General features: G+C 40.1%; 15 protein-coding genes across 21 annotated transcripts; 7 read left to right on the top strand and 8 right to left on the bottom strand.

Annotated features, from left to right (window-relative positions):
• Positions 1-18,573: 18,573 nt before the first annotated feature.
• RB195_003199 (uncharacterized protein) lies at positions 18,574-24,391 on the bottom strand (the record flags this gene model as incomplete). The annotated part of the gene is made up of 3 exons (XM_064200753.1): positions 18,574-18,648; positions 18,722-18,851; positions 24,354-24,391. The coding sequence occupies 3 exons, from the start codon at positions 24,389-24,391 to the stop codon at positions 18,574-18,576; spliced, it is 243 nt and encodes an 80-aa protein (XP_064056634.1).
• A 54,891-nt stretch (positions 24,392-79,282) lies between these two features.
• On the bottom strand, positions 79,283-87,657 carry RB195_003198 (uncharacterized protein; the record flags this gene model as incomplete). Its single annotated transcript, XM_064200752.1, has 13 exons — positions 79,283-79,571; positions 79,634-79,800; positions 79,856-79,965; positions 80,153-80,321; positions 80,493-80,603; positions 80,658-80,748; positions 82,283-82,373; positions 82,481-82,545; positions 82,594-82,729; positions 83,334-83,409; positions 83,504-83,577; positions 87,435-87,558; positions 87,622-87,657. 13 exons carry the CDS (start codon positions 87,655-87,657, stop codon positions 79,283-79,285), a joined length of 1,539 nt encoding a protein of 512 aa, XP_064056633.1.
• Positions 87,658-91,573: 3,916 nt separating this feature from the next.
• Positions 91,574-96,888, bottom strand: RB195_003197 (uncharacterized protein; the record flags this gene model as incomplete). Of its 2 annotated transcripts, none has more annotated exons than XM_064200750.1 (13): positions 91,574-91,862; positions 91,925-92,091; positions 92,147-92,256; positions 92,448-92,616; positions 92,760-92,870; positions 92,925-93,015; positions 93,307-93,397; positions 93,506-93,570; positions 93,625-93,760; positions 94,261-94,336; positions 94,435-94,508; positions 96,602-96,725; positions 96,790-96,888. In XM_064200750.1, the coding sequence occupies 13 exons, from the start codon at positions 96,886-96,888 to the stop codon at positions 91,574-91,576; spliced, it is 1,602 nt and encodes a 533-aa protein (XP_064056631.1). The 2 variants fall into 2 exon arrangements, with proteins under 2 accessions (XP_064056631.1, XP_064056632.1); XM_064200751.1 differs by having other exon boundaries at positions 96,790-96,825.
• Positions 96,889-97,992: 1,104 nt separating this feature from the next.
• Positions 97,993-98,307, top strand: RB195_003196 (uncharacterized protein; the record flags this gene model as incomplete). Its single annotated transcript, XM_064200749.1, has 1 exon — positions 97,993-98,307. One exon carries the CDS (start codon positions 97,993-97,995, stop codon positions 98,305-98,307), a length of 315 nt encoding a protein of 104 aa, XP_064056630.1.
• RB195_003195 (uncharacterized protein) lies at positions 98,174-98,629 on the top strand (the record flags this gene model as incomplete). Its single annotated transcript, XM_064200748.1, has 1 exon — positions 98,174-98,629. One exon carries the CDS (start codon positions 98,174-98,176, stop codon positions 98,627-98,629), a length of 456 nt encoding a protein of 151 aa, XP_064056629.1.
• Positions 98,630-101,344: 2,715 nt separating this feature from the next.
• RB195_003194 (uncharacterized protein) lies at positions 101,345-104,185 on the bottom strand (the record flags this gene model as incomplete). The annotated part of the gene is made up of 1 exon (XM_064200747.1): positions 101,345-104,185. One exon carries the CDS (start codon positions 104,183-104,185, stop codon positions 101,345-101,347), a length of 2,841 nt encoding a protein of 946 aa, XP_064056628.1.
• Positions 104,186-110,737: 6,552 nt separating this feature from the next.
• RB195_003193 (uncharacterized protein) lies at positions 110,738-116,686 on the bottom strand (the record flags this gene model as incomplete). 3 transcript variants are annotated; one of them, XM_013450001.1, is made up of 7 exons in its annotated part: positions 110,738-110,889; positions 110,980-111,128; positions 112,451-112,597; positions 113,145-113,279; positions 113,335-113,477; positions 116,351-116,472; positions 116,560-116,686. In XM_013450001.1, 7 exons carry the CDS (start codon positions 116,684-116,686, stop codon positions 110,738-110,740), a joined length of 975 nt encoding a protein of 324 aa, XP_013305455.1. The 3 variants fall into 3 exon arrangements, with proteins under 3 accessions (XP_013305455.1, XP_064056626.1, XP_064056627.1); XM_064200745.1 differs by lacking the exons at positions 113,145-113,279; positions 113,335-113,477 and having other exon boundaries at positions 116,364-116,472; XM_064200746.1 differs by lacking the exons at positions 113,145-113,279; positions 113,335-113,477; positions 116,351-116,472; positions 116,560-116,686 and adding an exon at positions 112,975-113,087.
• Positions 116,687-117,324: 638 nt separating this feature from the next.
• Positions 117,325-122,640, top strand: RB195_003192 (uncharacterized protein; the record flags this gene model as incomplete). 3 transcript variants are annotated; one of them, XM_064200743.1, is made up of 5 exons in its annotated part: positions 117,325-117,446; positions 118,763-118,862; positions 120,992-121,087; positions 121,215-121,409; positions 121,467-122,186. In XM_064200743.1, the coding sequence occupies 5 exons, from the start codon at positions 117,325-117,327 to the stop codon at positions 122,184-122,186; spliced, it is 1,233 nt and encodes a 410-aa protein (XP_064056625.1). The 3 variants fall into 3 exon arrangements, with proteins under 3 accessions (XP_064056625.1, XP_064056623.1, XP_064056624.1); XM_064200744.1 differs by lacking the exons at positions 117,325-117,446; positions 118,763-118,862 and adding an exon at positions 120,781-120,825 and having other exon boundaries at positions 121,215-121,343; positions 121,467-122,051; positions 122,170-122,640; XM_064200742.1 differs by lacking the exons at positions 117,325-117,446; positions 118,763-118,862; positions 120,992-121,087; positions 121,215-121,409; positions 121,467-122,186 and adding an exon at positions 122,308-122,640.
• A 90-nt stretch (positions 122,641-122,730) lies between these two features.
• RB195_003191 (uncharacterized protein) lies at positions 122,731-123,447 on the top strand (the record flags this gene model as incomplete). The annotated part of the gene is made up of 1 exon (XM_064200741.1): positions 122,731-123,447. The coding sequence occupies one exon, from the start codon at positions 122,731-122,733 to the stop codon at positions 123,445-123,447; it is 717 nt and encodes a 238-aa protein (XP_064056622.1).
• An 863-nt stretch (positions 123,448-124,310) lies between these two features.
• RB195_003190 (uncharacterized protein) lies at positions 124,311-124,754 on the top strand (the record flags this gene model as incomplete). The annotated part of the gene is made up of 1 exon (XM_064200740.1): positions 124,311-124,754. The coding sequence occupies one exon, from the start codon at positions 124,311-124,313 to the stop codon at positions 124,752-124,754; it is 444 nt and encodes a 147-aa protein (XP_064056621.1).
• RB195_003189 (uncharacterized protein) lies at positions 124,322-125,523 on the top strand (the record flags this gene model as incomplete). Its single annotated transcript, XM_064200739.1, has 3 exons — positions 124,322-124,431; positions 124,484-124,661; positions 125,347-125,523. 3 exons carry the CDS (start codon positions 124,322-124,324, stop codon positions 125,521-125,523), a joined length of 465 nt encoding a protein of 154 aa, XP_064056620.1.
• Positions 125,524-126,910: 1,387 nt separating this feature from the next.
• RB195_003188 (uncharacterized protein) lies at positions 126,911-129,646 on the bottom strand (the record flags this gene model as incomplete). Of its 2 annotated transcripts, none has more annotated exons than XM_064200737.1 (3): positions 126,911-128,098; positions 128,287-129,042; positions 129,164-129,646. In XM_064200737.1, the coding sequence occupies 3 exons, from the start codon at positions 129,644-129,646 to the stop codon at positions 126,911-126,913; spliced, it is 2,427 nt and encodes an 808-aa protein (XP_064056618.1). The 2 variants fall into 2 exon arrangements, with proteins under 2 accessions (XP_064056618.1, XP_064056619.1); XM_064200738.1 differs by having other exon boundaries at positions 126,911-128,088; positions 128,139-129,042; positions 129,164-129,604.
• A 3,413-nt stretch (positions 129,647-133,059) lies between these two features.
• Positions 133,060-135,533, top strand: RB195_003187 (uncharacterized protein; the record flags this gene model as incomplete). The annotated part of the gene is made up of 2 exons (XM_013435982.2): positions 133,060-133,117; positions 135,346-135,533. The coding sequence occupies 2 exons, from the start codon at positions 133,060-133,062 to the stop codon at positions 135,531-135,533; spliced, it is 246 nt and encodes an 81-aa protein (XP_013291436.2).
• Positions 135,534-137,354: 1,821 nt separating this feature from the next.
• On the bottom strand, positions 137,355-137,558 carry RB195_003186 (uncharacterized protein; the record flags this gene model as incomplete). Its single annotated transcript, XM_064200736.1, has 1 exon — positions 137,355-137,558. The coding sequence occupies one exon, from the start codon at positions 137,556-137,558 to the stop codon at positions 137,355-137,357; it is 204 nt and encodes a 67-aa protein (XP_064056617.1).
• Positions 137,559-137,798: 240 nt separating this feature from the next.
• On the bottom strand, positions 137,799-139,280 carry RB195_003185 (uncharacterized protein; the record flags this gene model as incomplete). Its single annotated transcript, XM_064200735.1, has 3 exons — positions 137,799-138,087; positions 138,957-139,056; positions 139,172-139,280. The coding sequence occupies 3 exons, from the start codon at positions 139,278-139,280 to the stop codon at positions 137,799-137,801; spliced, it is 498 nt and encodes a 165-aa protein (XP_064056616.1).
• Between the last annotated feature and the right edge of the window lie 4,899 nt (positions 139,281-144,179).

Genomic DNA, 144,179 nt, shown 5'->3' with positions numbered 1-144,179 from the left:
AATTTCTGCTTAAAGGCATCACCCCCCGAATCTGAGATGGTACGGATTTCAAGTGGAGTATTCGTATACGGGATCGTAGATTATGGAGAGAAGGGTGATCCCGTCCAATTCAATTTTTTTACGGCAATTCTTTCCAATTGCCGTAAAAACGGCCCCGAAGATGCGGCTCCGAGCGTTCCGGCGCGCTATTTTTTGCAACGAGTTCGATTGGAGCGCGCCAGCCGTGTGCACATGCCGCATCTTCCGAGCCATTTTTAACCGCAATTAGTAAAAAATGGACGGAATCACCCACTTCTCCATAATCTACGATTCCGTGTACAAATCCGCCACCTGAAATCCGTACCACCTCAGATTGGTGGGGTAATGCCTTTAACTCGCAAAAACTAGTAGTAGGTCGAAAATATAGTACTGAGCACAAGAATCAGATAAAAGCCAAACAGAAAACAAATAAAGACGCCAAAAACGTCACTCTGACTGATGAAGTGGAATAGGCCACGCCCATTGGCGAAAGTTTTCGGAAGCAGTACCCGACTTTAATCTTAGTCCGAAAATTAGCCCTTCCGCTTGATGTCCCCCACCGGCCCGCCTGGGGTCCCTAACGGGATTCCTCCGTTCTAGATTAAGTTGCTCACCCAAAGCCCACTAGTTCTGGTTTGGGAAATTATCTTGTGTGAGGATTTCTCATCTTCTGAAGCAAAAAAATGATCTATTAATCCACCACATAGTGTGCTGAAGAGAATTAACTCTGCTGTATAAAAATAAGGCAAAATTCCTTTGAGTTCTGATCTTTCTAGGTTCTGTTTTGTCGCACACCCATTTTTCAAATAAACCTGCTTTCAAATAAATAAAAAAAAATGAAGAATAAATAAATAACTACAATCTAGCGTGCCGGTAACGTTTTACAGCAGTGGAAACGGAAAAAACAATACGAACTTTCCAGCAAGAAAAATTTATTTAATTGTAGAACCTATCGTATCACCAATGGCATCTAAAGTATCCTTGGGATTCACTGGAATATTTTATTTATCAAAACAATACGATATGCAAGTACTGCGTGAATAAAAGAAAAGAAATAAAGGAAAAAGTACGGAGCAAAAGGCGATAGTATTCAAATTCGGATTCGTAGAATTTAAAAAAAAAGTGTTAGACCGATTCCAATCAGAGATATCGCATCGAAAAACCTGTGGTGATATTTATCCTCAAAAATAAGCAGAAGAAAAAGCAGTTTACACCCTAGGTATTTCAAATTCAATAGAAATTTCTGAAACTCGCGTCATCATGGATGAATAGATTTTGAAAATTCCAGCGATACCACAAGATATTCTCTTTCTTGAATTTCTGATTATACTGCCGTGCACATTCCGCAAATGAGATTTCATAATGTGGCACGTAATAATGGCGCAGTCGGTAATAGGACCGACTGTGAGCGGACGATCGATCGATGGTTCGAAACCACTCTTGTGCTAACCAATTCTCTCATCATACATAGAGATTGATGGACCCAGTGCACTTTCTCCTTTATACACTTTATTGAAAGTGATATAGTTGAACCGATCGATACTCTTTACCCAATAACGATCAATATCTATCAAAGATGGATTTTTTATACCGGCAATTTTTCATAGCGATAAACTAGGAATATGAATCTAAAGATGTATGATGGATATTTTTCTGAAACGAATGGTTGGTTTGCTGTGCACCGCAATGCGAGAAAAATTCTGGAATTTGATATCTTTAGAATCGAGTTGTACTAAGAAAGGAAAAAAAAAAACAAGAAATGTTTTTCAAATGAGGTAGACTTTGAAGGTGGCCGATATTCAAAAAGTAATTATTTTTCAATAAAAAAAACATAAAGATTGTTATAATCAAGAGCAGTTTTCTACCTTTCAAGCGGTTTCTTTTTCAGAATTCAAATGCTATCCCAGTAAGTCTCCAGATAGAGCAAGTGATCAGCAGATCAGAAAACATGGCTTTCTGTCTATGGATCGATATCGTTCAAAACGAAGGATACAGGCGGAGAAAAGGACGAGGCGGAAAATTCAGCAAACATTTGAATAGTGGTGTATCGTTTACACAGAAAAGTGAACTGAATTGAATTGAGAAAAATTTGTGTTGATAGCAGATCATAAAAACCTTTCAATCCTCCACAGAATCTAAAATTGGTATTTATTTCTCGTTGATTCATTAATTCATAGCATTGATAGAAAAATTTCAGCTGTTAGTGACGAAGCATGAGCCGAAATTTCTCAAGAATTCCCATTCTCCGTGGAGAAATATGCGGTTATGTTGGTCATAACTCTTAAAGATCCAAACTGGTCTTCTTATTCGGAATGTTCTACGATTTATCCACACAAAACTCCTCTTTAAAGCAGAATCACTCACGAGTTACCGTATTCGCCTTACTATTTATATTTGCTATGTAGAATATAGAAGTGAGATTTTCGTTACGCAAGGGAAGAGGTGGAAGGAATGAGAATGAGAAAGTAAAAAAATCCCGGGAAATCCCGTTCTCTGCGTCTCATATCATTTGTCTTCCTCAGTTAAACGATTATGCTTCCGCGTATGCCACTGTCGCTCTTGAATCAGTGCTTGGATGCGATTTCTTATGGAGACGATAGTTTTTGAAAGAATCGAAGTCTCAGTGGTTTTGTTAAAAGTTAAGCGTATCGCGAGACTAACGATATTCAAGTGCATGTGGGCAAATATAGAGTTTGAAGTGTAGAGCACGAGTATAAACGTGGCTCCGCCCACCTCCATAATCGCGCTGAAAAACGGCGTGAGAAACTGTGTTTGTTCACAGGAAATACGTTAGGACGCCCGCACACACATCTGCTCCCTCACCTAGTTTACTAGTCGATTTTGCCTGATTAGTCTGCTGAGGAGACTTAATCGATTCTCCACCGCTCGCTCGTGGATGCGGCGCGTGCGCAGGGCTTCGCGTCTCGGCATGCGTCGTAGGGACAAAAAGCCTTTCCCACGCCGCCTTCCAGCAGGATTAGAGGGAGTTGAGCGCGGGCGCGCTCATACTTGTAATCTAGAGTACGAATTCTATATTTCTTCCCAGAGACCACAACATCGTTAATTTCACGAAACACTGCGTTTAACAATAAATTACGCGAACGAGGGGCAGCGTGTACGACTCTAATTGCTACCTGCTCTCAATGGCCCCTGCTTTTACTGAGCACAACCAGGCAATTGAGTGCATCCCCCCGAGGCAAGCACGAGCCATTAAGGTGAGTTATAACTGTTCACTTCTGTTTTGTCTCCCATACTTTTATTGTGATGCTGATTTATTGCGATTGTGACAAATTGAGCTTCTTTGCTAACGTTGCTCTCGTTGTTCGATGTGGATTTTTTTTCCAACACTGACTACAGGATATGGTAATCGAAATCTGAAGAGGGACCCTCTTGATTCGGGTTTGAACGTCGGATCTCCGGAACGTAATTTGACAAACCAATTTCTAACCATCGATTATCACCACACACCCCGCAATTATTTTTTTTTTTTGCGGTGGTGGTCGCAGCGCTATTGCTTCGTAAAAACTTCCAAAGCATCAAATTTCGCGTGTGTATTTCTTTATTTCTAGTGTATTCCTTTATTTTCTATTTTTTTAAAGTGAAGAAAAAATTAAAACGTAACGCTCACAACACTAAATTGCTGACTAAGCCATAACCATAACCATAACCTCTGCCTGTGTAGCGACAACATAATCCCATGTTTAGGTAACTCCTTCCATGCGTAAACAATAACAATAGGTACTATGTGCTTGGGCGGAAGTTATTTATGACTTAACCTGATATATATTTTGAAGGTGCTGTTTTTCAGCATTGCCGTGCACCGCAATAACATCAGGGCACCAACTAAGGCATCACCCCATGAATCTGAGGTGGTACGGATTTCAGGTGGCGTATTCGTATACGGGATGGGAGACTATAGAGAGGGGAGTGATTTCGTCAATTTCTTCCTAATTGGCGTAAAAAACGGCCCGGGAAGATGTGTCATGTGCACACGGCTGGGGCGCTCCAATCGAACTCGTTGTGAAAAGTAGCGCGCCGGAACGCTCGAAGCCGTATCTTCCGGTCCGTTTTTTACGGTAATTAGGAACAAATGGACGGAATCACCCTTCTCTCCATATACTACGATCCCGTATACGAATACTCCGCCTGAAATCCGTACCACCTCAGATTCGTGGAGTGATGCGTTTAAGTAAAATAAGTCATACACAGTCAAACGCAAAGTTCTTGTTTTTTAGGATAGCAGAGAGTGATCGAGCTGTTGTCCACTTCGCCACGAATCGTTAATTCCCAAAAATTTCGCATCGTACGTTACGCTATAACTTACATGAATTGACGTATGTTTGCAGGAATCCATTTTTTCCCCATGGAATTCACTTTTGTTACCGATATTAGTTAGTTAACCGTGCAAAGCTATTGTTATTTCTTCTGTTCTTCTTTTTGTCCTTATCTTCGTTGCTGAAGAGAACCATTGAAGAGTTTTTTTTTTTTGAAAAACGTGCTCTTTTCTATCCAAGTAGTAATAATCAAAAATTCCACGATAACGGAAAAAATTCCGTAACTAATCCTAGTCTTATTTTCGGGTCATTGCGGAAAATTCCTTAGTATCTGTTCGAAAACGAAAACCTTGCCAGCTGATCTATGTTCCTTCCGCATTCCTGAGCATTCATAGAATTCAATTATCACAAAGTATCCAATTTCTCATTTACGTCTATTCCTACTCAATTAAAACCAATATGAACTCGTCAAACGGAAGCAACTAGCAGTTTATGATGAAAATACTCCAAAAAAAAAGAAGAGAAAAAGAAAATAAAAAAATGTCGTGCACTTTTTAACGGAATGTACTCAAATGGAAATGGATAGAAAAAGTGGAAAGTGCACGACGTTGACTAATCGCTATGGGAACAGTCGTTCGGTTTTAATTTAGAATCGTTAAAAATTGATGAAGGTGTGTGAGGTCTTACAATCGCTTGCGGAGACAAGCCGATGTACCACGTGTGTGTTTTTATTCACGCAGAGAAGTCTGACACCAATTTATCAACCGCGGATGGATGAAAGGCTTGGTTGGCACCGGGGCGGTTTCGAACCACCAATCGATCGTGCCCTCACAGTTGGACCTTCTACCGATTGCGCCATAGTTATGTTAATTATAATATTTGAAATAGCAAGTTAATTTTCAATGGATGTTAAAAGTTGATGGATAGTGCTGTCGATGAGAGGTTTGATGAACACGTTTGTAGTCTTTTAATGACTTGCGGAGACCAGCCGATGTATTAAATCCAGGTTTTTACCCTCCCGAACAACTTCTCAAGTCTAGTAGCAATTTAACCATCCTGAAAGAATCAAGAAATTCTCGGTCCAAAAAGCAAACAAAATAAAATGGTATTAATATGATGTTTTGAAGGCAGATGGTGACACAAAAAAAGAAGAAACTTTGAGCAAAGACTGAGGATAAAGTATAAAGTGTCCAGCGTTAATCAATCCGCTTGGGATGCGCCGCTGCGTTCACTTCAATTCAGAATCGAAGGTTCACGAACGCGTATCCGTAAGCATACAACGGCTTACTTACGGGAGCCAGGCGATGTATTAACTTAGTGTTTTTGGCCTCTCAGACAAGTCTGATTCCAATTTTTGACCCCGGGGATGAAGGGCTTGGTTGGTATTAGGGCGGTTTCGAACCATCGATCGGTCGGGCAGTAACAGTCGGACTTTTTCCCCCAACCGCACTACACCCGGCTTGTTTAGCAAAAGTAAGTACATTTAACACGTGAAATATATATATATATATAAATATATATAATATGCAACAATGACGTTATTCCCAGAGTCGCATGCATTCAACGACAGGAAATGGGGGGAGTTCCCGTATTTCCGCCAAAACATAAGGTCAACCGATTAACACATGCATGACAAAGGTATCTAAAAGAGAAATTTCTAAGAAAACAATATTGAGACCGTTAAGGACATCAAAGACTAATGTCTGGAACCATAAGAATAGGGTGTGAGCTTTCATGGATGCCTTAGAAACCTCAAGATTCCCTGAGAAAGCTATTAATGAAATATGTATATGTTCACTTTCATTAATTTAATTTTTATTCCTCTATTCAAGAGGCTCCACAACAGCGGAGAAAAAATTCGTCTGCAAATTCTGAAACAGAGCGATGGCGCGAAAAAAGTGATGCGGAAGTGAAAACGAAAACAAGTTGGTCGAATCGAATGGGTATTCAAACGAATTTCTTTCACGCGTCAAAAATTCTAATCGTTTACTTGTTTACTTGTTTATCCTAAGTTTGAGGATGTGGACAGTGTTTCCCCCCATTTTTAAGGGTCCCACACAGGGACATGCAAGCCGAGAATTTAACTGATCAATGTTCTATCTCGGATGACCAGTGATGAGCCCACTTTGAAGCTGTTCTGCTAAAATCTCCCTACGAATCTGTGAATGAAGGCTATTACTCTTCCACCTCTTCCACATCCAGCGAATTACTTCATTCCACAAATGGGTATTTTGTATTTTAAAAAATGTTATTAATTAGGGATTTCTGTACGGTTAGTTCTCGGGCAAAAAAATCTTACTAAGCGGCTACAAAAATTTACAGCTTTACTTTTTTATCATTGAAAAAGGTTTTTATGGCGACTCTATAAAACTACAATTTTGTTCAGAAGTGAATTTGAAAAAAATCAGAAAAAATTCTGGTTTAAAAACAAATTTCTCAATTTCAATTTTTTTGCGTATGGCTATCACTGACCACTTACAAGCATTCTTTAAAATCTTCTTTGGAAGGTGAGAAAAGAGATGCGAACAATAAAAGAAATTGATGCAGCACTCAAAAATCAAGAAAAAATCAAACCCAATAAAGTTAAAATTAATAAGCGATTAAAATAATGAATACAAAGATCATTAGTACTAGAATTAAAATCAATAAAAGTAGAGGCAAATTTTAATGAAAAAAATCAAATACCTAAAGTTAATCAAATGTTCCTTGACCGAACAATCACATAATCAAATTTCAAACTTTTCAAGCAAGTTAGGCGAGGAAAAGGATCAAAGGAGGTGTGTTAAACAGACGAAGGGCGTGCGTTGCGGTAGCGTCGCGACTCACAGGGCTGAACATGGAATTACTATTATATTTATAAAGCTGCTTCACTTAATACGGATCTGGTTCAACCATAATGTACTTATACCATAGAACACTTTCGGTGAGCAGAGTCTAGCTCACATAGCCAGGTGTACCTCCCATGAGCTGAAGCCGCAAAGATTACACGTGCCCCAAAAATATATGACCAGATTAAAGTGATTTTTTTCATTCTCTTTGTTTTCTTACTTTTTATCAAGCAGAATAAACGATTGTTTCCATTTCATCCCTGAAATATCCACGAAGAGAAAAGTTGCAGAAAGTTTCTCTAACCTTCTCTGCCATTCCAAAGTCATATCAACTTCATAGATTCAAATGGAGGTTTTCTATCATGCTCACTGTGAAACCATGCATTACAGCTGACGGAATTTCTGTTCACGAAGGTTCGAGTTCGGAGATCCGTTGGTGGTGATCATGAACAGATCGATCGATCGAACAGATAGTTCTCAATGTTGGCAGGCAAAGAAAAAAGCGGAGAGAGAAAAAAAGATGTTCATCATTTTTTGCGCAAAAATTGCTATGACGCAAGTAGTCGACGAGTGAAAACTTGAAGTTATTTAGGGGAGAGAAAAGAAGAGGAGGGAGAGGTTAACAGCAATAAATTTAGGCTTGTTATAAATATCCAGGAATCTTTTGCTAAACCTCATAGCTCATGCACTGAATTCTGCTCACAAAAGCAATAATTTCGAGTGAATGTGGGACGCAAATATCAACTAATAAGGTTAAGGTGCCGTTTCCTACATTAGGAGACATGCCTGACTTTTGTGGGACGTCACTACCTTTCATTTATTTTTTTTTCCATGTATTCAGGAAGTGAATGTCAAGGAAATGAAATTCGAAGAGTACAGAAATGATGTCACCGTTCAAAATTTGCTGAATGGTGTGTGAATTCATATTGATTCACCCAAGATTTTCTTTTGGGATTTAAGAAATGGGCGCTTTTTTTGCACTTTTTGTAGTTCTGGATTCATGGTTCATGGATAACGTTTCAATTCTCGAAAAAGAAACCATATGGATGTGTTGACATAAGACACGTGAAAAGGGCAAACAAAAAACTCGTGAGGGTTTTTCCGAGTAACTTCGGAGGCGAGAACCTCGTGAGGAAAAGGGCGTGGAAGCGTGGAGATTTCCCAGCTAGAAGAATTTTCAGCAATTTCAGCAGCAACTCGGCTGATAGCGTAAATGATTAACTGCCTTAGCGGCTGAATCCATTTGGCGACGTATCGAAGTAATTTATTCGACGTGATGTTTGTTGTGTTCGACCCATTTCATTAGGGAGTCTGGACAACAATGATCAAAAAAGCCTTTAAATTCGAGAACGGAGAATACATATGTCCCGATTTATAACAAAACTGTTTCTGGGGACCAGTTTTCGCGACCGGAAAATGGGAAGAACTGTGAGACGAAAACTTTCCAAGCGTGATTCTTTTTTCTGTTGTGTGAATGCATGAAATGAGTTTCATACAAAATTTACTGCATATTAAATCTACGCCGTTTGAAAACTACTAGAAAGTAAAATTGTTCAGAGATCGAACAGTTTATAAAGCGGAAATTATAAAATTTTCGAGAAAATTCGTAGAATAATCCAAAAAAAGATATGATCTTATTGTGACTGCAACATTTAAAGAACGTTATTTTAACGATTTAGGAGGAAATAAATGAGAACGAGATTCGCAGACAAATCGTACACAGCAAAATAAACCGGTGAGCAGTCACGCAAAACCTGAAAATAATTATTTTGGCTAGCGACTGTTCAAAAATCGCGTAGAGCGCCGCACGAAAATGTGTCCAAGAACCTTTGGAACGCAAATTTTCATACCATTGAGAAATTTTGTGGAGTTGTGTCAGAATTCCCAGGAAGATTACATGAATACTCGTTATTTGGTTAAAGATTTCTGAAAAAACCTCCCAAACCTTACGGCTTATCCTTGTGGCAAGAATCCGTAGAAAATGAAGCGGTGATTAGGATGAATGACGGGAACGACCGTTTTAATGAAATATTTCCATGAAATGAACATGTATATCTGATTTTGACATTTCTCGAATAAATACTTTTTTTGAAGGTTAACAGTAAAATTCAAAAAATAATCGTTGGCGGAAATGTACGCGGTTTGAGGGCGTATGCGTTATTTTATAAGAAAAACAGTGGAAAAAATTATAGCAGAAAAAATACCAATAAAATTCATTTGGAAATAAAGTGAATAGCGCTAAATTCAGATCATAAGAAAATTTTTGAGAATATATTTAAATTGTGGAAATGAACACAGCTAAAGCACAGAAAATGAGTGAACAACGACCATGGAGCAGGAAAAACGAACCTAAATAGAGCAATTCTGGCCGAAATCCACCAAATTTTTCGATTCTTAAAAAATTTGCGATCTAAATAATTTTAATAGGAGGTTCGCGCGCAGAAAAATAAGACGTAGTACAAATAATTGGTGTCGAATGCATTAAAATGGATGATACCAATGCACCTTCGTTTGGAGCGAGGCAGAGAGGAGAGTGTGGCTGTGGGGCGTAGGTAAAGCATGCGTCGCGACAGACGCGTCGCGCTCACCCGCTTAAACATATTCGACGCCAACTATGTGCGCATGCTTGAGAATCAGATTATACTGTCATGTGTGCGCTTCAATAGAATTTTTTGAGTTGGTAAAAAGTTTTGGGATCAAAATAAAGTTAGCAGCGAATGAACTCGCAAAGTTCTTCTTGCTGTTTAGATCCAACTTCAATTTCTCTTTCCAGGTATTAATTTCAGATATATTCACTAGTTTGCTTTTTATAGGTTTCAAAACTTTTCATCTAGAATTTTTGCCTGTAAATTTTAGAGAAAACTTCATTTTTAGAGGTATAAACTAGAGTAATGATGTTCCAATCTCACCTCGAAAAACGATTCTGCTGACGATTAGTGAAGGACTCCACCGAGCACAAGCTGTTGCATTGACATTAGTGGGAAATCGAGGAAATCCACGATATTTTAGTGGCCCGATTAGAGGTGCAGAGAAAATCAGCAACAAATCCCAGTTGCGGGAAAATTGACGCTAGGCGAAAAAGTTGAGAGAAGTGCAACTCTTCGCAGGCAGGGTGTAATGAAATTGACTATATCTACGAATAGATAGGGGTAGAGTTGGAGAGTAACCGCATTGAGTTCCTTTTCGTAATCCAAAAAAGGTGTGCAAGAACATTATGAGGCCCCTTTCTTTGCAAAGGTGCAACTTATTACACCTTCTATCTTTTATGAGACCTCAATATTGTAGACCTTGTAGTTGTAAAAAATAGTTTCGGAGAAAATTCTTTTACAAAAATAGTGCTTTCAGACATTTTAAAACAGTTTTTTTTCCATTCAGTTTTTGTCTTAATTAGCAGCTTATAATAGGGATGAAAGATAAAAGGCATTTCGTTAATCAATCCGGTTGGGATGCGCCCTCACGTCCACTTCAATTCTGAGTCATTTGAGGTTTACGAACTCACGTCTAGCCTACAAAATGACTTGCGGTGGCTAGCCGATGTATTAAGTCAGTCAGCTCATTGATAAGCACTTGTTTCCATGATGGATGATTGACGTAAATTTGCTCATATCACGGTATATCAATGACTTTTTCTGCATGTAGAACCCGTAAATAGCAAACTATGCCAAAACAACTATAATAAGCAACTATAACATAGCAATACCACTCCCATTTAAACAACAGCAAAGTTTTTTTTTTAAATTAAATTATTTGAGCTGTAGCCAAGATAAGTATTCATCTTTATTTATTAACAGCTAACGCTTCGACGTTTTCGTCTTCGTCAGAGTCTAAAAAATCAAAGTCATTAGCGATTTATTCTCTGAAGTGCCTTATCAACAAAATAATGAAATGAAGTTCAATTAATAATAATTGATTCTGAAAAAAATCGGCAGCTGAAAAAATGTCCCCAGTTGATTGCAAACCATTCCTATGTATGGAATAGTCTTCGAAAAAAAGTTCGAATCGAAATATTCGAAAAAAGTCAAATTACTTCCGCCTTATCCATTGCAAAAAAAAACAAACGTAATTAATTAGGGGATAAACAATTATAACGACCGTCTTACGGTATGATATCAAGACGATGATTAGGGTTAAAACAGCCAGCCATAAACAATCATCCACGATTTTTTTTAAACAAATCCCTAAAAATTCCAACAAATGCATACATATGAAAGAAGGAAACTGAGGCCACCTGGAGAAAATCTTGGAATTCCTGCGGTACAAAAAAAAACAGTCTGCTTATCCATGTATTCCTTCTTCGTAAAGTAACTTTTGGTGCAGCAAAAAATGCGAGATCGATTAGTGTTGCGTTTTTGCCACAAACAAAAAAAAACACAGACAAAATTCTTTTATCATTTTAAAACAGTTGAGAATTTGTGGGTTGAGAACCGTAAATGAACGGAAACAGAGCGATAATTGGTAGAAAGCAGGAAAAGTAGCGATTTGCCCAATTTTAACTTGTAATTATATTTTTGAGAGAAGGTTCCAGATGTTTTTTATATCTGATGTTAATTAGGATGCATCGTAAATTTGAGTTTTCCTTTTATAATGTGGTTCAACATTGCGTTGAGTGGCTCGGAGGTGAACTAACTCCTCCTTCTATGCAAGTGAAGAAAAGATAATGAAAGAGGAAGCTGGGGAGCGGAAAAATTGTTTTTACATCTAAATGAAGCAGAAAATGAAAGATTTTCGGTCCGTTTGTGCACTCATTTGAGGAGCTAGCTTTTTTGTTCAGGCGTAAAGGCAAAAAGGAAAATCTTTGATGTTTGGCATATGAGAGGGAGAAATTAAAAAAAAAGGATATGAAAGAAGAAAAAAAAAGAAATAGCAAGAAGATGCTCTGGCACTCAGGATAATTCGTTTACGAGCGGTTTAGAAGTGAAACCAGTGACTTCATGGAGCGATTGAGGGTTAGATTATGGTCATTATAGCATGGTAGTAGAATAAAGTATAAAGGCTACAGTATCTGGCTGATCCGCTTGGGATGCGCTCCCACTTCCACTTCAAGTCTGAATCGTTTGAGGTTTACGAACTCGCGTCTAGCCTATAAAATGGGTAGTGGGGGCTAACCCATGTACTATGTCAGTGTTGTTACCCTCCAAACAAGTCTGCAGTCAATTTATCGACGACGGAGGATGGAACGCCTGATTGGCACCAGGGCGGCTTCGAACCGTCGATCGATCGTGCACACAAAGTCGAAGCACTTACCGATTGCGCCATAGTTACATTCCACATTATAAAATTATAATGAGATTCACAGATTAGCAAGGACCGTATGCACTTGGGAGAAAATGTTCTTTTCATGCAGAAATGTCATCAGCGGAATGTGCACGCCAGTACAATTGGAAATTCAGGAAAGACAAACTTGAAAAGACTTCGAAAAAAAGTCAAAATTTGAAAAAAAAAGTTTTAAAAAAGTCTCAGAAAGTTTTCTCAAATTCGGGAAGGGAATTACAATATATATATATATATATTACAATGGGATTACTGCAGAATTTTTTACTTTTTGACATACATAGCTACCCTAATGACCCGCTTTTACGTTGGCAGAGATTTCTTAGTACCATTTCCATTTGTTTATTTCTTTTGTCATCCATAAAGACTAGAGAAAGAGCGGGATAGAGACGGAGAAACCTTGCAGGAGTTCACTTGAGCCGTGAGGAATTTTTAAGTTGTATTCAGCTGAGCTCTCTGACGACTGACGTCCATCTTACTACGTACACATTAGCCCATCACATTGCCGGTCTCTCCTGACAGCTTTTTTTTCCTTCATCTTTTGGGATCTACTCTAATGCTGCCCTAACCCATCTATCCTCGATTCTTCGCACAATGAGTCCATCAACGAATGCTTTCCGTAATGTATTCCATTGATTTGAGGAAGCACGAGATTTTCTTTCTGTCGAAGCTACGAAACTTGACCTAACTCGATGTAAAATGTGCTAATCAAACCAGTTCAGTTCAAATTAGATTCAGTATCTGAATCTGCTCATGTCAGATTCTCTATAAGGAAGTTTCCAGAGTGAATATGTGGGATTTGGAATTTGGAATGGGAATATAATGAATTTTTGAGGATGCTCATCCTGAGCCTAAAGAGTGACGTTGCAGCGGAGGAGAAAGAAGTTCTGTGATCAAATTGCAGATATTTTATCATGCGTGAGAAAGAGTTCTCATCAACGGAAGCGTTAAAAAAAACAGCCGATATCTGACAAGGCTATTTCAATGGGTGGATAAGCTTCTGCCTTTTCCTCGGGAATTTTGCAGCGATCTGAGACTGATTCAGGTTAGGAGCATTGAAAGACGAGCACTGTTTGATAACAAGCTGGAAGATTTGAAGTTATTTTATCTCCTGAAAATTACGAAATTAGAATATTGAGTTATTACACATAATTCACAAAATCGATATATCCATGGAAAGTAGATGTGATCCCTTTTTTTAATGTCGCAAAATCACCTGGTAAAAATTTCGGGTTAGGAAAGACTGCTGGTTAGGAAAGTGGTCAAGGTATTGTTATCCAGTGCCAAATTCAGGAGTATGTGGAAAGGAGACATAAAATTTTCATGTAACTCATTTTTCAACGCCATGTGACACTGTAGATAAAAAAAAATTGCTGCATCTTGTTTCATCCCTTTAATTTTTCTATGTTGGGCCACGATCATTTTTAATAAAACTATTGATCGGTTCAAATTTTCGTTTTCGGACGAAGGAAAAATAGTTGAGTAGTAATAGCAGTAGCAGCATGAATGGATTTCCATTGAACGAAGTTTCTCAACGTTGAACGGTCGACTTATACTCAAAATAGTGATGAAATCCATTTATGAGACTTTTCAGCAGGAAATTAAATAACACACACTCAGCGAATTCCTCGATAATCACTTGCGCTTTCAGGAACCTGTGAAAGTTCCGTGTTCGGTTATACGTATATTTCTTTCTGATATATTAGTTCTACGAAGGCCTTGAAAATGTATGGAGGATCATGCTCAAAAATTGGATAAACGCAGACACAAGCAGTTGTTTAATTGGTAACTAATAGTACCTGATATGGGACCTTTATTTTTTTTATCAATATGATGATGTTCATCTCATTTCATGCTATATAGTAGTGTGCATAGTCTGACGGGTTCAATTTCGAATTAGCGTTTTTTTTAAAGACGGCTCCTGAGGAGTAGAATTGATGGGTCGGTGCCAGAAAGCAGTGAAATGACATGGGTGATACGGGTCCCACTGCGAAGAGTAGGGTTAAAGGCACCCCACGAATCTGAGGTGTTACGGATTTCACGTGGAGTATTCGTATACGGCACAGTAGATTATGGAGAGGGGGGTGATTCCGTCCATTTCTTCCTAATTGCCGTAAAAAAACGGCCCGGATGATGCACACGGCTGGCGCGCTCCAATCGAACTCGTTGTGGAAAGTAGCGCGCCGAATCGCTCGAAGCCGAATCTTCTGGGGCGTTTTTTACGGGAATTAGGAAGAAATGGACGGAATCACCCCCTCTCCATAATCTACTATGCCGCATACGAGTACTCCACCTGAAATCCTTGTGGGAACCTCTTAGCATTGCGCTATCCTCGCCTGATAGCAGCTTGGTACAGTAGCCTTGCATGTTTTGCCTTTCCGACGATGCAAGTTACTAACGATGATGCTTCCCGCGACTCATCCGGACTCATCTTCCTGTAGATCATTTTTGATTTTTCTGGGTCATTTTTAGCTGCTAAAGCTGTAGCTGCAGGTAATTTTTTCAGAAACTGTTTTAATGGAAAGATTCCACAAAATTCTAGCTATGTCCAATCGATAGATCTAGACCATTCATCAATCAAATGATGTCCAGATACTATGGTAGAGATCAGATTGAGGTATACTGAGTGATAAAATATGAGGATGCGCGTTTTTTCGTCTTCTGCCGAAGAATTAGCAACTGTTCGCAGTGATTATGCGAATGGAGCAGCACCTCTCGCTTATTTGAGTTGGTGGAATCGCGGGCGGTTCGATGACATTTTCCAGATTTTTGATGGGGTTGAACCCTTATAGCTGTAAACTAATCCAAAACCACCATCTAATCGCGTAAGGATCCAACTTTGAAAATTCCTCGACACGCTGCTATTAAATTATTTCGTTTTTATATTATGGGGACGAAACGACTCACAAAGTCTCACAAAGTTTATAACTCTCTTCAAGTCCACTTTCCTTGAAACGTCGGTATGGTGAACTGCATTTATGTTTCCTTGGTTTGGAGACGAGGTTTCGGTGGAAATTTATTTACAGCCTTACGTTTCGACGACTTCGCTTTTGTTAGAAGCTTGGAAATGGTTCGAGGAAAATTCCTCACTCATTGCCAAACCTCGACATCGTTCTAAGACAAGAAGTTAAGTCACCACGCAAGAAATAATCGATAACTCAATTTGGCGAGCCATAAGGTTAAATTTAATATCATTCAACGAAAACTAGAAGAAAAACTTGGGAGGAAACGAAAAACGAAACGAAACGAAGAAATTGAAACGTCTGGATGATTTCATGGATTCCCAATAATATAAGGGTTTGCTGGTTAATTACGGTTCTCTAAATTATCCAACATCGCTCCGCCCTTGCATAATTATGGAGAAGCGCTCCAGAACAGCTCCCTACTGCAACTGTTTAAGTTTTGAGAGGATTTGTACAAATGTTGTTGGCTTGTTAGTATACAAAAATATCTGTTCTCTACAGTTTTCGAAATAAAATATATGCGCTTTTGAGAAATGATAAAACGGCAAGAGGAAATGACAGAAAAATCACTTTTTTTTCTGACAAAACGACGTTGATAAACTAGTGGGTCTGAGTGAATTCTCATCAAGTTGTGTACGCGATTTCCATAGCTGGGAACGAACACTCGAACGGGAACAATCGCAACGTCGCCGCCTATGACAATCGATGTGTTGTTGACAAACAGACAATACATCCAATATGAAGCAATGAAATGGAATAATGCCACCACACAAGCGCAAAAGCAGAATCTCCTGTTGTCGTCCACAAACACGTACTCCGCTTATTTCGATGATATCGAGATTTCCCAACTCCTCGTCGAAACAAGAATTTTTCACACCGGGACTTTTTCTTTGCCTCGAAACTTAAATATCCGAGTAGAAGATAAAATTCAGGGAATTAATGGAGAACAAAATCTTCTCTTTAAAAATTGAAGAACGATAGTGAAAGAATACAAAATTTCGTTGCTTCGAGAAAACGATAACCAGGAGGTTTCGTTGGTGGAAAAATGAATCAAACATAGAAATGCTCTTTTTTTTTCAAAAAAAAGGTCACGAAGCTAAGGAAGATAAAGGACGTCTCCGGAAAAAGAACTGATCTTAAGAGAAAAATTTTTTCTTGCTAATCTTTGTTGGGACTAAAATAGGATGTTTTCACTCTCTAGTGATCATTGTTTTGGAGATATCCCTAGAAATTGTTATTTCCTATCTCTAAAATAGGACTAAAAATACTGAGAAGAACTTTAAGGCAAAACGATACGGTACCCATACAATTATTTTTCAAAAAACAGAACCCGATAACTCTAAATCCAGTGAGCAGCTAAGAGTTATCACTTACAATCCCAAAAATAAAGCGTCAAGCATGAATTTGTACTAGTAAAACAAGTAAAAAGAACTTCAGAGCAAATTTGTCCTGGAAAGGAAAGAAAAATCATGGAAACAAATAATTATTGAAGGGTAGTGAACGGGATTTCACTGCTATTCGATGATTATTTGAAAGAGAGACCAGGGAATTCAAAAACACTATAGAGGAAAAATCCAGCTCTATAATAATAATATTGATTAGATCACCATCCGATAATGTTGCTGCTCTAGAGGGAGGAGAATTCAGTTCACAAAAAAATTCGGATTATGTCAGGAATCACGATAGAATCCCTGAAAAAAAAAGGCGTTAAAGTCAAGAAACGAGCATCACGGACAAAATTTCGACTCATCTCATATCCAACTCTTCGGATTTCCATCCACCACCCATAGTTTCGTTGATAGTGGTTTTTCGTCGGAAGTAATCGGCCATATATTATTATTTATTTATTTATTTGTTTATTTATTTATTTATTGAAAAAACCTGCAGGTGTGCCATAAAATAAAAAAAAAACAAGATGGAACAGAGCTCACTAGAATTTTGCCCGAATTTTACACAACAAGACTGGCCCTTCAAAGCGTGAGGAGTGGCAGGTCATTCTCCTGCTACAGAAGGTTAGAAATCCTCACACGAGATCCTTTTCTCAGATCCAGAACGCTACGGTAGATAAACGGATTATATTAATTATATATTAGTATAATAATCAATACATCATATTATCGCCATTATCTATTATTATTTTAATGATTATGTAGTTATATAATAATTCTCATAATACTATTCTATAAATAGGATCTTTAATGCCTATTTGCACTACGACTACTTGTTAACCTAAGAATTTTTTTTTGATTTTTGATCTTAGATGTTCAAATCTGTATCAGTGCTCCAAGACAAAAAGTTTTTAGTAGGGCCAATATGGAAAATATCTGGATAAGTATGTTTTTTTTTACCATTCACAACAAATCGAAAAGTGACTCACAGAAAGTGCACTCGCACGAAAAATGTTAAAATTTGTAATTTAAAAATCCTTTTGATGTCATGAAGTAAAAGTAAAATGTGGCTATAACAAAATTGGCTGCCATTGCATCGATTACGATGCTTACGATGCTTGTACCGTGGAAATTGCATGGTGTTTTTTTTCGCAAACTCATAAAATGTGAGTAAATTGAATTGGCCGAACGAAAATCACTTCAGGACCTTGGAGAAAAGAAATGTATAAGAAAGAGGAGTGTATGACTTGATACGGACGCGTTGCGGTCACTTTAACAAACAAAAGTGCTTAGGGCACACAACAACCCAAGACCTAACCAGACACAATTATTGAGATCTTTAAAATGCCAGAAAAAAGTTCCAAAGAAAAACCGCTTAAATGGACGAAAAGTGTTGGAAAACCAGCAATAGAACGCATGAAATTTCTTTTTAGATCCTAGAAGATTCAAGAAATTCTTGACGAAAATGGCTCCTGGCTTCCGGAAAAGATAGTAGGAGACGCGATAAAGTGGTACATCCAGAGCTTTGCTTTTTACCGAAAATGCGTTGGTATGATTTGAAAAATAGATTTTTCATGGATCGGTAGCTTGGTGTTCAGAGGCGTGGGGAAAAAACTTCCCATATTGGAATTTGTTACGGAAATGGCAGCATGTTTTGAACGTGAACCATGATGACGACAGCACCTGAAGGCCAGCGAAAAAAGAAAAAACCAACACACTCATTCGTCGAGAGCTTCCCAGCTTGAGTTGAGTGTTTTGTTGTTTATATACACGTACATAATGCGTGACTCGATATGAGAAAATAATTGAGGGTTTGTTTGTTTGTTTCGGTTTAGTCAGTAGTAGCAGTAGTCAGTTCCCAGTTGATGCTGCTGTCATCCAGCACTCCGTCTCCATCTCGTGAGATCTGAAAAAATGAGAAAAATGATCGTAACCACCGAATTTTAGTACGGACATCTGCAATCGAGTTACACACAAACAAGAACAAAAACGAGCATAACAGTGTCGTCGTCGTCGTCGTCGTGGTCGTTTGCTAACTGCATAGCAAACAGAAATTTGAGATATTGTTTTGGTGTTTTCTGTTTGAAATAAGCAGTAAACAACGTGTGCCTTAAAAGGTATAAGTTCCCGTTATAGGATCTTTTGCGAAGGTTCGTAAAAGAAAAACGTTCTAGTATTTCCATCTCTACGAATCAATAAGTGGGGTAATTTCCTTGAGATTCTATCAAAAATTTTAATTAGACTCTGGATGACGACAGTTGAATTTCCAGGAATTAAACACGAAAAATGTGGCGGGAATTCGTCATATCTGCTCCACGCCCATAGCGATTATTAGGGAGTGAATTAGTTAAGGAGAGCAATAACCATGGCTGGATTTCAGTTAGTCCAGAGTTTAAATAAATATGAGCGCAGAAATTACCAGAAAAGGTTCATTTTAATATTATATGAGGGGAGAATATAAATATTTGAAGTATAGAATAGCCTATAATAAATCTAGAAAAAACGTAATAAATTTCACATGTGCTTTTTGGCGAAAAATAAAAAAAATTAATTAAAATCAGTGATCGAAATATGAAATAAAATAAGTGAGCGAAAAATGTATCTTCAATGAAAAAGACAATTGGTCATTTTGTGGAAAACAAAATAAATTTACATATATTCATATAGTTAGACTTAGATAGATCGATAGGTGCAGAAATAGCCATGGAAATACATTTTAGGAAATTTTAACCCCATGCACATATATTTTAGAATATTTTAACCAGACATACAAGCAGGAGAGTACGGGAGCTACAATAGTTCTACCAAATATATTATCCAAGTAATTATTCATAACATATGCATGTAAAGTAAGGAGTACATATATACATAATAACCGGGCTTCAGATATTTACACCTACATATGTGCGTATGTGGGCAGTTATCTGAATTCGGTTAACTTACGTTCCAATATGGGGCGGGTGTTGTGTAGCGGTTAGAGGTTCCGCTCGCTGCACGATCGATCGGAGGTTCGAAACCGCCCTAATGCTCACCAAACCCTTCATCTCTGCGGGGTCGATAAATTGGCACCAGACGTGTCTAGGAGGATAAAAACACTGACTTGACACATCGACTAGGCCTCCGAAAGTCATTGTATAGGCCAATCTTATAAATGACTGTGATCTCTGATTTTCTGTACAGTTCTGGAAAAATAAACACAGAGTAACAGTACACAGTCAGACGTTATAGCGTGGATGAAGAATTATTTGGAAGACATGGAAATGAAATAGAATTCGATAAAAGGAATGACTCAAACGGATAAATCAGGAAATTCGCATGGAAGAAATCAGGAAATTCCAAGCACACAAGGATCTGGCGTTGAAATAACACTTCCTGTACGTGGCTCGCTGGCGTAATACTTCAAATATTCAAAATAACAGCAACAACTCTCACGCACTATGAGTTTCTAGGAGGCAGGAAGTGGTTATTTTAGGGAGAATGACGAAATGTTCCTGTGCGCTGAAAAACCTCAAACGGAAACTTCATAAAAGAGGAAATGGCTGAAAACTTCATGGAAACCTGGAATGGAATGGGATACTGTAAGTCGAATAATTATCCTTAATAGAATTTTATGAAATTATCGAAAATCGAAAGAGGATTTTCCTTTCATGCGCTACACATGGATTCCATGCTTAATTACCGTAATATCTAACTGCACAGAAGATTAATGTGCAACGGATGTATAATGTAATGAACACATTACTTTACGAGACCCTACGCTACATATGCCCTAATTTCGCTGAAATCAAATTTATTCCTGTTATTCATTAAATTTTGACCTACACAGTAAACAGTCGGAGTTATGTGATTTATTATACGTAGACGTGATTTCATAAATAAGAGTTATGTACATTCATTTGTAAAAATTCCAGGAACTCATCAAAGTTTTTGTTTTTCTCAGAGTTTATTTTAGTTATTAAAATAATAAAATAAAAATAATTTTGTATTATTCGATTATTTATATTATTATTATATTACTATTCTATTATTATTATTATTATTATTATTATTACTATTATTATTATTATTATTATTATTATTATTATTATTATTATTATTATTATCATTATTATTATTATTGTTATTGTTATTGTTATTATTATTATTATTATTATTATTATTATTATTATTATTATTATTATTATTATTATTATAGCATTCTTTTGAAGTAATTAGGATAATTATCGTCATTGGACATAAGAAAATTCTGGACTAAGGATTGACTCAAAAAAGTAGTGGATGGTGTAGTATTGAAACCTTTTTCGAAGAAAAATATTCAATTTTTCCGGATTTTTTTATTTTGGTAAAAATGGAAGGTAAAAACAAGTTTTTTTTTCTTTTTTTTCGTAATATATGTAATTTAAAGGACTGTTCATTCAGAAACAGCTCTATTATTATAGAATAATTTTTGTTTTCTTCGTTGTTAGTGTGAATAAACTATTTTCGTTCTGTTATGTATGGAGATCAAAAGTATTTTATGTACAATGTATGGTTAAAGACCTTGTTACTTATTTACTTACTTACATAATTTTCGGCCGGTTCACATTATTGCCTGACGTGGTTTCTGGATCTCCTTGAAGACAGCTCTTCCTTGACAAAGAGTTCTACCCAAGGTTTATGATCTACAGCAAAAGCTCGCTTAGAATTCATCCACCGGCCGCGCTTAAATACTCTGCGAGCCCTTGGCAGTCACTCAAGACTGCCTATCGACGCCGCGTGACCGGACTAACTCAGGACGACAACGTCTTGCAGTTCAACGTAAGGAAATTGTTACCAATTCCTGTTACCAATTGTTACTACTAAGGTTCCATGTTCCCTCAGGGAATTTGACCGGTTTGGGTTGGGCTTTGACGGTTAGCCAATCTGGGTAACTTCCGCCATATTACTTCGTAAGTTATATACCTCATCACGTGCCCAGAGCGTGTATTCAAATCCTGATTGCATTTAGTGTAACTAAGGTAGCTTTGGCGAGCAGGTGGCAATCAGACTCGTTTACGCGGTCCTGGATTAGTATTTATTCCAGGAAATAATTACTAATAATTTAACATAACTCTACTACTCTCCATCCCAATCCCTGTAATCAGCTCAATAGTTTTGAAGTCTTGAAGTAAAAAAAAAACAGGGGCGAAACATCAATAAGACGAAAAAACAGATTAGTCGAAGCATTAAATATTTTCTCTTATGGTGTCTACGGAGATGGGACCTTTATTAGAAGACGGCGAAAAAATCGGCTAGAAAAGCTCCCATCTAAAAACCAGGTAGGCACCCAGGTAGGAAACAACAGAAGTACATATGCCGAGGTTCCAAGACGCGAAAACATTTGAATCGCTACGAAGCGTTAGAAATTCGATTTTGAATGAGTGCGGATCGTGACAGGACTTCTCGCCAATACTACCGTAGTATTCGGTGAGAATAACAAGTGTATCTATGAAATATCGGAGAAACAGATTGGATTGATGATTTATTAATCTCTCCCCGTCAAACTTTTATCTTCCAGAAAAAAAAATACATGAGTGAATGAATGCAGCTTATTCAGAGATTACCACCAATTTATTTTGGAAAAAATCAAAAGAAGCTTTAGAGATGAAATAATGAGAGAGGCCCGTAACCCGTGTACCACGACGCTACCGTGGAAATTCGAAGCAATGCGTAGGCGGAGTCGACATTTAGGAATGCGCTCGGTGCGAGTGCAAAGAAACTTCAACACCACGGTCGAATGATTTCTAAGGCTTAACACACGATGGTGAGACATTTCAGCCAAAGCTATGAGGAACGAACTGATATCCTGAGAATATGAGAAAAATTCCCGTTTTTGTTAAATTTTCGACGAGAAATCTAGGCGTTCCCCTTCAGATTCCACTATTCATTCCGAGTAAGTTAAGTAAGTGCAGTTCGTTCACAACTGGTTCTATATAAAGCTGTTTTTATTCCTCTTATATAGCCTCAGGATATTGAAATGTCCTAAAGCGATTTTTAATAATATGAAGATATATCGTCCTCTCTAACTACGTAGATCTACGTCACACTTGATGAATGTTCTGGAAATGTCCTGCGAAAAGAGAGGATTCAGTTTGGCAAAAAAAAAAATTATTCCTCTTTTTTCTTGACTAGAATAAAGAGTTATGAGTTTAATTATTACCAACGCTATGAATCTCCCGCGCCGTGCAGACGTGGAGCAAACGATCCTTCAAGGATACTCGTTATCATGCGCTGGTGGCATAATTACAACGGTACGTGTAATTTGCCTAAAGTTGATTATGCCGGAGGCCATCCTCATACTTAATTCTTTCCTGAATTGAATTAGATTAGTCTGGAATTGTAAGAATATCGACTTAGCACACAGTACGACCATCGGACGTCATCCTCGTCGAAAACATTTCAGGATTTAAAGACGAAGATGTTGTCACATCAAAGAAGGATGAAGGATAAAGGATGACTAAGGTGTGTCCCATTAATCCATCCACTCGGGCGCCCAAACGCGTTCACTTCAATTCAGAATAATTAGAGGTTTATAAATGAGATTATTATAACAATGACTTACAGGGTTTACCTTTTCAGACAATTCTGGGGCCAATTTATTGAGGAATGAACTGCTTGGTTAGCTCTGGGGGAATTCCAAACTATCGACTACAGGCACATCTGAACCCCTTACCGACTACTCTAGAGCCTCCATCAATCATTCAGAAAGCTTCCATCAAAATTAGTGCTTCATTCTTTATCGTTATTCTCACGTAATATATGAATGTGACAGCATAAAATGTTAATGAATCCGCTTGGGATCCAGCAGCACCTTCACTTCAATTCAGAATCGTTTGAGGTTTACGAACGTGTATCTGGCCTATACAATGACTTGCGGTAGCTAGCCAATGTGTCAAATTAGTGTTTTTATCTTCCCAGACAAGTCTGGTACCAATTTATCCACCCCGAAAAGATCAAGAGATTGGTGAGCTTTAGGGCGGATTCGAACCTCCGATCAATCGTAGGCAGCGAAACCTCTTACCGACTGCGCAACGTTCGCTCATTTAGCCCGGTCTGCGACAATATGAGAACATATTGTGATGTAAAGAAAACAATATGAGAACAGATCCATAGAGGATCCGAGAACGTATGTACCAGAGGAGGAAACTTCCAAGCTTTTACTTTCACGCTTCTTATATAAATGTAGCTGGCAGTTTTGGAAATGAAATCTTAAAATATCAGATTGTAAGATAAATCAGGGAGGAAATTTGACAAAATTATACACTATACTTTTCTCAGCGAAATACGGAAATAAGCAGTTTTTTTGCAAGAAAACAGCGAAATCGAAAGCTGGCTGTGAAAGAAGCAGCCTATTAGAATGGAATTTGGATCTAATACAATTTTCCTGGAGCATTTTAGTAATTTTATAAAGGAGAAAGAGCACTTCTGTCGGAAAATTAATGGCGGTACGTACTCATGCATTTCGGGTAAGAGAAGAGTCATGTGAAATACGTAGTTATTTTTAGGAAGAGATTTTGATCTAATATTTATCCATGTCCTATCCTGAATAACAAAGAATATCCTTTTTTTTGGTAGCTCATCTAGTATTCTCACCTACCGTAACCATGATAGTCGTCTACAATGACATTCATGGTTAACGCTACCTATTTGATTAAAATTCACAGAATAATGATAATAAATTTGATCTTAGACGGCTGAGTGAACAGGGCGGTCGTAAAAAGAGACGTATGTCTCATTACGTTTCCCGTTGCACATTAAACATCTATGCTATTAAGTATTACGGTAGTTAAATTTGAAGCTATGTGCAAGGGGTTCAGAACAAATTCTATTACTCCAAACAATCGTATTTAACTGAGGAAAAATATGTAGGTAGAAGCTGTTTAGGTCCATGACACCATTCTTTCACCACCTTTTTATTTCTACTTTTCTAGATTAAACTGAAAACACAAAGAATTTTCTTAGGCGGAAGGAATTCTCGCAAATTTAATAACGGTGAGCCTCAATGTGAGGATAACGAGGACAAAAAAAATTATTTGATTACTCGAATTCCGATTATTTTTCCAATATGTGCTTCACATGCAAATGCAGATGGTCTGGTGATCTCATTAGCGAACTTTTACAGCATCTTTTCTTCAAACCTCATCTAAAAGTTGGTTTTTTCTTCCTAATCTTTGCCCGCTGTTATCAATTACTACAAAAAAAAACAATGCATCGGGAAACTCGCACGACATATATAAGTAAAGAGGCACATGATTCATATGTGGTGTACTGGAGGAGGATTGCACATCCTTGTTAGACGATACTCTTTAAGAAAAACAAAAAGGTAATTACTTCTATTATTAATACTGGGGCTGCTGAATGTAGTAAAAAAAAGTTGTTCGATTATTCCCACGACGTCCTTATTTTCAGTAGTCTAGTCTTGTAATTATTTTTCACGTGAATAATTAATGTAATTCCACTCTAGAACGTCTATCGTACCTGTTTGACTCATACCCCCAAAAAGTATTTGTTCCCGAAAAAAACTGGGCTTCCATATCCACGATAAACGAGATTATGGTGGGTGTAGTGCACTCGCTAAGAGGTTCGCATTGGCCGCACGATCGATGGTTCAAAACCGCCCTAGTGTCAGCCAAGCTTTTCATCCCTCCGGGATCGATAACTTCTTACCAGGCTTTTCTGGGACAATAAAAGCGCTGACTTCACCATCGGCTGGTCCCCAGAAGTCATTGTTAAGGCCAATACGCATCCAAAAAACCCCAACAATTGCAAATTCTGGCAAATTTGTTGGAGGATCTCAAATGGATTGATACGCCAGAGACTTTGTCCTTTGCCCTTGACAAACGAGAAATTGTGCGAGTGTTCTGAAAAATTTGATCTTGGATAAGAAGAGAATGACTGGCTTTAACCCAAACATGGATCTAATAATACCGATTGGTGCAGCTCAAGCAAATAAGTGAATGGGACCCTGCACCATTGACAAAAATGGGATTTCTCAGCTTCATTTTTATCCGTGTCTTTAGCGGCTCATTGAGCTCGGTGTTGCGCAGAGTAAGAGGTCAGCTCTAGTCATTTCCATCATCATTGGTTTTTTTTATATATTTCGTCCACCCTTTTCCAATATATTCTTCTGTTGAAGAAGAGAATGTATTTTATCTTAATGAAGTGAAAAAAAAAAACAAATGGGTGAAAGATAGATGCTACCTGGAGATTTTTCCTAGCCAGATCCTAGCGTTGTAGAAGCAGAAGTCAGCAATTCTACACTTTTCATTTCCCATTACCCACTGAAACATCGCATGCTGTAAACTGGGTAGAATTTTGATTGAACATGAAACAATTTAAGAAACCTACGCTATAAATCCAGTTCTTTGCTAAAGTGTGTTTCATGGAATGCACTTCCCGTATGGTTCGCTACACCCGAAAGATTTTATGGGGCTTGTTGTCCACATGAAAGAAAGGGTCCAGGAAGTGGGATAGGTTTGAAACTTTCGCCTTTTCGAATAGGGACCCTCATAGTTACTTTCTCAAACGCAGATTCTTTGATCTATCTGCATCTTTGTCGAAGTGTGTCTTTTTTGAGAACATATCATGTTCGATCTTCAGCTACAGCTCGCATAAAATCTTCTCATCCGTCGCTATTCCATAATCATCAAAGCGTTAGTTCTCGACTTAATCTCAGCTGAACTACTTTTTTTTCTACCCGTAAAGTATATCCGGGTGGTGTTTGAGCCGCAGTAGTTGTTCTTCAATTCATATCGTTAGTTGTAAGTCGATACTTTTCTAGAATTCCAACGGGGCGAAGCGCATTGAGAAGAACGGCCATGGTGAGTAGAATCGAAAGTGGTTTCAAAGTCCAGAAAAGCTAACTGTAGAGGGTTCGAATACCGCTGCCACACTGCCACAGTTCAAACACTCTACTCACAATAAGCAGCCGTTCAGTTGTCGATCGACGGTGGCAAAAGCGACCTGTTCGCTGCGATTGGTTTCTTTTCCAAGGTTTGGTCAGCCGATCCAGGATAATCCGCTTCAAAACCTTGTACATTACATGCCTAAGTGATATTTCTTGGTAATTCTTGCGTTCCATGACGGATACATTTTTGTGGAATGGAATTATGATAAGGTGTCTGCCAAACAGGGATCCTTTCGTCAGTCCATTTTAGACGGATGATCTTCGTTCTCTTACAAATCCCAAGAAGAGGAAGAGGAGAAAGAGATTTCAGCATTTCTGCTCCAATCCCATCGTCTCAGCGAACCAGAGTTTAACGTTACGAGACGAATTTTTTTCTGCCAAAGAATCCATGTACCACTCAGGCACTGAACCTGCCATGGATTCTTGGAGAATGGCAGATTCTCAGATGCCAGATTACGTTGAGTGAAAACAGGACCACAATGTGCAGGTAACTATGAGACTTGTAGACATAACCACAAAGTTCCTCCAAACTATAGGAAAAGTGTGCATGAAGGAGAGAGGGAGATTCTTCGGGAACAACTGCTAGAAAATCCTTTGAAGTGAAAAGTGCTGCGGCTAGATAAGCAAAATACCAATTTTCTGATGGGAAAAAAATGAAAAAAGTAGGAGAAGGTGTTAGAGACATCAATTCTCTATCGTTCTTATTCAGCAATACACATCCGGACTTTCGAATTATGGTACTAAAATATGTAAAGCAGAGTAATTTGAGTCATAACCGAGGTTGGTTGCGGTTTCTGCGCGTTTGTATACTTCCACCTTTGCGAAACTTCTGCTTGTTTGCTTTGCGATTTTTTTGGGTGTTTACTGGACTCCAACACAGTCAAAAGTGTTTTTTTCAGAACCGCGCCTTCTTTGCTTCATCAGCTATTTTTCTTGTTAATCGAATTCTCACGCAGTCGTCAAGCTGTTTTGCAGAGATTGCATATGGAAAAACCTTCCTGGTGTGTACAAACCCTTGATAGAAATACAGTAATCAGTAAAATGTTTACGTGGAAGGTCTAAAAAATGAAAGCCATAAAAATAGAAGTGAAATGCAGTGATGTAACGACAAATGTAAAGGAACTACTTCTGAGATCGAAAATAATGAACAGCTGAACAAAATTTTTAAGCACAACACTCCTTTGTCATGGAAAGAATGTGCGATTATCGGTCTTTGCCAAATGACAACACAAAGAGCTCCTTTGTCACAAAAATATTAGGAAATTATATTTCTATCCGGGCAAGATGATGATTACACTGTGTGCATGCATATCTCACGCAACGTGTAAAGGCAGCATACTACGGATCTGAGATTAGTGAGAGAAACCACTGGATAAGCCAAAGTTGTGGTTGTAGATTGCGGGATCACGGGTGGTTCCACTCATCTGCATAATCGCTGTAGGGAAAAAATAAAAATAAAATAAAATTTAGTTGCAACGCTCCACTCTCGTACATGCGCTGCATCCAGCTGCGCAACGGTCGAAGCCAGTGAATTCTCCTCGACTGCCTGTTCAAGAAAGTTCAGTGAAGTAGTTGCTGAGGGGACCAGAACGTATAGATACAGTAGCGTTCTAACGTTTTTCGTAGGAACTAAGGCGATTCGATGTTTTTTAGGACTATCAGGGAGGTGTGAACGGAACCACCCCTGATTCCCGCAATCTACAAGCTCATCTCTAGTTTCCACCGCCGATTCCCTTGCTACATCAAATCCGAGGCATGCTGTTTTTAATAGATCTGTGACATTCCTGGATAATTAATACAACCTCAACAAATTTACGTCAAGATATTAAGTAGAGTAGAATTGGTTTAATATATGTATGATGTGATGTTTATAACAACTACAACTTTTTTAAAAGTAATCCGACATACAGTATAGTGGGGATCGGGGTGAGATCATCGCGAACAGCAGTTAGGAATGGTGCTAGCAAAGGTCCTCTCCCTATCCTAACCGCTGCGCTCCACCGCACCGCTTTGAGCGCAGCCGCTTACGAAACAGCATGTGCTGTCGTTCTGGCCCTACTTCATACAGCTGTATGTATAAGCATAAAAGAAGTAGATGAGAATAAGTAGAAGTAAGTAAAAGCAGTGGTACGAATAGCATGTAATAGCAATAAAAAATACTAATAAATTAAAAATAAAAGGTGTGCTACAATGGTAATGGGCTGACGTTATAACCTGGTACGAGTGTCCACATACCGCCGAGGTGTGTCGTCTTTGAGCATAACTCTGCTCAATCTTCTCGATATTCAGCGAAATCTTGCACAGGATCCATCTATTCGTTGCTATCCCATCCATATCCTGGGAGATTGATGTCCCGCCTGAATTGTTTTTTAATATTGAGTGTCCTCGGATCCTAAGCCAAAATGGCCAATAAGCCGTCTAGGAGGCTTCCTTTCCGTACAATCAAGCGTCTCCATCACTGTAGATGGTGCTGCCCAAGCCTTCATTCCGTACATCATAATGGGGAGAATTGCGGAAGGGTAGATTCGCGGCTTGACTTTGCTGGTGGGGGTCGACCATTGGCAGTTCGTAAAAAGTTAAGTGCAGAAATGTCCTATGCGCATCGTTGCTGAACATCTCTCTCGTAGTTGCCACTGTTCTTCAGCATACAGCCCAGGTAACAGAACTCATTGACGAGTGACTCACTGTGACTCCCTTTCAAGGTCTCGAAGAAACCCACATCTGCTTACATTTATAAGGGCGTAGACGTAGTCCATAGGCTCCAAGTAGCTTCGATACAAAGTTGGCAACATGCTGCAGATTCGTACTTTCTGCGAACATAGCAGCACATTTATTGCTTTGTCAACATACTTATGGCTGAAGTTGGAAGATTTGAAAATGAAGATTTCAACTGGAGAACTACCAACAATTACATGTCGGAATATACATTTGTGCTTGATTAGATGATCCAACTGCAATCCAAGAAAAAAGAACTCTCCTAAGATGTTCTCAGCCAACGGTCTTGGAGTCTTGAGACGCGGAAATTATGGGTGGATGTTCTTTGTTCTTTAGAACAATTTACAAGTTAGGTGCATGCATGTGGATGACCTATTAGAAAACTTTTTTTCCAGTGTGTTCATAAGAAAATAAAGTACGAAGAAATTAGCGCTAATCAACTCCTTTGGGACGCTTAATTGATCGCCTTCAATTCCAAATTGTACAAGCTTATAGACGAGACAGCTTATGACTTATATTCAATTCTGCAAATGTACATAATAGAGATAAATACAGACGAATTAGCTAAGTGTTCTTATTTTCCCTGACAAAGTTATCACAACCTTCTCGTCCTTGTATTAATGAAGGACTTAGTTGGTCTCGTGCTACATGTATGAGTAAAAATTTTATCTCACAAATGGATGTGGGTGTAGTGCAGTCGGTAAGAGGTCAGTATATGATTGCACAGTCAATCGATAGTTCAAAATCACCGTGGAGCCAGTGAAGCTATTCATCTTTCCGAGGTCGATAAATTGGTACCAGACTTGGCCAACGCGTATTCATGAACCTCAACGATTCCGAATTGCAGACGTGAACGCGTTGACTCATCTTTAGCGGTTTGATGCCCCAGAGATTTTGTCCTTTATCCTTCTTAACTCACAACTTTCCGAACAACGCCAATGTGATCTACTTCAAAACACTGTCAACTTAGCCAAATGCGAAACAAATTCCACTTTCGCATACATTATTTTGAATAAGGAGTCGTGGATGTTCGTTCTTCGAAATCAGTCAACAGTGACGTCGCCTTGTTTAATCGTCGTTCCTTCCTCCTCTTAAACACCTTCTCCACAGTATCATTTCGAACTTTCTCAGGAGAAAACAATTACACTAGGGACAGGGCCAGGGGTTTGAGCATAGCAATAGACGTTTAACTTCTGTTTGGTTTGTTTGCGAATCTCTATCTTAAAATAAGATAAAAAGAAGGTGGTTAAAAATTAAACGGAATAAAGCTTTCTGTTGAGAGGCTCTCAAACTAGCAATTACGCTCAAACTGATGCAATCACGTAACTCCTGTCAAGTAAAAGGAAGCAACCTCGAATCTGTTGGGGGATTCTTTCGCTCTGTTAAAGGCAGCATAACACGAATCTGAGGTGGTGCGGATTTCAGGTGGAGTCTCCGTATACGGGGTGGTAGTAGATTATGGAGACCGGGGTGGTTCCGCTCATCTCTCCCTGAATCACTGCAAACAGCCGCCTCCAGAATGCTGTTTTGTACGATGCCATCTCTTGCAACGCTCCACCTCTGGCGCCGCCTCCGCTCTGCGATTCGTCGAAAATCAATTCGGACTGTTCCGATAGGCACTATGGGACGCTACGCGTGCAAGGGTGGCGCGCTGCAGTAGAAAGCATCGTACAAAACAGCATTCAGGGGCCGGCTGCTTGCAGTGATTCAGGGAGAGATGAGCGGAACCACCCTGGTTTCCATAATCTACGATCCCGCGTACGAATACTCCACCTGAAATCCGTACCACCCCCGATTCGCGGTATGCTGCCTTCAACTTACTGCATAAACATGTGGGATTCATCGCTTATATACAGTTCACATTTATCGTTTATATACAATACACATGCAACCCCCCCCCCCCCCCCCCAACATACCCGTACCATTAAATTTTGAGCAATCCCGTAATGCCGTCCAGATAACAATTGTCCATATCCTACGAACGTCCGTCGTTTACGTAGAACGGTATCGAGACTTGGCAGGGAGAGAGGAGGTGCTTGTTGGGATAAGCATAACATCAAAAACCTCGAACCGTTTTCTGGCCTTTGATAAAGGCGAGGCCCGGTCAAAACGTCAGGCCACAAATAAAATTTCATAAAAACCTCATTACCAGCAGATTGTGAAATCTCGACGGATTGTATGGATGTGTAAAAATAGTATTCCTGCAGAAGCTATGCAAAGAGATACATATCGCAGTCATCCTGCAGAAGTTCGAGAATTCAACAAAGTAAGAAATTAAAGCTAGAGTGATACGAATTTCCGGTGGAGTACTCATATACGGGGTCGTAGATTATGGGAGGAGGGTGATTCCGCTCATTTCTTCCTAATTGCCGTAGAAAACGGGCCGCAAGATACGGCGCACTATTTTCTACAAGGAGTTCGATTGGAGCGCGCCAGCCCTGTGCGGCCCCACATCTTCCGGGCCGTTTTTTAGACGGCAATTAGGAAGAAATGGACGGAATCACCCTCCTCTCCATAATCTCCATAATCTGCTATCCCTTATACTCCACCTGAAATCTGCACCACCTCAGGTTCGTGGGGTGATACCTTTAATTAAATTGAAGTAATGGTTTCCGGACTTGTGGGATCTTTTAATCCAATGCACTATTAAAAATAATGTAAGTATGTATTAAATAATATTAATGTACGTGTGAATCAGAATAGTCAAAATTTGTGCCTAGGAAATAGTATATAAAACCCATATAAAAAATATATAATCTATATGAAAATAAAATATGTATATAATATACATGTCAAGTCTTTTATTGAAAATTTAAAAAGAAAAGTATTTTGACTCACTCCAAAGGAAGCAGGTCACGTTACTACTCACCTCTGAACATCTTACTGAGAAGTAAATCAGGAAGGTCAAAGAAAAGCATTCAGAAAATAACAGATAAAAACCAGAGGACAAGATTTTCAGGATTTTTTCTTGAATTCTCCTGAAGAAAGACTCTAAAAAAGTATTCTAACTCACTCTGAAGGAAGGAGCACGCGCTCTTCAGCCCTTTTCCTGCAGCAACTGCAGAGAACGGTTAGATGTTGTATCATGTACATATACAAACTCTATAGCTTATCCATGGTGTCATTTAATCAGTTTGTTTTTATTACAACACAAAGAAATGAATATCTGACAGGAAAAGCAATTTTGCGAATTCTTAGAAAGAGGATTAGACTTCAACAGCGGCGTGAACAAGTGAGAAAGAATTTATAAACTAACAAAGAGTTGCGCTAATAAGTCTAAGTACGTATGTGTGAACAAGGGAAAGCAAAAAAAAGTGCACTAATTAATCCAATTCACAGTAGGATTATGATTAATCACAAAAAACTAGAAGTCCAAATGTAAACAGCAAGCGAAACTTTTTTTTTGAAAAAAGCGACAAAATTTCTACATACGGATTTCTCATCGTTTTTTGAGCTGGGGTAGAATATTTCGAACCATTACAGCGAGGAAAAAACTAAATATCCTAGGTTCTTCCCTCATAAATAAAGTTTTTTTTTCTGAAAATAACTCCCTTTCAGCAATACACTTCAGATATGAATGTGCACTATTTCTTCACAGGTCACTCAAAATAGTGAGAAGGAGAATAAATTAGCTCAAATTAATTAAAAATAAGTTTAAAAAATAAAACGAAATCCTGAACCCTTAAGAAAACCGTCGATTCCGCTAAGATTAGGTCAACATGAGTCTAAATCCACTTACATAAGAAATCTTATTTATTATCAGTGCATCAGTACATTCTACCACATATTTCTAAAAATATTTATTTGTTTATTTGTCTGAAACAATGCATCGGTTAAATCTAGCCTTGAGCATGGGATCAACTCTACTAATAAAAAAATAATAACATTTCAAAAACTTCAAGTTCAAAATTAAGCTTAAATTTAAGTTTAGTAAATTTTATGTTTTTTCTTTTTTCTCTTTTTTCAGTTTACGTTTTCCAGAGAGTATTGGATCATAGAAAAGCGTAAATATATCTGCCGTGTCTCCTGTAAGATGGTCCCACTTGCACAAATACCGTATCCAGAATACACTACAACAACTACCGTAGGATGTGCATCAGAGTGCAACATTTAATAGAAATGAACAGAAGTGAACCGTGAAAGGCAATAGCGCGATGGTTCAGATTCCAATGTGCATTTTCATCCGTTTGAAGCGTTTACTAATTACGTTTTTTTTCTTCACTTGTCTGCTCCAATAAGAGCAAGCCAATAATTTAAATTGGACTATAGAAATAGAGCGGAATGTGAGAGAGGTAAGCACAGGCATGGAAGAGCAGGATGAACGAAAAAAAAGAGGAGCTATTGCGACGCGCCGACGCAAATGTCATTCAGGAACGCAGGCCGCTCACCATAACTTAATGATGGTGTGACCCTGACTTCAAGCTTGGATTGAACACTGAAAATTCACTACGAGATGAATAGATGAGAGAATTCGAAGTAAGAAATGAGAAAAGATAAAATACTACCACTTATGTACAAAAAAACATTGAATAGATCCAGCTGGAATCCAGAAAAAAAACCACATAAAATCTCGCTGATCCTCTACAGCTGTCTTATGTCAGCTGTCAGCTACAAAACAGAACTTATCCGTGGAGAATGGAATTGCTGTTTTCCTTTGCAATTTACCGTGTATCTATATAAATAAGGTTCTAGGAGCGGGTGTAGCGCAGTAGGTAAGATTTTCCACTGTAGCTACGATCGATTGATCAGGGGTTTATATCCGCTCTATGGCTAACTAGGTCTTTCACCCTTCTGGAATGAATAAATTGGTTCCAAAAAGGTCTAGGGGGATGAAACCAACGACTGAAAACAGCGGCTCGCCCCCTCATCCAATTGTAAGGCTGCGGACGTGCGTTCAAAAACCTCAACCGGTTTTCAAATAACGTCGAACGCGTAGGTTCAGCCCCATAGAGATTAATCGACGACCGTGCACTTTATTCTTTACATAAGCTGCTCAAATACAAAAAATATATAGATGAGGGACTTTACGGAAGACCTTCCAATGTCGAAACTAAACTTAAATTTACGTTTAATTTTGAACTTGAACTTCAAACGTTTTTTGAAATGTTATTATTTTTTGTCGAAATACTGGAAAGATCCATCCCTGAGAAACTCACGGTGACACATGATCTTTATTTATCACAGTTTAAATTCTACAACAATTTACAGATAACTGTCTACTCATTGAACTACCACACAGTGTAAAATGTTTAAAATTAGAATAAAAAGTAAAAATATATGAGACTAAAATTGAAATTAAAACTTAAAAATGTGAAAGAATCAACTCTTTGTATGTAGAGTAATATAAGTATCGCAGTATAAGTAACGAATGCAGGTGTAGGCATTGATCAATCCATTCAAAATGCTCCCCGACGAGTTTGGGATCAATCCAGAATCGTTGAAGGTTTTATGCATGCGTAAGCGTATCTATAGAATGACTCGCAGAGAGCTAACGCCCTTCCTCTTCTGGATACACATGCTAGGTCCTCGCAGAATTTATTTCCCACTAAATGATTCAATTTATGAGTAAATGAATTTGTTTTGTGAGAAAAATATGCACATATATCCCATGTCCTTGAAAATGAAATCTAAAAAAAGATTCTTTTTTCTAAGCTTCCTACCAAGTACACTAATTTCCTGGAGTTTCTTTTGCATAAAGTCCTTGAAATGCTCACATTTAGCGCTTATAAATGTGACCAGATCATTCGAAAATTCGAAAATTTCCAGAAAAGCGCAGAAAAAATCTCTTCAATATTCTGCATAGCGGAAAAAAAACCCGAATATTGCCAGATATGCTTATGAAACGATTTTGTTCCGGCATCAGTGTTAGAAATAGAAAGAGAGAGAGAGAGAAAAGGGATAGCAATATGTATATGAAAAATTACCACTTTTTTATCACCATTTCTTCCTGGATAAGTTTGTGTAAAATTCCAAAACTGATCTCGTAAACGAATATCCATAGAAAAACATTTAAAACCCTGAGAGATTAATTGCTCATCCACACGAAATTCTACAGCATCCTTCGCGTGGAGGTTCTGTTTGAGGAAAATATCATCTTCTTCCTGTGAATCATAAGAAATTAGTATTGACAACCTTTTTTTTCAGAAGTATTGCTGTTTACAAGTGTTCTGTAAATGTTTACAAAGAGATCGAGAAGGAAAATAAAGCAAAAACACGACATTCTTACGGACACTTATGTGTGTTGAGATACGAACGATACTGAGAAATTAACAACGAGGGTAGATGAGGTTCGAGAGGCGAAGGGCAGCAGTATTATTGCGTATGTACGTCAGCACGAAGCTTAGATTCACATACAGTAAGCAAACATGTGTATCTTGCGGGAAAAAAAGAAAAGAAAGAATTCCTGGATCTTGCAGAACGAGCCAATTGTCGAAAAAAGAAACATGATGTTCTTGTACATCTCTCAGAAAAAAAACGGAAGAAGATGGATCTATCCATAAATTTTATGTTATTTCAATTTTATTTTATCTTCTCAAACTTGTTTGAGAGGGCGGTTAGAGGTTCCGCTTCCTGCACGATCGATCAGAAGTTCGAGTCAGCTCTAGTGCTCACCAAGATTTTCATCCCTCTGAGATCGATAAATTGGTACCAGACTTGTCTGGGAGGATAAAAACACTGATTTAAACTTGAACTTAACCCAAGGGGATTGATTAATGCCAGACACTTTATCCTTTACGCATTTTAAGCTTGTTTATTTTACATTTATATATTAATCTTATTTATTTATTTTTATTTTTCCAATAAAATACCATAAAAAGCACTAGTAATCTCCAAAGGTTTTAATTATTTAGGATGTGTATGCTGTCGAATTCAACCAAAAATACCTATTTCAGTCATCTCCCGATAACAAAAAGAAAATCCCCTCAGGATACCCCCGCCGAAATTCGGAGAAAACGCTGAGCTACCAGCAGCATTCCCCATATAGATGGGCTTGGCGTGTCATCGCGTATTCCAGAGCTCGACCGAAGGCGCTACGTTGACCGTTATGGAAATGCAGTCTCCATCAGGATGTGGGGAAAATTGGATGAAAAAATGTTCATTGAAAGAATAGGAGCATTCTGCTCATCTCCTTGCGTTTTTCGAGAGTAGCATTTACTGAAATATTTCTGTTAGGAAACCATCGAAACCTGAGTTGTTTCAGATTTTTGAAAAAAAAATGAATTTTTTCCATCTTTCCCCTGGATTTTATCGACTTTGACGGTAGAAAAGCGGATGATTCGTCTGAAAACTGAAAAAGTTTATATACTCGCTCTTCAATTCAATCGGTAACGATAATAACGTAGATGAAATTCAGAATAAATAAATAGCACTCAATAAAAAAAGTTCAAATAGGAAAAATTACAGCGTGACAAGCGCCTCATTCGAGAATGTTTACATTTGTGATGCCTGTGATCCGTACTGAACGCATCTGATTACCACCTCTTGAATTTTTTTTCTTCTCGCAACGTTTTTGTTATCGACTACTGTAATGCTACAACACTGTACTGGTACTGTAATGTTGGAACAGGATAAAACCATCAAGAACTGCAAAAGAGCATTAATTGTCACTTATACATTGTTATCATACCTGTTTACTTTATTCAGCTTTTCAAATGCGATCATAATAAGTGCTTAGAGACGATGCTTTCTTTCTATCTGTTCCCCAAATGCCAAAAACAAATAAAAAAATTCTTTTTGTTAATTTCAAAGTCCCACTACTTTAAATGGTATTATGTCCGCTGTTATAATCTTTTCTAGTGCTTTCGTATGGGAAGAAAATTTTAAATCGCCAACGAATTTGCATCTTTTCCAATGAATCATCTCTTCCTCCTTTTATAGAGAAAATTGTAGAAATTTTGCGGTTTTTACCTTAACTACGTATAGTTGTGTGCCAGGAGATTACGCGTACTAGTCGTTCCTTCCTGTCGTCACGGATATCAAATTACCAAACAACTGATGACTTTATCACACAACAACACTTCGGGTTGTTCTCGATTAAATAGAAAGCAGTATTTCATCGAAAAATTCTCATTGTAAGAAACTTTTTTTCTGAGAGAAAGAAGAAAAGAAGAAAATTTCCTAAGAGCCCAACTATTTAGTGTAAAAATCGAAAAAATACATCCACGAAGGATCGAAAAATGAGTTTTTGAAGACTGTACTTACGGAAAACTGCAAAAATGCTTGTTCTCCATTGTTTTCTCCACAACTTTTGTGCAAAGTGGTAATTTTTGCTGCATATGCAATAATTATGCACGCAACCATGACATGATGGCAATTGGGAACATGCAAAATTTGGGTTCCAGTCAAAGAAATATGGAACTACTTATCTCCAGGGAGCTCAAATGGAAGAACCTACAAATAGAATAAAACAAAAGTAGTATATTAAGGTTCGTATATATTATTATAAACAGGAGTACTAATTAATTAATATTATTTTAAGTTAAGTTAAAGTTAAAGTTTCTGGCGTTAATCAATCCGCTTGGGATGCGCCCCCACGTTCACTTCAATTCAGAATCGTTTGAGGATCACGACCAGGCAGGGGCTTGCAGATGAGTAAAGTCAGTGCTTTCATCCTCCCAAACAAGTCTGGTACCAATTTGTCGACCCTGGAGGGATGAAAGGGTTGGTGAGCACTAGGGCGAATTCGAACCTCCGATCGATCGTGCAACACTAACCGCCACACCACACCCGCCCCTATTATTTTTTTTATTATTTATTTATTATTTAGTAAGCGTTGCTAATACTAATACTAATTAAAATAATGAGTTGAATTGGATGAATGATTGAACTGAATTTGAAATAAATAAATTAATTAATTTTAGAGTTTGCTTTCTCTGATTGCTTTCTTTAAGCAGACACGAGGTTCTTATAATACTTACTTTACTAAAAACAATACTATGCTGAGGTAAATTGATTTAACTCAGGCTTATCTTTTTTATTATTCTGAAAATAGCCTTCAGAACGGTTCGGGTGCGGTTGGTAAGCGGGTCGGCTGTGACTGCACGATCGATTGATTGTTCGAAACCGCCCCGGTGCCAACCAAACCTTTTATCTCTATGAGGTCAACAAATTGGTACCGGACTTGTCTGGGAGGATAAAAAGGAAAGAGAAGACTTGATAAGTCTCCGCAAGCCTCCGAAACCCCAAAAGATTGTGGGAAGTTGAGGTTGAGGTGGACGCAGTAAAGCATCCGAAGCGGATTAACGAGGCGCTTTGTCTTTTTTTTATTGGGAACCGTTTTAAAAACCCACTGCTGATCATTCAAAGGCAGAAACGTAAAAATGTGAAAGAATTCACGCAAAAGAGACTAGCGAACCGAAAGTTTGGGGAAAAAAACGTTAGTGCAACAGACTTCTACTGAGTTATATCGGTAGTAACCGTTGGTCTCATAACATGAGTCAGAGGGAATTTCCGGTGATTATGTGGTTAACTGTAGTCCTGAATCATGTAATCATCAATGGAAAACGTGCCCCGCTCAGGATTAATGAACCTGGAAGGAAATGAACCAGCTGATGCTATTGAGACATTTTTCACGTGATATCTATCGCATCTCCAATTAGCGATCCATTCACGAAATCCTTGCATAGAATGGAAAGGATGAGAGCGAAAACCAAATAAGCAGTGAATATAATAACATAATATTTGAGAGGCTACGAACGAAATGAAACGTGAGATGTGAAAACGCATAGAACGTGCGATTAAATGGAAAAATGCGCAGTTGACGACAATATTTCCCTTCTCACTTCGGAAAAAAACATAACAACCAATGTTTACAGAACTTTGAACAGAAGAGCATATCGCAAGACAAATGTTAGCAGAGCGCTGAGCTTTCTTTTTCGTATTTGAGATTGAGCTCATCGTGTTTGAGTTTTTCTTTTTTTAAAAAAAAAACACATTCTCAAAGAAAATCACTAACAGCTAGAGCTTAACGTTTTGGGGGAAAAAAGACGGGAAAGCGGTGAGGATTACCATCCGAGCACTGCCGGCCGAAATAACTTCGCTATGACGTCCCACTAATCCTGTGACAGCACGCATGCAGACTTCGCCCGTGATTCCCACGCAGAATGGGTTTGGGGATTTCCTTTTTTCCCCTGCTTGACGTCACATTTTCAGCTAAAATGTCCTGGCTATTCTTTACAGATTTTCCTAATAAGTTTCTTAGTTGCACATACATATCTAGTTATTGTACTACAAATACACAAATACACACGAACTACATTAGGTTACGAAGAGGTGAGATTAGTTTGTAGAACTACAAAGTATTTACAGTGTTCACAAAAATATTTGCACCACTTAAATACTTATTTATTGCAAAACCTTACAGTAATAATGGCATCGATCTGAACCGTAATTAACTATAAAAATTAAAAAGGTCCTTTTTAAGATTCAATCCTTTTCGGCTAAATTGAAGATTTCGATTTTGGCTGAAAATATTTTAGTTTATTAATAATATATTAAAACAAAACAAATAAATAAAATATAAATAAATAATATATTAAAGAGCTTATGTCAATGACCTATGGGCCGATCGACGTTTTATAGGCAGCGCATTACGAAATTGACGATTTTGGTCACCATCGGACAATACAGGGTTTGAGTTTTAGATTACGAGTATAATAAGTATAGTATGGATGGAGGATCTGTCATGGACAACGTAGAGTTTGCGGTGTAGATTACAAGTGTGAGCGCGCCTACGCTCAATCCCCTCTAGTCGCCCTAAAAAACGACGTGGAAATCGTCGAGCGTCCGCGAGGGTGGCGCGTTATAAGGCGTCGTAGACATTTCCCACGCCATTTTTCAGAACTGCAGTTGAGGATTGAGCGTGATAATACTCTTACTCGTAATCCACACTACGAACTCTATATTAATATAACTCCATGAGAGATCCCACAATTTCGTGGTATCCTACTCCTAATTGTGTCTCCAACCATGCGCACAATGTACTTAGGCTATTTTTGGTCTGTATACATTGCAAAAAAAAAAGTAGCCTTTACACACTGATAAAAAGAAAAAAAGAGGTGTTTCTAAAGGCATCACCCCACGAATCTGAGGTGGCACGGATTTCAGGTGGGTGTTCGTATACGGGATCGTAGATTATGGAGAGAAGGGTGATCCTGTCCATGTCTTCCTAATTGCCGTAAAAAACTACCCGGAAAATACGGCTTCGGGCGTTCCGGCGCACTATATTATTATTTTCATTCACTTCTGATGACCGCTTCGCAGATCTTTGACCGCTCACTCACTAGACGCGGCCTCTGCGTAAGACAGGCGTGTTTTCACGTCTTTTGTAGGAACAAATGCCGTTCCCACACCGTTTTTTCTTAAGACAAATAGATGAAACTGAGCGTAGCAACGACCATACTCTTAATCTACGCGCCGAACTCTACATTTAGCCACATGGACCGCAGCATCGTTTAGTAATGCGTTGTGTTCAAGGGTCTCTTCGGGGTCAATAAATTCGTTAAAACAGGGTTGATTGGAAAAAAATGTAGGAAAAGTGATTTTATGCAAGATTTCGACTTTGTAGCTTACCGACCGAGGCCGCACACATGTTAGTTCACCACCAGAAATTAATTGACGTCGAAAACGTTTATGTATAGAAGAGGTGTCTGTACAAATTACCTTTTTTGGTGACGTCAACCCAATGTCGCCGATTAAACAAATAGTGTCATATTGAAGAATTAAGAAGGATCAGAGCAAGTTTTTTTGTTCTGTTTTCTCTCGAACCTGGACCTTTTGCTCCTGCTCTCATTTCTGCTTCAGTGGGTCTTTTGTTCATTTTGGCGCCCAAGTTGACTCGAGATGACTCCCGAAATGACGCGAGGACTCGAACTTACTCTAGTAATTATTAAAGGGAGGAATTAAACATGTATGAGAGGCAGAGGCTGGGATTTATTATGGTTTTACTCATGTAAATATATTTAGAAACAAACACGTAGAACAACTTTTCCTTCTTTTTCTTTCATTGTTTTCTAAAAAAAACATCAACTTGAGAAAAACCAGTGTTTCATCTTGAAGTTCAAAAATTTTACCTTTTTCATGTAATCAGCTAACCTTAATATATTTTGGTTCTAAAGATGTTTATAGTAGGGCAGAGGTTGGAAAGTAGAAATTAGTATGACCAGGAAGCGACCGTGTACTGGGATTTACAAGATTGGCAAAACTCTCTTCACGTGTGCTCCCTAAGCCACTCTAGTAAATTTCCCCAATTAAATGATTGAAATCCGGTACAAAGATCATCGCTCAATCAGAATCCTAAGCTTAACTGCACAGAACACGGTTATTCTTTAATGAAAAGATTAGTCGTTGCGAGGATTTAACGTTTGATTAAATTATTGAACAAAGAATCGAGGAATGATGATATTTTTCCGCTGTTTTCACCAACTAAGTCAAGCCGTCACTGCGTTTCACTGAGAATTTCCTTTTTTCACTCAAAATCCGCGCAAAATCTGAATAGATGCAGGAATGTATGAGCGGAAAAATTCCCTTTCGATTTCTATGTACTTGCACCTACGACGTGCTTTGATTCAGCGAAACTTCCGTTTCTCCTCGATTTTTCTGAAATGAACACAATTTTACGCAATTTTTGCAATGAACAATTTCGGCATTTCTGCAATTAATTTAAAATGGTTACTTTCATCGCGAAGAGAAAAATTTGACGTGGCAGAAAAAGAATTTTCCGAACAATTAGTTTTAGATGCATTTTTCTTTGCGCGAAACTGGCAGAAGAATGAATTATTGCTAAATACCATTCCTAGTGGTGCTTTTGTGTGTAACCATATTTTCAAGGACATAATAAAATGTGGTGTGAAATAGTAGAACCTGATTTGGTCGCAGATTTCCCGTTCCTTCCTTTCGAAAAAAATCATTTTCGATTAATTTTCATTCAATTTTTAACTGTATAGTCCACAACCAGCGAAAAACAACGGTGAATGGATCCAGAAAAGATGTCTTTTTTTATATATAAAAAAGGAAAAAAAGTAAATTAGTGTATCAGAAATTTTTCTCCATAGCTTTCTAATTTTTTTAAAGAAAAAATTTCTAAATGGGCCCTTGCAAGAAATTGAAGACAATGAACCGATGAGTAGCGATAGCTCAGGAATGAGGGTAGACTCCTCTTAGTTATCGCATTTCAAAGTGATCAAATTGAAAATTTCAAATCAAAAAGAAAAATTTGCGAGAAAAAATTCAAAAAATTATAAAAAGCTTTAAAAGTTGGGTTCGGGACAGCACACATCAGAAAAAGCTGCAAGGTGGTACTTGAACAGAGACTCATGACGAATACAGAAAAGGAAACGGTAGTATTAGAGTACTGTAACATGCGCAAATCAACATCTAGTGTTCATGGAAGCGCTTCGAATGTGGCGACAATTTCCTAGCGGTTCAAAAACCATCGGATTCTTCTCTAATACCACACAAATATAATCCAGGTATAATACACCATTATCCGACAAGCTGGGATTTTCGAGAGTCTCTGATCGTTCGAGAGCAACGAATCGCTTACAGCAATCATGGATATTTCGCATTCATGTCTCATTTTTTTGTCTCAAAACCTCCAGTTTTTAGCACCTCCAGTTCTGAACTAAAAAGTCCAAACTAATAGAATAGGAATATTGAGGAAAAAACAGAAAAACACAAGAAGAAAGGCTAAAGAAACATTACGATCTCAAAAAATGAGAGATAGATAAAAGGAGTATGAAACGAATGGAAAGTTTGAAACATCGATGAAACAAACGTTATCCGTAAAAGCGTTTCGTCGTTTTTGTTTGAGGAGAGATCCTAAGACTTAATATTACGGTAGATGATCCTTGAAGTAGGCGATGACGACATTAGCTGCCTGTTTTGATTTCCGAGGATTTTTTTCTTCGGATGACTTTTAATATAATCGTAAGCTGGATGTAGGAGGAAGAATGTCTGCACTTTTAATACAAATATCCGCTTCCAATCCGTCTCGTCAAAATGACAGCAAGATCGAGGGAAAAAATTGAAAAAAACTACATTGCGAAGGAAAAATGGCGTGAAGCGGCTTTACGTTGATCCTTTGAGGATTTAAAAAGGCAGCCGAACAAAAATTCTCCGCAGCGATCTTTGCAATTTACTGAGCTGTATTGTGGATTTATTTCTTTTTTTCTCCTCTAGAAATTCTTAAATTGAATAAATAAATTAAATTAGTTTGAAATTCTTAACTATCCACTGCAGATATTAGCTACTCTGCTTACCAGCTTTGCTAATTGAGGATCTTTGGTTGGTGATAACAGTACGACGTTCCTATGATGATTACTCTGTAATAAATTGTTATTCAAAAATTCAGAAGAAAATCACGTAAGAGCTTAGTTTCGGCATTCTCTGAAATTAATCGACTTTTTTTTTCAAAAATTGATGTGGTTTACTCCTGATGCCCTGCTGTGGGAGGGGGAGGCGGTTAATCGCCGGATTGCGCTCATAGGGCAACGTTTTGAGGATGGGAGAGCGGCTCTAATTAAAAAGGCGTCGGTGGCCCTCGTTTACAGCTTGAAAACAACGTAACGTCAGAGCGGGAAGCGTTCATAGATCAGCTGAGCGCTGAACTCATAGATCAACAATGGAAAGTTTCTGTGACGCAGGAAGTTCAAATAGTGACGAACTGTGAAGGATTCTTGGCAAATTCCACAGGTGAAATTTAGCAGGAAGATTATTATTTTTATTTACTTATTAGATACTAGAAGAAATCAAATGCTACACAAATATTAGAACGACAAATAATAATACTGAATGATAATATGAGTGATCACATGATAGCACTATATAACAAATAATGATAATGATCATAATCATAATAATAATATTAATAGTGATAAATACTACTACAAGCGATACTATCAACCGTAGACCGACAAACATTGGAGATCCGTCACCTACATAAGCATCTATGTCACTCACATACATATATTCCACCCTTTGGTACTGTTATCGTTTATACCGTATACTGACGGAAATACAAAAAAGACTTTCAATAAATTAAGGAGGTGTTGAGGTAACCGCTAAACACTACAAATTGTCTCCACCGTAACCCGACCACTAGTTGTACTTTAGCAATTATTGTAAAAAAAAGCAAATAGAATTGTATTAGAGATAGTAGCAGAATAGTGTTTAATATTACGGTCTTATTCGCGACATATTGTTACATATTTAGAATATTTATACATGTATTTCGAATGAAATACCCATTTATGTTTTATCTGATTTCTTTGAGCTGTAGCCAAGATTGGTATTGATCGTCTTTATTTAACAACGGCTTCGTCAGAGCCTGGGAAACTCAAAGCCATTAGTGACTTATCCCCTCAAGCGCCTCATCACCCTACAGAAAGCACTCAAACGGTAAGCAAACTCATGTATGTTTTTCCTTTTTTATCTTTCCAGGAAAAAGACTATTTCGCCGTGAAATCCGCAACTTTCCTTTGCTTACGTGATCAGTTCGTCGTGGTATAACATGGTTCTAGAGATGTTTAAACAACAAAGCGATAGTTGATGTGTCAGATAAGTAGGTGGTGAAGACGTCAAATAAAGAGCGGCGCAAGCTTTTTAAGCGCCATAACTATCCTCAACCTTTAAAGGCCATAATTACCCTCAATCTTCCTCTAAATTCGATCTTGTAGAAGACGATCACATGCCGGTTCTTTAGCATTACATTTCAACAATGACGCATACAGTGCACGCTGTGTGAGCGGGAGTGCCGCAGTCGGTTAGAGGTCCGCCACAGGCCGAGGTGGCCACATGGTCGATGGTTCGAAAACGCCCTAGTGCCAACCAAGCCAACGGCTGCCCTTGCGAGTCATTGTATAGGCCAACACGCGTTCCGGGACCTCTGTTTCTCTCTAGTTGTACAACACCTAAAATACAACGACAAAAACTAACAATCTTAGAATGGTTTTCAGGAAGGCAACATGTTTCTCTCAGCTTTTTGTCAGAAACGGATAGCTGGATCGCATTAGTCGCCGTGCATCGTTGGAGAAAAATAAGCGACTGACGAGTGGATACCATTTTTTGACGAAGCGAATGAGGTTGGCGAGCGTGCGGAAATAATCGTGGCAATATGGTGATAAACAATCTCCAAATCCTCTTTCCTTGAAACCTTGGAATTGGAAACTGGATCTGTGTTTTCTTCTTATGTCAGAGAGGTTTTAATGGAAATTTGTTATTGGCCTGACTTTTCAAGCACGTCGTTTTTACTCAAGAGCCAAAAAATGGTTTGAGGTCTTTGTTGCTTTCCACATCTCTTCTCAAATTCCTTCTCTCTTCTTCCCAAGCCTCGATATCGTTCCATGTACATTACGCAAGAATTCTCAACGAAAAACAAACTCTCCAGACTCACCGACTGCACGTCATGGTGAAGCGTCATTCGCCTAAGGCTACCCAGACACCAGTACTTAAAGGCATCACCCCATGAATCTGAGGTGGTACGGATTTCAGGTGGAGTATTCGTATACGGGATCGTAGATTATGGAGTGAAGGGTGATTCCGTCCATTTTTTCCTAATTGCCGTAAAAAAACGGCCCGGACAATACTGCTTCGAGAGATCGCTATTTTCTACAACGAGTTCGTTTGGAGCGCGCCAGCCTTGTGCACGCGCCGCATCTTCCGGACCGTTTTTTACGGCAATTAGAAAGAAATAAACGGAATCACCCTTCTTTCCATAATGTACAATTCCGTACACGAATACTCTACCTGAAATCCGTACCACCTGAGGTGATGCCTTTAAGGGTACTGCACAGTGCGTAGATCTTATTCGCCTCGGGTGGCGATCAATAAGAACGCGGTAGTTCACCAGCCCGCTAGTCGGTGAGACTGATCAATTTGTTTTCCTCTCCGAGTTCGGTTGCGTGGTGTACTTAGAACGATATCGAGGCTCAGCGAGGAGAGAGGAAGAGTTGGGACGGGATATGCGTCAAAGACCTCAAGCCGTTTTTAGCCCTTTGATAAAAACGATGTCGCCAAAACATCAGGCCAATAACAAAGTTTCACCAAAACCTTATTGGCATATCAAAAAAAATATGAATCTATTTCATCTATCTTTTTTTTAAATTACGTATCATACCTAAATAGTAGCAAGGAAAATGGAGAAACTAGTGGTCGTTACAAGATTTCTGTTCTATTTGTGATTTGCAATGCCACTACCGACCATTCATTCATTCATTCATTCATTCATTCAGAATCGCTACAGTGTATCAATCGCTGAGCGATCTATCAGTTGCCAGTTTTCTGTTATTTGGGAGACCGGGAAAAATCATTCAAGTGATATTAGTCGTGAGATTCTAAAAATACCTGCCACATTTGTCATTGTAACTTTCCCACAACACCGTGATAAATAATTGAAGGCAACGTATCGCGAAAACGATATATTTGGGAAAACTGTGAGAAAATATAGAGTTGGGGGTGGACGTTTGTGAGAGCACTCACAGTCATTTCCTTCCAAACGTCCTGAATAACGGCATGGGGACCGTCTTGAGGTCCTACGAGATACGCTAGAAAGTCCCATCTTTGTAGACATCCCGGTCCTCTCAGGAACTTAGTCATTAGTTTTAGTTAAACAGGCACGTGGAGGGACCTTATTGATCTCCGACCGCTCGCTTGTGGACGCGGCGCGTACGCAATAGTGAAGCGTTTTAACGTGCTTCGTAGGGGCAAGCGCAGTTTCCCACGCCGTTTCCGGGATGTTAGCTGGGAATTGAGCTGGGAGCTGGCGCTCCTACTCGTAATCCACACCCGGAGCTCTATAATTTCCTGTAGGTTTTCCAGCTACGTCAATTTTGCGATTCGCTGCCTTGAGTCATGTGAATTATATGAGTTTACATTATTAAATAATTCATTTTATAATGAACCTGCTTCTCTAACGATAGACAAAACAGACGGAAAAACACGGAACTTTTACAACCGATGGACTGAAATTCACAGAGAAATAAAAAGACTGACGAAATACAACTACATAGTCATTCTATGCATGTGCACTTCTGAGAAACATGTGTTTAAAAAAGCAGAAGATTCCATAAACTATTTTTATTTTCTTATTTTTTTATTTTTGTTTTTATTTTCAATAAGCAGTTTCTATCGTTGCATGTAGCAGCAATTCAGAGTCTCCATAATATCATTGAGTTCAAAGGAATTTCTCGAGCTCGAGCTGGAAGCTTTTTTTCCACTTTCTCATAATTCGATCAGAAACAGTAAAATTGGAGAAAAGTATGTTGTTGGAAGAGGAAGCGAAATTAAATTTGCAATTTATTTCTCGGCACTTGCAGCACATATCTCTCTGCCTCATTGCACAGCGAAATATCCCTAGCCAGGGGCCGCTGAATAAAAGATTGGGGAAATCAGTTACAAGCTTAGGATTTGAGAAACAAAAACATAGAGAATAGAGGATCAGTGAGCTTAGAGAAATAGAAGAATACACACATCAATGGATTATTGCAGAAAAAGCACTAGGAATGCTAATCCTATCAAGCATTTGTATGGCATCCATTCACAGATGTTCGTGGATTATCGGATTCCCATAGAGGAAGGAAGTCAGCGTTTATTTTTAACAAGAATTCGCAACTCAAACGCAACTCCCAAAAAAAAAACCCAGAAGATTCTATAAATTATTTTTCTCGTACAATAAGCAAGCTCCCATTACAGTAATTACAAAAAACTACGAAAAATTGAATTAAAACCCCTTATTTGTTACAAGACTAAGAAGTACAAGCTACGTAATCTACTCTAGCTATAGGCTACTCCTTTAATTTTGGGAAATTTTTCCATGGGTACATTGGAAGGCTATCGTATATTGGTTGGCACCAAGAGGTTTTCCTGTCCACAAGAATAACAAGTTAAAACTTTTGATTAATGTGTGATAAAAATTACTATTATTTTTATTTGTTCCTTCCAGTGATCATGCCTTCATCTCAGGTGGTATAACCCTTTGCATGTACATATAAAGTGACGTCGTAGCTGACGCCGTGGTAACTCGATCGTTTTCGAAGTATGAACGTACGTATGTATATGTAGGACGTATGTACTATTTCCCGTCGTTTTTTCTTCCTTAAAATCATCTACGAAACGTAAGGTAAACATACAAGGACATTTTCGTCACAATAGAATGTATAGAAGTCTAAATTTATTGACTAAGCTGTTTCCTAGAACAGAAAAATACTTTCGAGAGTCTCTCTCTTTCTCTTTCTCTTTCTCCTTCTCCTCTCTTTCTTTTTCTTTCCGCCTCTCTTTCTGTACTTTTTCTTAAGTACTTGAAGTGCATATAATCAAAAAATTGCCTCTCTTTCTGTACTTTTTCTTAAGTACTTGAAGTGCATATAATGTCATTACGAAAAAAATTCCACTGAAGTTAATTTTCCAATTTAATGCACCAAGAAACACGGAATTGCGGAGTTGGATTTTTTTGCTATTTCTTTTTACTTATTATATCATCACTTATTACTATTTTATTACATATCCTAATATTGTAAAGGGGATTTCAAAGAAGAAGAGTTAGACTTAGTAAGGATTAACGTCTGGATAGAAATGGAACTTGGTGAGATGGATAAATGTAATATATATAATGTAATAATAAATGAAATGTATTAGACCCTCTGAGAGATCTAACGTTTAATAATCGTTAGAAAAAAAAATTAAAATAATAATCTAATAGAGAAGAAAAGAAGAATTTGAATCACTGGATTTGGTAAATGAGAAAAAAAAAGAAAAAAAAAGATTGAGACTCATTAACCGAAACATATCCATGACGTGAATGGTCATGGATCTTCTGAGGTTGGCGTAGGAAGAGCGTGAGACCCCGCCCATCGCTGATCGTGTGCTGATGCTATTAATTACGCACACACACACACACACACACACACACACAGAACAGCAAGTTATTTGGAATAATTGAGCTTCGGACGAGTTTCCTTAACCTAAATACGGTAGTAGAAGGTTGTCTGGATTGGACCGTCGTTCACAATTCCCTTGAATTTTTACGGTTCTACTTACTATACAGCTGCCAATGACAGCATGTCCGTTCTTTCCGCTTTCATTTCGGCAATCTGTAATGGTTTTTCTCTTTCATTCGTAGGAAATGTGCCGCGCTTTCGATAATTACACTCGCTAATCTTTCGAAATGGAGAAGGAAAGTGCAGAAGAAAAATGAGGAAACGAACGAACGCTACACGATGAATAGCCTATGTTCATCTACGGCAAATTTATCACGTATTCGTGCGTCACTTTGTGGAAATGTGGTGAATTTCCACAGTTATGCGGTTTCCACTAACACAATTAGAATGTTGAACTATTGCAAACTCCAGAAAATAAAAAAAAGCACTAATAGAAGAAGAAAGAAGAAGTGCAGAAGGTTTTTTTTTGTTGAATAAACTGGTAGATTGTTGGAAAACTGAAGCTGTAACACTTTCATGTTGATAAACGAAATTTTACAATTTTTACAGGAATTTTCCATAATATTTTTCATGATATTTTGAACTTCTCTACTGGTTATTCTTTCAATTTTGTTGAATTTTGCAAGATTTATTCAGCTTTATATGTACTTTCGGAAGAAAAACGTTACAGCTTCGAAGGAAATGAACTTTCGTGATTCCACAAAGTTAAAAAAGTAAAATAAATAAAATTAAGAATTTTTGTAATTCTTGTATTTTTGTAAAAGAGTGTTCTGTGTTTTTTCTGATTATTCAGCCAGAGTTGGAACCCAGAAGTACAATAAAAGAATTTGGAAAAAATAGCGTTCGTCTGTTTGACTTCACAGTAGGTTTGTGTTATTTTAATCGACAGATACAATTTCCTGGAATTCTCTCTACAGCTCTGATTTTTCCGCCGGTGAAACGAAGTGAAAAATTTATTTTTAATGAGCATTTACATGAACAGATTTCAATTGTACCCTGCGGTGCTGCAAATAGCAATTAGGCGGACGAGTAGACGCGGAACGGAGAGATATTCGTTGTGAAATTGATTCCGGGGTTTTTTTTTAACAGAAAAATGCTTTAGGATTAAAAATTTTAAGGAATTCAGATAATAAAGGATTTAAAGTTAGAAAAGTTATAATGATACGAGTTGCTAATTTTTAATTCCCAGTTCCTGAATGGAAAATGTGAAGGAAATTGTGTGTTACGATACTGTAGGTGGCAGGAAGCGGGAAAACCGCACCGAACCTAAAAATGTCGGACTTCCTCAATCAGATAAATTAAGCAGAGAAGAATACGTGACGTTCATGTCGGCTGCTCAATTCCGACACCACATTCGATTTGGTCAAAAAGCACTCTTTCAGGAATCCCGATTAGCCTCATTAATGCTTCGTGGGTGATGTTCCTCGAATTCTGAAATTTTCCCTGAGTTCTCTGGACATTTCCTACGCATTCACACAATCACGGGATCCAGTGGTACATGCATGTTCGATTGTTCGCCCCATCGATGTATAACAACCCGAGACGTAGTATTTTACGACAAAATCCCATAACATATTCCACATTCCACAAAATCGTCAAAAAAAACTAGCTATAGCATTTCCACACGAATGACCAATTAGATTTGTCAGGCAAGCGTAGAATTTTCCTAAATATCCACTCCAACCACCATTGTGGAGTCATAGAAGAAGAGATATCACACGCTTCAAAAGAAGAAAAAAAGGAAACATCGAATATTTCCAGGAAAAGCGTGGAAGCTGTACACCTTTGAGCCCGCAAACCTCATAAAAAGAATAAAACCAAATGGCTGAGTTAGGAAATGGCTTCGGAGCTCATTTTAAAAATAAAAGAAAAACGTCACATTTGTTTTGTTATGTGTAAAACTAGGAAATAAGTGGAAGTGGTCAATGTTTTTGGAATAAAGCGGCTAGGAAAATTAATTCCACGAGAAAGTTGAACACAAAACAAACTCCGAATAGGCTGATGTAGTTTTAAATTCTTTCAGGAGCAGATGCAAAGAGTTCCCAGCAGCAATGTACATAGATCTCAGTGAAGTAAGACAAGAATAATGTTAGGAGCAGTTTTCACCTTATTTCTGCAGAAAATCGACATATCTTAGAGATTATTATCGAGAAAAAGTTCACGAACAGAATTTCTCCTCTACTTTCATTTGCACTGCCGAGAAAAACAAGATTAATTCTTTCCAGGAATTTATATCTAAAAATTCTAATCTACAGCTTGTTTTAGTTTTGACAGACCATTAAGAGTAAAAAGTAATTAAGGCAGTAATTTTCAAAGATGTGTGGAATAATAAATGTAGAATAAGAAATGTAAAATGTATAATATATGTAAATTATAGAGCGGGTAGTTGCAGAGCTGGAAAGGGATTTTGCTGTGACTGCAGACTGCACGATCGATGGTTCGAAACCGTACCACTGCCGACCAAGCCTTTCATGTGTTCGGTGTCAAAAAATTAGCATCAGATTTGTCTGAGAGAGAGAGTACAAAAACACTGTTTTAGCGCCCACCATAAGTCATTGTGTAAGCAAACGCGCCTTCATAAACCTCAAACGATTCTGAAGTGAAGTCGAACGCGTGGGCGCCATTCCCGTAGGGATTGGTTAACGTCGTGCACTTTATCCGTTATTCCCTGCGTAACTGGAAGGAGAACACAAGCAAGACTGTCTAAAAAATCGAAGGTGTTAAAAAAATCCAAAAATGCAAAAAAAAGCAATAAAAACTTATAGAAAAGCCAAGAAAAGCATAGAAAGCATTTCGAAAACTAAAAACAATAAATATTCACCGAAAGTTGCTGAAGACGCAGCTGAGAGAACATGATGGTGCACATATATGAGGCAATCATTCCTCTGTTCTTTTTTTTTAAGCGTGACTCCTGAGGGAAATTCCTTCTCTCTTTCGAATGCACAATAAAGAATAGGCAGTGATTCTGTTTACAGCATACATAGATTTTGAAGTCCAACCGAAAGAAGCCGAGCTCTGTTCATTCAGAAAACAGCAACAAACATCAGTCTGGCTCGGCTTTAGACAACAAATTAAAATTGAGGAGAAGTGCTATTCCGCTTGAATCATCACCGAATAAGTTCAGGTCTCGACAGAAAAAAGTGTCACAGAAGAAACGGAACTGACAGAACATGCATGTGTACTTCAATGAGAAAATGAGCGAACGTCTCATTTGCACTTTGCGGATTTTTTTCCTTTCTTTCTCAGGACATTTCCGCATTGCTACCGTCTCCATGCCATAAATAGTTGCTATTTTTTGCATGACGACATCACTCATCCGCTCGCGCACTCACTTCAAATAGAAGTCCTCAAAAATGTCAACTAACCCTGCGACTTTGTATAGTAAAACACTGCTGAAGATGGCTGACGAAGAAAATTGAGGTGTGCTCACAAATTATTAATAAAAAAAGGTGTTTGTGTACAACACCACTACTAACTTGTATCCAAAGATCCGTCGCCGACTGATTAATTCCTTGCAAAATGTCTTGGGCAAATTTGAATTTCGAAAATAAAGCAATAAAACAATTTAAAAAAATAAACAACAATGAAAACGAAAATAAAGCAAATGACCCGCTGATTTCAAATATACTGCAAGAATTTAGTTTTGACAAATGTAAACGTATGTTTACATAAATGTCTTGATGATCATATGTGAGAAAAACCGCCCAGAAATGAGGAATTAATGAGTCATATGAGTTCTAAAAAATAATCCAGAAAATTCGCTTCAATTTTTCACTCAGTGCCCATCAAATAATGGATAGACCTTTAACGCATGCGAAAAAGAGATACTGGTTTGAAATTTAAAGAGTAGTTGTGGATTGGAAAAAGAAATAAAATGTAAAACTATGACGTCGAATTGATTGAATTGCAGTAAAAAAAGCACAAACACTATAATTTTAAGTAATTCAGGGGATAAAAGAAGAAAAGGAGCCTGAAAACCATAATTATACCTCGTGCTACTCTTCATTTCCAGTTTCCAGAAGTCGCGGAAAAAAAATAGAAATCAGGGAAGTAATTCCGTACGAAAGAGGAAAATAGAAGGGAAAAAAGGTACTATTTTCTATCCATGAAACAAATAGTTAGGAAATACTCCAGTGAACCAAAAAGTATTCGCTGTCAAACCACACCCAAATCCATCTTTAACTAAATTTGTCAGGATTCTCTGCAATACTCTCAGTTTTTCTCGAAGACTCTAATATTGAAGTAGTTTCAAGTCAAAAAATTACAGGCTTTCGGTGATAATTTTGTGGAATGAATGCTTTTAATTTGAAGGTATCACCCCACGAGTCTGAGGTGGTACGGATCTCAGGTGGTATTCGTATATGGGATAGTAGATTATGGAGAGGGGGTGATTCCGTCCATTTCTTCCTAATTGCCGTAAAAAACGGCCCGAACGATACGGCTTAGAGCGATCCGGCGCGCTATTGTCCACAACGAGTTCGATTGGAGCGCGCCGCATCTTCCGGGCCGTTTTTTACGGCAATTAGGAGGAAATGGACGGAATCACCCCTCTCTCCATAATCTACTATGCCGTATAAGAATACTCCACCTGAAATCCGTACCACCTCAGATTCGTGGGGTGATGCCTTTAACGGATGCTATTTGGCAAATCCAACCTTCATTTTTCCCCTCTTCCCCCTCCACAATGGAGCATTCGTATAAACATTCAACTACCATGTCAAACATTAAGCACTAATTGAATTGTAAACAAAAAATTCTGATTCTTCCCTGTAACGTGGCCCTAGACGAGCGCTCGGGCAATTAGTAAGCGGTTTCGCCACGATTCAATAGTCGATGGTGCGAAACCGCCATGCACCCAACCAAGAATTTCATCCATCCAGAGCCGATAAATTGGTATCACACTAATCTGGGAGGAGAAAAACAATGTCGAGACTTATCGGGTTGCCCATAAAAGTTATTGTAAGGCTTTGCACGTTTTTCTTCTGAATTCTGTACAGATCCATCATTTGGGACCTTCTTTTCGCAAACTTTTCACGAGTTGTGGATTTAGAGTTACGGTTTTTGTTGCTCAGGAAATTATTTCCTTTCATATCAGACGGATTCTCTGAGGAGAACGCAGAAAAGAAAGACCGTGGTTAAGAGAAATCAGAAAAATAATTTTGAAGCGAAGTTCAATGAAATGAAATAAATATGCAACAGAGTGCAGTAAACCGAAAACAACCTTTGATTAGAGAATAAAATTGCAGTAATCATCAATTAACCATCAAAAACCGTTGAATAATGTGTGATATTTAATTCTAATTAAATATCACACATTCACATTCAACCTTAATATTCCTCAGCTCTGAGGTATCGAGGAATTTTTTAAGGATTCAAAAATTTCAATGCATATGACTGATACGACGACTGACTACGTGACATGTACATAACAAGTACCGTACCATACCGTTTATTGTTAGATAGGAGTTTTCATTCGTTCGAATATTCGTCAGTACATGTAATCAGCCAGACATTCGATACGGCTATAGTAACTAAGGTTATTCTTAGTCTTACTTCTGTTCCCATTATTTAAAACCAATAGATCGGACAACAGGAATGGGTGTGGCGCAATGGATGAGCGCTTCGGCTCTGACTGCATGATTAATGGTTCGAAATCGCGCTAGTCCCAACCAAACCTATCATCAATTCGAGGTTCATGAATAAATTGGTGCCAGACTTGTGTGAGGAAATTCTAAAAAGGCAGACATGACACATTGACTCCGCCTGGCAATTTATGGCGGAGCTGCAAACGCGTTCCTAAAACCTTGAACGATTCTGAATGGAAGTCGAACTCGTAGGCGCAGCTTCATAGAGATTGTTTAACGCCGTGCACATTAATATCCACGTTATCCTTGAATCAAAACACTTCCCCAGGTTGTTGTTGCTCATGAAGTGCAAAGAATTGAAAATAGACTTTATTTAAGCTTTCAAAAGCGGGAGAGGCGCCAAAAACCGCCTACAACAGCACACTTCGGAGGCGTTGTGATCCTGATGTAAACACCTGGTAAACACCTCGATACAAGTATGGCTTGGCTTCAAGAGAGGAGAAGGTTTGGAGCAGAATTTAAAAAGATATATAAATAAGGTAAAATTATGTAAACAAAAGACAATAATTTTCAAATAAGCGTAGTCGAATTGAAAAATGGATTTGAACTTCATCTGGGAAAAAAACTAGCGAAATTCAGGACGAAATAGACAATCGGAATTGTTTCTGCAATGAAAGTTGCAGTTTCTCAAAATCGACTATAAACAATTAAAGGAGCGTCCATTAGAGAGCGATCGGGAATCACTGAGGTCCCCTCAGCAGTTTCTTCAAGTAAAACCAATGAACAGGCAGCTGTGCGAAGCGTAGCGTATACGAGGGCGGCGCGTTCTAACGTATCACGTAGGAAATAAGGCTATTCCTACGCGATTGGGATTGACGGATTTTTGGGCGATTAGTGGGAGTTGAGCGTTGACCGCGCTCATACTCGTAACCTACAATCCGAACACTATATTATCCCACAGAGACCATAAAATTCGTCAATTTTGCCATATGCTGATTTCAAATGAGAAAGGATGGATTTCACCTTACCAACATGGAAAACAGCGCATCTCATAGCGAAACGTTTTATTGGTTTATATCCTCAGATTTTTCCCCAAAAATTTTTATGCGTGGCGAAAAGAAGATTCGTATGTTATGGTTACTGCCTCAAAAAAAAAAACTTCCTAGCCTTAAAATTTCATCACTATGTATGTCAAGGCGGTAAAATTCCATGGAACACTTTTTGTTACACAGTTCTTTCAGCGTTTCCGCTTCACTGATTTCTTTGTGGAAAGAATCTCAGAGAGGAAAAAAACAGAAAGTGTGAGGAGACTAAGGTAACGAAAAAAAGGAGGGTCATACTTTTCTCTTACGAAGCTAAGAGGACCGGCCGACTGGAAAGCATCGAAAACTGGCAGAGTTTGTGAATTATTCGAGAAATGGATCTGCTCGTAACCGGTGCACAACGCTGATCCGTGTCGTTTACCTTTACAACCACTCATTTTGTTTCCCACTTGACATTTCAAGATCTCTCACTGATCGATAAAAAGTGGAACTCGACTTGATTTTATGATATTTTCTCATCTACAAGTCAGAACTACTCATAGATTCTATGATGATAAGTATGAGGTTTTTAAAGCGTGATTTCTTTGTGCAAAAGTAGTTCCAAAGGCTACCAATTAATTAATTAGGTAGCAAAAAAATTCTGACGGAAAATTTTTCTTACAGTGTTCTTCGATAATTTTTAAAAGGAGACTGGAAAATAAGAAAGCGTGAGCAAATCAGTAAACGCACATTAAGGATTCAATTCAATTCATTAAGGATTTTTTCATCTGTTTTAGTCCAAGGATCTGTCATAAAAGTTGGCCGATTAGTGGAGCTCATGTTTGATTGTCATAAAGAAGGATGGAGCAAAGAGCAACATTTTAACAAAAATGAATTCTTATGCTGCTGATTTCCTATGTTGTATGTGAGAAACGCCTCAAAAAACAAAACTCTCAAACTTCTGCTCCGTGGAGCGATTTCTGAACATTAGCGGATGTTGACAGCGTAACTTTCTTCTTAAAGCCAACATACCACGAAATCGACTATGCTGAGATCTCCCTTGAAAAAAATAGGGTTATTGGTGTATTAACTATTATCGTGTCCACACTCACTTTTCTCTAATCGTCATGTAGAAAACAGCGTAAAAAATGACTTCAGCGTTCGAATTTCCCTACAAGGCGCTTTATAACGCGACAATAATACACGTTTCCCTCAGCAGCTTACACATAACTTTTGTTTGATCTACGGTCACCGAAGGAACACCACTGACACGCGTTCGCTCGCTCACAGACGCGACGTGTGTTCAGGAAGGGGGCGTCATAAGGAGTCTCGTCGTAGAAATCGTACAAAAAGGTCATTTCCCACGCCAATTTTTTTTAAGGACGACTAGGGGTAATTGGCCTGAGTACGCTTATATTTGTGATCTACATTCTTTACTCAATGTTTTCGTGGAAAGCTTTCGACATCCTGACTTTAAATCAATTAACAGTATTCTCTAACGTGATAATTAGTATATTTGTCGAGGTTTTTCGTTCTTGGACGGAGCCCTGCCATAGCTTTTCGATCACAGGAGGAGCTCGCACAGAATCCATGCACATCCATCGCTGTTCAGTATCCTGAGAAACTTTTCCCCTGGACCGCCTATCAACGAAGAGATTTCTCACTTCTTTCACGTCCGACATTGTGCGGCAGAACAACTGAAATGCAAACTCAAGTGTCCGTAACTAACGTTTAGGAGTATCAAAACAAGGATATCGCGAGAAGACAACAAACAGACCTGAATACGGAGCACCTGCTGGTGTGTATTTATGGCGTGTTATTCTTGCCATTCAGTAAAGAAAGGCTTTGCATTGCAGTTTTCCAGAAAAAGAGCAATTTCCCGAAAAACTAGTTAGGCATACAATTTCATGGGGGAAATCACCAAGGATATGGTTTATTTTTTGAGCGAACGCTTCGAAATTATCCAAGTCGAAAAAATTCTTCGTAAAACGTCACACAAAAATTATCTCGATTTTATCGAAACGGTAAATTCAAAAGTATCTTTCTTGTGGTATTTCAGAGATCAAATGGCATCGTCTAACTTGGTTGCTAAATTACGGTACATTACGTTCCACTAATTGGATGGGGCTTGAGAGATGTCGCGCCTTAAATTAGTTTAGGTCAAACATGTGAAACTAGAGGGGGTGGCGCAGTCGGTTAGAGGTCCGTTGTAGCCACACGGTCGAGGGTTCGAATCCGCCCTAGTGCTCACCAAGCCTTTCATCTCGCTAAATTGGTACCAGACTTGTCTGGGAGGATAAAAACACTGACTTGATCATCGGTTGGTCCCGAAAGTCATTGCATGCGCCAGTACGCGTTCCAAAACCTCAACGATTACGAATTCCAGTAAAACGCGTCGGTGCATCCCAAGTAGATTGAGACGCCAGTGACTTTATGACCCTATGACTTTTAAACATGTGAAAAAGTCAGTGTAAAAAATAAATAGAACGAAAAAGCAAGGAAAAATAATAGAATTTTGAAGAAAAAAAAGCTAGAATTAAGGTTAGGGAATTAATTTGAACGGTTCACAATTGTACCTAAATCCTACCATTATTATCATTTTCCTCTTCTTTACATCTTATTACAGATGTTTAACTAATTTTCGTAATGCTACCATTGCTATAAAAATCCACTAACAACATCAACTGTATAATATGATTGTTTTTACCCTCTGTAAAAGAAAAACTCGAACAGAAAAAAACGTTGCACGCAGGCAACGGATCCGCTCGGATACACATTACATTAACGCTGGTGGCTGGGTTTTTTTTTCTGCTGGGAATTACGATGATCACCACTATCCGTAGGAATCGTTGGTCTCTCGTCATGTCAGCTACCATTCCGATCGGCGATATTCATTTGTTAGGCTAATCACCGAGCATTAGTCGCCAGCTAATTACGGACGTGAATTTGTAACGAAGGTTCGTTTCCCGTGTCATCCCTCAATTTGTCATTTCTACTGGTCTCTGATCCTCCTTTCCCATGCGTGTTCCGAGTTTTGCTGGGGGAAAAGTGAGTTTGACACGCGAATAGAGCAGAAACGATCAAACATTCGGTACAGCGAAGGTACACTCCCCGGATCACGAGGGAAATTTACTACCTTTTCTCATAACATGCTGTTTGTTGGATGATTTCACTTTGGAAAAAAAAAACAGCATCACGAGTTATAACCTCATGAGAGACTCGCTATGGGGCTCGGCAAATGAAGTTAGCATTTTTAAGAGGAAAGAAAAGAAACCAAAGAGGCTAAATAAACTAAATCAACCAATAACTAACCTCATAACTAATAAACTAATAACTAAACTTCTTGAAATGTTTATTTGAAATTAAATTTAAATTAAATTTTTTGAAAACGGCTTGATTCGATTAACGTGACCATTTGCACATCTATCACACTTCCGTCGTAAATACAGTAATACAGTAAGGTTATTAAGAAACAAAGAGCTAAAAAAGAATTCTGAATTTTCTCAACGCGAAAAAAAATCCAGAAAATCTTCTAAAGAAAGTACAATCATACTTTGAATAAAGCCAGTAATTTGTTTAACAGCGTCGTCGAGCTGAGATATTCGATTACAAACGTGAGGAAATTGTTTGCAAAGCACTCAATAAATAGCAATGGTTGGGTACATACGGTGAAAAAAGTACATTTAAAAAAAAAATCAAGCAACGAAAATGAGAGACCGCAAACATATGTACACATGTACATATCGAAGAGCTACACCTACGCTGAACAAAGAAATTTTAGGAAACGTTGTCCAGCTATTGCAGATAGTGTTACAACGGGTGTATTCTGTTAGCCAATGCTAACGTTTTTTTCCATTCGTTGTAACCCGAATCAAAAAAATCTCTGAAAGAATGTGGGTCTTCCAGAAAACTACTCACTCGTAGTTTTGTACAGTAATTGAAGAATAATTGGATCGAATGAAGTGGACAAAGTCCCTGGCCTCTAGCCTTTAAGAATTCCTTTGGGCTGCTCCAACACGCTTGAGTTCAACTTGGTAAACGTAGAAAATTATGGAAGTGTAGTGTTCGACCTGTATAATGACTTGCGAATCAGCTCATCCAGTCAGCACTTTTTATATTTATTTATTATTTTTACTGTTTATATTTATTATTTTTATTATTTTTATAATTTGTAACTACATCATTATTTTGTTTTATTATCATTATTTATTTATTTTTATTTCATTTTTGTTTTTTAACTTATTTTCTTAAAAAAATCTGATAACAATTAATAAGCTCAAAAGGGATGAGAGGTTTGGTTGCCCTAAGATGGTGTTGAACCAACGATCACGCAGACATACATGTGCTGGTATCCACTTACCAGTGAGCTACATTCACCATATAGGAACGAACCTCAACATTCAAACTTGGAAATGAAGAAAAGTCAATTATTCGAAAGGGAAACATTTACGTATATTTTACATAAGAAAAAGAGTACTGATAAATTTTCTGGGAAAATAGAAGATCAGGTTAAGTTGAAACAGGTGTTCGTTACTCAAAAACGTTGAATTATTCGAAAGGGAAATATTTATGTGTATTTTATACAAGAAAATGATCACTGACAAATTCTCTGCGAAAATAGGCGACCAGGTTAACTTGAAACAGGTGTTCGTTACTCAAAAACCTTCCTAAGAAATACAAAAGCGCATAATTTCTTTCATTCTCGAATTGGATGCACGGAGGAGACAACTGATGTGGTGAAAATCGTAAGGAAAGCTCTAAACGAATGCCAGAACGGACGGTGTGGTTAAAATGAGTCCGTAGACAGAAACTTCTTTCATTATGAGCCCTCATGAATCATGAGTCCAAGAGGTATTCACTAAAACGAGAGAGAAAGAAAGCAGTTTTCCAGAAAGGAGAAAAATGGAGCGAACAGAATAGGGGCAATTTCCTGATATCCGATGAGCATACAAAGCAGAATGGGCTTTTTTTATGGATATTGCGCTCGTTGGGATGTGTGTGTGTGTTACTGTAGCGTTAAATGCGGTCGAGATCCGCGAATGTGAGGAGCGAGGAAATTTGCGCGGCATCCCTCGTATTGGTTTTGCATAGGAGAGAGGAGAAAAAAAAACGTAGAGTTTCAGAAAAGGGCAGAGAACCCCGTACGCAATGTTTTTAAAGGACATAAGATAGATAAGGTTGAGTGACTTCGTTGAAATGCTTCCATCAATCCTCTCTTTGAGATGTGACAACACGTTTAGGATTTCAATTATATTCGAAAATGGATTTCGTTTGAAGGTTGTGATGGTCTGCCTGGCACAAACAACTGACTGGCGGTGGAAAACCACAAATTCTGCGAACATCTTTTCCCTAGAAGTACATGTATCCATGAGATATTCCACCGACAGGAATGCGGAGGCGTGAAAGTAATTAACAACGGTTGGGGAAATTTTGCTTCCTTTCACTCCAAACATTTGTCAAAACTAAATTTTGGTTGTGTATTTGAAATCAGCAGCTCATTTGCTTTCGAATGTCGTTCTCAAATTTTCGCTTGGTCCAATCCTGGGAATCCTGGCGGCTTACGTCGGGTACGTCCGTCGTAGACTTTGAGCTTTGGGACACAAGACAGCACCGTTGCGGTATATATCAAGTCAGTTGTCCCCGTGCTGACAGGGAAATTTATCGAACACAAGTTTATCGAGCAGAAGAGACCGAAAAACGTAAACTATCAACCTGGGAAAAACAGAAACAGTTTCCTAACATTAGAAAGAGAATTGTTTTAAGAGCCAGGTCTAGTACAAGTAATTCGGCGGAATCCATTACATATGTGTAATCATCACCACCAGTTTCACAGCACGGGGACATGACCACTGCAAATATCGATAGGATAGTGCCGATAAATTCACTCCACTCTAAATTTCTAAGCTCTAAATCTCATAAAGAATAAAGAATCTAAATTTTCACCTCTTAGAGACAGTAACGGATAAAAGATGAAGTGTCTGGCCTCAATCAATCCATCAATCCGCTTGGGATGCGCCCTCACGTTCACTTCAATTCGGGGTCGTTTGAGGTTTAAGAATGTCTAACTGGCCCATACAATGACTTGCGGTGGTTAGCCAATGGGTCAAGTCAGTGTTTTTATCCTCCCAGACAAGTCCGGTACCAATTTATAGACCTCGAAGAGGTGAAAGGCTTGGTGAGCACTAGGGATGAGGGATGAAGGGCTTGGTTAGCGCCAGAGCGGATTCGAACCTCCGATCGATCGCGCAGACAGCGGAAACTCTAGCCCACTGCGCTACGCCCGCACTTTCAGCCCGGTCAGCCGCAATATGAGAACAAAATTAGAGAGGATCCGAGAAAATAACAGAGGAGGAAACTTCCAAGCTTTTATTTTCACGCCCAAAAAATAATCAGATTGATTATTTCAAACTTACTAAAACTATGTGCTATACTTGTTGCAGCTACAGTTATTTTACCAAGCCATTTCGAATGCAAATTTACTTTCGCCATCCAACATCATACTAAATGGATTCCCTGTCTTGTGTATACAGATACATCAGATCAAAGTAGGCGCTGCTCACCAAAATAAAAATGACCACTATCTATCTATTTTTCTAAGCTCTGTTGAAGAAATTTCCAGGGAAGTGGGGAAATTTGTCATTCGGATGGACATGGTTGTTGGGTGCAGCAACTCATATGTCATCTTAATCTATCTAGCATCATTTGTTGTCGTTAATGATGGATGTAATGATAGCAGTATTCTACTAGTAATCCTTCCTCATACTTCCAAGAATAATAAGGAACATCCATGATGCCTCCGTGGGAATCGACAGAGTAACGGAACATCAAAATCTCTATCACTTTATCCTCTACTCATCACTTGCATCACCTATGCTCCAACTCGGGTTCCCTGCAGCTTGTCCATCTCCACGCTGTCGTATTAGATCAAGAGTTTCCCGGAACAGGGATCAGTTAGGGGTTTTAAAACTATCAACCTTCCTCGTGCAGTCGTAAGGATGTTCAAACGAGTCGATCGGGTTCATTGTCGTTGTCTATTGCGCTATATTCCCAGAAACCGACTATCGAACGAAGAAGATACCACTCGATGATAGCCAGGCGAAACCTTTTACTGAAGATGGTGTTGAAAATTTCATTACGGTACAGTCAAACGGATGAATGGAGTGCAGTGAGACAAAGATAGTTAAAGCTGGTGTTGATCCACATCTTATCATCCGTAAACGTTCAGTTCGAGTTGCAAGTTGTTCGAAAAAGTCGATGTTCTTTGACGTACTTGTGTTAACGAGGACCGACTAAACAACTCCACCACGCATAAAATGTTAATATTCCTTCCTAATCCAAAAAAGCTCCCAAAAAGGGACTTCTCAGATTTTGCCTTTTTGTATCACGTCGCACTCCTCAGTAAGTAGCAACTCTTTATCTTGTCTACATGTTACAAAATGGAATTTTTGAAAGATTTCTGAGCCCGAAAGTGGTACACCGAATGGAGGCACCACGTTAGAAATAACCAAAACTTTTGCTCACTCTGTTCTGATTAATCTACATGGAGGTGAGCCGATACCTGCAGCAGGGCAACGCTGAGTCGACCCTTGATGCGTTGCAAGCAAGCCCAGAACCTCATCTGATCCCAAAAATCAAATAACTCCAGTGAGATTCGATCGAATCTTTACCAAAGGTTAATTCGATAAGAGGGCGGGTGTTGTGTAGCGGTTAGAGATTCCGCTCGCTGCACGATCGATCGGAGGTTCGAATCCATCCGCCCTAGTGCTCACAAAGCCTTTCATCCCTCCGGGGTCGATAAATTGGTACCGCATTGTATAGGTCAGTTACACGTTCGTAAACCTCACACGATTCTGAATTGAAGTGGGGGCACATCCCAAGCGGATTGATTAGCGCCAGAAACTTTATCATTTATTCTTTAATTCCATAAGAACACTAACTAAACTCTGATCTTAGCCAAAAGGCTGAGGATCGATACCAACGTTTTCCTCACCTGCCGCTGCTCTTATTGCTCTCTTATTGGGCCGCACTCCTTTGAATTTCCTTAGCTCAACGAAGGAGTGTCCAGAGAGGTTTGAGTTAATTGGATAGTGCGATTTTGACACTTTCACTAACGTCACGACTCCATTTATCTGTGTTTGATGTGTACGAACTTGCTGGGTTGTAAAAAATTCGGAAATATTACCTCCCATTGCTACAAAATGCTACAAAAAATACAATACATACAACACACTGTCATATACCGTGGGTTGACGCTTCTACTGTAAAGATCACATAATTTTTGCTTAATTTAAAAATAGGTTTGCTCCTAAAAAATATTGATTTACTCAAAGTGATCAGCTTCGATCATTTCTGCGGAAATTTTTGGACTGGTGCTAACGCAGGTATTACTTCCCCTGCATTTCATTGTATCAGATTTTTTTAATTATCGCTTACATCAAGTCATTTTAATCGAAATTTGTTGGAACTTGAAAGAAGATATTCGATAGGCGACTTTATATTTAAATATACCCAAAATCTCAATAGGAGGAAAGTCGGATTGAATGGCCAAGTGCGAGCTTCGCTTCCTTCCGGAAGAACCACAGAAATGCTTCCTTTTTCACGTAGCACAAGAAGCAGGACGAAATAAGTTGCTGTGAACGAACATCACTAGAATTTTCGTGTCACATTAGTACTCGTATAAGAAACATACAGAAGAAAATTTCATTCACTTCAAACTTCACACTTCATTGAACCACTCAGAAGTGAAGAGAGGTATGAATTTTCGGAAATTTTCGACAGCAAAATAAATTTCCAAAACTCTTCCGATGCCAGCAAGCCTCCTCCGCTAAGAGGTTTCGCATTAGGAATAAGTTTTTCAGCGTAATCTATCGGATGGTGACAGCGTTTCACACAGTCTTCGCAATTCTTATCGCCTGCCGAACAACTGTTGTGCGACCGGGCGCATAAACGCTTACCGCCTCACGACATCATCAAAACGTACGTGCGGTCGGCCGCACATCCCGTGCAGCTGGCCGCACGTCACTATCCCGTTTTTCTCCTGTATACTCTTTTTTTTCTTGGGAATTTTGGCAAAGAAACGACTCGGTATTAGGAAATTGTGTTACATCGTGATCTGAATATAAAAAAACCAGGAGATTTTGGGCGAAGTCGGGAAGAAATTGTTCCCACTGCCAAATACTACTTAATAGGTGCGTAACAGTGTAATACTCTCATTACAGAATAAAATAAATAAAGATATAGAGCAGATAAATAATAGAGAAAACAAATAAATGAGAACAAGTAATAAAGTAAAAAGATACAATTAGTTTCAAATAAATACAAAGGAATAAATAAAGAAGTCATGTTTATAGAGGCGATTACAGCGACACTGAACACAACGAAACGCTCGCTCACACCTCATTCGCTCAATGACTGTTTGCCCTCCCGGATGACCCCGGGAAGGCGCTCCAAAAATTGAGGTTTCGACACAACCTTAGAGGTAGGTCGGACTCCCTTAGTACCTTGAGATACTGGGGTTTAAACCAACTCCAGCCACCCCACTGTACAACTGCATACTGAGCTGCGTCGTATAACATACAGGTCGAGTTGTGACAAGCCTCTTTGCATGGAGTGAGCAGAGAAAACTGCGAGAAACTAAATTCGTAACACCACTTATACTCTTTGGGTGTGTCGGAAATTCCAGAAACGAACTTTGGGACACGTATTATGTAGTTTGAGAATTTTAAATGGAGAAATACAAAATTCAAAATTTATCAAAATACCAACCTTGTGTTGGTTGTACGCTATCAGAAATTCCAAAATGATGGAGAAAATTGACAGAAATTCATAGAACAAAGTAAGCAATATCTTTCTTAACGAATCATTTGTTTCTACTGGAAGAATCTTTCTAAAAAAATAGAAAAAAATAAAAATCTGAAATCTGGAAAAAAAACTAGAGCAGTGAATTTTAATTAATTCCATACATCGGTTGACCGCTGGTCCAAATTGCGGTATTTGTAGGTACATTATCTGAGAGTTTGAATGCCTCTGGGTGAAATTTATGATGATGAAAAGTCGCAATTTCTGCCACGTTCGTTGAAGTTATTTCTGACAGTATTGTCCTTTGGTGAAAAGTTGGCAAAAATGTGCCATAAAAAACCCAGGCTTGCTGAGTAGGTTGTCGCTTTTTATTTCTAAAATTTTCTCGAGTTTTCACATATTTTTGTATATAAAAATATGAATAAAATATAAAAAAATGAACAAAATATATATAAAAAATAAATTAAATAATATTGCATCCATTGAAATTCAGTGGAAATCCTACTTTTCTTTGAGTTTGAGATTTTAGAGCAACGAGGAAGCTGCCGAAGTTGACAACATGACCAATTCATGATTTTATTTCACTTTCACATGACTTGTGGCGATGATAAATGAGAGATTCTGTCTTTAAAATTCAGCAGAAAGAAGCTCGGACCTTTTTGCATGTTTTCCACATGGGTGGTTCCAACGATTCCTCATGTTCTTTCAAATGCGTTAAATGAGCGAAGAGTTTTTCTCAAGGTATCTAAGGTCCCCTCAAGGTATCTAAGGTATCTAATGTAAAGTTCATTTTCTTTTAAAACCGTTTAGAGATGCAGCGCTTTCTGTTTGCCTTTTGAAAAAACTCTCTTTTAAAACGGCTCTGCAAAATTTATGAGCCTGCTACCAGGAATATTAGCTTTCGCAGCAGACATAATAAGGAATCGTCCCCTTGAAAGCTTTCAAATAAAACTTTAGCTCCGTTAGGATACCCTTGATCTTGAGCTTTGTCTGCCTAGTTTCTTTTTTCGGGAATACGATAACTTGTGGAGGGGCGAAGGTAAACAAGCAAAAAAAGAAACAATTCATTGTTAACCAATTTGTATACTGGAAACAAAACCTTTGAAAGGAAATTCCTAGGCGAAGAAAAAAGTTACGTTAAATGGAATTGCTGGCGAGAATAGCAGGAAACGAGAATTTCGCCATTCGAAGTAAAAAAAAAAGTGCAGCCAAGGAAAAGTGTATTTGAAGCATTCATTGGAGCGTCTGTTGCCTAAAAAGAAAATTTGCGAGAGCTAGTGTTAAGGATCCAACGGAGATTTATTTTAGCAGATCCATTACTTGGACTCGGACAAACTTGAACTATACTACCTGGGCTGAAGCCTAAACCTAAATCTTTTCGGTGAGATGAGAGGAAATCAAAGGAAACCTGAATAAAAAACCAACTGAAATTTAATTTCTTCCAAAAAGGCATCGGAATGTGCTAAAAGGTTACCCTTCTTCAAAGTGTCCAGTATGAATTCCTCCATTTTTGTTCCAAACCTAACGAAATTATCTCTTCCGCCCACCTGAAGTATCAGAATTTTTCCAAGAAATTGCATGCATGGCGCAAAAAACCGTAATCGCTAGCGACCACAATAAAAAAGAGATGAGTCAGAAAATTTGCCACACTTAAACGTTCCTTAAACGTTAAGAAAAAGAAAATTCTATTGAAAAAAATTCTTTACGGCCTCTGCAATTGAGGTTTCACTTAAGCACGAACTAACCATTGCGCATCTAATCGAAAGCCTCTCACAGCGAACTTTATGACAACAACGTATTACAACTCGAGCACTTTTTAAAGATAAGTTTCTAATAAATAATCTACTAATTTAAAAATCTAATATATTTATAATTTGTAAATCTTTTTGTAGATACAATATATAAGAAGTACTCAAGAAGATCTTATACCCCTCTGGCACCATAGATGAAAATTTTTTATGTTTCTATAGTTGTTAAACAGAACAATCGGTGATAGGAAACTGTTTTAGAAAGGGAGTGTCTGCAAGTTGGCGAAAATCTTCCGCATAGCAGTACAATGAATAGTAGCCCAGATTCCTGCCATTTCGGCATCCTTCTGTTTTTCAGCGCCCACCTAAGAAGACGCTAAAACCACCCGTTTTCTTTTCAAAGCGGTGCACTCGGTAAGAGGATCCGTTGTGCCTGCACGATCGATCAACGGTTGAAAACCGCTCCAGTACCAACCAAGCCTTTTATCCCACCGTGGTGGACGAATTCGTGCCAGAATTTTCTGGGAGGATAAAAACACTGATTTGATCATCGGTTGGCCCCCGTAAGTCACTGTATGCGCTAGAGGCGAGTTCATAAGTCTTAAACGGTTCTGGGATGAGCTGAACGCGCTGGCGCATCCCAAGTGGAATGATTAACGCCATACTCTTCATATCCTTTATCAACTCTTGTGAAATCTTAGGAAGAACCATTATCTCCTCTATCAGCTTTTCGTTGAATTGGAACTTTTACCCTGCAAGAACACCTTCGGAGTCGGAGATGAACGAGAATGAGGAAAGTGCGACGAGTATGACTGAGGCGAAGTGATTTCATTTTTCCATCTGGTTTATGCGTTAAATGAACGGATATATGTAAATTGCGGTATTTTTGCACTGCTACAAATTCATCGAAAACTAGATTTTTTGGGAAAATATTAACTAGCTTTTAAGTGTACCAAATCATATCAATAGCATCAAAAAGTGCAAACAAGCGTAGCATGCGGGAAGCAAAAATATGATATTCTTCAATGTTTTTCGAATTTTTGAAGCCGTTTGAGATAGAGGAGAGTTCCCATTTCTTCTCGCTCTATGTAAAAAAATTACGCAGCGCATATATTTCTTTTTACTACTACCTATACTGTCTGGAAAATGATTTCCTTCAGAAATTAAGTCCTTGTATCGGCAGAAAACCGTTTTAAGACCCTTTCCTTTTCTTTCCGATAACTTGGAATCTGCTGCGATTGCGTCCATCACATTCTATTACACCTAGAATCAGGATGCATCCTAAACGGAATCATGAGCGATTTTGTTAGCAGTTCGGCTCATGTGCAGACTTGAAAATCTTTAAGATCTTGGAAATTTTGAGTTTCAAATGAATCACCCGTTCAAATGTGACCCATCGTTTATCTAGTGGTTTTGGCGTCGCTTACAGTAACTCAGGACACTTACAGTAGCCCCAATCAACAACTCTAAGGATGGTTATGGAAAACAGCACATGGAACGGTGAGTTACAAGAGGAAAAAAGAAGGAAGAAAAAAAAGAGGAAAAGAGATAACGGGTTTGTCCTTCGAATCAAAACAGTCGACCAAATTGTGTAGGCCATTGATTCAACATCTCATTAAGATCTTTTTTAAAACAAAAATAGCCTTAAGAAGGAGGTTGTGTGTCCACTAAGAATAATACATTCATTTCTCGCATTCGCCGCTTTTTTCGCTTTCCGCTTATTTTTATTCATGTAGTTTAGAGCGATTCCTAACCTTCTCCTTATCCAACAGTCAGGAACCGCTAAGCAGGATTGAGATCTTATTTATTCCTTTCTTTTTCGCAAATCTTTGCTAAAACTGCATATGTTTTATCACCATGTCCGATTTGGACGCTAGAACCACAAAAATCAATTTTCACCACAAAAAATGTGAAATTTGTGAGGAATTCCACTGAGGAAGTTTCAATCCAGGGAAAAGATCCGAGAGAGATACATATTGAATCAGTTTCCACTTTTTATCGTGTATGATAATTCCAGTTTTCTTTTATTTCTCTGCCCCACTGAACGTCCACTTTTTCAACGGATTAGATATATGAAATAATGAAGAAGATTAGTTATTCGACTGAATTTTCTGAAATCTCTTCCGCTACTGTTAATCGGAAGCGGAAGAGATCCCGGAAAGCATAAGCGGAAGTCATATCGAGTGCATACCCTCAGCCGGTTTTGAACTAACGGCTGGAAAGGCGGAAAAAACGCTAAATCCTTAATTATTCATTAACTCTGTCTGATCTAGAACCTTTGCGTCGTTATATGTGTATCAAGTTCGCTGAGACTTCTTTGTTTGAACGCTTACTACAAAAGCAGAGAAGAAATTTTTATATTTTAATTTATGAAGAACATATAAGGAAAAGGAAAAGAAAATCTATGAAGAAAGAAGAAAGAAAAAGAAAACATCAAGATTAGGTGAGTTTTCTACAGGATTCAAACCATATCAAACCACCAAACAATGTTAACAGTATTCATTTTAAGGATTTTCCAAATGTATGTGTTGATCCAGATGTTTGGTTAAGTAGGAATACGTAGGGAATTGACTTACTTGATTTTGGCTTTTTCTTCAAATTTCATGCATATATACGATAAGAATTGGGTTAGGAAGTTTCACAACGATTTCACAAGAAGAATGTGGTTGAAAGGGTTATTAAAGAGTACATGTACCACGAAAATTGTAAATAATTCACAACAACAAAAACTTACACAACATATTCTAGAAGCACTACAGAACTCGGAAATACGTTACACATATGTGGAACACTAACTGCAAACGGAATAAAAGTAGGTAATCTCTAAGGTCTTCTTGGGGGAGCGCTGGGCAGCACAAACATGCCAAATTTGTGAAGCTCTCAATCTCAAAATGAGCTCCATTTGTCAAATGGGGGGGGGGGGAGAAGCCGCTTCCCTCTACAAAACCCGTGGGGCTTGAAGCCTGCAGTCTGCTTACAGGTTCTAAAATTTTATGAACGATATAGTTGAAGGACTGGTAAGGAGGCGCGAGGATGGGCGGGGTCGTTGGAGTCATTTTTGGTCGCCAAAACGGAGCGGCACTAGGATGGCGGTCTTTACTTACAATTTCCGTACGCTTGCGACATATACGTCGGAAGCGATCATTGAAGATCTTATGATGCAACCCAGAAAGGTTAAGTGCATTGTACGTCGTAAGACCTCCGGGAGCTCATACTTCCAATCTCTCCTTTCTACGCTGGATGTGGAAGTTACTTGGTGGAAAGTACCGCAACGAAATCGACTACATCATCGTCAGGAAAGGCTTTTGTGTGGCTATTGTACCAAAGTGGTCACCTATTCGACACCGTCTCTTTCTCTGCTTTAAAAAAAATCCTCTGAAAATCTGGACAGGCAGGAGGAAGGTACGATCGTCATAGAATGGTCAAAAGTGTGTCATAGAATGTTCAATTGAAAGTTTGATGTTAGGAATATTCTGCTTTACGCAGTTAAAAGAAGGAACTCGAAGTTCAGTCCTACATCAACGATCGAAGAATGGGAAAAACTGCTGCATATGCCAAGAACTTGAAATTAGTTGGACTTAACACGGCACTTCAACAATCGTTGGACCAGAGCTGTGAGGATGCCTCGCGATGACTTGCGGATGACTTGAACTGGATACCTCGCAAAGTCACGTTGCAGGAAGACCGCCGACTCATAACACTGGCCCCTCTAAGAAAGGAAATGTATGATACTCTTCATGTCCCTTGCGAGAATCCACTGGGTGACTCCTGTACGCAATCGAGACAAATAGGAGCATTGCTGGTGCTCGTTAGAGCAAATCGACGATCAACGGTGGTGCAGGTAATTCAGATGGGAGGTGAAAATGGGATTATGAGTCCCGGTTAGCCACATATTTGTAGGTTCAATAAACATCTAGCTGGGCTCCAAAAGAGCACTTCTTAAGAACATGAGGGTTCCCGCAGGCTCACTTTATCCCACGAAACATTCCTCTTTGTTATTCATTTCTGGGCTTCTCGTAAAAATGGTCAACCTCTAGGGCGAATTCAGAATAGAAGAGCAAATTATGGCAAAACCCTAGCAGACATCGGTCAATAACGCATGTATTCAGAGAATTCCGTCTATGTACCTTTCATTTCCAACGCACGCAAGTATTATTATCCACCAGGCTAGAATCTACATAGATAGGATGGATAGATAGGACTGTGGAATAGCCCTGACGTAGGTTTTTTGAATTCTAAAATCTACGTTTCGTCATAGGCTGGTATAGCGCAGTCGGTTCCGCTGTCTGGACGATTGATCGGAGGTTTAAATCCGCCCTAGTGCTCTTTCATCCCTCCGGGGTCGATAAATGGGTACCAGACTTGTCTGGGAGGATAAAAACACTGACTTGACACATTGGCTAGCCCCAGCAAGTCACTGTATAGGCCAGTTACACTTTCGTGAACCTCAAACGATTCCGAATTGAAGTGAATGTGGTGGCGCATCCCAAGCGGATTCATTAACACCAGACACTTTATCCTTTTTTTGCTTTATTTTTTTTCAAGTACTTTTCACATCATCTTGACAAACTCCCCCAATGACCAATAGAGTTAACAATAAGCGGGTGACGTACTAAAGCTACTAAAATGAACATAACTAATAGCTGAAATAGTACAATCATCGCAATTAAAAGGAATAAAACGATAGAGTCACTGGCTTGTCAATCCACTTAGGATGCGCCAACGCGTTTAACTGCAATCAATCGTTAAGGTTTTGAAACTCGTGTTGGCCTACACAATGATTTGCGAGGGCGAGCCGATAGATATATCAAATGTTTTTATCCTCCCAGACAAGTCTGGCACCAATGTCTGGCACCAATTTATCAATTCCGCGGGGATGAAAGTTTGGGATGGGATTACTGCGGTTTTGAAGCATCGACCGTGTGGTCACAGCGGACCTGTAACTGACTGCACCACACCCGCCTCTGTAGAACAATTACCAGGAAGAAAATAATGGTTTCTATTGGGAACCACTGTGTCGATCATCGATGCGTTCAAATACGAAGCTCATTCGCATCAGTCTTACGCTATTTGCCTTTCAAGATTTAAAAGAAAAAAGGCATGGAGACTTGGTCTCTTCTGCGACGTTGGCGTGAATTCTACTCGAACACATGATCATTTTATTGTATCCCCCTCCATTTTATATTGACTGAGGTTTCGATCATAAAAGTTTGAATGCTAAGAAAAAAGAAGCAAAGTCAGAAACTATGTAACTACCCAGTTCTAGAAAAGCAAACGCAGAACATAGGAAACAGTTAATTTGGGAAAGAGAGGGTAACTCTAGGAGGAAGAACATCACTCCATTAGTTACGAGGTTGGTAGAAAATTATCTCGGAAGTAATGAAGTACATTAAAGCTACACATTCGACGAGTTCATCGATGGATTTAGCGATTCATGGACGATTTCTGGTTTTTATAACAACAAATTTTTCTCATACAGACAAGCAATGCGAGCTTGTTCTTGCTCGTACGTATTACGGTGGGAGCTGAACCGATAACGCTACAGAAGTTATGAATAAAATTTGAAGGGATAATTCATCAGATTTTTAAATTTTTTTCTCAAGTTTCTATAATGTTGAAAATTTCTGGTACGATCCCAGCTGCCTTAACGAAATCACGTTTAGAATGAATCCTGGTTGGATATCGTGGCCGAATATCAAGGATACAAGCGCAATAGATTCCGAACTTTAAGAAAGGAAAGAAAACACATTCAAAATACTTTTAAATCGATGCTAAGACTTTAATTAAAAAGGAAATCTTCCTGGGGATAATGTAAAAACTAAAAAGAATAAAAAAAATATATAAGCTCTTCCTTATTTTTCACTTAGAGAGAGGAGACAAAAATCTGTCTGTATCTTAAGCTGGTTCAGAAATTAAAAAAAAAACCACTTTTCTGCCTTCCGCGTGTTCCGTATTTTTGTAAGTTGTGATGCGTTTGGAGGGAAAATAATCTTCTAAAATTTAGCTTTCATTAAATTCTCGATTCAGCAAAATCTCCGCAATTTACATATACCCTTTCATGTAACGCATTAACAAAACGGAAATCGCTTCACATCAGCCATACTTTTCGCACTTTCCACTTTTTCTCGTTCATCTTCAACTTCGATAAATTTCTTGCAAGTGAAAAGTTCCAAGTCAATAAGAAGTTGATAAAGAAGACAATGCGTTCTTATAAACATATCACAAACAGTTGAACAGTGGTAAAATCGATACAATCGGTCAATATGTTGGAGTGAGGGGAGAATCGTAATTAGAGTGAGTGAAATTTTGTTCGGAACACCTCTCAGAATCAAGGGTCTCAAGAGAGCTCTTGTCCTCTCTTCCCTCTTCGTTCATATGGGAGGATGAAAAGAAAAAAGTATCAAGCTGTGGAAACTCGCAAGTAATAAAATAGTTGGGAAAAATGCCCGACATTTTGCTTACAAAGATAGTACGAAATAACGAGAGCACAACAGTATTCCATAGGGTTAGAGACAAATTCTTTTTTGTTTACAATTTTCATTCAATTATAGTTGAATGACGAAGTTAGAACGTAGTAAACTGAATTTGTCGAAGCTGGGTTGCATCGGAATCGGAATACAACTTGTGGTACAGTACCGTGCTGTTGGAGTGTTGTGTTGGAGCATAATTTCAAGCCGTTCTTTTTGTGAAAAAGTTGTTTTTCTAAACAGGAAGTTTCTTACACATGTATAACACCATTTTATTCCACTTGTGGCGTTGTTGCATGGTTTTCGAAAATTAGAACTGAAAAAAAAACTACGTCAGTTTCAGTGAACATCAACCCTACATGCTGCCTACATTCCTTCGTTTCCCCTTCTATTTATTGTTCCAAGGGTCTCATTTATTTTTACTTTTGAATAATACTGTATATATGCATATATTGATTTCTACTGGCCTCCCCTCCCTATTGAAGAACCTCAGGGGAACTTGATCTAAAAATCGATTGTCTTGGAAGAGACCAAACTATCCATCTTTTCTAATTTTTAGTCTCTGCCTTCGCTTCGTGATATTACCTTGAGCTATGGCGTATCAAGTTCAAAGAGCAGAACATCTTCCACTTTCTTTTTCTAAAAGGGCGTCTGGTTTTCACGCTCTAAAGAAGACAGTTTTGACTTCAACGAAGTGCCGCACTCCAAAACAAGTCGAACAAATTTCTTTGACATCGATAAAGAACCTCCAGACCCATTAATCCTTTATGTCCCTCATAAAACAACTCAATAAATTACCAGTATAATTAAAAGATCGAAGGAAAAGAAAAAAAAAAGACTGCGAAGGTTGAAGGTTGTGTAAAGTCGAAACAGAAGCATGGAGTGCGTTCAGCTTTTAGAAGAGCGAAGAACACAAAATCTGCTCATATCTCAATGGATGATAACAAATTCATGCAACAGTGTGGATAAACAAGAATTTTTCAAGATACTCTTTGCAAAAATGATCCTGAAAATGCAAAAATTCGACTTTCGCCGGATCTTGGCATAGAGATTACAACTTGTTGATAGTCGAATTTGTTAACAATCTTGGTTGTTGCTTAAATTCGAAGCGGAGCTATTGCACAACGCTGATATCCGCTAACATCACGGCAACGCGGCTACTGAGGCTCTGACGAAGGCGACAACGCCGAAACGTTAGCCGTAATAAAGTTTGTTAACAATCTTGGCTGTTGCTTAAATTCGACTATCAACAAGTTGCGATCCTGAAAATACCACAATGGTCCACAGCACAACAGGTGCGACCATCATATAATAATAATAGCTTGTTTTGTTTATTTCTTTTTGAAAATACCTGTTGCATTTTCTAAATCCTAGAATCACAAGCACAACAAAAAATTCTTCTTTTTTCTTAAGCACGCAGAGATTTTCAATTCACATGGCAGGATTCGTGCAACCGAGAGTTTGTGTGGAGAAAAGCATACTTTCATGCAATAATTTTCGTAGAAAACCATATTTATAACAGATAGACATAAACATGATTGTTTACTTACAACGGGAAAAATTGTCCTCTGAAAAAAGGTTCCCCGGGCCAATCTACATGAGTGCAATTTTACCGCAAAAAAAATCAAAAGTGCAGTGGCAAGAAATGAAAACATAGAGAAATACTAGAGTATTTTCTCCTCGTTACGACACAAACACGATATATGTATAGTAGGAGAGTAATGGCTATATGCACTTTTCTAATAGGGCCATCCATCCTTTTTTCTTCCAATACTGTCAGTTCAATTTTTATTTTTTACGTGTCAACTATTTTTCGTCGGAGAAAATTGGCGCTGGTAAAGGAATTCATAAAGCACTTTGGTATCCAGACTTTTATTATAGTAACACCCTTTCCTTACTCGTTTCTGACGGAACAATATATATTATCGTTTTAAAACTAAAAATGACGAATGGAATTTGGAAACAACATCGTGTAAAAACTTTACTTCTATGACTTTCTTCTATTACAGTAGAACTCTGAGCTACCACTGAGGTTTGAGAGCCGGAAGTGAAGTTTTACGAGTAACGACTGAACAACTAAATAAGACAAAGCGAATTATGAGCATGGCATGCTACTCAAATGTCGAAAACAGGAAACAACTCATCGTAGAATGGCCTTCGGCAAGCACAAATAATTAGAAATTTTTGGAGACCGAAAATCTTTGACAACATGTGAGTTTTCTCGAATCTGAGTAATTTTGTACTTATTCGATAAACTAGGAGAAACAGTTGCGCTTAGCTATCCGTTATAATCACCAGGATTATAGATGGGATCGGAGACTAATGATGGAGTACAGGTGTTCGGTCAGTGAAAACAAACATTTTTCTATAAAAAGTGCTCGAGCAAACGAGCAAGCAACTCATCTGCACCGCAAGACAAGGAAATTAAACTAGGATTGAAGCCTAAACGACTGCTGCTATGAGGGAGCCGTGTTCTATTTGTTTGTTTGTGTAATTTCTCCTCATAACAGTAGATAGAACAAGTCAGAAGATCTCAAAAAAAAATTGTTACACCTACGAATGGGCCAGGGAAGGAAATGGGTGAAAAACGAATAGAAAATGTTGCGATGCATCGCGGTCAGAACAGATTTGGCGCTGATTGTACATTGCCTTCAGAGAAGAACAGTGCTAAAAAAGTTGAATTCCTGTCGATAGATAATGAGTGTGGATTCTGTCTATCAATTGTGGATATGATTCTGCACTCATGTCGCTTGCACTCTGTGTGTAGCTAACAAAAATAAGAGAGCCATCTTCAAAGTTGTTCGTCACCTAGAACGAGTACAACGACAGTCTTGACGCTGACAGTACTTGGTTATTCTCGAAAACATCTACATCTCGTGGAACTGTATGACGATAACACAAATTGGAAGGAAAAGAAGTTACAAGGTTTATCTAAAACTTGATTCAAAGATAAAGTTGTGAAAAATACTGGACCACCCCTCATTAAACTCTCATTGGGAAAATATCTGAAAAGAAAACTCGGAACAGGAATTAACTACTTATTAGGCTGGTGCAAAAATAATGCGCGCTTTTCGTTGCCTTACTTTCACGACCAATTTTTTTCCTCATCATTACATTCATCTTTAATATTAGAAGATGTATGGCGTTTTGTAGCGCATTTCGTTATAATTATTACTTTTGAAGTGGTTTTGAACGAGAAATCAGTATTTGGTCAGTACCGAAACCTAGAAGATAATATCCCCAGACAACATTTTCATCAAATCTTCTTCCGCGACTTCAAGCTGGGCAGGTCAGCAGCGGAGACATCTCAGAATGTCAACGCTGTTCGGGGCGAGGAATGCACTACCGAATCCACGGTACGTCGATTCTGCAGGTTTTGTTGTGGCGATATGAATATCGATGATAAGGAAGCGGCCGCCCTTTTGAAGCCAATAATCGAAGATGATCCGCTCAAAACAATACGAGAGGTTGCCCAAGAACTAGGGATGACTACTCAACAGTCGCACACCATTTGGAAACAAAATTGGAAAGGTGAAAAGGTTGAACAAGTGGGTGCCGCATGAACTGTGGTATTGCGCTGGAAATGCGCCGAAAACTCCAACTTTTTCAGACAACTTCGAGGACCCTATTGACGTTTAGCGAGTTAGGCTACAAGGCTCTGCTTCACCCACCATATTCGCAAGACCTTTCAGCAACTGACTGCCAATTCTTCAAATACCTGGACAGCTTCCTAAGAGGTACGATCTTCCAAAACCAGGGTGATGGTAAAAACGGCTTCTGTAAGTTCGTGGACCCTAGAACCTCGGACTTTTATGCAGTGGAATTAGGCAAACTTGTATCTCATTGGGAAAGATGCGTGAACTTGAATGATTCTTACTTCGGTTGATAAAGTTAATTTTGAGGCGAGTTATAGCGTTTCGAAGTGTGTGTTTGAACACGCAGATTATTTTTGCACCAACCTCATATTTCTCGGTTTCCCTTCATACCAACCAATGCTTTTTTGGATTTTTGACAGAACAGCGCATACTATAAGAGAAAAAGGTAATGTTGGTATAACATTTTTTAGTGTTATACCAACATTACCTTTTTCTCTTAAAGTTATATTTATTCCGGATAGGAGTGATTGGTTAGTTGCTCGATGAATTTTTTTAAATCTCCTGCAATACTGATGGACGCATCAGCAGATTACACTGTGATAGTGAATGTTTGATAAGATCAGAGTTGGGACTATTCGCCCAAATTAAAAATGCACCACGGATACCGAACTACGTCTTTTCGCGTTACAGCAGTTTCTCTGATAGAGATCGCTTCCTGAGGTGTGCCTTTTGCGACGCTAAGAGCCGTCATTACAGTCAGTGGCAGCTGCCCTATCTATAAGACAGTCAGGGAACGTTGAATGATGGTAAGACGTCGCCTTTGTCTCGACACGCTTCACTGTGCCTTGGAGTGCCCCGGGTGAAGGGTTGCGTATACTATATTGTCCGATAGAAAAGCCACGCCGAAAGAAAAGCACTCTTCGGACATACGCCCACCCCGAAAGAGAATACTGTAATAAGCGAAAGGAGCTGAAAGCGATTGGAAAGACAACTACTCGGTATCGCACGTTACGAAAGGAGACGTATGTTGCAGTTCTCCGTCAAAAGATGAAGATGAAGATGAACTCCCTCCATTACTCGTGGCTGAGAATATAAAAAACATGATAAGTCTTGGTTTTCTCGACTGCTACTTCGGGTAGCTTTTTTGTTTTATAATATCGTTTGCAGTCAACGATTCATTCTGCAGCTTTAGTTGACTGACTTTAGTTGACTAGCGGCCGATGTATTGCCTTTAGCCCTGTAACTGCAGAGATGATTCATTTTAAGCAAAACTGTCTTGTGCCTGATCAGCAGTTTCTTTTTACATGGGCATGTGCAGAGCATCAGCATCCTTCACTCCACACTCATTGTACTGTGTAAATAGCCAGAAAAAGTTCGTCGCATCGTTTTGGCCCTTACCCTCAGTTTCTTTGGTCGCTTAGTCCTTCACTATGCAGTAGTCCATGTTGTTGTCTATATGTTGTTTTGGTTTAATTAACCAAGTTAAAAGGGTTGACGAATAAAGTGCTGAGTATCATGCGTGGCAACGACAAAACATTCTATTTATTGACTTTTATTGACTACTGCTATTGTTAGCAATTTCTTTACTATTGCTAATCCAACACATTTGTTCCGCTGTAATGCATGAAAACCAATGCAGTCACCGAGTCTACGATGAGATGGCAGCAAATATTATTTCATGGTAGAGAATTTAAAAAGAGATATTCACGACCAGTTCAAATTGAGCAAGTGACAGAGCTTAGATAGAAACACATCAAGCTTTCTTTTCCTTCTTGGAACGGGAAAGTATCAAATATAATTTCACTGTTACGAATTTCAGCAATTTCCAGGAAATGTATAAAATGATATTCAGCATAAGTAGGAGGAATGCAATCACATCAAGAGAATGATACTGGAAAAAGTTGAGTTTGTTTCCAGCCGGTACGAGATTATCCAAAATTTTGAACTCGGCCACAAATTCGGCCCACGAGACCAGCAAGTGCGACTCACTTACTGGCTTCTTCTTTACCATCTGTGAGAGTCGCCTGATTTTTTGAGAGTAGCTGCAATAACCGATTAAAGTCAAAAATTGTCATATTGGTATCGGTGCGAGGAGAAAAAAGACCTTTTATCACCAAGTATTTTACTGAGAGCATCAGCTATCGTATCCGCGCTAAGATCACTCTTACGAATATTGACAGCAAATTGGTGTTTTTCAGCTATTTTAGCGTTTTTTGGTTGGTCACCAAACAAGGGTATAGTGATCATCGGAACACCGGCTGAGATTGCCTCCTGAATATCATGGAAATATACAGTTATTACTATATAGCAAGAATTGTTCACTCACTTGCACACTGTTGTACCCTCCGTGTGAAATGAATGCTTTTGTTTTTGGGTTTTGGAGGAGATCAGATTGTGGCAGCCATTTGAACAAGTGAATATTTGGCGAGATCTTATCTATGAAAGGATTTCTTTAGAACACCGTTCATAAAGTAAAGAAATGCCTCCGGATTTAATCGTCCTCTGTCCTTTAGCAATCATACAACGCAAAGGGTTTTCAGATGCATTCGCATAATATATGACTAAGAGAAAGATCAGCAGGAACCAACTACATCCGTACACTGTTCCGACTTCAATAACTAACCATGTAAATCCGTTCCTTGGTATGTGCATAAGAAATGGTATCTAGGGAAACGTTTGAACGCATCAATGAAAGCCAATTTCCATTTAGAAGGCATTTTGTGGCTAGGAGCTACCGTCCCGAAAGAAAACACCACTATGCCCTCAGCGGTGTCTACTATCTCTTGGAATTCCTAAATCACGAGATTGTTTCCGAGAAATGAAATGACGAGTCTGAATTCATAGAAGTGACGTTAGGACTGTACGAACAGATTCCGTTATAGTGAATGATAGTGAAGTATGCCAGTTGAAAAATCCTACGATCGAAAATTATCAGTTATGAAACAATAAATCAACAAGCGTACTTGTGACAGTGGTTTTGCATCCTTCTTCTGAATTCCAATCCCACCGATGTTTACGATTTTCGATAGTGTTGGTCGAGGAAGATCATAAAGCTCGTTTGAATTCACCATAACCTATTTAATAACTTCAAACGTCATAAGTCCAGTTTCCAATGTTGAATAGCCTACCAGAGGGCACTTCTTTGCTACGTCCACCAAATCAGGAAAATCGGGGCCAATCAGCTCCCGAAAAATGGCGGTCTCGCCATCCGCGAATATCCTGTAAAAATATATATGCGCAAAGTGAAAACAAACAACGCGAGACAAGCAAACTGGGTTTTCTCCTGGCCGATCTACGATTGACCAGGTGTTCATCGTTAGGATAGTGATTTCCTAACGATGAACACCTGGTCAATCGAAATTTGGCAACGGTACTCGAAGTCAATGCAATTAGCGTGTCTGGACTTTGAAGCCGCGTTCGACTCTTCTCATCGAAGCCGTCTTCTCAACGCGCTCCGCGCAGATGGAGTACTAGGAAAGTTCGTTCGTATGCTTGAGGACATGAATCAACCAACAATTGCAGCAGTTCGAACATTAGCCGGACATATAACACGATTTGAGGTGGTAACTGGAGTAAGACAAGGGGCAGTAGCACGACCCTTCTTGTTCAATTTCGCCATCGACGACAATATGCGAAGAACAGTAGATCAGTGTCCTGTCATCATCTTAGCACCAACAGGACGCCCTTTGATCGATCTCGTGTGCGCTGACGATGTTGTTATATTTGCTGAAAACAGTATGAAACTTCAACATGTTGTCAACCTTATATCGAAGCTGGCTGCAGCCTATCGACTACGTCTGCTACCCTGATAAATGAAAACAGATGTTGACTTCTTCCAGACTTCAAACGGGAATCAGTATGGGCGCACAATCAAACGAACTCGTCGGTGAGTTCTGTTTCCTTGGCTGTATACTGAAGAACAACGGCAACTACGAGAAAAATGTTCAGCAAAGATGCACTAAGGACATTTCTGGATTTAACTCCTTGACGGAGTGTCTGATCTCGACCATCATCACCAACGAATTCAAGCTGCGAGTCTACCCATCCGCAATACACCCCATCATGATGTACAGATTGGAAACTTGTGTAGCACCGTCTACGGTGATGGAGAGGCTTGACTGCACGGAAAAAAGCTGCTTAGGTGGCTGCTTGGTTCTTTTGGCCTAAAGTATGCCACAATGGAAATCTTAATATGCAAAGTAATGTGGCATACAGGCGGATGAACATGGAAGATATCAACATCTTGCACCGCCATTGAAAGTGGCTACAGGAAGTAGTCTTTGCTTCTTTGGTCATATATTAAGGAGACCAACAGATCGCTTTGTTCAACGAGTTCTGAAGAGCTTGTCGGGTTCCAGGCCACTTGGTTGAAAGCGGAAGTTTTGGACTGAGGTGGTGAAAGAGGACATGAGGACACTCGACATGGATAGACAGTTCAGACCAGACGTAAGGTTTCGCAGAATATGGAATAGCGACGAATGGATCGATTTTGTGCAAGCTCCCGCAAAAGATCTCAAAGTTTGGGAAGAGCTATGTTCAAAGACGGGGCAACTCGGCGAAGATGCGGGTAATCGCGTTGGGCGATGACATCAGCGATTAGGTCAAGTTAAATCATTTCGAAGAAAAACAGGGATGTATAGGAGCGGACGTGGTTCATTGAGTCAGTTGAACGCAATCGGCGACTGAATTACTCGCTTTCATAAATCATGCTCTGCTTCTAAGAAAAAGTTAAAATAACGGTTGTTCCGCTAACCTTCTCCACACAAACGGAACCAATGTGAGACCTATGAAACTTTTTGTCCTTTCTATAAAATTCATATGGTCAGAGCTTTCCATGACCATTGCTGTAAAGTTACAGGAATTAGTAGAAATACAACATTAGTTTCCAAATAGGTGTACGAGATTGTCCAGGAACAAACTACGTCTGATAATCATAAATTTTAGAACGTACGTGGAGTGTAGCTGGGAATAGTTGGGACTCCCATATAATTAGCCACAAAGTCCATAAGAGCGCCCCTAAAGAAAGGTAGTTAAAAATGATTAGCGTTTTGACACCTCGTGTACCTGTTAAGCCAAATCCACGAAGGGATCTTCGCATAGTGAATAAGACCTATTGGGCAGACGTCAAACATATGAGAAAATGCTAGATCGAATTTTTCTGCCTCCAACCAGTTTAGAAATTCTCTGTTTTCAACCATTTCTAAAATAAAAACAATCAATTTGAAAACAGTAGCATTCCCTTAACTACCCTCTAGCTTAAAGGCAACGTTTTGTATATATATATATTTATAGGCAAAATATAGAGCTCAAGGTGTAAGTGACGACTATAACAGTGACCCAGCTCAGTTTCTACTCTCGTACTAAAAAACGGTGTAGGAACGACTTTTGTTCCTGTGAGGTACGTTAGAACCCCACCTTGTGCTCGCTCCGGTATCCTCATCAGCTTATTCAATTTTATTTGGATAGTCTCTGAAGAGATCTCATTGATTTTTGACCGCTAGCACGTAGATGCGGCGCGCACAAAGAGTTGGCTCGTTCCTATTTACCACGTACGAGCCAATGCCGTTGTTTTTCAGCGACTGGGGAAACTTAGCGGAACCTCGCCCATATTTGAATCTCCGAATATTTGAATATACCCCAAATTCTGAGTACGAATAATGAATATTTTTCACGAGATTTCCATGCTACGTCAATTCCATGATGTGCTGGCTTCACTCTTGTTCAACTTTCATTGTATTGGGCTTCATTCGTTCATGGGTTAAAGGTTAAAAGCAAATTTGAAAGTCTTGTAAAATGCGACATACTTCGGCAGGACATTCTCAGAAAGGTCGCCATACGATTGATGTGTTCTCTCAATCTGGGATCCCAAACAGGTACATCCTATGCAAGAAATTTGTTAATACACTGCTTATTACTTTATACTATCATTCCTTGTGCCTACTCCAAAGTATTTAGCTATTAGAAAAATCCTCACCTCAAATGCAAAGTCTCTCTGTTCTTCTTCGAAATCCTTCATTTTCACGCCAGTAGATGCATTTATTCGATGAACTAAAAAACACTTCTTTATCAATATGAGTGTTGTGCTTGCTTGTTGCTTGTTGCTAAATCTTGACTGCTTATTCGAGTTTATAGTCGGGTCAAAACGACACGAATCACGAGTGCAGTTGCAGTGCATTGGCGAACATTCGCGTACAGCAGTTGGAACCAAGTTGGGACCGTCGCAAACTGCAGTGATAGGTGATGCCAGCAAGGGTTTCACCACGCTCCCAGCTGCTGCGCTCCACTGAAGCGCCTCGGGAGAAGCCGCGTACGCAATTGCTACGTGCGTACGTGCTTCATGTCGTTTTGACCCTGCTATTCATCGTAGTCCATTTCAACACTTTTAGAGGTTTGCTCAGTGACTCCATACGTTAATTTTCCTCCTTACGAAAATGAGATATTGGTGAGTAGAGTTGGAAGTCTTCCTTACCGAAAAAAATCTGAAATCTATCATTATCAGCGATTAAACCACCTGGGAATAGAAATAAGAATGAGATCACGCAAAATTCGCAAGATTTCGACCCGTTCGTTTTTAGCTATATATATATATATATATATATATATATATATATATATATATATATACATATATATATATATATATGTATATATATATATGTGTATATATATATATATATATATATATATATATATATATATATATATATGTATATGCTATTCATTGCCTAACGTTCCCGTGTGTTGTGCTTTATCATTTCAGCTCTCAGTAGAATGAGGATCCACTGATGCTTACCGGGCTCTGTTCGTCTCTTTGACTTTCTGGCTTGAGCACAGAAAGAGTTACCGTTGTGTCACAGGTGTCCATCAGAGGTGAGCCCGAGTTTTCGGGTACTTGGTAGCACAACGTTATTTTTAGTGTCTCGCACGCACTTTCTCTTTTTTTTTGTATGCCTATTTTTCTTTATTCCTAATACTTAGCAATGCATAGGATTCAACGGTTCATATAGAGAAATAGGAAAGGTTTCGAAAAAAAAAAATTAGAGATTTTGCTATTATGAAACTAGTAAAGTAGTTTTGAAAGTTCTCTAATAGGACTTTTAGTTCAGGCGGAAACCAAACACTGCTATATGTTTCGATCCTCACGTTACAAAAAAGAAAAGACGTGCTGAGTGCTCAAAAGACTTAACTTGAAAGTAGAAGCCAATGTGGAATATTAAGACTGTCATTTTCCGAAAAGAAACGTTCACGTAGAAGCATACACATCAGAACAATGCCCGAGTTTTTTTTAAGTTTTTTAAAATTGTTTGCCGCTCCTTCATTCCAAAAAATAAGGTATGAAAAACTACGAATCATTATCCGACTACATCTGCATATTAATAATTATATTGTGAAGTTATAGCTTAAGAAAAGTTATCACGTCTCAGTCCTTTGAAATATCCTTAGGTGGTTTGACCGCATCAAGCTGTGCCAAAAGCAATGTCGATCATGATGGACAAGCCTCTTTCCAAAGTCCTTTAAATGAAAATATGATGCTTTTCGTGGACCTCGCGAGAAAAGAAGAAACGTTAGAACCCTCACTGCACAATCATGACAGATGACAAAGAGAAGCAGAAGCAAATCGAAGAAAAAATGGAGGGCAGTTTATACGTAAGCGCAAATCACGACTGATCGAGTTCAATTCACCTAATAAAACGGAAGGCGTCTGGAACAGTCTTTTAAGAATACAACTCCGAATGTAACTTGTAACAGGTGATAGGACAGCAGCAATCAGCAACGCGTCAGCAGTGTGCGAGTAGGGCGCCTCCAGCTGTATATTAGTTGAATTATATTAGTTGGATTGAAAAAGTTGAACAGCCCTGGAATTGCTCACTTTTCTCCCAATACGTTGGATGCTGGGGAGCCGGAAACACAGTATTCTGCGTCAGCAGGCCTCACTTCCCGACTACTAAGAGGAAATGAGAGTGACGACGATAATACTACGGTAGTACTAGGACATTACCTACACCTTTATTCATTCCAATTAATGCGGAGCCATAATGTCATTGTCAATTTTGTAATAGAATTCTTATAAAGAGTGCGAGATCTCCAGCAATTTGATCCTTTATGCATCACACAAAAGAAATTTTTGTCTTAACAGTATCTCAACGAATAGGTATATTAGGTTGACTATTTTCCATATATAATTATTTATTTGGTCTACGTTAAATTTCATGATCGTGTATCTAAAGGATAAAGTCTTTGGGATATCAGTGCACTCGGAATGAGTCCACATGTTTGACAACATTTTGTAATCACTGAAGTCTTACGCGTTTAGGCATATACCATCATCTGCGGGGCCGATGTATCTAGTCAATTTTTTTATCCTCCCAAACAAATCTGGCAGTAATCTGTCGATTCCAAAAAGATGAGAGACACGATTGGCATTAAATTCGATTAGGATTCGAATTGTGGATTGAGCGTGGAGTCACAGCCTGACTTCTCACCGAATGCACTACACCTTCCCACTTCTTTACTCATGCACACTCTTCACAATTTCCCATTTTCCTAGTTACCATTGATGATCAACTGTCGATGTACTCTGTAGCGAGTGGCCGAATCTACCCTACTCCTTGAAATTTGCGTCATCAGACTACCACCTGTTGCTGGCCGTTAGGAACTCCCTGAAGCAAAAAGTGTGCTATTTTTTTTTCACTGACCTCGCATCCGCTATTGAGTTGTTTTTTGATTCTCTCAGTTTCTGATCACGAGAGAATGTAGCCCTTTGATGAATACATTGACGTATGTATATCACGTATTATCAGGGTGTCATAAAAAACCATGAGACTGCAAAACGTATACACAAAATACTCAAACTAATTTTGTAATAGTGTGCCTGCAAGGTTTTTTTTTCAAATGGGACCCTTTATTCGTCTGACGTTTCGACTTTTTCGTCGTCTCCAGAGGCCTAAATAGGAGATAATTGGAGCAATGCTACGTTTATCCCGTTAGTGCCACACTATCCTTGTTCAGTGTTTCGATAATCGTTGAACGTAGAACCCATCTACTTTGAAAGCAGTCCTACGTGTTGTTCCACCGGATGTGGTGTGGCTGGTAGCATGCACTTGTCACTCAGTGTACCAGCGAATGAGTATTGCTGCATGTAGATCACCAGCGACGATATGGATGATTTGATCTACACACAGAATATCAGGCAGTTATATGTCACAGAGCGGTACAAGTGGCAAGAACTCATTCGTTATCGACATACATTCATTCCTATTATTCAGAAAGGTTTATACTGGATCAAGAAATATCGACAAGGAAAGCGTTGAAAGCGTTTTGGATTGTTTAGAAAAACCCTTCAATGAATAATAGGAATCAATGCTTGTCGATAATAAATGAGTTCTTGCCACTTCTCCCGCTCTGTGTCCTATAACTGCTTGATATTATGTGTGTAGATCAGTTCATCTATATCTTTGTTGGTGATCTACACGCAGCAATATTCATTCGCTGGTACACTGAGTGACAAGAGCGTGCTACCAGTCGCACCACATCCGGTGGAACAACAGGTAATATTATAGGTATTTTAGGTATATTTTAGGTACAATAGGTATTTTCAATGTGTATGGGTTCTGCTTTCACTATTTTAAACGAAACAATTCGAAACACTGACCCAGGCTAGTGTGGCACTAATAGATGTAGCATTGCTCCGATCACCTTCCTTTTAGGCTTCTGAAAAGGACGAAGATGCCAAAATGTCAGACGAATAAAAAGTTGCATCGGAAACCTCGTAGGCACACTATTACAAAACATACACAGAATATGCCGAGGTTTCAAGACAAGAGAACGTTTGAACTACTCAAAGTAATATTATTTGCTGATAGCTGTGTTATAAGGACTTTGTCTGTAAAGGGGCAATCACGTACTTTTGACTCCCTTCGTTATTTTAACGTCTTTGGAATCAATGTCATCCACCACGGCTATTATTACCATTGTGACATCATGACCAGCTTGTGCGAGCGTTTCAGCTACTCGACTATTGAAAAGAATCTGAAGTTCTGTAGATAGAAGATAGCAAATTATAGAGAGTTCTCAGATTTTTGCTGTACTCACCTGACTATTGGCCATATTTGGGACGAAAAGAACCATTTTGTAGGAATTGCATGGAACCAGTAAAAGAATAAAAGAAAATACAAGAAGATTATGCATTACTTTTCTTAATAATGACATTCTTAATAATGCTTTTAAATCAAAATAGTGAGACTGAGAAATAATGGATCGATTAGAGAAAAACATTCGGGATTCTTTACTAATGTGGCGTAATCAATGCACTGAAAATTGATGAGAGTGTTCAGACCAGGCGTGATGGGTGGAGAAATTGGCCACAAAACACACAACAATCGTAAAAACGTGGAAGTGAAGAAAAATGGTTCATTTCTCCTTTTTGTATACAATTCACTATTATACTAGCCCTCCTTGAGGCTCACTAGTACGAAAATGAGGTTAATCCAAAACGAAATAAGTAGTAATTTGCAATATTGGGAAAAACAGAGATCTGTGACGCAAATAACGAAAGAAAAAGCAATTAAAAAATGATGAAAATAGGGCAAAGTCACTAAAGTCATAACTTGTTACTTGTGATACTCATCAAATTATTTACGCAGGTAAACCTACCCATTCAAGATTTGATATTGCATTAGAACGTACTAAACAAAGAACAAAGAAAATTTAAAATATAAAAGTGTCTATTCACTGATTACAAGGATAAAGAGTGGATAAAGTGTCTGGCGTTAACCAATCCACTTGGGATGCGCTAACGCGTAAACTTCGATTCAAAGTCATAGGAGGTCAATTGATCGCAAAAGAAAAAAAAACTCAATGAGTGTAGATTTCAATGAGAAACGAGTGATTACTTTGAATGCATACTTAGCACATTTGCGAGAACTAAACGATGTACAAATTCAGTGTTTTATCCTCTCAAACCAGTCTGGTACCAGTTTACCAACTTCGTTGATCAATCAATCAATGAAAGGTTGGACTGGCATCAGAGCGATCTCGAACAATCGTACAGTTACAGATATCGTACTGCGTTGTACCCGCAGACTAATTATACTGTGATAGACATTCATGTTGAATACATCAACGTATGGTCATCACTGTATGATTGGAAAGACTTGAAATACTCTTCAAATACCGCAGAAAACGTGGATATTTGAAGAACTCACTTAGAACTGGAACTGTCTGGGCCTTCTGCGACTGCTACGACCTTTTTTCTCAAACAATCTTACAGTTACCTCTCAGTACCCTTTCAAAAAGGGAAATAAGGAAATCAGAGAAAAAGTTCCACTTCATGACTGTATAAATTTCGATAATAATTGAATAGAAATAATATTAGAAAAATACCAAAGCCAAATCATCTCTGGTAAATACGCTGGATTAATTTTAGAAAAGAACTTAATGTATTTCCTGATGTTTTTAATCATGTTTTTACTCCTAAACGCTCAAACAGAGAGAAACCGAAAAGTGAGAGCTAAAAAATGCACACGGGCTAAAATACCTACATTTCTTTACATGTATCTTAGTAAATTCCTCAAATCTCAGTGAAATTTATCGATTAGTCGTGTTTTGGAAGTGCTATAGGTTTGAATAATGCATAACAACTTTAATTTTTCCTTATTCATAAGCATAAATAGAATTTTTTTAATTCCTATTGTGATCATATTCGTTGTCCTCCTTTTCTTCTTCATAAAGTTTCGTTGTCTGCAAAATAAAAAAAAACATCATTGAAACTGTCTTATGAACGGTTCCGAATGTAATCTGTGCTGATGGTGATCAAGGGTTAATAGGACCCATGAGTGTTTAAAATCTTTCAAGATTTTAAAGGTTACGTAAGGCGTACAGCGACCATATGATAACTCAGTTAAAGTGGGAAGAAGTGTTTCTGCCGTACAGAATAATCATTATTCTTGACGAAAACTCTAAGCGGTGAGAAAAAATGAGGGCCAATATGAGCATCTATCGGGAAAGAAATGTAGTGCCTTCTCCAACTGATGCTTACGAACTGTGCTTCCTTTCTTTCAATGTGTTGTTGAATTATGGAAAACTCACGAAAAAACCTTAAATACTCCGACAGTACCGAAGAGAACGTGACGATCTGCAGGCATCATTTAGAATCAGAACTATTTATCTGCGCCTTCTTCGTCTCTTACGGAGTTTCCTCTCGTTTCTGAGCTGTCTTCCAAAAAGAAAAACAATGAAACCGGAGAAAAAATCTAATTTATAGGTGCAGTAATTCTGATAATAATTGAATTGTTCGGTATGTGTTCGTTTTATTCACAAACTGAAGATTGTTGAATACAACCGAATTTGTGCCATTTACAGATCAAGGATCCTTTTTAACTCTCACATTTGTACGCTCTAACAATCTCTGTTTTGATCATTCGATTTGATGGAGCTGATGCATTATTTACTACTCTTACTATTTACCAGCTACTATTAGGTTTTTTATCTAGAGAGCGCAAACCACCACTTTCACAAGTTTATCGTAATTACACAAGTTCTAACATTTTCTCACCCATGACCATAGTATGATGCTGATAGGTTTCTTAGCATATTTTTTGGCGTTTTTCTTGCAACTTTTGCTTTTATGCAGTGATTTAAAAACATACATCAAGAACAGAACTCCATAGAAGTTAGTCATCGCTTTCAGGTTCCAATAAGAAACAGTGAACGCATTTTATATGATTCTCATGTGTGACAAAGACTAAAAAAAAATCCCACTCTCGCTTATTCAACTTAAATGGAATTAAAGGGAAGGGATGACTGAAAACGAGGTTCATTGAAACAGAGACTAAACCTGTACGCCTTAGTGAAGACGAAGATTTTTTCTGTGAAATTGTTTCTGAATCCGAAGAAAGTTGGCTGTCTTTCCTCAACGTGGAAATACAGTGGTCCAGCGGTGAGTGGAAGACACGATGGTCTTGAAAACCTAGTAGTAAAAACATATTAGTTCACTGTCTTCTCGCTCACACTTGGAAAACAAAGAAATCAGTCATTTGGAACATGTTTAGGACAGCCGTAAGGGTGACATCTGATGTTCAGCAGCGGATCGATGCGATTAACCTATCGCAACTTTTGATGATTACATTGTTGATGCACCTCGTAGTCCAGGTCTTACTGCGCAGCGAGATTATACCACGGTGGATGACTCCAAAAAGATCAATTTCTGCTTACCTTTCATAACCGACGACCTGAATAAGGCGATAAGGGCCAGTCTCGTTAGTTGTGGTATGAGTCAAGAGAGAGCTGTGGAAATACCTCCCGCAAATCTCAAGAAGCAAATAGTCCCAAACAGAATTTACGACCGCATTTGTCTGACTCAAAACTGTGTAACATGTCTATTTGGTAAGGCAGGCGACTGCATGGTCTCTAGCGTAGTTTATTTTATTTCGTGCAAAACATGCGGCGAATAATACATTGGAGAAACAGGGTGACCTCTTTGTGTTCGTATTAAGGAACATCTAGATGGGATGGAACATTCAAATGCAGCAACCCCTCTCGGAACCCATCGCGGTGTGGTCGTTAGCCGTTGGCCAGTTGGCCTTAATAACGTTTGTTAACAATCTTGGCTGTTGCTTAAATGTGACTATCGACGAGTTGTTTCTGAATCGTCGATTGCGAAGACGATTCATTCTAGGCAAATTTGTCTTGTGCCCCATAAACTAGCTCTACGAACACATGTGCAAAGCATCAATTCACTTCGCCTTTATTGTACCATATAAACACCCATGTTAGAGGGGTTACCGAATAAAGTACTTAGTATCCTGCGCGGCAATGACAGAACATTCTTCATCGCAATTTATTGACTATTGCTACTCCAACGCATTTGTTCCGCTGTAATGCATGAAAACCAATGCAGGCAACGAGTCTATGATGAGATGGCAACAACCTAGAAATTCTTTTTAAATTTTCTACTTAGAAATATTATTTCTAGGTAGAGAATTTAAAAAGAGACATTTACGACCACTTCAAATCGAGGAAGTGACAGAGGTTAGATAGGAACACATCAAGCTCTCTTTTCCTTCTTGGAACGGGAAAGTATCAAATATAATTTCACTGTTACGAATTTCAGCAATTTCCAGGAAATGTATAAAATGATATTCAGCATAAGTAGGAGGAATGCAACCACATCAAGAGAATGATACTGGAAAAAGTTGAGTTTGTTTCCAGCCGGTACGAGATTATCCAACGTTTTGAACTCGGCCACAAATTCGGCCCACGAGACCAGTAAGTGCGACGTACTTACTGGCTTCTTCTTTACCATCTGTGAGAGTCGCCTGATTTTTTGAGAGTAGCTGCAATAACCGATTAAAGTCAAAAATTGCCATATTGGTATCGGTGCGAGGAGAAAAAAGACCTTTTATCACCAAGTATTTTACTGAGAGCTTCAGCTATCGTATCCGCGCTAAGATCACTCTTACGAATACTGACAGCAAATTGGTGTTTTTCAGCTATTTTAGCGTTTTTTGGTTGGTCACCAAACGAGGGTATAGTGATCATCGCAACACCGGCTGAGATTGCCTCCTGAATATCATGGAAATATACAGTTATTACTATATAGCAAGAATTGTTCACTCACTTGCACACTGTTGTACCCTCCGTGTGAAATGAATGCTTTTGTTTTTGGGTTTTGTAGGAGATCAGATTGTGGAAGCCATTTGAACAAGTGAATATTTGGCGAGATCTTACCTATGAAAAGATTTCTTTAGAACACCGTTCATGAAGCAGAGAAGTGCCTTCGATTTCAATCCTTCTCTGAATTATTTGGCATTTATAAAACGTACAGGGTTTTCAGAAGCATTCGCTTAAAATATAAGACTAAGAAAAAGATCAGCAGGAATCATTCCCATCTACACACTGTTCCGATTTCAATAACTGACCATGTAAATCCGTTCCTTGGTATTTGCATAAGAAGTGGTATCTGGGGAAACGTTTGAAAGCATCAATGAAAGCCATTTTCCATTTAGAAGGCATTTTGTGGCTAGGAGCTACCGTCCCGAAAGAAAACACCACTATGCCCTCAGCGGTGTCTACTATCTCTTGGAATTCCTAAATCACGAGATTGTTTCCGAGAAATGAAATGACGAGTCTGAGTTCATAGAATTGATGTTAGGAATGTCCGAACAGATTCCGTTATAGTAAATAATAGTGAAGTACTTCAGTAGAAAAATCCTACAAACAAAAATTACTACTTGTGGCAATGGTTTTGCATCCTTTTCCTGGATTCCAATCCCACCGATGTTTGCAATTTTCGCCAATGTTGGTCGAGGAAAATCATAAAGCTCGTTTAAATTCACCATAACCTATTTAATAACTTCAAACGTCATCAGTTCAATTTCCAATGCTGAATAGCCTACCAGAGGGCACTTCTTTGCTACGTCCACTAAATCAGGAAAATCGGGGCCAATCAGCTCTCGGAAAATAGCCGTCTCGTCATCCGCAAATATCCTGTAAACGCATGTGCACAAAGTGCTTTTGGAAAAATACGAGAAGAAAAGGAACACGATCTTTCTTTTTTGCGCAGATAGTCGCATCGAGTTGAGTACAACCGATGAGCGCGACATGAAATTGGTTGCGACAGTGCGAAGTGAAGAGAAATTTTCCTCTATGAAAAGAAAAGCCGTGTGCAGAGGCGGACGAGTCCCCATTAGTCAGTTGAGCACACAGCACGAATATACTCGTTTCAAAAGTGATGCCCTGCTTCTAAGAACAAGGTAAAATAACTGTTGTTCTGCTAACCTTCTCCACACGAATGGGACTAATGTGTGACCAATCAAACTTTTTGTCCTTTCTATGAAATTCATATGGTCAGAGCTTTCCATGATCATTGCTGTAAAGTCATAGAGTTTAGTAGAAAAAAACTATGGTCTTCAAAGAGGAAAACAGCATTGTTGAGGAACGAACTGCGTCTCATAATCATTGAAAAAAGGAGACTTACTTGGAGTGTAGCTGGGAATACTTGGGACTCCCATGTAATAAGCCATAAAGTCCCTATGAGCGCCACTTGAAAAACGAAAGGTTAATGAAAAGTGAGCAGCGTTCAAACACCTTCTCTACCTGTTAAGCCAAATCCATGATGGGATCTTCGCATAGTGAATTAGACCGATTGGACAGACGTCGTACATATGAGAAAATGCGAGGTCGAATTTTTCCGCCTCCAACCAATTCAAAAATCCCCTGTTTTCAACCATTTCTGAGAGAAAAACAATCAGTTTGAAAACGATATTATTCTCTCAACTGGCTCCCAACGTAAAGGCAGCGTATCACAAAACTGAAGGAGTCGGGAAACTACAAAAAATGATGACCTCGGAGTGTGGGTTACGACTATGAGAGTTGCTCAGTTTCCCTTTTCATTGATTTTCTTATTCCTTTTTCTTCTTTTTTCATTGATTTTTGTCTGCTCGCCCATAAATGCGGCACAAATTTTTCCATCTCCAACCAGTTTAGAAATTCTCTGTTTCTAACCATTTGGCCCGTTCCAACTTCTTGTACATCTTGGGAACGAACGCAGTTGTTTTTGGATATCTAGGGAAACTTAGCAGAACCACACTCATATTCATAATGTAAATTTTGTCTTTAATTAATTAATTAGACTTTAATTTTGTTCCAATTTCCATTTTATTAGGCTTCGTTCTTAAATGTATTGTATTATACTGGATAGCATGGTAGAAGGTTCCAAAAAATACCACTTACTTCGGCAAGACATGCTCAGAAAGGTCGCCATACGATTCACGTGTTCTCTCAATCTGGGATCCCATGCAGATGAATCCTAAGTAAGGAAGTCCTTAATACATTGCTCATAACTTCACAGATACTACCATTGCTTATTTCTACTCCAATATACCTAATTTCTATAAAAATCCTCGCCTCAAATGCAAATTTGCTCTGTTCTTCTTCAAAAGTCTTCTTTTTCACGCCACTGGACGCATTTACTCGATGAGCTAAACAAACACTGCTTCAACAATATGAAAGTTGTGCTGCTGAACCTTGACTGCTTGTTCGAGTTTACATCGCAGTCCATTTAAACACTTTGCAAAGGTCTGCTGGGCTAAACAGAAAGAGGGCAGTTTCTGCCAATCGCCCATAATGCTCCTGAACCAGTATCTCCATGAGCAAATTATTGTTCTTACAGAAATAAGTTATCAGTGGTTAGTGTTGATGCCCATCCTCCCCTGAAATCTATCATTATCAGGGATTAAATGGCTTTGGAGCTGAAAATAAGAATGAGATTTCGCAAAATTTGTATGATTTCGATCCATTCGATTCTGGTTATATATATGCGTTCATTCATTGCTTGACGTGCCCGTATGCTGTGCTTTGTGATTTTAACTTTCAAAAAAAAACGAGAATCCACCACCGCTTATCGGTCTTTACGGTCTTTTATGAAAATGGTGAGGTCAGCATCAACCTCAACGACCAACAAGAATATGGCAAGAAGCTAATGCTTTGGATCTACTAGGATCAGCTCGGAGTGATCCGAATATGAGCTCTCCAACCTAACAAAACCTGACAAAACATTGAAGAATGTTATCAACATCACTTGATGCAATGAGGAGAGCATTGAAGCTCAAACGCCCTCAATATGCCAAAATACATAACAAAGTGATCTTACAGCACGATAACGCTTGAGCACATTCGCTTGAGCACAGCGCAAAAGTCGTCAAGGATACTTTAGAGGCGCTTCAATGGGATGTCCTATTCCACCCGCTGTATTCAACAGACATTGCTCCTTTCCACTGCCAGGGTCGATGACCAGCAGCCTGGCCGAGCTGCACTTCACTTCTTATGAAAAAGCCAAAAATTGGGTCGATTATTGGGTAGCCTTAAAGGACGAGGAATTTGCCCAACTCGGAATCCTTATGCCACCTGAAATATGAAGAAAATTCGTAGCTAACGAGGGACAATACTTTGAATAAAATACAATGTACACGTTCCCCTGAATAAAACTTCAAAGTTACAAAAAAGCCCTCAAACCTTATTTGTACGTGCAATATATTAATTGGGTGGAAGAAGCTGAGCAGCTCTGGAATTGCTCGCTTTTTTCCTAACAAGCTGAGTAGCTCTGGAGCCGAAATCACACATGTCTGCGTCAGCAGGACTTACTTTACAGAGAACTTAGATTAGGTGAGCGCGATCATACTACTCATGAACTACACTTTTATCCATTATACACATATGAGGAAAGATGATGTCAACGTCAAATTTGTAACAGTCGCTTTATGCATCAGGTGATACGATGCAGCTGAAAAGAAATTCTTGTCTAAACAACGCCTTAACGAAAAAATTTATTAGGCTGACTATTTCTTGCACATATGTAATTATTTTCGTCAACTTCTAACTTCATGAATGAAACTGAAAATAATAACTCTAAAGGATAAAGTATTTAGCACATCAATCGCTCGGAATGAATCAACATTTTTGACAACAGTTCGTAATCGTTGATGTTCTACGCGTTTTGGCCTACCTCCTGCGCTACCGATGTAATGTTCAATGTTTTTATCCTCCCAAACGAGTATGGCAGTAATCTGTCGATGAGGGGCACCGTTGGCGCTGAGGCGGATTCGAACCATGGATTAAGCGTGTATTCGCAGCCTAACTTCTTTCCGATTGCGCTACACCTTCCCGCTTTTTTACACATGCATACTCTTCAAAATTTCCCATTTTCCTAGCTACCACTGATGATCAGCTGTCGATGTACTCTGTCATGAGTAGGCGAATCTATAGTATTCCTCGGAATTCGCGTCATCAGACTACCACCTGTTGCTGGTCATTGGACAAATGCTGAAGCAAAAAAATTTCAGTCTTTTCACTGACCACGCATCTGCTATTGAGTTGTTTTCAGACTCTTTTCTGATAACGAGAGATTCTAAATCTTTGATGAATATATCAACGCATGATTATCAGGTGTATGATTAAGGAACCGATTTGGAATTGCGACTTGATATTCTTATGTAAAAGAACAAGTACTCAAACAAATATTATTTGCTGACATCTATGTTACGAAGACTTTATCTGTAAACTGACGCTCACGTACTTTTGACTTCTTTCATAATTTTAACGTCTTTGGAGTCAAAGTCATCAATTGCGGTTATCATCAGCATTGTGACATCATGACCTGCCTTTGCGAGCGTTTCAGCTACTCGACTGTTGAAAAGAACCTGAAACTTGACAGTCAAAAGGATTCCAAATTATGAAGAGTTCTCAGAAAGTTGCTGTACTTACTTGACTATTGGCCATATTTGGAACGAAAAGAACCATTTTATAGGAAATAATGCATGGAACCAATGCCAGAATAAAAGATGATACTTGAAGAGGAAGCATTGCTCTATTAAAAATGAGATTGATCTTTTCAAATCAAAGTAGTAAGTTTGAAGAATAATGGATTAATTAGAAAATATTCGGCATTGTTGCCCAGTGTGTTTAAATCATTCAGTAATCAATGCACTGAAAATTGATAAGAGTTCAGATGCCAACAGTGATTTGAGGACAAACACTTTAATGCTAGCCCCCCTCGAGTCTCACTAGTGGAGAAGTGTGGCTAATCCAAAGCAAAATAAGTAGTAGTTTGCAATAGTGGAAAAAACAGGAATCTGTGAAGAGATTAATTGAAGAAGAGACAACAATAAAATGATGGGAACAGGATGAAGTCATAATTTGTTACTCGTGATGCTCAGTCATGCTGTTTTTGCAAGTAGACTTACCCATCCAAGATTTTATATTGCACTGGAGGGTACTAACCAAAGAACATAGCAAATTTAAAATATACTAGTATACATTCATTAGAGGGATCACACCCGTTTAGTTGTGAGGCTGCGTGGCGCGTTCCAAGGTGGCGGACAGGGGCTAATCGCGGACCAAAAGCGACAGGTGGATTCAGGAGATATACTCCCCGTTTTTGTTGAGCTAGGATCGACTCTTGATATCATTGCATCTCATGTGTCGATCCAGCCGGAAGCCAGCAATCAAGTGATTGGGAGGTGCAAAGGAGGCGGTTGGAGTCGCTCCAACAAGGAAGCTACATCCGTCGTGCCCCAGGAGAACACAACGTTCTCTCAAAAACTCATGAGACTAAAGGCTCGCAACGCGTTCATGGATTTCAAAATTGTATGCATCTCACATTAATGAGAACGAGTCCCCTGACTCCAGAGGGAAGCTTGGCTACGGTAGCGTCGGGAAGGACGGGGTTGCAGAAGTCATCTGTCATACTGAAACGAAAAAGGACGAACTTATAACGCACGCACGGTTGGATCGGATGCGGCCATTGAAGATCAGATGCAGGCCAGGAAGGATAAGCACAACATTTTCAATCTGACCGAAACCAAACGATTCCACTCACTGAATGAAGTAGATAAAAATGGAGGAGTGTTCTTACAATCATGAGGCGGTGGATGAGTTGCTGGAGTTAGCAACCTTATCAACATGAGTATGGGAAAGAACATCGGCTTTTTCAAACAACTCACTACCGGAATCGGACGTCTGCGGATGAGAAGATGTGGTCCAACACAAGCTTTGACTTCGCTCGTCGCTTACGCTCAAAAATCAAGCTACGAAGAAGAGGAAGTCGAAACTTTCTATATGGACCTGGAGAAGTTCTACCAAGCAGATCATGCTTTCTACAAAGTCACAATTGGCGATTTCAATGCCAAAATTGGCCCAAGAAGAACGCCTGAGGAACTTCACATCGGGAACCACGGCCTACAATGGAATGAACAGGGGAGAGGCTCTCCGTGTTCATCATGAGACCATCCATGGGAACTCGCCATTCCAAAAGCACCTTTCTCTACGCTGGACATGGGAGTTGCCCGGTGGAGGGTACCGTAATGATATAAACCACAACATCGTCAATAAAAGGTTCTGCCTGACAGACGTCGCTGTTGTGCCAAAGTTCTATGCGGGATCGGACCATCGCCTCCTCCGAGGAAGATTTTCTTTCACAAGGAGAGCAGAAAAAGCCGCCAAGTTCAGAGAGAGACATCCCAGAACTATCATCAACAGGGATCTCTTCACTACGCTAGCCGGCTTTTGGGAAGATTCCGCAATGGACAACATCGACGAGGAATAATGAACGTTGCGCGAAGAAGACTGAGAGTCCGAGCTCGCAAAGCTTTGCAGAGCGCCAATAAAGGAAGACCTTAAAGAGAGAAGAACAGAAGTGCTGGCTGAGGCTGCAGAGGTGGGGAAAAGCATCTGCTATGCCTGTCGAGACTTCGCCGGTCGCATAATGAGGATGACTGGTCTTGCGAACCCACAGGGAACAACCATTGCATCGAGAAGAGGGATGAGAAAAATCATCTACGACTTCTAGTCTGATCTGACAGCCATGTCCACTTCCTGCCTCCTCACCGTCTGAGGGAAGATAGAAATTTCATTCCAGAGGTTCTCCTGTCCAAAATACGACATGCTATCATGTTGGTAAGAAATCGTACGGCACCCGATCCCGACAGAATAAGACCAGAACACCTGAAGAACCTTCCGCCAGCACTCATCAACACCCTGGCGAGGCCTTTTACACGTTATCTGTCGAAATGATTAGCAAGACCGTGTTGTTGTATAAAAGGGGAGATCCACATTGACATCGGCAGGTATCGCCCAATCTGCTTACTGTCCGTCATCTACAAGCTCTTTACAAGACTGATCCTTAATAGGATTGAAAAAGTCTTGGATGAAGGACAGCCATGCGAGCAAGCAGGTTTTCGAAAAGGAAAAAGCACGATATACCACATTCACACTGTTTCGAAACTCATCGAGGTATCACGAGAGTACAAGATGTCGCTCTCACTTTCATAGACTAGAAAAAGGCCTTCGACTCACTTGAGACGGAAGCGGTCGTGGAAGCCTTGGACAACCAAGGCGTCCCTACTCAGTACATAAAGGTAGTTCGAGAGTTGCACAGTAACTTCAGGACCGGAATTTCGCCATTCTGATTCGGAATTGAACATGATGAACGACCTGACACCCGAGCTGGAAGAGACGAGCGGCTTTGAGAGCGTATAATAGCATCGAGGATGTAGTAATGAAGACCAGGAACACCCGGCTCCATGCTGCTCACCTCTTCAACACCACTTCAACAGAGAGTGATGTTAAGAGTATCCCGTTTTACGCAAGTGAGGGACGGAATTCCAAGTTCTCTCCTACGTCACCGATCGAAAGTTAGAGACGCCGCCGAGATGGAACTAAAATAAGGTGGGCCGGACACGTGATGCGCTTTAACGACAACCGCTAAACCAGAGCCGTGAGCGTCTGGGTTCCCCGCGATATTAAGCGCAGTACAGGAAGACAGCCGACCCAATGGTTTGATTTCTTTACTAAGTCCTTCAAAGACAACTACGATGCTCTTCGTGTCCCACGCGAAAGGATGAACCACGAGCTACACTGGCACGCGATCGGGACAAATGGAAGAATCACTGGCGCCCGCTCGACCAGTTCGAAGCTCAACGGGAGTCAACGTGATCAAGGTGATCACACTTAGGTTGAATGATACAGAAATAGGCTTCTTTATTGTGTGAACAAAATTTCCAGTTCAACGTAATATAAGTGAGATAATTTGGAATTACTAAAGGCAGCATACTACGAATCTGGGATGGTACGGATTTCAGATGGATTATCCGTACACGGGGTCGAAGATTATGGAGACCGGGGTACTTCCGCTCATCTCTCCCTGAATCACTGCAAGCAGCCGGCCCGTGAATGCTATTTAGTACGATGCCTTCTATTGCAGCGCACCACTCTTGCACGCGTAGCGTCCCCGTATACGGATACTCCACCTGAAATACGCACCACCTCAGATTCATGGTATGCTGCTTTTAATAATTCTAAATTTTTCTAATTCTTATCTCATTTATATTATGTTGAACTAGAAATTTTGTTCACACAATAAAGAAGCCGATTTTTGCATCATTCACATTCAATCAATCATTCTTATTTTCTACAGTAAATGCAACAATAGAAAAATAGTTACATTTTCACTGTAATAATTCTTTTCATATTCTGCCAATATACACAATAGGAAGGCAACTATTTATTGATGATTGCTTGTAATTGTCAACGTTTTTTTGTTATTTACCAGAGTTGCCAGAATGAGCATAACGCCAGTAGCTGAAATGAGCGATGTTATGTCAAAGTGGTCAATTTCGTTTCACTACAACTTCTGTCATTTGGTAGTTGCACCAGAAAATATAGAAAAACTATTTTTGATTAATCAGTTATCTATTATGGTGTACACGGTGGTTGATCTTCTTTCTTCAATGATAGAAAAACATACCTTGCGTTGGCAACAGCGATGAAAGATAGGACCAGAACTGTCGCGACGACAAGGAATTTCATCTGAAACAAGTGGGTAACTATAGGTTTGCTGAGACCTTCAATTCTTGTTCTTCCCTGATGTTTGCAAAATTTCTGAAGTACTTTATGGCTCTCATTGTGAACAACTGCTATTTATAAAATTGTACGGATGTTCTTAGCAACTTGAATAAAATTACAGGAATTTTCAATTGTTAGCTGGCATGAGGGGCATCCTAAAAAAAACATTCCTGATGTGATTACTGCATACAAAAAGAGACTAAATTCAGATTTTGTTTTTGTTAATTCGACATACGTTTTGCAGTGGTCGCGAGCACTTGGGAACTATTTGCGGCCACATTTTCTACAAAGTAAATGTAGGTGGAGTCTCAGTAAGCAGAAGAAGTTTTTCTTTTCAAACAGGGTATCACTTTTTGCGGTGCAGTCCCAACTGTGAAGGAATGGATTGTTGCAAAGTGGATCACGAAGATCACCTTGATCACCTTGACTCCCGTTGATCTTCGAACTGGTCGAGCGGGCGCCAGTAATTCTTCCATTTGTCCCGATCGCGTGCCAGAGTAGCCCAGTGGTTCCTCCTTTCGCGTGGGACACGAAGAGCATCATATTTTTCTTTCAAGGACTTCGTGAAGAAATCTGACCATCGGGTCGGCGGTCTTCCTGTAGTGCGCTTAATATCGCGGGGAACCCAGTCGCTCACGGCTCTGGTCCAACGGTTGTCATTAAAGCGCATCACGTGTCCGGCCCACCTTGTTTTACTTTCCTTGGCAAACGCGGCGGCGTCTCCAATCTTCGATCGCTGACGTAGGAGAGAACTTCGAATCCCGTCCCTCACTTGCGTGAAACGGGATACTCCTAGCATCACTCTCTCAATTGCGCGTTCAATGACGCACACCGCGTTTTCTTCCTGCTTGCGAAATTCCCAGGTTTCCGAAACATAGGTCAAAGTAGGAAGTACGGTGGTGTTGAAGAGGTGAGCACGGAGCCGGGTGTTCCTGGTCTTCTTCACTATATCCTCGATGCTCTTGTACGCTCCCCAAGCCGCTCGTCTCCTCCTGCCCAGCTCGGGGGTCAGGTCGTTCATCATGTTCAGTTCCCGACCCAGATAAACGTAGCTGGTGCATTCGGATATGTTCGTTCCGTTGAGCGTGAATGGGGCATCCGAGACCCATCCGTTCCGCATGAACATCGTCTTTTGTAGATTCAGCTGAAGACCGATGCATCCACATGTTTCGTCGAATTCGGTCAGCATTCGTTCCGCTTGGCTGATGCTAGGTGTTACCAGTACGATGTCATCAGCAAAGCGCAAGTGGTGTAGCTGCCGACCATCAACCTTCACTCCCATGTCGTCCCATTCCAACTTTCGCATTGCGTTCTCGAAGGTGGCTGTGAATATTTTGGGTGAAATTGTATCACCCTGTCGGACCCCCCTCCTCACGTCAATGATGATGTTCTTGTAGAATGGCGAGATTCCAGTCGTGAAGTTACTGTACAACTCTCGAAGTACCTTTATATATTGAGTAGGGACGCCTTGGTTGTCCAAGGCTTCCACGACCGCTTCCGTCTCAACCGAGTCGAAAGCCTTCTTTAAGTCGATGAAGGTGAGACAGAGCGGCATCTTGTACTCTCGTGATACCTCGATGAGTTTCGAAACAGTGTGAATGTGGTCAATCGTGCTGAATCCTTTTCGAAACCCTGCTTGCTCGCATGGCTGTCCTTCATCCAAGACTTTTTCAATCCTATTAAGGATTACTCTTGTAAAGAGCTTGTAGATGACGGACAGTAGGCAGATTGGGCGATAGTTGCCGATGTCATGTGGATCTCCCTTTTTATACAACAACACGGTCTTGCTGGTCTTCCACTGTTTAGGAACCTTGCATTCCGACAGATAACGTGTAAAGAGCCTCGCCAGGGTGTTGATGAGTACTGGCGGAAGGCTCTTCAGGTGTTCTGGTCTTATTCTGTCGGGACCGGGTGCCGTACGATTTCTTACCGACATGATAGCATGTCGTATTTCGGACGGGAGAGCCTCTGGAATGACTTGTCCATCTTGCCTCAGATGGTGAGGAGGCAAGTGGACATGGCTGTCGAAGAGATCAGAGTAGAAGTCGTAGGTGATTTTCTCCATCCCCCTTCTCGATGCAATGGCTGTTCCCTTTGGGTTCCGGAGAGCAGTCATCCTCGTCTTGCGACTGGCGAAGTCTCGACGGGCATAACGGATGCTTTTCCCCGCCTCTGCAGCTTCAGCCAGCACTTCTGCTCTTCTCTCTTTAAGGTCTTCCTTTATCGCCTCTCGGCAAAACCTTGCGAGCTCGGACGTGAGTTCTTGGTTCCCTGCGGCTCGTGCTGCTCCACGCTGGCGTATCAGCTCAAGAGTTTCAAGAGACAGACGCCTCTTGGTGGTTTTAAAACTCTCAGCCTTCTTCGCGCAGTCGTGAAGGTGTTCGACAAGCCGGTCATATTCCTCGTCGATGTTGTCCATTGCAGAATCTTCCCAAAAGCCGGCTAGCGTAGCGAAGAGATCCCAGTTGATGGTAGTCCTGGGACTTCTCTCTCTGAACTTGGCGGCTTTCTCTGCTCTCCTTGTGAAGGAAAATCTTCCTCGGAGGAGGCGATGGTCCGATCCCGTATAGAACTTTGGTACAACACCGACGTCCGTCAGGCAGAACCTTTTATTGACGATGATGTGGTCTATTTCATTACGGTACCCTCCACCGGGTGACTCCCACGTCCAGCGTAAAGAAGAGGGCTTCTGAAATTGCGAGTTCCAATGGATGGTCTTAGTCGTCATGATGAACTCGGAGAGCCTCTCTCCCTGGTCATTCCATTGTAGGCCGTGGGTCCCGATGTGAAGTTCCTCCGGCGTTCTTCTTGGGTCAACCTTAGCGTTGAAATCGCCAACTATGACCTTGTAGAAGGCATGATCTTCTTGGTAGAACTTCTCCAGGTCCATATAGAAAGCTTCGACTTCTTCTTCTTCGTAGCTTGATGTTGGAGCGTAAACGACGAAGATAGTCAAAGCTGGTATTGGTCCACATCTTCTCATCCGCAGACGTCCGATTCGGGTCGTAAGTTGTTCAAAAGAGTCGATGTTCTTTGCCATACTCGTGTTGACGAGGACGCCAACTCCACCAACACTTCTACTGTCGCATGTTCCTAAGAACAGTTCTTCTCCAGTTTCATATACGGCGTTGAGAGGGTGACGTCGTCTCGTCTCGGTCAGTCCGATGACGTCGTACTTGATCTTCTTGGCTTGCATCATCAGATCTTCGATGGCCGCTTCCGATGCAAGCGTACGTGCGTTATAAGTACAGATCGCCATCCTAGTCCTTTTCCGTTTTGGTAGCCTACATGACTCCTGCAACCCCGTCCTACCTAGCGCTACCGTACCAGGCTTTCCTCCGGAATCAGGAGACTCTTTTCTATTACTGCGTTTTGCTTGAAAATTTTAAAACCCATGGGCAGGTTGCAAGCCTCTAGTCCCATGAGTTTCTGGGAGAACTTTCGTTCTCCCGGTGTGGACATGTGGAGCTTATTTGTTGGAGGCAACTCCAAACCGCCTCCCTTGCACCTCCCAGTCACTTTATTGCAGGCTTTTGGCCGGACCGACGTGGGATACAAGGATGTCATGAGTCAGTCCTGGCTCAGCAGAAACAGGGAGTCCATCCCCTGAATCCACCTGCGTCTCTGGGCAAGCGCAAGGTCGCTTTTGGTCCGCGTTTAGCCCCCTATCCGCCACCTGGGGACGCGCCACGTAGCCTCGCGACTAACCGGCTGTGATCCCTCTAGTGAGGGAGATCCGTGGGATCACGAAGAAAAACCAAAAATTCAGATTTCTGGCACGCCGCTAAAACATGGTATTGACATAGTAAAAAAGGCGTAACTTTTGTTGGCTTTCGAAATTTTCAAAATTTTGCGTCAAGTATTGCTTAAACCAAAAGCAAAGAGGGGAGAGGGGATATGTGCGAAGAGCATCGCTGGAGATCTTTTTATTCGTGCGTTTTAGCAGCCCGTTAACGATATGCGCATGACATATGCTACGCGCATATGGTTAACGGACTGCTGAAACACGTTTAATGACATGTACGGTGTTTAAAACACTTTTTAAAACGTGTCCCAATATTTTTTCTCATTGATATGCAACCAATGGCCCGATAATTTCATGTGACGAAATCAAGTGTTCTCCACTTGATGGAAGAGGAATCGGCGCTTAATTGCAGCATGAATTTCAGATCAACGCAGGACATTGTCGAAACATATATGTCGATTTCAAGATTGAGATTATAAGTTGTAAGTTTTCCGATTTCGAATGAAGAAAAAACTGAATTCAGTCTACTTTTGTATGCAATAATCACATAAAGAGCTTTATTTTTTGCTGCAAAAATTAGGAAAGAGCAAGTATTGGAAGCTCCAGCAAACCTATAGTTACCTACTTGTTCCAGATAAAATTCTTTGTCGTCGCGACAATTCTGATCCTATCCTTTATCGCTGTTGCCAACGTAAGGTGTGTTTTTCATTCATTCATCTATCATTGAAGAAGGAAGAACAACCACCGAGTACACCGTAATAGACAACTGATTTATCACAAATAGTATTTCCAGATTTTCTGTTGCAACCACCAGGTGATAGCAGTTGTAGTGAAACAAAATTGAACGTATTGGCTTTTTCACGCCTTGCTGTTTTGGAAAGTAACAAGGTGATGTTTGCAAATAGGACCAATTATCAATAAATAGTTGTCTTCTCATCGCATTCATGAACAAATGACGAAAGGATGTGATTCAAGTGTTCCTGGCTTTCCTATACAGAATTTCTTGCTCCAACCCTCCTCCAAAGAAGGCTGCACAATTCTGCTGCTCGTCGTATATAGCTACCAGTCTGAACGTTCGACTGGAGCCTGACTTCAGACATTCTTTGGTGTTCGCTTCACTCCCCTTCACTGATCAATGAAAATTAATAGTAGTGGTATCTTCTGTGAAATTAGATTTGTGTTATTCAAACAACGCTTTCTTCCTCATTTTTTTGAATAACAAAAGTGAAAGATAGAGGGGTGAGACGGGTCTCGCGGCGTCGCATTGGGTCGCAATAATTTCGTGTGCATGGTGGAAGAGGTGAAAAGGTGGAAGGTGTTACAACGGTTTCATAGCGGTGGCCACTGCACACATTGCATTTCTTTTCTATGACTCCGAATAACTATCTCCTTTGCTTTAGGTTGGTAACAAGGCTTCTTCAAAAAGTGGAAACACCCATGCAAACGGCTTTTTAAATAGTAGCCAACAGCTTACATGATCTGAAGTGGAGCGTTATCTTTATCAGTACGATAATGTTGTTCACGTCATTTTACATTGAAACATCATTCTGTGATAACTGTTGCGGGAAAACTGGAGGAAAACCCATACTTCGAGAAATGCTCTCCATTCGTATCCGTATTATATTGGCATTGAGAAGTGTTTGGAACTGAGGTTTGAATATTTTCCAAACGTGGAAAGCGTTGTTTGAATAACACAAATCTAATTTCACAGAAGATACCACTACTATTAATTTTCATTGATCAGTGAAGGGGAGTGAAGCGAACACCAAAGAATGTCTGAAGTCAGGCTCCAGTCGAACGTTCAGACTGGTAGCTATATACGACGAGCAGCAGAATTGTGCAGCCTTCTTTGGAGGAGGGTTGGAGCAAGAAATTCTGTATAGGAAAGCCAGGAACACTTGAATCACATCCTTTCGTCATTTGTTCATGAATGCGATGAGAAGACAACTATTTATTGATAATTGGTCCTATTTGCAAACATCACCTTGTTGCTTTCCAAAACAGCAAGGCGTGAAAAAGCCAATACGTTCAATTTTGTTTCACTACAACTGCTATCACCTGGTGGTTGCAACAGAAAATCTGGAAATACTATTTGTGATAAATCAGTTATCTATTACGGTGTACTCGGTGGTTGTTCTTCCTTCTTCAATGATAGAAAAACACACCTTACGTTGGCAACAGCGATTAAGGATAGGATCAGAATTGTCGCGACGACAAAAAATTTTATCTGGAACAAGTAGGTAACTATAGGTTTGCTGGAGCCTCCAATTCTTGTTCTTCCTTGGTGTTTGCAAAGTTTCTAAATTATTTTATGGGCCTCATTGTAATAATTGCTATTTATATAAATTGTTGGCTGAAAAATAGGCAACTATAGGTTAGCTGGAGCCTCCAATTCTTGCTCTTTCCTAATTTTTGCAGCAAAAAAATAAAGCTCTTTATGTGATTATTGCATACAAAAGTAGACTGAATTCAGTTTTTTCTTCATTCGAAATCGGAAAACTTACAACTTATAATCTCAATCTTGAAATCGACATATATGTTTCGACAATGTCCTGCGTTGATCTGAAATTCATGCTGCAATTAAGCGCCGATTCCTCTTCCATCAAGTGGAGAACACTTGATTTCGTCACATGAAATTATCGGGCTATTGGTTGCATATCAATGAGAAAAAATATTGGGACACGTTTTAAAAAGTGTTTTAAACACCGTACATCTCATTAAACGCATTTTAGCAGCCCGTCAAGCATATGCGCATAGTATATGCCATGTGCACGAATAAAAACATCACCAGCGGTGCTTTCGCACATATCCTTCTCTCTCCTCTTCGCTTTTTGTTTGAGCAATAATTGACGCAAAGTTGATGAAAGCCAACAAAAGTTATGCCTTTTTTACGATGTCAATAACATATTTTAGCGGCGTGCCAGAAATCTGAATTTTTGGTTTTTCTTCGTAATCCACTTTGCAACAGTCCATTGCTTCACATTTGGGACTTCACCGCAAAAAGTGATACCCTGTTTAAGAAGAAAAAAGTCTTTCTTTTCTTTGAGGACTCCGCCTACATTTACTTCGTAGAACATATGGCCGCAAGTAGTTTCGAAGTGCTCGCGACCACTGCAAAACATATGTCGATTTCACAAAAACAAAAAAAAATCTGGATTTAGTCTGTCTTTGTATGCAGTAATCACATCAGGAACGTTTTTGTAACATGCCCTTCATGCCAGCTAACAATTGAAAATTCCTGTAATTTTATTCAAGCTCCAAAGAACTTCAGTAGAATTTTATAAATAGCAGTTGTTCACAATGAGAGCCATAGAGTACTTCAGAAATGTTGCAAACATTAGGGGAGAACAAAAATTGGAAATTTCACTAAACTGCTAGTTACCTACTTGTTTCAGATGAAATTCGCTGTCATCGCGACAGTTCTGGTCCTATCCTTCATCGCTGTTGCCAACGCAAGGTATGTTTTTCTATCATTGAAGAAGGAAGAACCACCACCGAGTACACCATAATAGACAAATGATTTATCACAAGTGGTATTTCCATATTTTCGGTGCAACCACCAGGTGTAGCAGTTGTAGTGAAACAAAACTGACCACTTTGGCAAAACATCGTTCATTTCAGCTATTGGCGTTATGCTCACTATGGCAGCTCTGGTAAATAACAAAGAATCGTTGGCAATTACAAGCAATTATCAATAAATAATTGTCTTCCTATTGTATATATGGACAGAATTTGAAAAGAACTATTTTTTTATTGTTGCATTTACCGTAGAAAATAAGCTGAATGATACAAAAATCGGCTTCTTTATTGTGTAAACAAAACTTCCAGTTCAACAGAATATAAATGAAATAATTTAGAATTATTAAGTGATAACTCAACAAATTCATCAGATTTTCCTATTGTTACTGTTTCTGTATTCGACTGTATTTAAGGAGTATGCCAGAGAAGTAGCTAGAACATCGCAGTTTTCGCGTCACGATCGCCAACACGGCAAAAAAAAATCAAGTAGACATTTAAATCGTTAACTAAACTATATTCATGTTGACGAAGGTGTAAAAGTCCTGTCTCCAGTTCTTAGAACTTCATTTTTGCATTTTCATACAGGTTCCAGACTCGACCCAAGTACGAGAAAAAGATTAAAGCTTAAAGGCAGCATATAACGAATCTGAGGTGGTGAGAGTATCCATATACGAGGTCGTAGATTAGGGAGACGGGGGTGGTTCCGCTCATCTCTCCCTGGATCACTGCGAACAGCCGCCTCCAGAATACTGTTCCGTACGATGACATGTATTGTAACGCTACACCCTTTGCATCACCCCCGCCCTCCGATTCGTCGAAAATGAATTCGGATTGTCCCGATAGGCAGTAAGGGACGCTACGCGTGCAGGGGTGGCGTGCTGCAATAGAAGGCATCGTACTAAGCATTCAGCGGCCGGCTGCTTGCAGAGATTCAGGTAGAAATGAGCGGAAGCTCCCCGTTCTCCATAATCTTCGACCCCGTATACGGATACTCCACCTAAAATCCGTACTACCCCAGATTTGTGGTATGTTTCCTTTAAGGAAATCGAAGAAGACTCTTGCAGTGTGAAAGATGCGACAGCTGAATTGTGTAGAGCTCCTAGGCAATGACCATGTCTAACAAGATTTTCAGACAACAATTGTACCGCCTACTCGCTTTAAACATTTGTCTACAAAGCATATACATTTCGGACAGCAGATTTCCGCCAGGAATTCCTCCATGAATAAAAAAAAATGAGGGCTTATCAATTACCAATGATTTTGTACCGTTCGTAACAGTTTGTGAGCTATGCGATTGTCCCCCAATTGGTGGTTTACCAGCCTCGCTAGTCGGTAAGACTAGTCAATATGTTTTCTCTTTTGGAGGTGTTGCGTAGTGTACTTAGAACGAAATCGAGGGTAACTGGCAAGGAGTGAGGAGGAGATTGCTGGGATATGGATAGCATTAGTGACCTCAAACCATTTACATGCCTTTGATTAGCATGAATTTGTCAAAACGTCTGGCCGATAACAACGTTTCACCAAAACCTCGTTGGAATAACAAGAAAACAAACGCAGTACTCTTAGTGCTGGCGAGGTGTGGAAGCGTCGAATATATATCTGATCTGAATCTGAGGTGGAGTGTTCGTATACGGTATAGTAGACTGAAGAGGTGGGTGATTCCGTCTATTTCTTCCCAACTACCGTAAAAATGGCCCGGAAGGTGCGGCGCGTGCACAAGGCTGGCGCACTCCAATCGAACTCGCTGTAGAAAGTGGCGCGCCGGAACGCTCGAAGCCGTATCTTCCTGGCCGTGTTTTACTGCAATTAGGAAGAAATGGACGGAATCACCCCCCTCTCCTTGATCTACGATCCTGTATACGAATACTCCACCTGAAATCCGTACCACCTCAGATCCGTGGGGTGATGCCTTTAAATGATCCTAAGCATTCACCCTGTGGTCATTTTGCGACCCTTGCCAAAGCTAATCCAACTGAAAGGACACTTAGCATGCTGTGCATAGTTTTTTTATATATACGTATATCTATATTATACTATATTATGCATGTATATATAACTTTTTTTTGAACGTGGATGTGTCAGGAAGGCGGATCGAGATAGGGTTGCGACCTTATAAGGCGACAAGCAAAAAATGTTTAGTAATAAAAAGAAGGAGTCATTTAAAACGTTCGTCTCGTGCAGATACATCAAATTTACTTTTACTTCAAAGTGTTAGTGATATGCTTGTGATCTACATCAAGAAGCTCTTCTGAAACCCTGTCTGTTTCGGACAAATATAAAATGCAAACAATCGAGGTAATAACTCATAGCAGGAACTTTAGGAGATGTCGACGTGCTGGTTAAACTAAACATACAAATCAATTAACTTCCTCGATACTGTTGATCAGTCACGTTGTTCTGGAAAAAAATAATCTTGCTCAACGATCAGAAACTACAGAAACTGTCGGCTACGCAGAGAAAGTGTCTAAGATACTGCGGATATGGTGGGATCGCCGCTTATGAATAGGTGCTGACAAGTATACTCACATATAGCGTATTTCAAAATTTCTATAGGAAAGTAGGAAGAGAGTAACCAAAAACAACAAAATCGTAATAGTAGATCTGCACAAGGCGACGATACGTCTTCTCATCAATTAGAAGATGCCGCTCTACGCTCGCTCTGTCCGACGTTTGAGATGTCGAGTTGTTCGACTTCTGTCCTGTGAATTTCGAGTATGACAGAACATTGCCTACTTCACATCTAACATAAAGAAGAAAATCACGATCAGAATCCGAATAATTTTCCTTACTTCGTATCTCGCTAGCTATGACGACACGATACGACTGAGGCACTCCTGCTCTCTCATACACTAGATCAAGTTGGCGCACCAGTTCCTCTGTTTCAGTCGAATAATCGACGAGTACGTAGTTGTTCAAATTAGTACGGTATTGGCAGTACCTGAACGGGCAGAAGTTTGAACCTACGTCTAGAATTTTTGTTCCCTTTGTCACCGCATTGCAAAACTATATCCACCGATCGGTCGAAAGTATGCCTGGGCGGATAGCGAAAAATAACAGAAAAAAACAAGAGAAAAAAGAATTAGAAAACTATATTTAGGGATCTGCAGATCATCAGGGATCATCAGACAGCCCCATGGAGAAGAGAGTCGAAAGCGACTTCGAATCTGCTTTTGGGTCTCTTCTCCTCGGGGCTGTCTTGTCAACACGCTTCGCGCCGACTGAGGACCAGAAAAGTTCGTTCTCCTACATGATGACCTGAACCAGCGAACAGCTGCTGCAGTTCAAACATCAGACAGATGTACACCTTCGTTTGAAGTAGTAACTGGAGTAAGACAAGGGGCAGGTCTCGTACAGTTCACCTTCGCCATCGAGGACATCACGCGAAGGACAGTTGATCACTGTCCTGCTGACATCGTCTTAGCTCCATTACGGTGCTATTTGACCGATCCAGAGTACGCCGACGATGCTGCTATATTTGCGGAAAGCGGTACGAAACATCGAGATGTTTTCAATTTTGTATCGAAACTAGCTGTAGCTTACGAACTACGTCTTCATTGGATATGCTATGCTGCTATGCTGAAGAACAACGACAACTACGAGTGCGAACTACAGCGGAGACGGGCTAAGCCCTGTTCTGCAATAAACTCCTCAACCAAGTGTTTGTGGTCGACTTCCATCGCCAACAAAGTCGGGCAACAAGTTTAACTATCCGATATTCGTCCTATCTTGATGTATGGATCGGAGACTTGGCAGCGCCGTCTACGCTGTTGGAGAGGGTTGGCTGCATTGCATTAGTTGGCCAGAGCCTATGGTCACAACGACGTCGAGAAAGATGAGGACAACCGCACCAGGCAACAATATCGGCCTGCCAATTAGGTCAAGTAAGTCTAGGGATAACTCATTGACAGTTTGATAACGATAATTAGAAAAGAAAGTCATTGGTGTATAAATCCACTTGGGATGCGCCAACGCGTTCTACTGCAATGCGTGATCGTTGAGGTTTTTGGAACGCGTATTGGCCTATACAATGGCTCGCGGGGGCCAGCCGGTGATCAAAAAGGTGTTTTTCATCCACTCAGGCAAGTCTGCTATCAATTTATCGACCCCGATCAAAGGCTTGCTTTGTACTAGAGTGGTCTCAAACCATCGACCGTGTGGCTACAGCGGACTTCTAACCGACTACGCCACGCCCGCTCCTATAACAATAATTACATTGACTGAAATATTATTTACATCTTCCACTTTGAAAAACAATCTTACCATGTCTGTGGAGCGAAATGCGCCAAATCGAAATCGTATTCAGTCATTTGTGAGTTGTAAGCCTCCCACAAGGTCTTGTACAGTCGTTCCACGAAACAGTTCAGGTTTTCGTTACATCCATAGCATCGATAATCCTTAGGAGCTTCCCTGTATATGACAAAATCGGATTAAGACTGCCTGAAGCCTGTTGCAATTGCGTAGAATTCTGCGCTCAATGTGGCGCACTAGAGCCAGCGACTGCGTGGTGGGACCATTACTCATCCCAATAGTCGGACTGCAGCTATCGAAAGAGCTAACAGTTACGATTGAGGCAGGACTCTCGTTGTCGCTGCAGAGATGGTTGAGGTTTCATCTCGAGCACACTCGCTAGATCCACAGAGCAGTTTACACAATTGCACCACGCTTTAGGTCGTTTTGACCTGACTAGAACATATACCAAGATCAAAAACGAAATGAAGGACGATGCATGTTGCGTAGGTGGCTGCGCTCGAAGCGATACGCAACAGTTAGAATCTAGGACGGACCCCTGCCGACACCATTCTTCGGTGTAGTTCGTGGTAGTCACACCTCGACGCAAACGCCATCCCCACTGCGCTACTTCAAGTGCAGTCGCTTGCGCAACTGCACGGTGTTTCATGTTGTTTGACCCTATCATACGTGACGACAGCACATAGGAACAAACTCTAATTCTCACGTAATACATTTGTTTACGTATCCACTAAGAAATCGATCTATGGGGTGCCGAACAACGGAGAACATCGTCTGGTTCCCTTTTGTGCTAGCTTGAGCGTCAGAAAAATTGTAGAATGTGTTGTCCTCATAGCAGTACCTAAACAATGTGATAAAACTCAGTTGTACCTAATTATCCTGGTCAAATGCATCACCTTGTGCTATGCGATTCTGAACTAATAGTGCGATTTCTTTCAACGAATTCATCATGGAAGGATAGGAAACACATAATGGCTGATCGCAGTGTTGTCATCGTCTTTTCCACCAAGCATGTGGATAAGTTGAAAGGTGGAGAAGTCTGAAATGTTCTCAACTGATACATTCTCAATCCGCTCCGAACCATAACGCTCCACCGCACCGCTTCAAGCGCAGCCGCTTACGCAACTGCACCGAGCTTCATGTCATCTTGACCAAACTATACACCAACGGCTTCCATGAAGCAGGAAACTATATTACATCTAAACCAAAACAAAGTTTTAGCGCTCTTTTTTTTGCGAACAGAAATATTAATTAATGATATAACATTAATATTAATCAATGATATATTTTCCGTTTTTTCGATTATTAGGAATTATTAGGAACTGATCCCGAAGATGTCCAGAAGCGAAGAATAACTATAGTAATCGGGAGGTTGTGCACCGGCAAGATTGCAAAAACAAATGCCGCTATATTGAGGTGGGATACTTATTTACAACAATCATCGCCGTCATTCGCTATGGTTCCCTCGATTTCAGCCGATAGCTGCATCGCTCCACTTCGAGTGCAGCCACGTACGCAACTGCACTGAGGTGTATATAGTTAGGAAGCACGGTGAACTCGTGGGTTACTGGATGGTCTAACGTGTCTTCTCTCCGTCGCCAAAGATGTATGCGGTCTAGTGTTGCCTTGGTGGAACATTACTCCTCTGTGACTTTCTGATTCTGGCCGGTTTCTTAAAAAAATTGTTTCCTTTAATTTTATCAGTTGTCGACAGCAGAGGTCCGAATTGACATTTCAGTTCCTCGGAAGCACCTGAAAATATATCACACCTTTGTAGTCCACCAAAATGATAGCATGATCTTCTTTGGATGGAGATCAGCTTTGAACATCGTTTGAGTAGGTTCATCCGGTTTTGAGCGTGATTGTTTACGAGTAGCATTATTGTAAACAATCCATTTTTCATCATCAGTTGCTATTCGCTTCAAAAATGTGTCATTTTCATTGCGTTTGAAGTGCAAATCGCAGATACTAACTCACTGGGTTAACGGCATCACCCCACGAATCTAGGGTGATACGGTATGTTGCAATGCGCAACGTTTACGCTTCGTCCAACCCCCCTCCTCCTGCGATTTGCGAAAACCAATTCGGAAGAACCGCAGGCGGGAGGCGCCACAAGGATGGCGCGCTGCAATTGAGGATGTCGTGAGAAACAGGGGGTTTCCGTTTCCACTGATATAGTGAGAAATGGACGGAATCCTCTCTCTCTCTCTCTCTCTCTCTCTCTCTCTCTCTCTCTCTCCCTCTCTCTCTCTCTCTCTCGCTCTCTCTCCCTCGCTCTCTCTCTCGCTCTCTCTCTCTCTCGCTCTCTCTCTCTCTCGCTCTCTCTCTCGCTCTCTCTCTCTCTCGCTCTCTCTCTCTCGCTCTCTCTCTCTCGCTCTCTCTCTCGCTCTCTCTCTCTCTCGAATACGAATACGAATACTTCACATGAAATCCGTACCACATCAGATTCGTTGGGTGATCCCTTTAACTTTCGTTAAACACGGAGTGAAAAAACCGTTTCTCCCGACGATTGCAACGCGCCGCATCCAAGTGCGAGTGGTCTAGGGTTAGTGATGACGTCTCACAACCCGATTAAAGTGAAACCAATGAAACGGATACTTAGGGGATTGAAACGTGTACATGGACCAGCTTTCTAGCGTACCTAATAAGAAGTGAGCGACACTCGCGCCGTTTTTTCACGACGATTAGCCGGATCCCTCACTCTATAACCCATCTCCAGCTTTTCCCGCAGATTTCCCCACCACGTCAGATTCGTGGTATGTTGCCCCTAAGAACTGCGAACTCAATCAGTAAAATCATTACAGCCCCTGAATATTTTATAATAACTTTTTGTGCATCTGCGAGATCCTTTGGTAACAACATTGGTTTCTCGCTAGCACAAACAATTAAGGATTGCATAGCGGAGTTAAAAACGCGTCTTGCGGCTGAGATGTCTGCGCTGAACTCGTGTAATAGGCAAAGGACAGCGAAAAGTTGCGTAAAGATCTCTGATTTCTTCAACTTCTGACTTCCTAAGGGCTGTTTTTTGTTACAGCAGAAAACCACGACTTTCACAACGCCTTTGGCAGCATCGCAAATCGAGGCACTGAGTGAGTGTGCATCAGGGGAACAGCTACGCTGAACGCGTTACGATCTTCCGACGCAAGATCCTCCGATACTGCACTTTACCGTACTATCGCCTGTACCTCTCCTCAGACCTGTGTATGATAGTGTAACCAGCTTACGTATGAAACTAATAAACGCAGTGACACATTCAATCTTAACGTAATGGATAGCCAAAACTCAAAAAAAAAATCCAGAGGGTACTTTGCAATTTTTTTGCTCCCTAGTTCTTCTTGTACTTAATCTAAACCTACTTACGTGTGATATTTGTACAAACTCTCGAGAACGGGTGTCAGAGCTCGTATAAAATGGGCAACGATGTAAGATGGCAGAAATGGGGAATGGTATGAGATGAACCGAGCACCTAAGCGAACTAAAATTAAACGGAATAACTACTGCTTGAGATAATTCCAAAAAAAAAAAACTGTTGAACGAGTAAAACCCTAGATCCCAATGATATTCTGATGAAATTTCTGGAGAAAAAAAACCACCTCTTATCTTTTCCTTGCTGCGGCCTCCTCCGCCATACCAATGGATTTGTTAGACTTAGTCAAGTCAAAACCACCTGCAATTTGAGTTGCGGCTGCACTATTCGAAGTGGCGCAGCGAAGCTGGCGGTTGCGAAGTGAGATCATTGCTCATCCCTGCGGTTCGTCTGAACCAACGAGGATCCCCCGACTGGGACCGCTTGGGTGCGCTGGAGAGGTTTTGCAAGGGAAATATACTAGAAGGGGAAGACGCGCCTCTTCTTCTGATAATTTATGGATTATTATTGTAACGAAATACTTATTCAAGTAATCAACTACTAACCACATACACTGACCAGTAGTTGTAGAACGGCGGCACCAAATGCTCTGCAATGAATGGTGCCGTCTGAAGCGTTTCACTTTCGATCTGTTCGATAATCTCATCAAAATTTGCAGTGAACTTTCCTGAACGAATAGGTTCACATGCCATGGAGATCATAGGGAATACGACAACTTCCATCTAAACGCTGCAAGGAAAATCAAAAAGCTCACTTTTATGGGAAAAAGCTATTACTTTTGGAGTAGCTTTGTCCGCATCTTCGGAAGAACGGATCACAAGATTCAGAAATACGGATGTCACGAAGAATGATGTGAGAATAAGCACTATGTCACGATTCATCGGATGCAAAACAGATAAGACCAGATTTTTTCCACAAAAACGTTGATGGATCTAGAACTATAGAAGGGAATGTTTTTCGAAAGTGGGATTATGAGTATAGAAATGGAAAATGCTGTTGGCTAATAGCGAAGAATTTGTGCTTATCGTTTCGTGAATCTCCGTTCTCGTTCCTCGATTTCCGGCTTGGTAGGCGTTCCTTGATCATTCGAAAGATTGCTCGTAAGAGCGGAATCGCTGTAAGATCATATGCATTTTCAGTTGGTAATAAACAGACTAGGGAAAGTTCTTAAAAAGCTGATGAAAAATGAAGTTTTGATTTCTTTCTCCTACTAAGAAATGTCAAAGAGATATTGCCTTCTCCACAAACTGACAACTTCACCTACTGCTTCTATTCTACTCATTTTTCCCTATTGTGCTTTAAACGAAGACCTTCACAAATTAACCAACGAAAATAGATCCAAACCACCTGGAAGAGATCCTTCTTCTCATCAGTCAAATATATGGCAATATAGATAATATGGCAGCACGTGTGTTGGAATCTTTATATTCACTTTCAATGGCTCTGGTGAAACCTAAGATCTTCACATCAGTGTTTGGGAGCGTTAGATATTTGGTGATGTGGCTATGTGCATTTCGTAATGGATTATTTTTCGAAGTTATTTCTTCTCAGTATCGACGTTAAATACGAAGCCCGTCGTGGGTTGAAACAACGCCAATATATGTACAGTACAAATCGCATGTATCTCAATACTCTTCAAAGGTAAGGTGTAGCTACTTCAAAAGAGTAAGGTAGAATAACTATCCTGACTGTAAAATCAAACCATCCACTATTTTACAACACATACGCTTTGCATTAGAATTTTTTGAAAGTACTTTCCAGTCAATCAGTAATATTAACACAAGAATTAAATTCCTATTCAAAATAAGAAATATTTAGATTCAACAACTTGGTCAACGCGAAAATAAGAGAACTAAGGACTAAAACAAGCACCAAAGAGATTCTGTAGCAGCAAGCGACAATGAGTTGTTAAAGAGTTGTTCCAAGTGAGTAATAAGTAACAGTACAGAACAGTATCGTCTCAACAAGTTAGGACTAGTACCGAAAAGTTTATAAATATTCGAAATAACCTTTCTACTCATTCTTTGAAGCAGGTTCTAACTGTTGTCTGGTCTCTTCTGACCCCTTCGTCCTCAGTGGCTCCAATTCTTGAGGCAAGGGTTCTTCATCGCCTTCTACCTAAGCGATCGTCTCCGGCAGAGGTGTGCCCATTGTCTCAGGTTAAACGAACAACGTGGGTGCCGCAGCTGTGATCACCATACACGCAAAAGGAATGATCATGTAAACCTTGCCGTTCGGCGTTTCTGCCTGGAAAGAACATAAATCTGATTAGATGAATAGGAAAACGTGGAAGAAAATTGCAGCCCGCGCATAAAAGGCTCTTATGTATGCAATGTATTTTTTGAATCACAATCTACCGTAAATATGTCAGAACCTGACAGAGTGGCAAGTTCAAAGGGTCAACTCTCCACATTCGCTAAACCATTATACATAATATATAATATTTATAATATATAATATATAATATAATAATATGTATAATATACATTATATGTATATGTATATATATATTATATTTTATATATTTATGTATATGTATATATTATATATTACATATATATATATATATATATATATATATATATATATATATATATATATATATATATATATATACTTAAAGGGGAAATACGAAGTCATCAAAAACGTTGCAAGAGAGCTATGCTGTAAACAAACAACATGATCGTTAACCATGTGTAAACTGGCGAGGGTGTTTTTAAAAAAAGTAGGCAGTAATAACCAAAAAAAGTAACGTATGTTGTAAGTTTCCAATACACGCACACAACCAACACTTAGCAAGTAATCTCACGAAAACCAAAACAACTGGGCAACTCACTATCCACAAGCTGAGGTAGGTAGTCGTACTGCACTCGGTCCCGAAAGGTTAAGATATGAACACGTTACGAAAGCAAAGTCCTTAAACAGTGCAAGACTATCGAAACCGTGTAGTTTTACAGGAGTGGAGATCCTCATGACGTCGGCAACTATCGCCTGATCTGCTTACTGTCCGTCATCTACGAGTTCTTCACGAGCATGGAAGACATAGACAACCAAGAGGTCCCTATTCAATACTCAAAGACATTACCTGCACTACTGCGTTGACGCAAATGAGAAGCTCCTAACTATACACTGCTTAGTGTATCACTACCGCACTAGTACGATCTGCCAAACTACTTCTGATCAATTGCGTTTACTTCTTTTATTTCTCAAATTACACCCACAAGAGTTCCATGTGTTGCTTTTTTATCTTTTTAGATAAAACCTTCTTAATAGACACTGAAGCAATGCATATACCTCAATGTCTTCGTGTGTCTTCGTTTTTTAGGAAAAGATAACTTGTGGAGTGACAGAAAGAGAAAAGCAAAAGTTAAGGAAGCGTTCACCGTTAGTTAATTCGGTAGCTGTTAGCTAAGCGTTCACTTCCTTTCATGAAATTCTTTTTAACCAGATCATGATCTCTGTGAGGCCCTTTTTTCAGATCATCTCATATATCATATCTGTTCTATTTTTAACTCAACTTAGCTTTAACGTTTTAAATAAACGCTAACCTATAAAAATCTAAGGATTAAAATACGTGACCTTGAGGCTATCAAGTTACAATAACTACTATTATACAATCGCTACATATTTACGTGTTATCCTGAAAAATAAGAAAAGTTTCGGCCTTGTTTCTCGATAATAAAAATGCGTAAATAAAATGAATAAATAAAATGCATATCGGATGAACTCTGTTCCAGAACCTTCCTTTAATTTAAATGTAGTTACTTCAAAAAGCTACTGATCGTGTGAAAAGCTTCGAAATTCTTCGGTACAAAGTTAGAATAAAGAAATCATCCACTTCCGCTTAATCAGTCTGAGTGAAATTAAACAGAAGAAAAAACTGAAAGTGGGATTTCATTGGAGCATAGTTTAAACTCGCTAGCCTCAGCAAAAGCGATTAAGTCAGTTTTTATCCTCCCAGACAGGTTTGGTATAAATTTGTCGACTCCGGAGGTATGAAAAAGTTGATTGGTCCTGGGATTGTTTCGAACCATAGGCCGTGTTACTTCACCTCTAGCCGATTGCATCACACCCGCTTCGGACCACAAACAGGAAACTTCAATAATAATCAAGGTATTAATGGCTGCTGCTAAACTGAACGAGTGCCTTCTTTATTTGTACATTAACACCATATAACATCTAATAAAAGAGATTTGAAGGTCTCAAAACAATGTGTAATACACTTTCAAATGAGTAAACAAAAGGCAGAAAGTTGCAAGCGGATTGAAAATGTCCGCCGCGGCAGATGCGTAGTTTCGTAGTCAAGGCTAGACGTAACAGATTCGGTGCTGAGTGTACATTACCTTCAATAACGAACAGTACCAGCAAAGTCGAATTCTTTTTGGTAGTTACTAATTGTGAACGTTGCCTACTAATTTTGGACGTAATGCTACTACTGCTATTGAAGTAGTCTTGATTCAATATGTAGTTGTCAATGGTAAGAGAGCCATATTCAAAGTTGTTTGTCACCTGCAAAAAGTACACTGACTGCCTTAGAGTTATATTTATTCCAGTGAGGAGTGATGAAATTGGTTAGTCACTCGATAAGTTTTCTGAAATCTCTTGCAATATTGATAGATGCATCAGCAGATTCCTCTGTGACAGTGAGTGTTTGATCGGATTGGTTGGAAGAAACATTCGCTCAAATTATTATGGTGTTCGGAAAGTATCTGCCGAAAATGTCGCAAAAGCGCAGATTTTTTTGAGATGTTCTGGAAGATCCCGTTTTAAATATATTATATAAGAATACTACCGCTTGTATTCACATAACATATCTGGCTCCCTCTTCCTTGCCCACTTCATCCTATAATGGCCGAACATTCCTGCTGCAAATCCTACCTCACGCCTCAAAGCGGCGCAGCGGTGGTTTTAAATATATTGTATAAGAATACTACCGCTTGTATTCACATAACATATCTGGCTCCCTCTGGCAGCCATGGTGGCGAGACTTCGTCTCGGCAGGTTCAACCATGCCACAAAGGTGTCCGGCTAGTAGCCCGGTCCTTGGGCCAAGGCTACAGGCTAGCTAAGTGAGGAGGTAGTACGACGATTCCGGTGCCAGGCTGCTAGCTTGCTAGTGCGACTAGCCGACCGAGGACAACACCCCCGTCGCGTCATACTGCTAATGTCTACTATGTGTTCTTCAGAAGCTAGGGCGTACCCCAGAAGCGACGCGCATTGTCCTCGCCCGAGCAATGTGGCAAATATGCGAGGGCTACCGGCTAGAGGACGAAGCCAAAGAAGTTAGTCCGTCATCGCCAGCAACATCCAGTGCGCTTGGCAACACTTGACGTTGGGACGCTTACTGGAAGAAGTCGTGAGCTGGCAGACAGTCTCAGAAAACGCCGTGTTGACATATGTTGTGTAAAGGAGACTCGCTGGAAAGGCTCCAAGGCAAGGGAAGTAGGCGATGGCTACAAGCTGATCTACCACGGCATATCAAATCGCAATGGCGTTGGTATCATATTGAACGAGTCGTTTAGAAATAGCGTCACAGCGGTGGATCGACTATTGCATCGCTTGATGGCTGTAAAAGTAGATACAGGAGAAGTGGAATTGCGAGTCGTCTCTGCTTATGTGCCACAAATGGGCTGTAGTGAAGAAGAGAAGGCGTGCTTTTAGGAAGATCTGCAGCAGTACGTCCAATCCCTGGAAAGCGAAGAAGTACTTTTAATCGGAGGAGACTTCAACGGACATGTCGGTTCCCGGAAAGACGGATTCGAGAGTTGTCATGGTGGATACGGCTATGGAGCTCATAACGACGACGGGTTGCGAATCCTGGAGTATGCTGTTGCAAGTGACTTGATCATTGCTAACACGCAGTATCGGAAAAGGAAATCGCATTTGATCACGTACACCAGCGGGGGTCGTGAAACACAAATAGATTTCTGGATGTTACGCCGACGAGATCGCCGACTTCTGCAGGATTCGAATGTCATCCCTACAGACCATGTCGCTGCCCAACACCATCTGCTCGTTACGGACTTGAAAATCTCCCGTCCAAGGAAGAGACATCCAAGGACTGAAACACAGCGCATCAAATGGTGGAATCTGAAGGATCGAAAGGAGGTATTTCTCGCGTCCGTGGCTCCATCTACACTTCCCCACCCTACTCGTAGTGTGGAGGAAATGTGGTTGTCTACTTCCAGCGTTATACGCTTGACCGCGGAAAACACTCTGGGGAAGACGACTCTAGGTAAGCCAAAGGTACAAAAGGCTACGTGGTTTTGGAACGAGGAAGTTCAGGCGGCAATTCGTGAGAAGAAGTCCAAGTATAAGCTCTGGTGGAGGACGCGTCAGCCTGAAGATCGGGGTGCTTACCTAGCGGAAGAGGGAGGCTAAGAAGGCAGTCTCCAAGGCGAAGTCGGACCGCTACAAGGCTGTATACGACATACTTGATACCAGAGAAGGCGAGTGGGCAGTGTATCGTTTAGTCAGAGCACGTCATCGCTCAACGTTGGATATGGAGCACACCAAGATCGTTAAGGGAGCTGATGGAGCCGTTCTGCGCCGCTCTGGTCAGATCCTGGAGAGGTGGCGAGAGTACTACAATCACTTGTGTAACGAAGAGTTCTGTCATCCTCCCATCCCAAATGTTCCCAGCGTCGAGGGTCCTGTTCTACCAATTACTGCTGTCGAAGTCAGTGCTGTCCTCGCAAAAATGAAGTCGAACAAGGCAACCGGTCCTGATGACATACCTGTTGATATCTGGAAGCTACTAGGAGATCGGGGGTCCATGTGGCTCCCAACTCTATTTAACAAGATCGTTGCAGAAGGACGGACTCCAGACGTTTAGCAAACTTCCGTGACCGTGCCTGTCTGGAAAGGGAAAGGAGACATTGCTGACTGCACCTCGTACAGGCCCATACGACTGCTCTGCCATACGATGAAGGTTTTTGAGAGTGTTCTGGAAGCTCGTCTGAGGAAAATTGTTAGCGTTTCACTCAACCAGTGCGGTTTTGTGAAGGACTGCAGCACCATAGATGCTATCCATGCTGTCCGAATCCTCCTGGAGAAACATCGAGAGAAGAACCGCAGTGTGCATCTTGCTTTTCTCGATCTCGAGAAAGCTTTCGACCGTGTTCCACATGAGCTGTTATGGATGTCCATGAGGTCGCATAGAGTACCAGATGAATATGTGCGGTGGACGAAGCTACTTTATGCGAAGCCTACCAGCGTTGTACGATGTGCTGCTGTAACAAGCAGGCCATTTCCTGTACAAGTAGGGGTTCATCAGGGTTCATCCCTCTCACCTCTGCTGTTCATACTGTGCATGGACACGATAACGAAGGAAATCCAGAAGCAGCATCCGTGGACTCTACTCTTTGCCGACCGGAAGGATCAGCTGCAGCAATATGGATTGCGCTTCAACACATCAAAAACTGAGTACATGGAGTGCGGACCAAGGATAGAGGATGGTTCAATTCGTGTTGATGGCACCGAATTAAACAAGGTGAACTGCTTCAAGTACCTTGGATCCAAAGTGACTTCCACAGGCGACATTGATCAAGAAGGTCGAGCACGTGTTAATGCTGCATGGATGAAATGGAAAATGGCAACAGGGGTACTGTGCGACAAGAAAGCCCCTTTTCGACTAAAGTAAAAAATAAAAAGGAGGTTTGGGCCCCCTTTTCCCTTTTAAGAAAGGGGGGTGGGGGGGGGGGGGGGAAAAAAAGGGGGGGCCCGCCCCCCCCTCAACTAAACCCAAAAAAAAAAAAAAAGAAAAGAGGGGGGCCCGGAAAAAAAAAAAAAAAAACCCAAACCCACACCCTTTAAATAAAAAAAAAAAAAAAAAAAAAAATTTTTTTTAATTTTAAAAAAAAAAAAAAAAAAAAAAAAAAAAAAAAAAAAAAAAAAAAAAAAAAAAGAAGGGTTTTAAAATTTAAAAAAAAAAAAAAAAAAAAAAAAAAAAAAAAATAAAAAAAAAAAATTTTTGATTTTTTTATTTTAAAAAAAAAAAAAAATTTTTTTTTTTTTATTTTTTTAAAAAAAAAAAAAAAAAAAAAAAAAATTAAAATTTTTTTTTTTTTTTAAATAAAAAAAAAAAAAAAAAAAAAAAAATAAAGGAATAAATTAGGCTAAGAAAACATGGGAGTTACAGGATAACGATAATTCTCATTACCGTTACTTTTGAGAGCTGGAATATTACGTTTCAAAGAAAATTTTTATACACGTAATTTGAAGCTATCAGATACATCCTTATCTCATAATTCACGTGAGAATTTCTCTTGCTTCTGGTACGATTACAAAATAAGACACCCCGATTACAAAATTGAGATCATCTCACGTCACAAAATTGCAGTGAATGTGTATGATTCTTTTTAGAAAGACAATTTAGTATATAGTGAATTATATCCTAGCCGTTGATGTAGCGTATGATTAGCAGCAGATGAGCAGAGTCAGTTATTTAGGTGCGAAAGTGAATCTCTTTAGGACACGCACCATCGTTAATTGCTCTGACGAGGCATGACCGAGGCATGCTGGAAATTCCGCTGGGACCCTCTTTATACGCACCATTGGCCGACAACGAAAGCCTTGGAAAGAGTGCTGCACGCTATGGAGATGCGGATGTTGAGGTGGACGATAGGTATAACGCTAAAAGAGAAAGTATCCAACGACACTGTGCGCTCCATCTTCAGTGTCGTCCTGATAACTGAGAAGATGAAGGAGGCGCGACTGAGATGGTTTGGTCACGTCTTGCGGCGGGAGGAAGATTCTGTTGCCAAAACCGCTCTGAAGCTCGACGTTTCAGGAGTGAGGTCGCGCGGGAGGCCAAAGATTCGCTGGTTAGACCGTGTGAAGCTGGATATGATAGATGTACGTTTGTGTACGGCTGATGCAATGGATAGAACCAAATGGAAGACAAGAAGCAGAAAAGCGGACCCTGCAACAACGCGGGACAAACGCTAGGAAGAAGAAGAATTCCCACCCATATTCGACACCTACTCCTTTACGAGTTCGAATCTGGCTAGCCCGCTTCTCAAACCCATCGAAACTTAAGTCAGGTATTCGGCACTGAAGCCCCTTCTGAGCGGTCTCGCCTTGTTCCACCGCTTTAAAGCCGGAAACAAGAAACTTGAAGATGAGCCTCGCTCTAGTCGATTGACTATCGTTCGACGAACTGAAGACTCTGGCGGAGCAGCATTCATATGAAGGTGTGCGGTATTTTGCTGCCAGTCTTGGGTGTTCGCTGTCCACCGTGATCAATGGACTGCGATCTCTCGAAATGATGAAAAAGCTCAGTCAGCGGCTCCCACATGCATTGAGCGACGGCACCCGCCAAAGCCGCTGGGACATCTGCACTCAGCTGCTCTCCAGAAGCCGTAGATTTAACTGGCTGGACACCATTGTCACTGGAGATCAAAAATCCTCTACGTCAACCACACCCACAAAGGTGCGTGGTGCGCTGGCGATGAAATGCTAGATCCTTTCGTGAAGGGTGAAATCCTTTTGTGAAAGGTGAAATGAAGATGAAAAGAAGGTCATGCTGAGCGTCTGGTAGGGAGTTCATGGAATCTGTTTCGAACTGCTGCCGGACAACACTACAATTACTGCCAAGGTCAACTGCGCTCAACTGCAAAGACTGGCCGACAAGATCCGCGAGGAGCACCCGAAGCTCGACAACGTTCGCCTGCTGCGCGATAACGCGCGCCTTCACATCGCGAAGGAGACTTCCTAGAAAATTCTGGAGCTTGAATGGAAAGTTTTACCCCACCCACCGTACAGCCCGGACTTGGGCCCGAGCGACTACCACCTCTTCCGATCGCTTCAGCACACTGGTAGAGAAGCGCTGCTATGATTGTGACCACCTCGAAAATGACCTTCGGGCTTTCTTTCCCTCCAAGTCGCCGGAGTTCTACGCCAGAGGAATCCGTGATCTTGTGAGACGTTGGCAGAAGGTTGTCGCTGTTAATGGAGATTACTTCGTCGATTTATAAAATGTTGTTAAAAGTTGTGTTGTTTTGAAATTTTGCCGTATTTCGGCAGATACTTTTCGAACACCCTAATAAAAATGACACCGCATCTTCTTACTTCTTCGTTTCATCTTCAGTACAGCAGTCTGCATGATGGAGATCGGTTCCTGAGGTGTGCCTTCTGCGGCGCTAGGGGCTGTCAATTACAGTGACAGCTGCCGGGTTAAAGCATGGGCTGGAAGAGAAAACTCTAATGAGCGAAAGGAGCTGAAAGCGATCGAAAAGGACAACAACCACTTGGCGTCACACGCTGCAGCCCTCCGCTACTCGTGATTGGGAATATCAGAAAAGTGATGAGTCATAGTTCTCTCTATTATTGCTTTTTGTAGATTTAGTTTTATAATATCGTTTGCAATTGATGATTCATTCAGTGGCTTTAGTTAAACCTGCCAGGCGGCCGGTTTATAGGTTTTATCGTTGCATCTGCAAAGATAATTCATTTTAGACTAAATCCTCATGTGCACGATCAACAGTTTTTTTGTACTACCACATGTGCAGAGCATCAATGCACTTCTCCTTGTACCATGTAAATCGCCAGCAAATGTTCGTTGTATCATTCTTGACCTTTCACTTCCTTATTTCCTTGGTCTTTTGATCGTGCATGTAACTGTGGTTGTCATCGTTGTTACTGTTGTTGTGGTCTAATTACCCTTTAAGTTAAGGGGTTGCCGAATGAAGTTTAAAGGTTGCCGAATAAAGTATTGTGTATTTCGCTTGGCAACGACAGAATATTCTACAATGCAATTTATTGGCTATTGCTACTCCAACACATTTGTTCCGCAGTAATGCACTGAAACCAATGAAATCACCGATTCTATGATGAGATTGCAACAAAAATTATTTGTAGGTAGAGAATTTAAAAGAATATATTCAGGACCAGTTCAAGTCGAGGTAATGGTAGAGGTTAGCTAAAAACACAATAAGCTTTATTTCTTTTTGGAAAGGAAAAGGATCAAATATAACTTCACTACCACAAATTTTAGCAATTTCCAAGAAATACATAGAATGATAGTGAGAATAAGTAGGAAGAATGCAATCATATCAAGAAAATGATACTGGAAAAATTTGAGTTTGTTTCCAGCCGGTACGAGATTATCCAACAATTTGATCAGCTTGATCACCTTGATCACCTTGACTCCCGTTGATCTTCGAACTGGTAGAGCGGGCGCCAGTAATTCTTCCATTTGTACCGATCGCGTGCCAGAGTAGCACAGTGGTTCCCCTTTCGCGTGGGACACGAATAGCATCATATTTTTCTTTCAAGGACTTCGTGAAGAAATCTGACCATCGGGTCGGCGGTCTTCCTGTAGTGCGCTTAATATCGCGGGGAACCCAGTCGCTCACGGCTCTGGTCCAACGGTTGTCATCAAAGCGCATCACCTGTCCGGCCCACCTTGTTTTACTTTCCTTGGCAAACGCGGCGGCGTCTCCAATCTTCGATCGCTGACGTAGGAGAGAACTTCGAATCCCGTCCCTCACTTTCGTGAAACGGGATACTCCTAGCATCACTCTCTCAATTGCGCGTTCAATGACGCTCACCGCGTTTTCTTCCTGCTTGCGAAATTCCCAGGTTTCCGAAACATAGGTCAAAGCAGGAAGTACGGTGGTGTTGAAGAGGTGAGCACGGAGCCGGGTGTTCTTGGTCTTCTTCACTACGTCCTCGATGCTCTTGTACGCTCCCCAAGCCGCTCGTCTCCTCCTGCCCAGCTCGGGGGTCAGGTCGTTCATTATGTTCAGTTCCCGACCCAGATAAACGTAGCTGGCGCATTGGGATATGTTCGTTCCGTTGAGCGTGAATGGGGCATCCGAGACCCATCCGTTCCGCATGAACATCGTCTTTTGTAGATTCAGCTGAAGACCGATGCATCCACATGTTTCGTCGAATTCGGTTAGCATTCGTTCCGCTTGACTGATGCTAGGTGTTATCAGTACGATGTCATCAGCGAAGCGCAAATGGTGTAGCTGCCGACCATCAACCTTCACTCCCATGTCGTCCCATTCCAACTTTCGCATTGCGTTCTCGAAGGTGGCTGTGAATATTTTGGGTGAAATTGTATCACCCTGTCGGACCCCCCTCCTCACGTCAATGATGATGTTCTTGTAGAATGGCGAGATTCCAGTCGTGAAGTTACTGTACAACTCTCGAAGTACCTTTATATACTGAGTAGGGATGCCTTGGTTGTCCAAGGCTTCCACGATCGCTTCCGTCTCAACCGAGTCAAAGGCCTTCTTTAAGTCGATGAAGGTGATACAGAGCGTCATCTTGTACTCTCGTGATACCTCGATGAGTTTCGAAACAGTGTGATGTGGTCAATCGTACTGAATCCTTTTCGAAACGCTGCTTGCTCGCATGGCTCCGACAGATAACGTGTAAAGAGCCTCGCCAGGGTGTTGATGAGTACTGGCGGAAGGCTCTTCAGGTGTGCTGGTCTTATTCTGTCGGGACCGGGTGCAGTACGATTTCTTACCGACATGATAGCATGTCGTATTTCGGACGGGAGAACTTCTGGAATGACTTGTCCATCTTCCCTCAGATGGTGAGAAGGCAAGTGGACATGGCTGTTGAAAAGATCAGAGTAGAAGTCGTAGATGATTTTCTCCATCCCCCTTCTCGATGCAATGGCTGTTTCCTTTGGGTTCCCGAGAGCAGTCATCCTCGTCTTGCGACTGGCGAAGTCTCGACGGGCATAGCGGCTTTTCCCCGCCTCTGCAGCTTCAGCCAGCACTTCTGCTCTTCTCTCTTTAAGGTCTTCCTTTATCGCCTCTCGGCAAAGCCTTGCGAGCTCAGACATGAGTTCTTGGTTTCCTGCGGCTCGTGCTGCTCCACGCTGGTGTATCAGCTCACGAGTTTGAAGAGACAGGAGCCTCCTAGTGGTTTTAAAACTCTCAGCCTCCTTCGCGCAGTCGTGAAGGTGTTCAACAAGCCGGTCATATTCCTCGTCGATGTTGTCCATTGCGGAATCTTCCCAAAAGTCGGCTAGCGTAGCGAAGAGATCCCAGTTGATGGTAGTCCTGGGATTTCTCTCTCTGAACTTGGCGGCTTTCTCTGCTCTCCTTGTGAAAGAAAATCTTCCTCGGAGGAGGCGATGGTCCGATCCCGTATAGAACTTTGGTACAACACCGACGTCCGTCAGGCAGAACCTTTTATTGACGATGGTGTGGTCTATTTCATTACAGTACCCTCCACCGAGAGACTCCCACGTCCAGCGTAGAGAGGAGGGCTTCTGGAATTGCGAGTTCCCATGGATGGTCTGATGATGAACACGGAGAGCCTCTCCCCTGGTCATTTCATTATAGGCCGTGGGTCCCGATGTGAAGTTCCTCCGGCGTTCTTCTTGGGCCAACCTCAGCGTTGAAATCGCCAATTATGACCTTGTAGAAGGCATGATCTTCTTGGTAGAACTTCTCCAGGTCCATATAGAAAGCTTCGACTTCTTCTTCTTCGTAGCTTGATGTTGGAGCGTAAGCGACGAAGATAGTCAAAGCTGGTATTGGGCCACATCTTCTCATCCGCAGACGTCCGATTCGGGTCGTAAGTTGTTCAAAAGAGTCGATGTTCTTTGTCATACTCGTGTTGACGAGGACGCCAACTCCACCAACACCTCTACTGTCGCATGTTCCTAAGAACAGTTCTTCTCCAGTTTCATATACGGCGTTGAGAGGGTGACGTCGTCTCGTCTCGGTCAGTCCGATGACGTCGTACTTGATCTTCTTGGCTTGCATCATCAGATCTTCGATGGCCGCTTCCGATGCAAGTGTACGTGCGTTATAAGTACGGATCGCCATCCTAGTCCTTTTCCGTTTTGGTAGCCATTTTGGTAGGTACATGACTCCTGCAACCCCGTCCTACCTGGCGCTACCGTACCAGGCTTTTCTCCGGAAAACAACTTGATACAGGATGTAAATAAGTGATTTTCCTTACCTCAATACTTCGCACTCTCAGAAAAGAAGTTTGGCCTTGTGAAATGTAGAGAAAGTGGGAAAAGCGCGGAGCAAACAAGAATTCCCAGGATTCCTTCGATAATTTATCAGTGGAAAGAATGAACAATTAGAAGGAAGAACTAGTCAGATGTCGACCAATTGTGTGCACTTATAAGTTGGTATACTTATACAGTTTAGTGGATAGGAGGATGAACTGTCTGACGTTAATCAATCCGCTTGGGATACGCCACCACGTTCACTTCAATTCAGAACCGTTGAGGTTTACGAACGTGTAATTGGTCTATACAAGGACCTGCGAGGGTTAGCCGATGTGCCAAGTCAGTGTTTTTATCCTCCCAGACATGTCTGGTACCAATTTATCGACTCCGGGTGACTGGAGGGTTTGGTGGGAGGTAGGGTGGAATCGAGCCTCCGATCGATCATGCAGGCAACGGTACCTCTACACTACACCCGCCCCACCTATACAGTTAGATTTGCATCGTTCTGCGTTTTAGGTTTCTCACGACCTCAAAAGTTGTATACAACAACTCTATACAGAAGTAGTACGAGTACTACAAGTTGCATACAGCAATTCTTCCCTTAAATTGGCAGCTTCAAGCTTTTTTTGCGATTACTTGACTATGAATAAAACTACAATATTAACAAAGGACAATACAACATCAATGTGAGGGAATTCCCCGGACACGTGTCATGGTTCCGTGACTTGTCGGTGTTACGCATCAATTTTGTAAGATTATAGAGATCGATACCGCGGAAACGCCTGTTATCGCTACATATTGACATGATTATCATAGGTTTTTTTTTTTTCGAAGCTCAAATGCACAAGGGCTGCAGTTCGATAAGAGGCTAAGTAGGTATCATTATTTAAACAGTGCTTTACAAATTATCTTAGAGTGGATCTGAACTCAATTTGCGCATAGCACTGCCTAAAAATCATTATTGTTGTGATAAATTGGGTGTTTGCACGAACATGTAGAAGTTAATTAAGACAAACTTTTCTATCTCTTTTTTGACATTTGGTATTCTTCACTTTAATGATTCAGTATGGATGAATTTGAAGTACATAGGTGATAAAATCAGAGCAGTAAGAAGAAATCTTTCTCGAAGGATATTTACAGTTTTTTCTTAAGAGTGTCATATATTCTCTTAGTATCCATGCAAACTAATACTAAACGTAAACGTAAAGAGTGACAGCGCATTGGGATGGCAACTCTTCCTCTTGACACTTTGCTGATCCGATTTCTTCCTGTTATTTTGCTTTAGGCAACTAGAATTCGATTGAAAAGGTTAAGATGAATAAAAGCAAAGTTTGCCTTGATTGATTTCTACTAGTTCGTACAAACACCTAGTTTATCACACAACAATAATGCTTTCTAGGCAAATGAGTGCTGTGAATGTCCATGAATTAAATCCAGATTCATTATAAGTAAATTTGTGCAAAGCATTATTTAAATAATGATACCTACCTAACCTTGTATTGAACTGCAGCCCTTGTGTACTTGAGTTCCGAAAAAACCCATGATAATTATGTCAGTATGCGGCGATAACGCACGTTTCTGCTTTATCGATCTCTATAATGTTACAAAATTAATGCGTAACATTGACAAGCCATGGAACCATCGTGCCACGTGTCCGGGGAATTCTCTCACGTTGATATTGTATTGTCCTTGGTGATATTGTTGCTTTATTCATCAGCTAAAGTGCTTCTATTTTCTAATGCCTTGTTTATTGGAAGGAAATGGTTTTGTGATGAAGGAGATGCTAGTTCTTGGCTTTTATTGGATGATTACAGAAGTACGTGACCAATTCAGAGATGAACTTCCACTGCTGGATCTTTTAAAAAAATACACTTTTCATTATCAGGGATATAGTCTCTAACGTTTCTTACAAATGTCAACCTCTCAGCAACCTAGTCACTTGTAATCTTTGGGGTATCTTCCACTAACGTGCTCATATTATCGTCATCACAAGGCCGTCTAGAGCAGGAGTAGGTGAACTCCTGAGTAGATCCTCTATTTTGAAAACTCTCAAACTACTTTTTACTAGCCGGAGAACAAAAGTACGATCTAGAAAAATGTACAAAATGTTTTTTTGTGCACTCCCAGCATTCACTCCTTTCTGCAATTCGTATGGCATTACATTCGGCGCTGAAGCACTTTTTTGTTTTTATTTGGAAAAAAATTCTATAAAGCACAAATCGACTTGCTTGAAAGAGATTTTGTTAGTGGGAGACACGTTAATCTTTTGAATGCAAGCAAAAAAAGGAAACAACAACAGAGTTTTTCATTTTAATGCAATTAATGGAAATTGGGAACGTATCTATGCAGTTGGGCACGAATCTATGCAGTTATCTGTAAAAAAAGAAGAACCAGTACGAGTTTCGCAAGACGAATTTGTCCTATTCATCAAATCAACTACTGTCTTCGCAACCAGCACGATTTTTGTTGAATTTTTCGTGATCGCTCCAACCCATTCTTTTCCTTCAAATAATTTTATTGCATAAAATCGAAATTTCTATATATGTATATATATATATATATATATATATATATATACTGTTTTACACAAATGCACTGACATCTGGCGAAAATATTCAGCCGCTGGCTCCTTCCTAATACGTCATTGTTTTACTTAATTTTGTGTACGCTACTGAAACTTTCAATTCACATCCCAACATTTCAGGTACTTCCTTCGACTCAGTAGTTTGCATTTTGTTCGCAGGATCAATAGCTCGATTTTATATTCACCAAGGAGATTAGTCACTGTACTGACACTGTACATTGACACTGTACACGCGCGGGAACATGAAAGATAATGTGTATCGTAAAAAATTATTGCCTTTTTGTAGTTGTTCTCTTCCCATGCGTGCTTTCTTCAAAAAAAAAACCATATAAATACTGTATTCTGCATCAATGACACTTTTGTGTTCTTCGTTTGCGCTCAAAACCCGTTTAGAACTCCTTTTTTGGTTTTTTTTCCTACGCCGTTCTCAACACTGAAGATTCTTTGCCTGTTAATAGAAGGCAGTTCATTGTAATCTCAATATCTCAATCCATTGCAAAATGCAATAAAATAGCAAGAAATAATGCAGTAAATAATAAATATAAGAGATATTTGGACGTGTTGCTTGCACAACACCAGCTGCATTCATTACATACATAGAGCTTTTCACAGAGTGGTGCAGATCTTTTCTTATTTAGTCTATCGGTCCATAGGACCGATATCTATGTCCGCGCATTTCCTGAACTCAGTTCATTCTTTCTAGTTGTGTAGTAATAATTTCAGTTCAGTTAAAGTGAATGTTTCGTGCTGTAGTCGTGTTCTTTGCAATTGCGATTGTCACGGTGCATTGCATAGGTATGTACATAAACTACATAAATCAGTTCCTTATATTGTATCCCATGATGGTTTTGCGCCGGTTGTACCACGTACGCAGCTTTCTGAGGTGCGATGCTCGAAAGTGTAGTTTTCATAGGTTGTGAGACACCCTATAGAATGAGCTATAATTGCTCGCAAACTTGAGGCATGTAACAGGAGTTAGATCCTTGACTTACTTGACTTATTCGGCCGGCATGTGTTACGGTCTAACGCGGCTATCCGCATCTTCGACTGGTTCTGTCGTCCCTAGACATATCCGATCGCTTCTTGTTCGATCTTCAGCCTTATCTAGCAGAGAATACGTCCATACGTTGCTACTCTGTAATCGGAAAGATTATATTTCTCGACTGAACTGACTGTCAACGCCGAATGTCCTCTTCTTTCACCACCCCTGTCCAGAGCTCCCTTCAACGACCACGAAGGATGTTCCAGACTGGAAGCATCTTCAGGACAACTTGGACAAGGTGAGCAGACGACACCCTCATAACAAGTCCAAAGAACCGGATTCGGTTTCCTGTGACTACTTCAGAAGGCCGATGGTGACTTTGATGTTTTTGAAAGTCATCAGTCGTCAGTACACCATATTCACTTCCGAGATTTTCCGTTGTGACGCATCATCGGGCAGCCGTCTAAACAGCGTTCTATCAGTGGAGTCAAGCTTCTCATCATCGTGGACGGTGCTATCCAATTCTCTGACACAGTACATCACGATAAGGCCAAGCAAGATCGGTAGATTCGCAGCTTAACTTCGTTCGCGATGTGAGTTGACCACTGGCTCTTGGTCAACAAGTTGATTGCCTAATCGGCTACTCTACTGAATTTCTCTCCCGTAGATGCCATCATTTGCCAGCATACAACACAAATAACATAACTCATCTACGAGTTAGGTTGTCCATCCCCCTGATTTTCTTTGAGGGCCTCGAGAATACCCATATCTGCTTGCATTTATCAGGGCGGAGTTGCGGTCTGCAGGCTAATGCTAATTTCGATATCATCTTAACATCATGTTGTAACTTCGAGGTGTTGAAAACGAATATTATTAGATCGAGATCTACCAAGAGACGTGGGGACGGTGCTATAACAACATCGCCGGAACACTGCTCAACTGTTATTCACATGAAGTCATCGTTGTGCAGAAAGGATCCCGCCAGTGCCACTTGCCTCACTCAGTTTCCATTTCAAACGATGTAGTACTTAAGGCTAGTGTTCATACCGCAGCCTTTTCTGAAACCGTACCATCAAGCAGAGAAGGACTACGCGGTGACCGGAGGCAAATTCGTTGTCCCAGACAGCTCTAGATTCTTGCTTTCTCGACAGCTTTTCTGATAAAAGCATTTTTTTTGTCAGAAGGTCATCGGGCTGAAGCTTAAAAGTCGGCTTCTCCGGCTTTCGCTGCTCTTCTGGCGTTAAAAGGATTGTCTCTTTCCACATAAAGTGATGCAGTCGATAGTTCCTCTTAAACACGGATGCACTGATGAGGTTTGTCTGCTCCCAAAGATCTATCAGACAATTTCGTTGTTCGATGTTTGCTTCGTAGAATAGAACCGTTTTTTGAGCACATAGGAATTTTCACGTTGCATCTTTGCATTCACACTAATTCGGACAATTACTGCCTGCTGGCTCGGTGTTTTGGATAGCAACGCATTGAGTTTATCATAAAAAGCTTGTTGTAGTCCTCAGCGGATCGCAGGTGCATGAGCACTTGCGATCCAGAGTCTAAGTCCTCTGGAATCCCGAATTCGTTCGAAGGCGCATCTTGACAACATTCATCCAACCTCCTCCACCAGGCTGTTGTACGCGCTCCTCATCTTTGCACACTCTTCCACTTTCCGTTCATCAGCTACTTTCATGTAATTGTCCATAGTGATGATCACTGATGCATATTCTCTGCAATGCAACAAACGGTGAATGGAAACATAGCAGAAGTCTGGGCCGTGCAGCTTGTTGGAATTTGGAAAGACAGCGACCGGCTGTTCAACGCTACAAGACGGATGTTTGTTGCCAAACATTCTGTGTTTCCGCCAGGAATTTGACTTCTCAGGGTTTGGGTTCTGGGATAGTCCTAGACGACAGCAACTATCAATCAGACGTATACGCGACCCCGACTTAAGAACTATTGCAATAAACCCTTACACTGCATTTCTGAAGCGCATGCAAAGCCATCTTCACACTTTAATTGGTATTCCATGTTTATAAACAACGTTTAGATAAGGAATGCGGCCCTAACGAACAAGCCTATGAAAAATGTACAAGGGAGATTCTTTGTGAAAGACGATGCAATTATAAGGGAAGAATGGTTTGCCCTCACCCATGCCGTCCTAACGTATGTCGATGCAAACCTGGATACAGACGTGGTCCGAACGGCTGTCAGAAACCGGGGCCAGGATGCAAGTAAACGTCCCATGCAAGTTTGTATGACGATTGATTATCATTGTTTGCAAAGAATTTGTATTCATAAAATATTACTGATAAACTGCATAGCTCTGTTATTCGTCAGTGTTCCTTGCTGTTCTTTTCGGACATGTGCTACCACTACGGAAACACTAACAAGAGTCCAAATTTATGCTCTGAAAACGAATCACATGTGTGCCGTAATGCTAAATGTTGCTTTTTGTTCAAAACATTTGAGAGACGTGTTAGTACATTAGTGAGGAGTATGCAGATTACAAAACAACAGAATTACGTGTTTTTATTCTTGCATCATGTTTCAACTAATCTGCGGAGGCAGGCGCAATGAGGTATGTAAGTACGAATGTGACTAATGTGTCAGATTTTGCAATCTACCACTCATTACACAATTTTCTTTTCAGCTCATTTTCTACGGGTCCCAGTTGAAAAGGTAACTCTTTTGCGCAGAGCATAAACCTTTATCAACTTTCTTTTCCTGGCAGTAAAGCCAATATTATGTTGCTTTCCACTGCTACTCAACAAAAACGTTGAGCTTCTGTTACCACAATCCAAACTATCTTCTTGCTCCAAATGAGCTCTTTTGAGCACGATGATGTTGAGAGCTTCCAAGAGCCGGCTGTCCGATGCAACCAACTTTTGAATAATTTGAAAACCTATTTTACCCGAACCATATTGTATGCGGATCGGTAAACGCAATACCTGTGATGATCTCAATGTTCTTTGTGATTTGATGTTTTTTGTTTTTAAAATATGGACCAGATGTAGCGCAATCGGTAAGGGGTCCGGTATGGCTGCAAATCGATCGGTGATTCGAAACCGCCCTAGTGCCAACCATGCCCTCCTACACTCCGGAGTTGATGAATTGGTGCCCAACTTGCCTGGAAGGATAAAACACTGACTCGATCATTTGCTGGCTCCCGCAACTCGTTGAATAGGCCAATATGCGCTCCGAAAACTCCAGCGATCACTAATTGTTGTAAAACATCTTCCATCTTCTTTTTGTTTTATGACATACCCGTATGTGTTTTCAATAAATAAATAAATAAATAAGTAAATAAATAAATAAATAAATAAATAAATAAATAAAATGCGTTGATGTGAACTGACACCAAAAACTTCATGCCTTTTTATCGTAATACTTTTCTCTCGTTATTTCCAAACATTGCACTCAAAATCTAAGACCTTGTTGGGATCTTGGACAAAGTCAGGGGCGACTAGGCTACTCTGGCGACTACAATGGTTTCAAAAGAGGCGCGGAACAATTATCGGCGCTCACCGGCCTCCTGGATAAGCGGTGACACATCATACGGGTACCGCTTGACCCTATAACTTGTATAGAGCATCGGCAACATGGCGATATCATCTACAGGACTACCTCTGCTTATTTACCCACTTTCCTTTCCCTGCTAATACCCACCAAAGATGCGTGCACCTTAATCTGATATTATCTCCTGTGCTGATATTATGCCCTGACCAAAATGCCGCATCTTCGCGGTGTATCGTGTCTAAGCTAAGCTCTCCCCAACCTTATCGATCTTCAGCAAGAGCTTGCACAAAATCAAATCTATTCGTCGTGTTTACATATACTGAAAACTTTACATCTCGTCTGAACTGCTTATTCGAGACGAGTGACCTCATGTCCTCTTTCACCACCTCAGTATAGAGCTTTTTCGACCACATAGCATCATCCAAATCATCTCCGAATGAATCCTCAGAAAACAATGAACAAGGAAGTTTGCTGGTCTAATCATAATGTGACCAAAGAAGCGAAGACGATTTTCTATCGTCACTTCATGCTTTCCATGTCTCACACAAACGTCAGCCTAGGCAGTTTGCTATCTGTGCCGTCGATTTCTCCCATCACTGTGGACGGTACTGGCCAAGTCTTCGATCCGTACATCCCGATAGGAGCAACATCAGATGAATAGACTCGCAGCTCATCTTCGCGGACGATAGGAGCGACCACAAACGCTTTGTTAAGGAGTTGAATGCAGAGCAGGCCTGAGCGCATCTGTGATGTATATACCCTCTCGCAGCTGCTGTTGTTCTTCAGCACACAGCCCTGGTTGCACAACTCATCTAGGAGTCGATCTGTCTACCTTGACAGCCGATCAAACTCGAACGGTTTAAGGTTTCCGGGAGACCCATATCAGTTAACGTTTATCGCTGCGTAGTCGCAATCCGTAGGGTACGGCTAGCTTCGATGCAAGGTCGATAACATGTTGAAGGTTCGTGCTGTTTTCTGCGAGTATCACAATTCACGGGGATTCACTGTTCTTCCCATGTTTTCCTCGATTGCAAAATTGAATAGGAATGGTCCTGCCACTGCTCCTTCTTTTAATCCTGTTACGACCTTAAATGATGTTGCACATTCGGCAGCTGTTGTTCTTCTATCGATGTCATTAATTAGGCGAACGGATTTTCCTGGAATCCCATCGGCACGAAACGCATCGAGAAGAAGAGAGTCGAAAAGGGCCTTGAAGACCAGAGAAGCTAACTGCAGAGGCTCCAAGTACTGCTGCCACACTTCGATCACTCTCCTCACAATGAACACCTCTCAGACGCTACCCCTGGTTGAAATCTCCAGTACTGCGGGCGGCTCATGCAGAATTATGAATAGATATTGTCTCTGCAAGTGCATAAGAAGCCTCTTTCTCAGCCCGCGTCATTGACGCACTTTGTGAAGAAGTATGCATCATTAAGCTTCTTTTTGGTCAGTATTTCAAAATAAACAGATGCTCGTTATCAGAATCTCATTCTGCACTCTTCCTGTTCCAGACCTACCTTGTCAATTTTTGCTCGAGATGGAACTACAAGGTTTCTTTTATGCATACCGCATTCTAAAGCTGAGAAGTGAACATTGGTCAGATTCCGAAGACGACGTTCCAAACGGCTCTAAATTTTCGGATATCCACTCGAGACCCACGTCAGAACGTAATCGAGCTGAACGTTGAGAATTCTCATCTTTCGCTTGCCTTGGTCTTCAGCCGTAAATGAGGTTTTCCCTTGCCACGTTAGCTGATCGCGTCGATGATTAACGCTCTAAAACGTCAAAGTGATCAAGAGGAACGTCCGTTTACATGAGTTAATTAGACGGCTATCGTGTTCCGACGTGCGCTCCGCTGGATAGTATTGTTCTCGTGGCACATCGGACTGTTGTTCAACTTTGTATTTGCGTCGTTTACGACGATAACCAACTGCTAGCAAGGTATCCTAGACATCAGCCCATAGAGTGAATCAAAAAAGGCGTTCCTACTGTTCTCCTCAGCTGTTACTGTAGATGTGTCGTCAGTTACAATCCAGAGATTGCATCCTGTATGATCCCGCAGTCATACAGAGGCTTGACGACGACCCAAATTTCCCCACAGACTTTGTAGTCGTTCTTCACAACTATCGCGCAGCCCCCTACCTTTTTTCATCAGCATAGATGGTGTAACCTCCGCTAATAGTTACGGGCCGGTCTCTGATGTGGGTCTTTTGCAATGCAGCAAGCTGCACACAGATATAATCTAGAAGTTTAAACAGGCTTCTCGTTCGAGTTCACTCGACAGTGTTTTCGCAAGTTCGGCGTGACGAAACGAATGGATTTTCTCAAAGACTCCATGCTCCCTCCAGACGCTTTACCTTTCATGTTGTGCTCTTTGGCCATGTTCTGGACATCTTTTCGCATTATATGGCAATCTTGCGTCACACGGCTGGGAAAGGTGTATGGTTTGCAACGTTCCCGAAGCATGCACTGGAATGCCTCATTAGGTTTAGTGTAAGCAGGGCCACCGTGAGCAGGTAGTAGTCAGACTCCTGTACGCGGTCTCGACTGCCTGCATAGTTTGACTTTTGAGGAGCGATAACTCATTGGTGACAAAAAGAGTGAACCGAAAATGAAAATAACAGTCATTGTTAAAATATTTCTTTGCCAAAAACAAAACCCCTGAAGGACCCCCATCATCAACGTCGTGAAGCACGGTGCAGTTGCGTAGGCGGGTGCGCTCAAAGCGGTGCGGTGGAGCGTAGGGATTGAAATCTGGGAACCATCCTGGCCCCCTTCCCCGCTGTAGTCGGCGATCAACACCTATATGAATAAGATAGTCCTGTCAAAATCAGAGAAAAAGTGCGAATAAAAGCAATATAAATATTTTGAATTTTATTGCTGTGTTTCTCGTTGCCCTAAAAAAAGTTTGCCGCTTTAGTAAGCCCCAACCCTTTGAAATCCTTATATCAAATACTCCTGCTTGAGGGTTCAACCTACAACAGTTACTGTTACTAACATACTACTACTACTAAAAATCGGTTGAGATTCCTTCAATTTCTTAAGAATTACCATACACCATACAAGAAAAGTACGAAGAAATCGAAATAAATCTTTCCGAAAATATGATATGATATGAATAGATAATAGGAAAGAAAATATGATTTCTTTAAAAATCTACAGCTTAGAAAGAAAATCTTCTTCAAAACTGCTCAGTGCAAGGTTATGCCACACAAATTTCCTATTTCCTCTTATTCGGACTGAGTAAAATTGATTGAAACAGATGAGCAAGAATGAGATTTCGTTGAAGCAGGAACAAAACTTGTACAATTCATTGAAAACCAATATCCTATTTATGAAAGGTGCTCTAGATAGCGCATATTCATTTGCAACATAAATAAGAAAATACAATTGGGATGGAGGTCTCATTGGTTACTGCAAAGCCGAATCACCCGCGAACTATTAATTTATTTTTTTGTGCATTTTGGCCTCACAGTACTAGACAAAACAAGTTTGAAATTCTCAAAACAAAATGTGTTGCACCTTCAAATGAGTCACGGAAAGAAAATGGGCGAAAAACGGATAGATAGTGGTACGTGTCAGCGCATCGCGGTCAGAACAGATTCGAGGCTGACTGAGCATTGCCTTCACTGAAGAACAGTATTAGCAAAGTCGAGATCTTTCCAACAGATATCAACTGTGGACGGTACCTATTAATTGTGCATATGATTCTGCACTCAAGTCGCCTGCAGTCAGTATGTGGCAACGAAAAATAGGGGAGCCATCTTCAAAGTTGTTCGTCACCTACGTTATAGCGAATTTCTTGATACTGACAGTGTCAGGCAATTCTCGAAAGCATCTACGTGTTAGACTTCTTGGAACCGCTGGTGTATAACACAAATTAGGAGTAAAAGAAGTTGTTAGTTTTATCTAAGATTTGATCCAAAAATAAAGCTGTGTAAGATGCTGCATAAGCACCTCATTTAGAAAAAATATCTGAGGAGGAAACGTGGAAGTAATAAATTACTTCTCGGTTTTCCTTTCTAGCCGAACAATGCTTTTTAGTAGTGCATGTTTTTAGTGTTGTACCAGCAGTGCGAGATGACGAACTAAAGTGCAGAACCTACAAAGACAATCTCACACATTCGTCACAAAATGTAGAAAGTTATGGAAATTTCCTTAACAAATAACGGGCGCAACGATCAAGATGTACTTATGGAATCATTTTTTTTAGTGTTTAAACTGTAGTTTTTCCTCAGCTATACTTTATTATCCCATCCGCTTAAGTTTATATTTATTCCAGAAAGAAGTGGTAAGACAGATTAAATAGATGATGTATAGGAGCTGTATCCTTTGTGGGTGATGTTGGAATGTGTTGTGGGACAGTGGGGAGGGTTTCGTCGGCATTCTGCTCCTTCCTTTGTGTCGAGGACTTTTCCTCAGCGGTCTCTGCGCAAGACATCTTTTTCAGCTTGTTTATTAGATTTTGTAGATCTTAGTTCAAATAAAACCAAAGTCACCTGTGGTTCAAGATCTAATAAACAAGCTGAAAAAGATGTCTTGCGCAGAGACCGCTGAAGAGAAGTCCTCGACACAAAAGAAGGAGCAGAATGCCGACGAAACGCTCCCCACTGTTCCACAACTGATCAGATACTCGATGAACTTTTTGAAATTCGACGTTGGAGTACACAAATTCGGTGAGAATGGCTTGGTGAAAAGCTCATCCCGACAGTGAAACGGAAGTTCTGAGTAATCGGCTTGTGAAAGTTTCTCACGGGATTCGAACTCGCCGGAAGCCCTATGGTCCAGATGAGGGTCTGCGCAATAACCCGAATGTAAGTAGGTGATATATCTCGTTGCTCATATATCTCACACTGTTCTGAAAAATGCTGGGAGTTGTCCAACGTAAAGAAGATAGGCTACAAACGGAGCAAACAAGCAGGTGCAAGGGTTTTTCATTGAAAGCAGCACATCTTAGCCACTATCTTTATTTTCAATAATTTTTTTGCTGTTCAAGTCATCTATTTTGAACTGAAGCCATTACACGGCTGGCAAAAATGGTTGTTCAAAAAGTATATTTGAAATGCTATGAATATGTACGAAGGCGGGTGTTGCGCAGTGGGTAAGAGGTTCCGCTGGTTGATGGTTCGGGACCGCGATAGCGCCAACTAAGCCTTTCATTCCTACTAGGTCAGCAAATTGGTATCAGACTGGTCTAGGACTATGAAAACACTGACTTGTCACATCAGCTTGCCTTCGCAACCTCTTGGGAAGTCACTGTGAAGGCTAATTAAACGCTCTTAAACTTCGAACGATTCTGAATTGGAGTGAACGTGGTGGCGCACTTAAGCGGATTCGCTAACGCGAGACGCTTTATCCTTTATCGTTTCGAACGTGTAACGTTCTTTTTCTTTGCATATGGAAACAATTAAGATAAGAATGTCCACAAGAATTTCTCGGTAGTGAAAACTCAAGCTTAAAAACAATCTGCGTCGCGAATACGTTTAACAAGGTGCGACCGGACGGATATATCGGAGTCGGTAAGAGGTTCCGCTGTGATTGCACAATTGATCGATGGTTCGAAACCACTTTGGCGTCAACCACGTCTTTCATCACTACGGGGTGGATAAATTGCCACCAGACTTGTCTATAGTTATAAAAATACTGATACACCTACTCAGACCGGAAACTGATTGTGTAGGTTAAACATCCATTCGTAAAGCTGAAACGATTCTGAATTAAAGTGAAGACATCAAGACACTTTATCCCTTATCAAACCATAACTTTCCTATTCAGATGTGAAGGATGATCTGATTTAGGTGCTTACTTTTTAGGGAGTAGAAAAAGAGTTTTTAAATCCTATGTTTTCTGTCCTAGATGTGGTTAAATTTTCGCCCACAGTGCGGCTATAAAAACACCATAAAACATTTTTATCAATTTCCTTCTGTTGACAAATAGAAGGGAGACATGGCAAACAGTTCTCTCTGATTACAGTAGAAATAAATGTAATTGATTTGTTGTGGGAACCTCTTCGAAAATTGGACTTTAATTAACAAGTGTTTTATCTAATACACGGACCAGGATTGATCCGGAGGAGGAGATTGCAGAGAGAGAGAGAGAAGGCCGGTACGAAATGAGGGAACAGTAATTGTTCAATGAACTGTAAAAGTCACGTGTTAGCATTCCATTCAGAGAACGTTGAAACATCCACATCACAATTATTTCCAAAGTATTCGCAGTTCCTCATCAAAACCTGTTTCATATTTATCGAATTTTTTGCGATCAATCAAGGTGAACAAAATGTTTGCTAGCACAAAAAGATCTGAAACGATGACTACTTTCTATGGAGTTCTCTTGTTGATGTATGTTCTTAGAGCACTGCTAAAGAATAAGACTTCTAAGAAAAACGCAAAAAAAAGAAAAGTGTTAAGAAAAACGCAAAAAAATAAAGTGCTGAAAAAGCGGTTACTATACTACGGTCATGTGTAGGAGAATTTTAGAACTTATTCAATTCCATCGAACGTGTGAAGCGCTTTGACCTCTATGGATAACGTAAATAATCTAACTGAAATCAAATCGAATGAACAAATATTTGAACAGAGCTCGTCTGCGCGTACAAATGAGAGAGCTAAAGAGGAGCTTTGTTGATCTGTAAATGCCATAACTTCAGTGGTAAATCTGCCCTCCTAATTTTGTGAACAAAATAATAACATACCGCGCACCCAAGATAGGAAAAAATTAAACAAAACAAATACATACGGATTTGTCTAGTATCACTTCAATCCAATTATTATCAAAATTACTGTATCCATAAATCAGAACTTTTTCCTCTGGTTTCGTTGTTTTTCTTTTTGGAGGAGGACTCACAAGTGAGAGGAAACTCCGTGAGAATCGAAAAAGGAGCAGATAGTTCTGGTTCTGAATGATGTCCGCAGGTCGCCACGTTCTCTTCGGTACTGTCGGAGTATTTAAAGTTCTCCGTGAATTCTCCAAAGTTCAACAACACATGAAAAAGGGAAGCAGAATTCGCAAGCATCAGTTGGAGAAGGCGCTACATTTCTTTCCCGATTGATGCTCTTATTGACCTTCATTTTTTCTCATCGCTTAGAATTCTCGTCAAGAATAATGATTGTTCTGTACGGCAGAAACACTTCATCCCCACTCTAACATAGTTATCATAATGTCGCTGTACCCCTTACGTAGCCGTCAGAATTTCGAAACATTTTAAGAACTCTTGGGCCCTACTAAGCCTTGTTTATCAACGAGCACTGACACTTACATTTGCAACCGTTCAAAAGATAGTTTCAATGGTCCTTTCTTTTGTTTTGCAGACAACGAAACTTTATAAAGAAGAAAAGGAGGACAACGGCTATGCTCACAATAGGA

Source organism: Necator americanus, chromosome IV (assembly GCF_031761385.1).
Source record: "Necator americanus strain Aroian chromosome IV, whole genome shotgun sequence".
Taxonomy (NCBI): Eukaryota; Metazoa; Nematoda; class Chromadorea; order Rhabditida; family Ancylostomatidae; genus Necator; species Necator americanus.
Note: the sequence above shows the minus strand (reverse complement) of the source record. Positions and strands in the feature narration are given on the sequence as shown.